Source organism: Carcharhinus amblyrhynchos, chromosome 15 (assembly GCF_965287045.1).
Source record: "Carcharhinus amblyrhynchos chromosome 15, sCarAmb.v2.hapA, whole genome shotgun sequence".
NCBI classification, from domain to species: domain Eukaryota; kingdom Metazoa; phylum Chordata; class Chondrichthyes; order Carcharhiniformes; family Carcharhinidae; genus Carcharhinus; species Carcharhinus amblyrhynchos.
The window spans coordinates 14,527,092-14,648,987 of NC_137338.1; the positions used below are offsets into that span (position 1 = coordinate 14,527,092).

General features: G+C 42.5%; 1 protein-coding gene across 1 annotated transcript; it reads left to right on the plus strand.

Moving 5' to 3' along the window:
• The first annotated feature begins 40,689 nt into the window (after positions 1-40,689).
• Positions 40,690-110,031, plus strand: cfap91 (cilia and flagella associated protein 91). Its single transcript, XM_080203443.1, has 17 exons — positions 40,690-40,876; positions 48,294-48,370; positions 53,927-54,084; positions 56,852-56,935; positions 62,048-62,104; positions 75,810-75,985; positions 80,412-80,589; positions 81,177-81,334; positions 86,953-87,135; positions 88,019-88,158; positions 93,141-93,257; positions 97,854-97,925; positions 100,152-100,298; positions 102,616-102,837; positions 104,433-104,581; positions 107,912-108,003; positions 109,270-110,031. The coding sequence occupies exons 1-17, from the start codon at positions 40,801-40,803 to the stop codon at positions 109,455-109,457; spliced, it is 2,274 nt and encodes a 757-aa protein (XP_080059569.1). The 5' UTR covers positions 40,690-40,800; the 3' UTR covers positions 109,458-110,031.
• The last annotated feature ends 11,865 nt before the right edge of the window (positions 110,032-121,896 follow it).

A 121,896-nucleotide genomic window follows, 5' to 3' on the forward strand; every position in this document is an offset into this window, starting at 1 on the left:
GGGGGGGGGGGGCGCGTGGAATTGTTGTCAGTGCAGGCTCACTGGGCCGAATGGCCTCCTTCTGCACTGTCAGAACTCTATGATATTCTATGATACACTGTATAGAAACAATGAGCTCTTTAGTGGCAGTAGGGTGTGTTTAAAAAGTTTTTAAAGTCATTCATTAATTATTTGCCACTTTATCGCAGCCCAGTAAAAAAGTCAATCATCCAGCCCCTTTATTTGCAGGAATTGCAAGCTCTTAAAACTTCTTTATCTTGAATAAAAATTGTGTAAGTTACAGCACAGGTCAGAGAGCTAGAGCTGTCAATCAAGAATATTTTCCTTGCGTCTCAGGTGTTTCAACAAGCTAATGCAGTTCTGGCTGCCAGCCAAGCCTCACTGTGTATTCTTGGCTGAGAGCCAAGAATTCCATTAGGGTACTAAAATTATGTGGGATGTTATTACCAGAAGTGATAGTCACTACTGGAGTCAAACTGCTGGAAACCAGAGGACAAGGTAATTCTGGGGCAGGGGCAGGCAATTAACATAAGAACAAGAGAACATAAAAGAACTAGGAACATCTGGTTCCTTGAGTCTGCTCCACCATTCAATAAGACCATGAGCAACCTTTTCGGGGACTCAGCTCCATTTCTCCGCCTGCTCACCATAATCCTTAATTCTTCTACTGTTCAAAAATCTATCTTTGCCTTGAAAACATTCAACAAGATAGCCTCAACTACTTCACTGGGCAGGGAATTCCACAAATTTATAACCCTTTGTGTGAGGAAGTTCCTCCTCAACTCAGTCCTAAATCTGCTCCCCCTTAATTTAAGACTATGTCCTCTCGTTCTAGTTTCACCCACCAGTGGAAAGAACCTCCCTGCGTCTATCTTATCTATTCTCTTTATAATCTTATATGTTTCTATAAGATCCCCCCTCATTCTTCTAAATTCCAATGAGTATTGTCCCCGTCTATTCAATCTCTCCTCATAAGCCAACCCTCTCAACTTCAGAATCAACCTAGTGAATCTCCTCTGCATCCCCTCCAGCGCCGATACATGCTTTCTCAAGTAAGGAGACCAAAACAGTACATGGTACTCCAGGTGTGGCCTCACCAGCATCTTACACAGCTGCAACGTAACCTCCTTGTTTTTAAACTCCATGCCTCTAGTAATGAAGGACGGAATTCCATTTGCCTTCTTCAAAACCCCTTTGCACCTGCAAACCAACTTGTTATGATTCATGCAAAGTAAAGGGCATCCAGATAATCCAGACATTTAAAGGGCACCCAATCCATCCCGACACCTGAACAGGGTAAGCTGCTAGGCTTTCCCCAGCAGGCTTGAACCCATACTGTTGGCCTCAAAATTGGGCTGCCACTTGTCTTACCAATATCGACCTGCTTGTTCACAGGTTGGATTTTCCTATTCTGTTCGATAACCTACATTCCTTTCACTCACCTCCCATTAGAGATAGAACTCTATGTCATTTAGTTTTGTCTGTCATATATCATCCTCAACTATACCTTGCATCCAATTATTAGTATGCATAGAACAATGGTAATACCTCTTCAGGAGGCCTTCTGGCCGGTCCAGGCATTGCTAGCTCCTTGCAAGACCAGTTGAGCAGACCTGTCATGATAATGGACTAACTGTGGTTGTGGACACCAGTATTAAATACAGAACAATCTGTACTTCATATTGTCACCTGATTTGGGGTTCGAAGATCAGATAGTAGGGGTTAAAGTAGGTTCATAGAATTGAATCATAGAATCCCTACAGTGCAGAAGGAGGCCAATCAGCCCATCAAGTCTGCACTGACCACAATCCCACCCAGGCCTTATTCCCATAATCCCAATATTTACCCTGCCAATCCCCCTGACACTATGGTTAATTTAGAACAGTCAGTCAACCTAATCTGCACTTCTTTGGACTGTGGGAGGAAACTGGAGCACCCAGAGGAAACTCACACAGACACGGGGAGAACATGCAAACTCCACACAGACAGTGACCTATGGCCAGAATTAAACCCGGGTTCCTGGCGCTGTAAGGCAGCAGTGCTACCACACCACCCTATTATGAAAGTGCACTATTAATAAAATTAGTTCTGCAGCAGTGATGCTGGTTGTCCTACATCATTAAAACAAAACATGGTATCGGAGATGAACCAAATGCTACAATGGAGGTTCTGAAACCATTGACAGAGCTTAGTTTAGAGGGCAATCTTGTCGAAAACTGTAGGAGATTCTGGCAGCACTATACCCTGTACCTCACAGCGCCTGACGAAGGGGCAAACCCTGAAAGCTTGCAAGCTTACTATCAAATAAATCGGTTGGACTTAAATCTGGTGTAGTCAGACTTCTTACTGTGTTAACCCCAGTCCAACGCTGGCATCTCCACATCCTCACAATAATAGGCAGAGATAAGAAAGATCCATAGGTACAGTCATCCATCTTCCTTCATGTTGCAGGGGAAGAAGCCCTAGAAGTTTATAATATATTCACGTTAAAGAGTGACGAGAAACAAAATGACTTGAACAAAAATAATGGAAAAAATTTGGAGCTTACTGCAGCCCTAAAAAAATCACTTATGGAAGATGTAAATTTTTTATGTGCACACAAGACAGTGACAATATTAGTCAGTAACTGAGCTGAAAAAATGCACTAATTATGTGTGGAGCCTGATGAATCACTCATCTGAGATAGAATAATTTGCAGAATTGCAAATGAGTCTCTGAGAGACCAGCTTTTGAGAGAAGCGGATCTCACGGAAGAGAAAGCCATAAGCATCTGCACAGCGGTAGAGAAAACAAAATGCCAGATTAAATAGATGACAGAAACTGATAAACTACATACGGTTACATGCACAATCAGTAAGGATAGGCAATAACACCTCCTCCACGATCTTCCTCAACACCAGTGCCCCACAAGGCTGTGTTCTCAGCCCCCTACTATCCTCTTTATACACCTATGACTGTGTGGCCAAATCCCCCTCCAACTTGAATTTCAAGTTTGCTGACAACACCATTGTAGTGAGTCAGATCTCAAACAATGATGAGACAGAGTATAGGAATGAGATAGAGAATCTGGGGAACTGGTGCAGCAACAATAATCTCTCTCTCAATATCAACAAAACAAAGATTGTCATCGACTTCGTAAGTGTAGAGAACATGCCCCTATCAATGGGGACGAAGTAGAAAGAGTCGGGAGCTTCAAGTTTTAAGTGTTCAGATCGCCAACAACCGGTCCTGGTCCCCCCCATGCCAACACTATAGTTAAGAAATCCCATCAACGCCTCTACTTTCTCAGAAGACTAAGGAAATTTAGCATGTCAGCTACAACTCTCACCAACCTTTACAGATGCACCATAGAAAGCATTCTTCCTGGTTGTATTATAGCTTGGTATGGCTCCTGCTCTGCCCAATACTGCAAGAAACTACAAAAACTCATGAACGTAGCCCAATCCATCACGCAAATTAGCCTCCCATCCGTTGACTCTGTCTACAATTCGGCAAAGCAGCCAGCATGATTAAGGCATCGCGGACATTCTCTCTTCCACCTCCTTCTGTCGGGAAGAAGATACAGAAGTCTGAGGTCACATACCAACCGACTCAAGAACAGCTTCTTCCCTGCTGCCATCAGAGTTTTGAATGGACCTACCTAGCATTAAATTGACCTTTCTCTACACCCTAGCTATAACTGTAACACTACATTCTGCACTCTCTCCTTCTCTATGAACGGTATGCTTTGTCTGCATAGTGCACAAGAAACACTGTATGCTAATACATGTGATAATAATAAATTAAATCAAATCAAAATCAAAAGTTACATGCAGTTAAACAGCGCTGGCAAAAACAGACAGCCTGAAAATAGAAAGAACAAAACTACTAAAAATTAAATGCAGTGTTGAAGGCTAAAATGAACTACAAACGCTTCTACTTATAAGGTTAACTGATGCAACACCCATTCTTGGATTGAAAGCTTGTGAAAATTAACTGAGAATAATATCTCTGATACCTTGAGTGAGTGCAAAGATGCAGTTAAGGGGATTGGTTGCCTAAAGAGAGAGCACACCATCAAGACTGAGAAAATTATGACACCCAAACACAACTGCAGAGGCAAATACCAGTTATGCTGAGACACCCACTGAAATGCACAGAATGGAGAAACTTCACATCATCAAGAAGGCTGAAGAACCAACATTGTGGGTTAATCCAATTGTCTTGTAGAAAAATCAGATGGGAATTTGTGAGTCTGTCTGGGTCTCAGAGATCTAAACCAGACAGTACAAAGAGAGCCCACAGTGGAAGAAATCACATGCAAACTGGCTGATACTAAATGCTCTTCGCACTTGGATGCAAGTTCAGGCTTCTGGCAGGTCAATCTGGCAAGATCTAGAGAAAAGAACTTCAGTTGATGAAGGAAAATTGCAAAATAAGTCTTTATGAAAAGACGTCTGATAACAAGTGAGAAACTGAAGCCAGACTAGAGTAAAATTGAAGCAGTCATGAACATACCATCTCCAGAATGTTAGACAGACTTGGAAAGGTTGAGTACGGTGATCTGTCTTGGGAAATTCAATTCAGTGCATGTCAGATTTGACAGAGCCTCTCAGAGAACTCCTATAAAATGATGTGAAATGGCGCTGGAGACAAAGTCACCGAGAATCTTTGACTAGTTTAAAGAGAACAGTGACCCAGACACCAGCGTTATTATTGTAATGTCAATCAGCCAGTCAAGGTATCAGTGGACACTTCAAAAACCGCATGGGAGCTGTCTTTTTGCAAAATGATGCATCAGGGATTTATATTTTAAAGGCAGTGACTGAAACACAGCCAGGGTTATGCCCAAATAGAGAAAGAAATGTTAGCAATTGTGTTTGGCCTGGAATGGATCCAGCAGTTTGTCTACGGCAAAGACAGAGGTTGAGTCTGATCATAAGCCTTGCAGGCATCCGAAGATTATGATTACATCTGCAGAAGTACCAGGTCGAAGTTAAATACAAACTGGTGTTAAGTCCCCGACAGAAACCCCAAGGTGTTTTGTGAAATTAGCCTGGACCCTGAGTTTTACATTTGATTTTGCCATTGGTGAGCATAAGGTGTTTCATTCCAGGTACGATTCAACTGACCCACTAGGAAGCTTTTATCAAACAAAGTTTATTTAAGAACACAATAAGAAATTTTGCAAGCCCAGGCAAGTTGTGGGGGTTACAGATAGTGTGACATGAACCCAAGATCCTGGTTGAGACCATCCTCATGTGTGCAGAACTTAGCTATCAGTTTCTGCTCAGCGATTCTGCGTTGTCATGTATCTTGAAGGCCGCCTTGGAGAACACTTACCTGAAGATCAGAGGTTGAATGCCCATGACTGCTGAAGTGTTCCTCAACAGGAAGGTACATTGGTGAGTCTGTGCAGACACTGCAACAATGAATGAATGGAGGCAGGAGTGTTTCCTTCCTTTCAAATCTTGCCAGATCTGCTGAGATTTTCCAGCATTTTCTCTTTTGATTTCAGATTCCAGCATTTGCAGATTTGCTTTTATCAAGATGAAAGACAGGATCTATAGGCATTCAGAGATACAAGGACTGATTAGGGACAGTCAGCATGGCTTTGTGAGTGGAAAATCATGTCTCATAAACTTGATTGAGTTTTCTGAAGGGGCAACCAAGAAGATAGATAAAGGCAGTGCAGTTGATGTTGTCTGCATGGACTTTAGCAAGGCCTTTGGCTCACTGTTCTCTGGAGCTGTGATTTCGACGAGTGGCTGCCTTTTGGTGAGTGTGCTGCATTGTAATTACTGTATTTTGACTTAATTCTAGTTCGGGAGGGTTTTTTGTTTATTTTGGCGCTCCGTAGCGGGAGATAGGCGCGGGGGCTGCTGGGAAGGGAGCGCGGGAGTATAAAAAGAAGGCCAGGGTAGATAGCGGGCAGCGGAGTGAGGCGGGAAGCAGAGTGAGAGGTAAAAGGGCTTAAGCTCACTGGGCTTGGGCGAGCGAAGGCTTGGTAACAGGAATTAATAGGACACCTTAAAAGGGGGCAAACATAATGGCAGGGTCTAGGGTTACACGTGTTCACTGTGTTCGTTGTCATATGTGGACATTTCTGGAGACAGCACATCTCCCGAAAGCCCAAATATGCGGGAAATGTCTAGAGGTGCAGAGATTAAGGGCCCGGGTGAGGCAGCTAGAACTGAGGCTGGAGGATATGTTTTTAGTTAGGGAAAATGAGGAAATAATGGATAGGGACAGTAACACTGAGCAGATACCAGGACCTAGGAGGAGAGATGGATGGGTTACAGTTAGGAAAAGCAAAAAGAAAAGGAGTCATAGCACTAGGACCGCCCCGGAGGAATTACCCCGGAATATCAAGGGTGGGGTGACAGCTGGGGTAGAGAAGGCAAGGGAGGGAGATCAGAATACCTCAGAGGAAGGGAAGAGTGCAGGATGTGAGATAGTAGTGGGGGATGGGAGAGTCAAAGGGATTGACAGGCGGTTCTGTGGGCAAAAGCGGGACTCCAGGTTGGTAGTCTGCCTCCCTGGAGCAGGGGTACAGGATGTTTCAGAAAGGGTAGAGGGAATTTTGAAGGGGGGAGGGACTGAGTCTGATGTGATAGTGCACGTAGGAGAGAAGGATGTAGGAACAAAGTGCAGGGGGGACATACGTAGGCAGTTCAGGGAGTTGGGGGCTAGGCTGAAATGTAGGGCCTCCAGGGTGGCGTTCTCTGGGCTGCTGCCGGTGCCTGGGGCTAGCAGGGCTAGAAATAATGAGATACTCCAACTAAATGCGTGGTTGAAGGATTGGTGTAGAGCAGAGGGTTTTAGATTCGTAGACCACTGGGAAGTCTTTATGAAAGAGGGGCAAATATACAAGAGGGATGGGGTACAGTTAACTGGGAAGGGTGTGCATATCTTAGCTGGAAGGTTAGCTGGAGTGTTTCGGCAGGGTTTAAACTAATATGGAGGGGGGGTGGGGATGTGGACGGAACTGGGATTGGGGATAGGGTAAGCCCGGAGGGTAGGAAGAAGGATCGGATTGTTTCTGAGGGTCTTCGGTGCATGTGTTTCAATGCTAGGAGTGTGACTGGCAAAACAGATGAACTGAAGGCAATAATGTTCGAAAGGAAGTTGGAAGTGGTGGCGGTGACAGAGACTTGGTTAAAGGAAGGGCAGGACTGGCAGTTGAATGTTCCCGGGTATAAGTGCTTCAGGTGTGATAGGGGTGGGTCGCTGAGAGGTGGGGGAGTGGCGTTGTTAGTTAAGGATTGCATCATAGCAGTGCAGAGGGAGGGAGGTATAGAGGATATAGGAATCGAGTCGCTTTGGGTGGAGTTGAGGAATAGGAAGGGAGATGTTACTATGTTGGGTGTGTACTACAGACCGCCCAACAGCCCGAGGGCTGTGGAAGAAGGGATAAGCAGGGATATTCTAGATAAGTGCAGGAAGAATAGGGTGGTGGTAGTGGGAGATTTTAATCTCCCCGGGGTAGACTGGAAGGTGCCGAGATCAGAGGGTGCTGACGGGGAGGAATTTGTACAGTGTGTAATGGAAGGATCCCTGGAGCAGTATGTGGATAGCCCGACCAGAGAGGGGGCTATACTGGACTTGGTTCTGGGGAATGAGCCTGGGCAGGTGGTTGACGTTGAAGTAGGAGAGCAGGTGGCTAACAGTGACCACAACTCTGTCTGGTTTAAGATATTAATGGATAAAGATGAAGCCTGTCCTAAGGGGAGGGTGTTAAACTGGGGGAGGGCTAGATACAACCAGATTAGGCAGGATCTTAAAGATACGGACTGGGGTAAGCTGTTTGATGGCAGGTCGACGCTGGGTATGTGGGAGTCTCTCAAGGGAAAACTAAAATCTTTGCAGGAAAGACACGTGCCGGTCAAGAGGAAGGATGGGAAGGGTAGGATTAGAGAGCCGTGGGTAACTAGGGATATTGAGGACCTGGTCAGGAGGAAGAGGGAGGCGTACATTAGATCTAGGCATTTGAGGACAGAGATAGCGTTAGAAGAATACAGAGAATGTAGGAGAGAACTTAAAAGGGGCATCAGAAAGGCAAAAAGGGGCCACGAAATGGCTTTGGCGGGTAGGATTAAAGAAAATCCTAAGGCATTTTACTCCTATGTTAGAAATAAAAGGATGGTTAGAGGGAAGATTGGTCCTCTCAGGGACAGAGGAGGGGAACTATGCTTGGAGCCTGGGGGAATGGGGGAGATCCTGAATGAATACTTTGCGTCGGTATTCACGCAGGAGAGGGGCCTGATGTCTGGTGCTGTGCTTGAGGAGTTTGAGGATCCGTTGAGGGAAATAGTCATCACGAGGGAAGAGGTGTTGGGGCATTTAGACAGTATAAAGACGGATAAATCTCCAGGGCCTGATGGCATCTATCCCAGGCTGCTAAGGGAGGTGAGGGATGAAATTGCTGGGCCTCTGACGCAAATCTTTGTCTCTTCTTTGGACACAGGTGAGGTCCCAGAGGATTGGCGGATTGCAAATGTAGTACCGTTGTTTAAGAAGGGTCAGAGGGATAACCCAGGGAATTATAGGCCGGTGAGCTTGACTTCAGTTATAGGCAAGCTAATGGAGAGGATCCTCAAGGATAGGATGTATGAACATCTGGAGCGCTGCAATCTGATCAGGGATACGCAGCATGGCTTCGTTACAGGGAGGTTGTGCCTTACGAATCTAGTGGAATTTTTTGAAGAGGTGACAAAAACGGTTGACGAAGGACAAGCCGTTGATGTCGTCTATATGGATTTCAGTAAGGCGTTTGACAAGGTCCCTCATGGTAGGCTGATAGAAAAGGTGAAGGCCCATGGGATACAAGGCCAGGTATGTAGATGGGTGGAGAACTGGTTTGGGAGGAGGAGACAGCGGGTAGTAGTGGAAGGCTCCTTTTCCAATTGGAGGTCTGTCACCAGTGGTGTGCCGCAGGGCTCGGTACTAGGACCTCTTCTATTTGTGGTATATATTAATGATTTGGAAGAGGGGGTAGGTGGTGTGATCAGCAAATTTGCTGATGACACTAAGATGGTTGGATTGGCGGGTACTGAGGAGCAGTGCCTGGCAATGCAACAGGACATAGACAGGCTGGTAGATTGGGCAGATAGATGGCAAATGGAATTTAATCCGGAGAAATGCGAGGTGATGCACTTTGGCCGGAATAATGTGGAGGGGAGTTATACGATAAAAGGTAGAACTATCCGGAGTATAGATACGCAGAGAGACCTGGGGATGCAAGTGCACAAGTCCCTGAAGGTGTCGGCGCAGGTGCAGAATGTGATGAGGAAAGCGTATGGTATGTTAGCCTTCATAGGAAGAGGTATAGGATATAAGAGTAGGAGTCTGATGTTGCAGTTGTATAGAACGTTGGTTAGGCCTCACTTGGAGTACTGCGTCCAGTTCTGGTCGCCGTACTACCGGAAGGATGTAGAGATCCTGGAGAGAGTGCAGAGGAGATTTACCAGGATGCTGCCTGGTATGGAAGGGCTGTCTTACGAGGAAAGATTGAACGAACTTGGGCTGTTTTCCCTTGAGAGACGTCGGCTGAGGGGGGATCTAATAGAGGTTTATAAGATTATGAAGGGGATAGATAGAGTAAATGGTGGTAAGCTTTTTCCGCTATTAGAAATGGATAGAACGAGGGGTCACGGGCTTAGGGTGAGGGGGGCTAGGTATAAGACAAATATTAGAGGGCAGTTTTTCACGCAAAGGGTAGTGGGGGTGTGGAATGCACTGCCGAGTAAGGTGGTGGAAGCAGGCACGCTAGGGTTGTTTAAGAGTCACTTAGACAGCCACATGAGCGGGCTACATATAGGGGGATATAGTAGGCCTTACTAAACATTGTAGGCTTGGGAATACGTTTTGCCTCAGGGATGCTACAGTCTTTGCCTGTTTAATAATGAATTTTTTTGTCTCCACAGGCATTTAAGTCCAGCAAGGGGCATGCATGCGGCAGGTTGTAGTGGGCTGCTCTTGGACGTTGCTTCGGGAGTTGCCTATTGCTTCATGTCGTTAGTGTGCTTAAACTGGACCATCTCGAGGGCAACATGACAGCTCAGAGACTATCTCTGTTACTGTGCGGACACATGGATTTGGGCCTGTGTCTGTGGGAGTTTGCACGTTCTCCCCGTGGTTCCGTGGGTTTCCTCCGGGTGCTCCGGTTTCCTCCCACATCCCCAAAGATGTGCTTTTAGGCTGATTGATTGGGTACTAAATTGTCCCTAAATTGGACCTCCCTGATCCTCGCACATTAGGCGTAGACTAAAATCATGAATAGGTCACTGAGACAGTGGGACGGCGGCGCGGGCTCGTTGGGCCGAAGGGCCTGTTTCCCGTGCTGTGTTGTTCTTTGTTCTTTGTACCATATGGTAGGTTGTTGCATAAGGTTAAATCTCATAGGATCCAGAATGATGTGGCTAAATGGATACAAAATTGGCTTGATGATAGAAGTCAGATGGTGGTTGTAGAGCGTTGTTTTTCAAACTGGAGACCTGTGACCAGTGGTGTGCTAATAGAGGGACATGGGCTAAATGCGGGCAACTGGGACTAGCTTAAGGGTTTAAAGAAAAGCGGCATGGACAAGTTGGGCCGGAGGGTCTGTTCCCATGTTGTAAACCTCTATGAGCATGAGATGTTTCACTTCAGATATGATTCAACTGTTCCACTAAGGAGCTTTTATCGGACAAAGTTTATTTAAGTAAATAGTTACCATGTATAGAAAGAGAGTTAGCAATAACTTTTACCAATTACAAACAAAAAAAACAAATATGATATTGTATAAACCTTAACAGCTAAACCCTGTTCCAACTAAAGAAATTCCATAAACACAACCTTTGTCACAGGTTTAATACATAAAATATGAATGCTCATGTCATGCTGGAACTCAGTCCTTTGGGTGGAGAATTGAAACTCTGACTTCCCAGCCTTGCAACCTCTAACAGCTCTCTAGATATATACCCAGAACAGCTTAAAATCAGAACAGCTTCCCAAAATACCACGGCGAGAGAAACTCTAGGCAGGCTAACCACAAACAGCAGATTTTTCACTCCTGGAAGGCCGGGAGACCTGCTTTCAGCTAGCCAACAGACTGTATACCTGGGAGAGAGAGAGAATGAAACACTGCTCTCCAGTCTGATGGTCACCCTCTTCTGTACTGAAAAAGCAGCTCAAAACTGAAATTAAAAGAGCTCCTGTCACCTGAACTGTCAACCAATCTTCCTCCTAACAATTCAGGGTCATAAAACGAATTCTAGAAAGTATCTGAGGACCACAGTAAAAATAAACAAAACCCCATTTAAGCCACTGAAGCAGCAATAAAAGGACTGCTAGCAGATGGCCCAGCAATAATGACACAAAAAACTGAAAAGGTCTGCTCACAACGGCAGAGAACATGATTTAAAAAAAACATTGAGGGACGCGACCTCTCTCTGAACTGAATATAGGACGAATTCTCACAACACCAGGTTAAAGTCCAACAGGTGTATTTGGTATCACCAGCTTTTGAAGCACTGTTCCTTTATCAGATGAGTCACTCATCTGATGATACCAAAGAAACCTGCTGGACTTTAACCTGTTGTTGTGAGACTTCTTACTGTGCCCACCTAAGTCCAACGCCGGCATCTCCACATCATGAATGGAACATAGGAAAGATGGTGAGGATTCAGCAGGAAGGGCTCTGGATTCCTGCTGTTGTCACAAGCATCATAGGAGATCCAAACAGATATAGGAGAAACTGGAAATTCCTACAGAAGTCAAATGTTCTGTTCTGAACCGGAATATGTAGCTGAAGATCAAGACCAAAAAACCACCATTGAAACAATAGATAACCAGACAAAACTGACAGTCCTAAAAATGATCTAAAACAGTGGTCTCCAAACTCCAATCCAGATGTGGCCCGCTGTGGGCCGGTTGTGGCCCGGGGCTATAGTTTGGAGACCCCCGAACTAAAACATGAAAATGACACAGAACTGGAGACAGCCTCTTGTCTTTTAAAATGACCTCTGTCACAATCAGAACATCCAGTGGAGAATTGTTTTAAAAAAACAGGAATGTAAAGATGTGTAAAAGACAAAAATTTAATGTATGTGCAAAGGGTGTACTCATAGCCTATTCTAACAGAAACTAGTCTGAACTATTTTTGTTTAAAGAAAGGGAAATGTCAAATTAATAGAGTGATTGTGGTTGTGAACTTGAGTATTAAGTACAATATGGTATGTTCTGTACTTCCTGGGGTAGCCTGACTTGGGGGCTGGAGATCACATAGCACATGTTAGTGCAGTTTGTAATAAGGCTGCATGTGCCTTGCAATTATATGTTCATGTTTTGAAAATATGTTATTAATAAAGTTAATACTTTATTAATGATTTCAGTCATCCTGTATCATAAAAACAAGACAAGTCCCATTCCTCCACCCTTTATTTGTAGCTATGCAATTTTGTTCCCTTCATGTACTTATATAATCCCTTTTTGAAGACCTCAACTGAATCTACCTCCCCTACTCTTTCAGGCAATGCATTCCATAGCATAACCATGCGCTGCATGTACAAAGGTTTTTTTCTTCTATTTCCTTTGGCCATCAATTTGAAGCGGTGTCCTTTGGTTCTTGGCCTTTGTGCCAATGAAATCAATTTATCTACTCATCATGATTTTAAACACCTCGATTAAATCTCTAAACCTTCTCTGAGGAGAACAACGCTGGTTTTTCCAATTTCTCCACGTAGTCCCTCATTCCTGGAACCAGGAAGATCTACTTTGAAATATCTTAAAGATTTTCACATGTTTCCTAATGTGTGATGTACAGAACTGGATGCAATGTTCCATTTGTGGTTAAGCCAGTGTTTTATAGAGGTTCATGTACTCTAAGCCCTGGATTTTCTCTGATAGTAGCAAAGGCTATGTCGAGCAAGAAAAGCAACACTGAAGGCAATAGCGACTTTCTCACCTTGTAGAGCGGAATTTGAAAAAAAACTTCAAGTCAAAAAACTTCAATTCACAGGTCCCATGCCATACCACTGGCAAGGCAGCCTCTGATTTGCCTGCCCTGTCATCAACTCAGACACTTGATGATATGTGGCACCATTTTTAAATGCACCCCCAGAACCTCTCAGACACTATCCAGGTATCGAGCTAGCACTTCTCGTGTACTGCACAGGTGTCAAGCAAGTATTGACCAGGTAGTGCCCTGGTAGTACTCGGATAGTGCCTAGACAGTGTTGGGGTACACGAACATGACCTTCTCCCTCGAGTACTGAATTCATCTGAGGTCCTTTGGGAGGTCTGCCTGCCAGGTACTTGCTTTCGGAGACCAGTTGTGCTTCAAACTGTTCTGCCATCACACCCCATGGACCGATTTTTTGAAGGGGGAAGGATGATTCCAGTGTATGGGTCTGCTAATGATCTATTAATTCATTATAATGATGTTCCTGATATTGAATATTGGGAAATGAAGCTTGTCACTAACAGGGGGAGGAGACAATCGCCAAACCCGCCAAATGCTAACGGGAGGGGAGAATTCCAACTTCTGCCTTTATTTATCAACCCCGGGTGCTTTTTTCTTTTTTAATTACTTTCTCATCCCAACCTGCCATCTTCTAGGATTTGAGTAGTTACACACCCTGTCATTTTGTTCCTGCACTCCCTTTACTTGATATTGCCTCTCTCTACTTCTCATATCAAAATGAAGCCCACATGAAATGTAATTTGCCAAATGACTATTTGGATAGATTCATGGCCATATTAGTGATACTAACTGTTTAATTCTAGATTTTGTTGAAAAGCAAGTTCAAAATTCAGAAGCTGTTATGATGGGATTGGAACTCACATCTCCAGATTATTGATTTTTAACCAAATATAAAATAGCCAATATATTAGTTATGCATTTTCAATATCACAATGAGCTGGTTAAAGTTGCAAACCACTCAATGATTTGAGCTGTCTTAAATATTGCAGATTTGTGAATAGAAGGATTCTGTTTCATTTTATAGGAAGCATGGTGGGCCGATCAATATTCAGCTGGAGTGTTGCGCGCTCTCTCTCACACACTAGGCAATAGTTATAAGAACATAAGAACATAAGAAATAGGAGCAGGAGTAGGCCATCTAGCCCTTCGAGCCTGCCCCGCCATTCAATAAGATCATGGCTGATCTGTCGTGGCTCAGTTCCACTTTCCCGCCCTCTCCCCATAACCCTTAATCCCCTCTCTTATCAAGAACCCATCAACCCGCTTCTTAAAAATATTTAGCGAGGCAGCCTCCACCACTTCAACGGGCAGAGAATTCCAGAGATTCACCACCCTTTGAGTGAAGAAGTTCCTCCTCAACTCCGTTCTAAACCGCCTCCCCTTTATCTTATGGGACAGGAGACCTACCTACAGGTGTCAAAATGCATCAAAGTACATCAGCAATCAGGTCTCAACTTAAAACAGAGCCCCAGCATTCTTTCAAAATTTTCATACAAGTCTTCGGGGAAAAAATTACATATTTCACTATTGAGCTTTCCTTACTCCATGAAGAGAATCAAATGTAAGCTTGTGAATTAGTTGCTGTACCAAAGCTCTTGTTTATAACAGGATTTGTAGTCTGGTTATTGCGCTTAACTTCAATTTCTATATGAGTTAAAATTTAAGCACCTATATTATTAAAGTTGTGCAGCACTGTTGAAGGTGCTGTCCTTTGGAAGAAACATTACGTGGAGGTCTGTCTATCCTCTAAGGTGATGTGTAGGACCTCATGGCCGTATGTATGGGCAGGATTTTTAGGATGGCAGTGTTTCTTGCCTCTCCACCTAAAGAGTTGGCATTGCCCCCTGATCATAGTAACCCCACAACCATTCATTGGCTGGTGATGGGACTTGCACCCTCTGATTAGGCGGAAGTTCTATCTCAGAGAGCTGCTCAGCAGCTTTGCAAGCCCAACAGTGGTGGCAGTAGCTAGGAATGAGACTACGAACAATCCTTAGCTTCTTAGTTTGGGAGCCAGGGACCAGGTAAGTGTAGGGTTTTTCATGATGAGGAAGACCAGTGACCCCCAGGGAGTGAGGATGGAGGAGGCTGTTACTAGAGAAGTCAGGAGGAGGGGAACACCCACAAAAAACAGACCTTGGATGCTCAATGTGGAAATGGTGGCCTTGAAGGAACCAACCCTCCCTCCTCCCCCGAGGCCTGAGCATATTGACATGTTGAACTTACTCCTCACTACCCCTCAACTCCTCTTTCCAGTCTCAAAATTGAGACTAAATGGAAAAGAGTCCTTAAGTGGCTATTTATTAGCCTTAGTAGGAATGAAGACAGGCAGGTCACCCAGGGCCTTGCCTGTTCCATGTAAAATTGCCAATCAAGTACAATGGAAAGGCCACCTGTAGAGTGCTGCCTTATTAGAAGAGCAATGGAAATCTCACCACTGATACAGCCCATGTTTACCCTTCAATAAACATAATTGAAAAGAATTATCTCGTTATCACATCTTTGTGAAACAATGTTTTGTGTTTCCTGTATTACAAGGGTAACTGCACTTGTAAAGTACTTCATTGTCTGTAAAGCACTTAGGAATGTCCCAAGGTGGTGAAAGCTATTATATAAATGCAAGTTATTACATTTCTTTATTATGTGGTTGCTAATGGCGCATGGCGCCTACAGAGGAATATGTTATATTAAGATAAATCAGCACTTCATATAGATGCAGGTCTCATATCTCCCTTCCTGACAACTTTCTTTGTTAATGATTCATCTATCTGATGGACTTGTGCGCATAATTTATAGAACTAATGGACAAATTCCTGTGAGTTAAAATTTAGGCTTTGGAGGTGCTCCCGGAATAGGAATATTTGGGTTTACTCAGGTGGGATACTTTAAAAGATGTTTTAATTTGGTACATATATCGACTATTGGCAATTCAGGTTTGGCCTGATAAGTGACAAGTAGCATTCAGCATAAGAACGTAGAAACATAGAAGATAGAAACAAGAGTCGGCCATTTAGAGCTGGGGGTACGGAGGGAGAGGAGTTTGTGAAATGTGTTTTGGAAGGGTCTCTAGAGCAGTATGTAACTAGCCTGACTAGGGGAGGGGCTATACTGGATTTAGTGTTGGGTAATGAGCCAGGGCAGGTGGTCGAGGTAGAGGTAGGCGAACATGTGGCTAACAGTGACCACAAGTCCGTCTACTTTAGGATAAAAATGGAAAGGGATGAGTGCCGGCCGAACGGGAGTGTGCTGAACTGGGGAAAGGCGAGCTATAGCAGGATTAGGAGGGAGCTGCAGGACACTGATTGGGAGGGACTGTTAGCTGGAAAGTCCACGGTTGGCAAGTGGGAGGCTTTTAAGGGCAAAATGAAATGGTTGCAGGGGAGGTATGTTCCGGTTAAGCGGAAGGATGGGAAAGGTAGGATTAGAGAGCCGTGGATTACAGGGGGTATTGAAGACTTGGTCAGGAAGAAGAGGGAGGCGTATGTTAGGTCGAAACAACTGGGTACGGAGAGTGCGCTGGAGGAATATAGAGAGAGTAGGAGGGAGCTAAAAAGGGGAATTAGAAGGGCGAAGAGAGGGCATGAAATGGCTTTGGCTGGTAGGATTAAGGAAAATCCAAAGGCATTTTATTCCTATATTAGGAGCAAGAGAGTAGTTAGAGGGAAAATTCGTCCTCTTAGGGACAAAAGTGGGGAGTTATGCATTGAGTCAGAGGGAATGGGGGAGCTCCTGAATGAATACTTTGCGTCGGTATTCACGAAGGAGGGGGGTTCGGAGTCGTGCGGTCTCTTGGAGGGAGCTGAGGATCAGTTGCAGGAAGTATCTATTACGAGGGAGGAAGTGCTAGAGCTTTTAGGTAGCGTAAGGACGGATAAAGCTCCGGGGCCTGATGGTATTTATCCCAGGCTGCTTAGGGAGGTGAAAGATGAAATTGCTGGGCCTCTGGCGCAAATCTTTGTCTCTTCTTTGGACACAGGTGAGGTCCCAGAAGACTGGAGGGTAGCAAATGTGGTACCACTGTTTAAAAAGGGTAGTAGGGATAACCCTGGAAATTATAGACCGGTGAGTTTGACATCGGTAGTAGGGAAATTAATGGAAAAAATACTTAGGGGTAGGATGTATGAGCATTTGGAGCGTTGTGATCTGATTAGGGATACGCAACATGGCTTTGTTAGAGGGAGGTCTTGCCTTACGAATCTGGTGGAATTCTTTGAGGAGGTGACAAAAACGGTTGAAGATGGGAGAACCGTTGATGTCATCTGTATGGATTTCAGTAAGGCGTTTGACAAAGTCCCTCATGGTAGGCTGGTAGAAAAGGTTAAGGCGCATGGGATACGAGGCCAGGTAGCTAGGTGGATTGAGAACTGGCTGGGCAATAGGAGACAGAGGGTAGTTGTGGAGGGGACCTTTTCGGGCTGGAGGCCAGTGACCAGTGGTGTGCCGCAGGGCTCAGTACTGGGACCTCTCCTCTTTGTAGTATACATAAATGACTTGGAAGAGAGCGTAGGTGGTGTGATCAGCAAGTTTGCAGATGACACCAAGATGGCAGGGTTGGCGGGTACTGAAGTGGAATGTCAGGTGATACAACAGGATATAGATAGGTTGGTGCATTGGGCAGATAGGTGGCAGATGGAATTTAATCCTGACAAATGCGAGGTGATGCATTTTGGAAGGAATAATGCAGAGAGGAGCTATGTGATAAAAGGTAGACCGATTAGGAGTATTGACATACAGAGGGACCTGGGAGTGCAGGTTCACAAATCCATGAAGGTTGCGACACAAGTGGAGAAGGTTGTCAGGAAGGCTTATGGAATGCTAGCCTTTATAGGTAGGGGTATAGAGTATAAAAGCTGCTGTCTAATGCTTCAGTTGTATAGAACATTGGTTAGACCGCATTTGGAGTACTGCGTCCAGTTCTGGTCACCTTACTACCGGAAGGACGTGGAGGCTCTGAAGAGGGTTCAGAGGAGGTTTACCAGGATGTGGCCTGGCATGGAGGGGCTGGGGTACGAGGAAAGGTTGGAGAAACTGGGACTTTTCTCCTTGGAAAGACGGAGGTTGAGGGGGGACATGATAGAGGTATATAAGATACTGAAGGGAATAGATAGAGTCAATAGTGAGAGACTGCTCCCTAGACTGGGTACAAATACGAGAGGTCATGATTTAAGGGTGAGGGGGGAGAGGTATAATTTGGATGTGAGAGGAAGGTTCTTTACGCAGAGAGTTTTGGGGGTATGGAACGCGCTACCGAGGAGGGTGGTGGAGGCAGGAACGTTGGACTCGTTTAAGGTTCAGTTAAACAGACTCATGAGTGAAACGAGGATGGAGGGTTATAGTAGGGGCTATTAAATAAGGTCAGAACCTCGGGAGACACCGGAAATGCAGACTTGTAAGTTAACGTTTTTGTCTTTTTATTCTGCAGGTGGAGGTCCACCTCGTTGTCAAACGAGGGGCATGCACACGGTGGGTCGTGCGTGGGCTGCTCTTGGAGGTTCCGGGAGTGGCCTAGTACTTCGTGTCGGTGTGTGTGCTTGATCCTGGACTGGTAGACGGGCGCCGCAACAGCTCGGTGACTAGCACTGCTGGCTGTGCAGATACATGGATTTGGGCCTGTGTCTGTGGGAGTTTGTGCATTCTCCCTGTGGTTGCGTGGGTTTCCTCCAGGCGCTCTGGTTTCCTCCCACACCCCAAAGATGTGCTCTTAGGCTGATTGGTTTACTAAATTGACACTATTCTCCCCTGAATCTGGCTAAGTTAGGGGTTCCATTCGTAGACACGCAGGGTAGAATAGGTGTAGGGTGATGCGGCGGCGCGGGCTCGTTGGGCCGAAGGGCTTGTTTCCCGTGCTGGGTTGTTCTTTGTTCTTTGTTCTTTATTTAGCCCTTTAAGCCTGCTCCACCTTTGATTATACTCATGGCTGATCATCCAACCCAATAGCTTAATCTTGCCTTACCCCACATCCTTTTATCCCCTTCACCCCACAAGCTATATCTAACTGTTCCTTGAAAGCACACCATGTTTTAGTCTCAACTGCTTTCTGCGGTAGCTTACCACTCTCTGGGTGAAGAAATTTCTCTCATCTCAGTACTAAAATGTTTATTTCATATTCTTACACTATGACCCCTGGTTCTGGCCATCCTCACCATCATGAACTTCCTTCCTGCATCTACCCCGTCTAGTCCTGTTAGAATTACGTAGAATTTCTGTGAGACCCCCCCCTCACTCTTCTAAACTCTAGCTGATATAATCCATTCCAATTCAATCTCTCCTCATTCGTCAGTCCCTCCATCCCAGGAATCGGTCTGGTAAACTTTCTCTGCACTCCCCCTATAGCAAGAACAACCCTCTTCATATAGTAAGTCCAGAACTGCACATAATATTCCAGGTGTTGTCACCAAGACTCTGTACAATTGCAGCAAGACATCCCTGCTCCTGTATTCAAATCCTCTTTATATGAAGGCCAACATATCATTTGATGAAGGCCAACATAAGAACTAGGAGCAGGAGTAGGTAATACAGTCCTTCGAGCTGCTCTGCCATTCATTATGACCATGGCTGATCTCATCTCGGCCTCATCTCTACCTTCCTGCCTGCTCCCCATAATCTTTCATCTCACTACTAATTAAAAACCTCCTTAAATTTATTTAGTGTTCCAGTGTTCATTGCACTCTTGGGTAGAGAATTCCACATATTCATGGATCTTCGGTGAAGTAATTCCTCCTCATTTCTGTTTTAAATCTTCCACGCCTTAGCATAAAATCAAGACCTCTCATTCTAGAATGTCCAACATAAGAAGAGGTGGTGGCAAAATGGTATTTTCTAGTAATTAAGTGACCCAAGGCAAGATCTGTGGACTGAGGTTCAAATCCCTCTGGGGCAGATGGATTCAATATTGAATTCAATAAAAAATATGAAATTAATATCCATGACACGGTTGTTGTAAAAACTCTTCTGTTTCGTTAGTGTCCTTTAGGGAAGGAAATCTGCCACCTTGGTCATTTTGTGACTGCAGATCCACTCAATGTGATTGACTCTCAAATGCACTCTAAAATGGAGAGCAGTTAGGTATGGGCAATATATGCTGGCCCAGTCAGCGACACCCATATCCTGACAATGATTTTAAAAGTTTTAAAAATTACATCTGCTCTACGTCAACCCTAACAATCTCCAATTAGATCTCCTCTAATTATTTTAAACTCCAGCAAATATCTGCTCAATTTCTTCATCCCTGGAATTAATCTACTGAAGCTTCTCTGAAACTCCTCTAATGCATTTATGTCCTTCCTCAAGTAAGGAGACCAAAACTGTGCACAGTACTTCAGATGAATGCCAAAATTCCATTTGCCTTCCTTATTACCTGCTCCACCATCATACTAACTTTTTGTCACTCTTGCATGAGGACATCAAGGTCCCTTTCCACCAAAGCATTTTGAAGCTTCTCCCCATTTTGATAATAAGTTGTCCTTTTATTTCTTCACCAAAATGGATAACCTCATATTTATCAACAGAATCATAGAATGTATTGCATGGAGATAGTCCCTTTGGCCCAAACTGGTCCATGCTGACCAAAAGGCCCATCTAAGCTAATCCCAGTTGCTGCATTTGGCCCATATTCCTGAAAACCTTTCCTATCCATGTACCATCCAAATGCCTTTTAAATGTTGTTAATGTTCCTGCCTCAACCACTTGCTCCAGCTGGCCATTCCATGTATGCACCCTCTGTGTAAAAAAGTTGCTCCTCAGGTTCCCATTAATTCTTTCCCCTCTTAACTTAAACCTCTAGTTCTCGATTTCTCAACCCTGGGAAAAAGACTGAGTGCATTCACCCTATCCATGCCTCTCATGGTCTTATACACCTCTACAAGATCACCCCTCAGTCTCCTATGTTCTAAAATAAGAGGTCCTAGCCTGTCCAATCTTTCCCTATAACTCAGTCCCTTGAGCCCTGACAACATCCTTGTAAATCTCTTCCGTACTCTATCCAGTTTAATAACATCTTTACGATAGCAAGGCAACCAAAACTGATCATAATACTCCAGGTGCAGCCTCACCACCATTCCATACAACTGCAACATAACTTCCCAACTTCTATACTCAATGCCCTACTGATGACGACCAGTATGCCAAAAGCCTTATCTACCTGTGACTCCACCTTTACAGAACCATGCACCTGAACTCCAAGGTTGCTTTGTTTCACAATACTTCCTAAGATCCTATCATTCATTGTAAAAGTCCTACCTTGATTTGACTTTCCAAAATGCAACACTCTCACACTTACCTGTATTGAACTCCATTTGTCATTTCTCGGTGCAATTCCCCAGCTGATCAACATTCTGCTGCAATTTTTGATAACCACTGTCCACACTACCACCTATTTTAGTGTCACCTGCAAATTTACTGATCATGCCTTGTACATTCTCATCCATGTTAAATTCCATCTGGCAATTTTTGATCCAGTCACCTAAGCTATCCATATCCATTTGTAAATTTCTTAATTCCTTATTGAACACAAGAAATAGAAGCACATGTAGGTCACCAGGCTTTTAAGCCTGCCCCACCATTGAACACAATCATGTGATCTATGCTGACCTTAACTCCTTTTCTGTGCCATTTCCGTGTAGCCCTCTATTCGTTGCTCTATCAAATATTTACCACCTCCACTTTAAATACTTCTAATGATTCGGCTTCCATTACCCTTTGGGATCCCAGCACTGATCCCTGATGCATTTAAATTAAATTAATAAACTGCCCGCCCAACTTTATCAGCATTTCCCCCTTTACCACTGCGTTTGCCAATCCAGAATCACGCCAAAATGGACATGCTGAATAAAATGTCTGAATCAGGCGCTCCAGCTGCTGAAGAGGTGAGTTCAGCGCTTCCAACGGCTCCATGTCTCAGAACGGTGGTGTGATGGGGGTGGGGGAGAGGAAGGAAGAAGTAGGTCAGATCTATCTCTAGTAGGGAGGAGGAGAGTGGAGGGAGGCCCAATCGTTGTCTGGTTTGGAGGGCTGGGGGAGAAGGGCAGATCGTTGCCTGGTTGGGGGGGGAGGGCCAATCATTGTCTGGTTGGGGGGGCGGGGGTGGAGGTGGGTCAGATGTACCTCGACGGCGGGGGAGTGAGGCCAGATCATTCTTTGGGGGGTTTGGTACTGAGGCCAGATCATCCTCTGGAGAGGAGGAGGAGGCCAGATCTTTCTTGGGGGGGGGGCGGGGGGGGGGGCAGGTCAGATGGATCTCTGGTGGTGGGGGTGAGGTCAGATGAATCTCTGGGGGAGGGGTGGGGTGGGGGGTCCATTGTCACTCTGAGGGCAATAGGTGGGGGTGAAGGGGGCAGGAGGTCATGATCAGTCTGGGTAGCGGGGGGTGGGTGGATAAGGGGGAAAGTGATGTATGTGGGGGCCATCGCTCCCGCTTTTTGCTCCCGGGCTACTTTCCCAGCTTTTTGCAGCCCGAGAACAATGTGACGTGAGTGCACTTTATCAAATTTTTTCACGTGCAGTCCAGATCTCCGATCATTTCAGTCACAATAAGCATGATTTGGACTTGTGATTTTTTTTTCAGGCTGAGTGTGTATGGATGGGCGCCTGAAAGCAGATTTCCAAGTTGGACCTGAATTGCGCCCAGATTCAGCACTTCGAATGAAAATGGTAAAATCAGGCCCATAGCCGAACGTATAGTTTCACACAAGGGGTTGAATTTTAACTGGTCCTCTGAGACAGGCTGGATGGTGGGAGTGGCTGTAAAAGTGGGGCAGAGTCGGAATGGCATTGGCGTGGCTGCCCACCAATCTGAAGTCAATGAATTCAAACATGGCCAATTATGAGCACTTTCCACTTCCACTGCCATATTACTGATATTAGGATGGGTTCCCACTGCATGGAAGGGCTTCCAGGTAAATGTGGCCACCTCTTGGCAGGTTCTAGTGGGGCTGGTCTTTCTTTCTTGGCGCTCTGTGGCCCTCGGGGGAACCCCCAGCAGAATTGGCTGCCACAACCATCGCCACTGGAAAGTGGAAACCGTTGATGGTTGCAGCCTGCCTAGTCTGGCACTTTGAAAAATAACTTCATTTTAAATTTTTAAAACTCTGGATACTTTCAGTTAGCTACACAATGTCGATGAAATATAAATCACGGAGTTTCCAGGATAGAGAAGCGCCTTTTCTTCAATGAAATATCATATGTGAAGAAAGAATGTGGGGGTGGTGATCAACAGAATTCGTATGAGGGTGAAAACACCAAATAAGGACCTTGTGACTTAGGCCAATAGGAGAGGCTTCCATTTCCCTAATATAATATCTGTAATGTAGTATAGTGAATACTATACATGGGCATGCAGCTTACTTGAACTGCTTTGACACTGGCATTCCAGCATTGTGGAATTATTTACGTAGGATAGACTATGGTTTGATCCTTGAAGCCGGGGTTACCCATGATGCTATGGCTTCTCACCATTCAGGACGATGCACAGCACATCAGAGAAGCATTACAACTGTGTACATGCAGCCACCGAATGCCTGGTAACTCTTTAGACCTTTGCCCCACAGCCTCCTCCTCTTTTATCAAAAATCTATGCCAACTTTCATTGACCAGTGGCGAAGTCTGAGTCGAGTGTGCAGACTACTGCATTTTGGATCATAATTGCCAAACGTGACAAATCAAAGAATTAAAATATAATCCAAGTTTAATTCAACAAATGACTGAACACAAACTAGTTTTCAATATCAACAAGATGTAGAGAACAGCAAAACTTACATTAATATACATAAGCACTAAAAGATTGACCCTTCTCCGTAAAACTGCATGGGTAAACAATAATGGAATAAATAAGTCATCAGTAGTCTGCATGATACACTATATGGAACTTTACCAACACACTTTGAGCCGTATTACAAAAATAGCCATTGCAAATGGACTCACTTAATGGCATAGAACTGAAAGTATAGATTCAAACTCCATGTAATTCTTGCTACAGTGAAAATAGTTATTTAAAAACAACCCTGCACTTACTGTTGCAAATTCTAATCAGCCTTGATTTTAAAAGACTGCTATAAAGTCTTATAATACCTGCAAAGCAGTAGGATAAATGATGGGTTAACATGTCTTATGCTGTTGGTTGAAGGATACGTGTTGTTTGAAGGACCACCCTTTAAACCATGTCAGACAGATATCTCATCTGAAACATATAATACATTGGAGCACCAACCATTATTTGCTCAATTCAGTAGTGGGCTTGGGTTGTTGATCTTCTGCATGTGCCACCATTGAGACAAGCTGATGAGACAAGCAGGTGAAAACAACTAAATATAGCCAGGTAGAAAATGGTGAATCCTAATGCTGCGATCTACTTGGGATTTTTAAGTCACACACAAACTTTGATTTAGCAAGATATGCAGAATTATAATGTACATATATACAAGTTTTGATGAAAAATATTTAGAAATTCCAAAGGTAGGGCATAGGTTTGAGATGAGAGGGAAGAGATACAAAAGGGTGCAGAGGGACAATTTTTTCACACAGAGGGTGGTCAGTGTCTGGAACAAACTGCCAGAGGTAATAGTAGAGGCGGGTACAATTTTGTCTTTGAAAAAATGTTTAGACAGTTACATGGGTAAGATGGGTATAGAGGGATATGGGCCAAATGCAGGCAACTGGAGTACTGTGTGCAGTTTTGGTCGCCACATCTGCAAAAGGATATATTGGCCTTGGAGGAAGTGCAGAGAAGGTTCACTGGGCTGATACCGGAGATGAGGGGGCTAGCCTATGAGGAGAGATTGAATAGACTGGGTCTGTACTCATTAGAGTTTAGAAGGCTGAGGGGGGAACTTATAGAGACATCTAAGATAATGAAGGGGCTAAATAGGGTAGAGGTAGAGAGATTCTTCCTGCTTAGAAAGGATAGCAGAACTAGAGGGCACAGCCTCAATATAAGGGAGGGGGGCAGTTTAGGTCGGAGTTGAGGAGGAACTTCTTCACTCAAAGGGTGGTGAGTCTCTGGAATTCTCTGCCCATTGAAGTGGTGGAGGCTACCTCGCTGAATATATTTAAGTCACGGGTAGATAGGTTTCTGATAGACAAGGGAATTAAGGGTTATGGGGAGAAAGCGGGAAAGTGGAACTGATCCACTTCAGATCAGCCATGATCTTGTTGAATGGCGGGGCAGGCTCAAAGGGCCAGATGGCCTACTCCTGCTCCTATTTCTTATGTTCTTATGTTATGTAATTGGGAACAGCTTAGCGATTAAAAAAAGGGGCGGCATGGACAAGTTGAGCCAAACGGCCTGTTTCCATGCTGTAAACCTCTATGACTCTATGACACTAAATGACAAACCGGGACAAAATTAACAATCCATTGGACAAGTGTAAATTAATGAAAGAAATCCAGCATGGATTTGTTAAAGGCAAATTGTGTTTAACTGACTTGATAGAGTTTTTTGTTGAGCGAACAAGAATATGTACGTAGTCTTCCAAAACGCATTTGATAGACTGTCACACAATTTGTTCGTCAGCAATATTGAAGCCGGTGCTAAAATTAGGACAGTGGCAACACAGATACAAAGTTGGTTGAGTGACAGCAAATAGAGACTGATGATAGATTATTGTTTTTTTTGGACTGAAGGAAGGTGCAAATTGAGGTTCCCCAAGGTCGGAACTATTGCAATTTTTTAATATATTAATGACTTGGACTTTGGTTTTTAGAGCACAATTTCAATTTTTTCAACAGACATAAAACTTGGAAACATAAAAACCTATGAAGAGAATAGTGATAGACATCAAGAGAATATGATTGTTGAAATGAGACTCTTGGCAAACTCTGTTGTGGGTGTTCCTGTGGTGGATGTGGTGAGCCATTGGCCTGTAGCAGGATCGTTTGGTTGCATCAATCCGTGTGGCATTTTGCATGGCTCACCCACCTCACAGTTGGGAAATCCCACATGGGGGTCAACTTCAGCAGCAGGACCAGAAGCTCCCGCTGATAGATAGGACCAGAAAATCACACCCTTTGGTGAGAAGAATGAGGAAAGGCAATACAAACTAAGTAATATATTTCTGAAGGAACAGGAATGGAGAGACTTGGAGTAGATGGGCATTAAGCTTTGATGGTGGTAGGGCAGATTGAGAAAGTGGTCAAAAATGCATGTGAGACTTTAGGCTTTGAAAATAGGTGAACACTGGGTTGACCACAGCTGAATATTATGTCCATTTCTGGGCACAAACTTTAGAAAAGATGTGAAGATTTTAGAGTGGCTTTGGAAAAGATTTATGAGAAAGGTTCCAGGGATTAAGGACTTCAGTTACCTGGATAGATTGGCGAGATGGAGAAGAGAAAATTGAAATGAGACTAGATATCGATGTTCAAAATCATGAGGGTTCTAGATATAGCAGAAAAACAGAAACCTCTCATTGACAAATAGGTCAAGAACTGGAGGAGAGCAATTTAAAGGCCATGTCAGGAAACACCTTTTTGCACGTTGTGTAGGATTTGGAATGCACTGCCTTAGAGTTGGTGGAAACAGATTCAATCACGGTTTTCAAAAGGGAATTGGATAAAGACCTGAAAGGGGAAAAAAATTGTAGAGATGTGGGAGATGTGGGGAAGGGGCAAGGGGAGTGAGGCTAGCCAAATTGTTCTTGCAGAGTGCCAGCAAGGTCTCACTGGGCTGAATGACTTCCTTCAGTGTTGTGATTATTCTTAACTTACAAGATACACACTTTATTCAATATGGACTCTGAAATGAACATTTTTCTTCAAACATTTGCTGAGAAGATGACTATCAAAGGTCAGATTGTCTGGCTTGTGAATTCAAAAACTGCCTCATTGACTTAGAAGGCCGAAAGGATACATTCCAGATTAATAGTTGTAAATTACACCCATCCTGAGTCCATCAGTAGACATTTCTGAATCAAATGGATTTCTAATGAAATGAAGAAGTTGATTGTCTTAACCCCTTCAAGATGAGTGTATTAAACCAATAAACAGGATGTGACTAATCAACTGAATATCACCATCGCATTTGCAAATGGAACTGAAATTGTGAGTAACTGGTACGACATCCATATTTGACCTTTTGTAATCTTTAAATGCTGACTGTAAAATGACTGTTGCAGCAAAAAGGACAGTAATATCAATAGCTTAAAAGAATCAGAAGCTGTAACATCGTAAGGGTCCAAATATTTTCCTTGTTGGGTTTAGCAATGCAGCAAACTGACCTGGTAATAAGACTACAACCAATGACTTTGTGACCTGCAAAAAATCCAACCCTTTGAGAGAATCCTGAAATGATTTTGGCATCTGATTTCAGCTGTTGAATTCTTTCTTTGGGAGTGAATATATCTTTTTTACTAGGCCTGCGATGCGCGTTTTCAGAAGAATGCAATGACGTGAATTTTGGAATTTTTTTATTTACAAGCTTTAAAAATGCACTATTTTCTTCAATTGTAGTTTTCTTGAGTAGCTTTGTGTATAACTGTGTGAGTGAGTGCTGTAGGATTAGATTTCAGGTTGAATGCATAAATAAACAACTCTCATTCTTTATTTAAATCCATGAAAAGCTTATTGCTGGATAACGAAATTGAACACACCCTCTCAGGGGTTTAAAAAACACAGATCTTCCTCTCAAAAACTTACTGACTACAGACAGTTGGGAAGGGAACAGGGATTTCAGCACCCTGGCTGTAATACCTAACATTACTGTTTATTGATGATTTCAGATGGTAATCATACTCATTATATTTTAAAGATAGCATCAGATGCTAATAAAAGTATCAAACTGTTTTTTTTTGGTTGAAGTCTGAGTAAAACTAGAGCTTCACTTCGGTATTCTAACAGCTGTTGGCCGAAATTCTCCCGGTGCAAATTGTAGCAGGCGAGACAGAAAATTCAGTAGACCAATTAAAGATGTGTTGAATTTCCGCTAAACAGCAACCAAGTGGTCTTGCTCTAATAGGCTTATTTCATTGCTGTAATTAGTTTTGAAATTGATCAATTGCTCCTTTTGAATCGGTGTTTGCTGTTTACATGGTGGCTGCCAGCTCTGCAAACCCCTGGAAGCCATATGTAGGCCCCAGTTTGGGAACCCCTGCTGTGCATCAATGGCGAACAATGTCAGAGGTGAATTACCTTTCTCTTTTAACCATAAACTTCAGATGCAAATTTGTACTGAGACTCCTCATCAAAACCTCAGCTGAGAGTTTAAATATATTACATAAACCATCATTGCAAACCTTGTCACATCCGTAAACAATATTAAGAACTTTATTTGGTAAAACGGGCCCAAGTACAGGTGCAGTTCACTACAAAAGGCTGTCGTTAGTTAATGGCTACTTTACACAATTGAAAGGTTTAACTAATAGATTAGGGTTTAAAAAATAATTCTTTATTTTGTAATTTAGCTGTGCCAAGTGGAAGAGTACACAAAGAATAAAAGATTGCCCCGGGAACTACGGATGAAGAAATCAAACTATTATACAGAACGTTTTAATGGGAAATGGTTTAATCAAGAAGGGATTCTTTCTGAGATGACAGAATATCTGAAAGAGGTATTGACTATGACAAAATACATGTAGAATGTTGAATCTCAAGGAAATAGTAAGTTTAAAATATACAAAGAACTTTATTTAAAATGTTTAAAGAGAATCATAGAATCCCCACTGTGTAGAAGGAAGTCATTTAGCCCATTGAGCCTGTAATGACTACAATCCTATCAGGGCCTGTCCTGTAATCCCATGTATTTACCCTGCAAATCCCCCTGATACTAATGGGCAATTTGCATGGCCAGTCAACCTAACCCACACATCTTTAGACAGTGGGAGGAAACCAGAACACCCAGAGGAAACTCATGCAGATACAGGGAGAACGTGCAAACTCCACTTAGACAGTCAGTTGAGGCCACAATTGAACCCAGTCCCTGGCACAATGAGGCAGCAGTGCTAACGAATTCTTTGTACTTGAGATCACAAAAATACTTTTCTGAGCCATTCTTTGACTTCAATGCTAAAGTCATTTACAGTTTATTCAAGCTATTAAATATTTCCTTTGTAGCTCTACATGTTATCCTTTTCTCTGAACCTGTTGGCCTACACACAGCACACATACATAACTAAACTACTGTAAAAAGAACCACAGAAATAGTTATCAGGTAATGTGATTTCCAGAAGTCCAGATACAGAGTGGGAATTTCTCATGGAGAACCCTACATCTGAACCCTCCGGAGGAGATGGTGCTCAGTATCATGGGGATGACTGTAACAGAGTGTCAAACGTTCAGGATGATGGTATGTTCCTGTTTTATGTACCTTCTTAAATTGCACTTTACACTTATCCTGCTATCTAATCGAAGTGCAAGCTGCAGATTGTGTGACCCCTTTCTTTCCCCCCATATACCAACACTTCCCTTCTGAATTTCTACTTCTAGATAGGTCAGATTAATACCTTGCTAGCCACTGCAGCTTCGTGAGGAAGCAAGAGCTCCCACAGATCTCTGAGGAAGATCTGACAGTCACAGCCAAAAGATAACAGAATGTCAACAAGTAACAACCGTGTTGCACAAGTGTCAGGTAATAATCTTCTCCAACGAGGGAGAATCCAGCCATCTCTTCATGACATTCATTGGCAACACCCTCACTAAATCCCCACTATAAACTCCTGGGGGTTATCATTGACTAGAAACTGAACTGAACCAGACATATAAACACTGTGGCTGGTCAGAGAGCACGTCAGAGGCTGGGAATTCAGCAGACAGTAACTCACATCCTGACTCCCCAAAGCCTATCTACCATCTACAAGACACAGGTCAGGAGTGTCTTGGAATATGCTCCACTTGCCTGGATTCATGCAGCACCAAGAACACACATTTTTTTTTTCAAAAACAGTGGTTTGTGAGCTAGTGATATGTTGTTTGACTTGTTATATTGTTATAGGATGCTCTAACTTTCCTATGCAGAAGTCTGGTCCACAATGTGTCAATGTTCCAAAACGTAGATCCTAATTTTGTGAAAGCTCACAAAAATCTGTGTTATGAAGTCTTTCAGAGGCACGACGTGATAATAACAGAGGGTGCTGTGACAAATAGGATGTTCTTCATTGACTCTGGTATCGTTTCAGTAGAGACAACATATTATCAAAAGCAGCTCTCTAATGGTGCTTACTTTGGAGGTCAGTGAAAACAAGATCTTCATTAATAGAAATGCTAAAGGGTTTGGGAAGTGCATTGTATTAGATATATAAAATTATATTTCTAGGTGTACTTCTCACTTTAATTGTTCTGATTTTTAAAATGAATTTTGTTTGAGTGTTCTAACTTCAGATCAGTATTCTTGATTGTATACACAGCCAATATTGGAGTTAAGAGAGGTTGGGGAATAAAACAAATCTGAAGTGCTGAATTGCTCCCCCAACTTCTCAGCCTGTATTGTTACCTGGTTCAATGAGGAGTATAGGTGCCAGGAGTACAAAGAACAAAGAAAATTACAGCACAGGAACAGGCCCTTCGGCCCTCCAAGCCTGCACCGACCATGCTGCCCGTCTTAACTAAAACCCCCTACACTTCCGGGGACCAACAATATTCTATTCCCATTTCATTCGTGCACTTGTCAATACGCCCCTTAAAGTCACTACCGTATCCACTTCCACTATCTCCCCCGGCAACAAGTTCCAGGCACCCACCACTCTCTGTGTAAAAAATCTGCCTCATACATCTCTTTTAAAACTTGCCCCTTGTACCTTAAACCTGTGCCCCCTAGTAATTGATTCTTCCACCCTGGGAAAAAGCTCCTGACTATCCACTCTGTCCATGCCTCCCATAATTTTGTAGACTTCAATCAGGTCTCCCCTCAACCTCCATTGCTCCAATGAGAACAAACCAAGTTTCTCCAACCTCTCCTCATAGCTAATGCCCTCCATACCAGGCAACATCCTGCTAAATTTTTTCTGTACCCTCTCCAAAGCCTCCACATCCTTCTGGTAGTGTGGCGACCAGAGTTAAATAGTATATTCCAAGTGCGGCCTAACTAAGGTTCTATAAAGCTGCAACATGACTTGCCAATTTTTAAACTCAGTACCCCGGCCGATGAAGGCTGCATGCCTTCTTGATTATCTTCTCCACCTGCATTGCCGCTTTCAGTGACCTATATACCTATACATCCCAGATCCCTTTGCCTATCAATATTCTTAAGAGTTCTGCCATTTACTGTATATTTTCTATCTGTATTAGACCTTCCAAAATGCATTACCTCATATTTGTCTGGATTAAATTCCATCTACCATCTCTCTGCCCAAGTCTCCGACTGATCTATATCCTGCTATGTCCTCTGATGGTCCTCATCGCTATCCGCAAATCCACCAACTTTTGTGTCATCTGCAAACTTATTAATAAATCTAGTTATATTTTCCTCCAAATCATTTATATATATTACAAACAACAAAGGTCCCAGGACTGACCCCTGAGGAACACAGCCCTCTATGCAGAAACACACCCTTCCACTGCTACCCTCTGTCTTCTTTGACTGAGCCAGTTTTGTATCCACCTTGCCAACTCACCTCTGATCCCATGCAACTTCACCTTGTGCACCAGTCTGCCATGAGGGACCTTGTCAAAGGCCTTACTGAAATACATGCAGACAACATCCACTGCCCGACCGTCATCAATCATCTTCGTCACTTCCTCGGAAAACTTGATCAAATTTGTGAGACATGACTTCCCCTTCACAAAATCATGTTGCCTGTCACTAAGTAAAAAGTCTGACAACACCAGGTTTTAGTCCAACCGATTTATTTGATAGTAAACTCACAAGCTTTCGGGTTAGCCCCTTCGTCAGATGAATGGAGAGTTCTGGCCTCAGACAGAGCATATAAAGCACAGACTGTATGCTCTGTCTGAGGCCAGAACTCTCCATTCACCCGACGAAGGGGCTAACCCGAAAGCTTCTGAGTTTACTATCAAATAAATCGGTTGGACTAAAACCTGGTGTTGTCAGACTTTTTACTGTGTTTACTCCACTCCAATGCTGGCATATCCACATCATGCCTCTCACTAATACATACGACGAGGAGAGTTAAAGGTAGAAGCCTGATGAAGCTGTAAGACAGGACTTCATGTATACTAAATAGTGGGAGTAGCATACTATAGTCAGAGAAAAGTGATCCCACAACCAACAAATCACATCGTAACACTAAAGTCAAGCCACATTCAGAAAGCTGGCACAGACATATTGGGCCAAATGGCCTTCTTTTGCACTGCAATAATTGTGCAATTCTATGACATGAATAGAGATGACATTTTTTGTAATTGTTCACAGGATATGGGTATCACTGGCCAAGGTCAGCTTTTACTGCTTATCTCTATCAACCTTTGAGAAGGTGGTGGTGAGTTACCTTCTGAATCAGTCATCCTTTTGGTGTAGATACATCTGCGATGCATTTAGGAGAGAGTTGCAACATTTTGCGCTACAGGAGTTCACAGAATGTGAAGCCATGAGTTTGGTGAGTGAGGGAGTTATAAGTATTAATCTTTCTCTAAAATCTATTTTTTTCTAATTTAGCAATTAACTAAAAAATACTGTTTACGTTCAGAAGTAAGTTAAGTTTATTCCAGTCTTAAAACAAGCATAATCAATCAAGCTCTCTGTGGGCAGCTGAAGCTAGTAAATTAGATAGTTAGCTTAAACTGGTTTCTGAGCTTGAGCAGGCATTGACTCATCATTGTTATTCAGAAAGTATAAATACAGAGGTTTCTGAGTGCTGTTTAGCTGCACAGTGAAACCCAAGAGTTTTTTTGATGAGGAAGTCCAGTGAAGAGGGGAACTATGAGTTAATAATGAAAAATAACTTTAATTAACACAATGAAGATGGCAACATGGGTGATGCATCATCACTGCAATTTGTAGATACTCCTTGATACCACCCCAATCCATAGCAACCATATCGATAATAATCTATGGCTTGAGGACCTTTGGTTCAGAATTAATGAATTAGGTGCTGACCTGCAGGCATTATGATGCAACTGTGAGAGGGCAAGTTACCTAAATATAAACCATGTCCCTAACTTTTTTTTTGCTTAGATTACCTTATCGAATGCTGTTTGGAAATTCATGTGTACTGGTCCCACTTTAGTTAACCTGCTGGTCACATCCTCAAAAAACTGACAATACATTTGTCAAAATTGGTTTCTTCCTCCCTCCTTTCTTGAAGAGTGATATAATGTTAACTTCCAATCTAGTGGAACCATTAAGGAGTTTGGAAAATCATGGCAAGCACATACACTTATCTCTGCAGCTAACTCTGTTAGTGTGTAAGCCATCAGGCCCTAGCAAACAGTCTGACTTTGGTCTCTTAAACATATCCAATACTTCATCTCTGCTGATGTTAATTTCCTCAATTTTCTATTATTTATTTCTGGAATGGAACTTGTGTGAAGGCTGAAGAGAGACACAAAGCGGGTGATTTTGAGCCCACATTAGCCGTCAGCAAGAATGATAATGCAGGTGGAAAATTCAGTGAGAATTGGAAAATGTGATTGTCGCCGGTGAGATCACGATTTCCAATTTTCATGGCCCTTTTACAGTGGTGTAACAAGAAATCCACTACATAAGGCCGGGAAGCTCATTTTAGTACATCATTATATGATTAACTAGCCTTCCTTCCGGGACATTCCCCCCTCACTGAATATCCGTTGGTCATTGGCATGACATCACACAGGTGGTTGGGTGGTGGTCCAGTATTGATAACTTGGGGTTGGGGGTTGCTTGCAGACCTTAGTAGCCCTTCATGTCTGTGAGCCTCAACGTTTAAAGGAGTTTGGTGGCCAGTTTGCAGGCAGTGCTTCCCATGTCCTCCTTGCTGGGCTTGTGCCAATATCACCGCTGAGGGATTGCCCTTCCAGAGTCGCAGCTGGAAAGTGGGTGGGAGCAGGTAAAACCATAGGGTCACTACTGGGCCGACTATGAGTTTCTTGTTTGGGGGTCCTATGAGATGTCAAGCTGCATGGGCAGAGTGGGGGACTCTGACAAGGGGTATTTTCCAGTCTAATGAAGGCTCTCACACGGAGGAGGGTGGCTGCAATGAGAATGAACCCCCCACTCCAGCAGCAGTATGAAGCCGGAGAGCATGAACTGTATGATGTTCAAGGCCACTAGTTACGGAAGCCTGACTGTTAGGGATTAGTGTATGGTGGATGGCTATTCCAATTGGAAGGTGTATTTAATCTGCTGCCCATGTAAAATGAGGGAATAAGGGTGCCCTCCGAGAATGAAAGTGACAGTCTAATTGCAGTCTTCACACAAATCAGATATGTCTTGCCTGCCACAAGAGGAAGCCAATTGTCTAATCAGCTCCTTGACCCCCCCCTTTGATGAATCAATTGTGCCAAGTGAGTCAGTGTTGCAACGCATGAGTGTGCTACTGATTGTACCACAATTAGTAATTTGGCTGATCATCAAATTCATTATCCTGATCCTGCCTTCCCCCCCATATCCCTTGATCCCTTTAGCCCCAAGAGCTATATATAATTTCTTCTTGAAATCACATAATGTTTTGGTCTCAACTACTTTCTGGAGTAGTGAATTCCACACATTCACCACTTTTAGTGAAGAAATTTCACCTCGCCTCAGTTCTAGAAGGTTTACCTCTTAACTTCAAACTATGATCCCTACTTCTGGACTCCCCCACCATTGGGAACATTCTTTCTGAATCTATCTAATCCTATTAGAATTTTATAAGTTTCTATGAGATCCCCTCTCACTCTTCTAAACCAATGAATATATTCCTAACCAATTTAGTCTCTCCTCATACCACAGACCTGCCATCCCAGGAGAAGACAGCTTTGTGGCACCAGTTTCTTACTCCAGATTTATTTAATTCTCCAGCTGCTCAGTGGGATTTGAACTCATGTTGTCAAATATTAGATTAGGCCTTTGGATGTGTAGTCCTATGAGTATTCCCCATTTTAGTAGGAAACTCCATCATCAAGTCTGTGAGAAGTCTCTGGGCAGCTGGGTGTGAAGGGAAAGGCTAAAGTCATTCCTTTGCCACAGAGAGAAAAATCCAGATCAATAAATCAAGCCAGAAGTAAATCTGTGTCATTTTTCAACAGAACGACAAATCATATTATGTCAGTAGGAGTACTGATTAAAAAGCAGCAAAGCTGATGTTGGTTACTAAATTCTCATTTATTTTCAGAGATCTGTCTTCTTACTAAAGGTTACTGGAAAGCAACTGTGCGAGTGTTAACTCTCTACAAACTATATTCATTGTTAGCACAAAAATTTAGTGACTTGTTGAACCTATTCCCTGCTGCTAGGGGGTAGATACTGCTAGTTGTATCTAAAAGGCAACAAGCCCTCAAAAGTAAGTGAAAATCCAGAAGACCATTGTTTGTAAGCGATACTGATAGTAATTTGCTACTGGTAGGATTTTTCCTATTACTCCAGTGACTGGCTGGATTGGTGAAATTTAATAACCCAGCAGCAGACTGGAAGGAGGAGCCTATAAAGGAGTGTAACAGGGCAGGATAAAGAGCCTGCCACCTTCCCAACGTCTGCCCTGAGGCCAATTGAAGGATTTTATTGGCCATTTAAAGCCACTTGTGAGCCTCATTCAAGAGCCTCAGCTTTCGGTGACTAGCAGCAGGGAGGGGGGTACACGCCATGTGGGCAAGCCGCTAGGTACACCCTCTGAATGGCCAGCAGCTCTTGAAGGCATTCACCCTGCAAGTCCCAGGAGCACCAGTTAGTTACCACCTCGGCTTTTAATTGCAGTGGGGTGCCTGAGAATAGCCGCAGCAGGGTCACTATCAGTTCTCCAGTCAGCAGATGGACCCATTGTTATGACTATTAACTCCAGCCTGATGTGAGTGAAATGTTTTGGTGCTTGTCTGAAATGCTTTCGTGCTCAAGCTAATGATAGAGGTGTCTGTTTATATGTATATGCCTACCAGGCATGGAAAAAAAAATTACAATGTTCCAATTGTTGGATCAGCAAGAATTAATTGATACGTTTGTTTATGTCTTTAAAACTAAAAATTGCAGCCTTTTGGTTGAGTCGGTTCATTATAGTGGAAAATCAGATGCAGCTTTATTACTGGACCACCTACTTAAATGAAAACTAACTTTCCTTACAAGATCTTGGCTGGAATCTTATCCTCATTGGGCTGAATTCCAACTATGTGCTTGGATGGTATTTTGGGGAAATTATGTTACTTGCACTTTGTTAACATATTGAAATGTTCCTCATTCACTTCGCCTTCGGATTGTATCAAGATAAGAATGTTAGAAATAGGGGTAGGAGTAGGCCATTTGGCCCTTCAAGCTTGCTCCACAATGCGGTAATATCATGTTTGTTCTGATTGTGGCCTTAACTCCACTTTCCTGCTGGCCCATACATAACACTTGACTTCCTAGTAAACCAACAATCTGTCTAACGTTGCCTTAAACATATTCAATGACCCATCCACCACTCCTCTCTGAGGAAGAGAACTCCAAAAATTAATGACCCCGAGAGAAGAAATTCCTCCTTATCTCCATTTTTAATGAGTCCCCTTAGTTTTAAATTATCCATCCTTGTTCCAGATTCTCCCACAAGGGGAAACATCTTCTTGTTTTACCAAAACAAGTCTCAAATTTTTATATATTTCAATTAGTCATTCATTTTTCTAAATTCCAGTGAATATAGACCTAAATTGCTGAACGTCTTTTAATGAGACAACCCCTTCATTCTAAGGATTAGCCTAGTGAGCCTTCTCTGAGCCGCTTACAATGCATGTAATACCCTCTTTAAATAAGGTACTCTAGGGCAGTAACATGATGCCCAGTACAGCTGTAGCAAGACTTCCCTACAATATAACCCATCCCTTTGCAGTTAAGGGTAGCTCACCATTTGCCTTCATAATTACTTGCTGTAACTGCATGCTCTCTTTGTGTTTTGTGTACAAAGACACCCAAGTTGCTCTGTTCAATGGTATTCTGCAGTCTCTCTCTATTTAAATAATATTCTGCTTTTCTATTCTTCCCACCAAAGTAGACAACCTCACATTTTCCCGCATTAGACTCCATCTGCCAAATTTTAGCCACTCACTTAACCTATCTATATTCTTTGCAGACTCTGTGTCCTCCTCAGGACCCATGTTTTATTTGAAAAAGCTTTTTTAAAAAAGTTTATTATTAGCCACAAATAAAGCTTACATTAACACTGCAATGAAGTTGTTGTGAAATTCCCCTAGTCACCACAATCCGGTGCCTGTTCAGGTCAATGCACCTAACATGCATGTCTTTCAGAATGTGGGAGGAAACGAGAGCACCCAGAGGTACCCACACAGACACAGGGAGAGTGTGCAAACTCCACACCCAAGCCGGGAATCAAACCCACATCCCTGGCGCTGTGAAGCAGCAGTGCTAACCATTGTGCTGCCGTGCTGCCCCATAACTTCATGTCATCAACCAATTTGGCTACAACACACTCAGTCCCTTCATCCAAATCATTAATGTTGATCCTTGTGGAACACCACTAGTTACAGTTTACCAACCTGAAAATGACCTATTTATCCCAACTTTCTGTTTTCTGTTAGTTAGCCAATCCTCTGTTTATGGTAATATCATCCCCGACAACATGAGCTCTTGTGTTGTAACCTCTAATGTGGCACCTTGTTGACTGCTTTTGGAAATCCAACTACACTACATTGGCTGGATTCTCTGGTCCAGCTGCTGCGAACAAAGATTTAGCTGATTCCCAAATTCTGTGTGCTTGCAGGAAAGGGTAGTGGGGTGCATGAAACTGGAGAATTCCAGCTACTATGTCTTCTTGTTCCCCTTTATTCACCTTATTTGTTACATACTCAAAGAAGTCTAATACATTTGTCAAACATAATTTCCCTTTCACAAAACCTGTTGACTCTGTCTGATTGTATTATGATTTTCTGTACATCCTGATTCTACATTTTTAACAATGGAATCCAGCATTTTCTCAGTGACAGATGTTAGGTTTTTGTCTATGTTTTCTGTCTCTCTCTCCTTTCTCAAATAGAAATGTTATATTTTCAGTTTTCCAATCTGCTGGGACTTTTACAGATTGTAGGGAATTTTGGAAGGTTACAATCAATGCATCTGCTAGAAAAAATGTCTAAATATTAGAGGTGTATGAATTTGTTAAATTTATTCTTTTATGGGATGTGGACCATAATTTATTGCCATCCCTAATCACAGAATTGTTAAAGTGCAGAAGGAGGACATTTGTCCCATCGTGGCTGGTGCTCCAAAGAGCATTGTGATTTTCCCCTGCCTTCTCACTATACCTTTGCATATTATTCCTATTTACGTAATCATCTAATGTCCTCTATAATGCCTCGATTGAACTTGTTTCCACCACACTTCCAAGCAGAGAATTCCAAACCTGAACCACTCATTTGCTTCTTTTGCAAATCATTTTAAATCTGTGCCCTTTCATTCTTGATACTCTTATGGTTGGGAACAGTTTCTCCATATCCACACTGTCCAACCCCCTCATAATTATGAACATTGCTATCGAATCTCTCTTAGCTGTCTTCTCTCCAAGGAGAACAGTTCCAAACTGAAGTTTCTCAGCCCTGAACTATGCTTGTAAACTCCTTCTGCACTCTCTCCAATGTGTTCACATTCTTCCTATAGTGTAGCATCCAGAATTGTACACAATATTCCAACTGAGGTTGAATTAGTATCTTGTACAAGTTCAAACTAACCTCCTTGATCTTGTACTTTAACTGCCCTTGAGAAGAAGGTGAACCACCTTCTTGAAGTCCTGACTTTGTAGCAGTCTGATACAACTGCATGGCAATTACGAGTCACCCACATTGCTGTAAGTCTGAAGTTGCATGTAAGCCAGTCCAAGTAAAGACAGGCAGATTTCCTAAATGACATTAGTGAACCGCATGGGTTTTTTTTACGAGAATTAACAATACTTTCATTGTGACTACCTTTTTTTTACTTGAATTTAAATTCCACCAGCTTCCTTTGGGGGCTTTGACCTCCTGTGTGGCACCTTATCAAAAGCCTTCTGAAAATCCATATACAAGACATCTCGTTGTTCTTTTTCATCAATCCCACAAGTGATGTCTTCAAAATCTCTCAATAGGCTCATCAAATTGATTTCCCTTTCATAATTCCATGTTGACTCCATGCAGTTGTATCACTTATTTTCCAAGTGTCCACTCACCGCATCCTTTATAATAGATTCTAACATTTCTCCTCCTATTGATATTAAACTAACAAGTATTTAGGTCTCTGTTTTCTCTCTGCCTCGCTTCTTAAATAATGAGGTCACATTTGCTACTTTCTAGTCTGCTGGGACCTTTCCAGGATCTGTAGAATTTTGTAAGATAACCACCAAGGTACCCATTATCTTTATAGCCATCTCCTTCAACACACACTGTTATGAAGCTCATCTAGTCCAGATGATATATCAGATATATTGGACCTTGAGTCCAATTAATTTTTTGAGTACTACTGCCTTATCAATACTAATTTCTTTCAGTTCCTCATTTTCAGAAGCCCCTTGGTTCCCTAATATTTCTGGGAAAATTTATGTATCTTCCTAATGGAAACAGAAAAAATAATTGTTCAGTTTCTCCACTACTTCCCCATTCTCAATTATAAATTCTCCTGTCTCAGCCAGTCTTTTTTGGAACTTCTGAAGATTTGTATTGGACTTGAAATGTTCTGTTTCTCTCTCCACTGATGTTGTCAGACGAGCTGAGTTTTTCCAACACTTTGTTTTTATTTGGGCAGTCACAACTCAGGTTCTGAGTCCACAAGCAAAACTTTTCTTAATTTGACAATTATTGACAATCACATGGACAGGTTGTTAGAAATGGAACTGTCTAAGTAAATTAGTAGGGGTGCTTTTCTGAAGTCCGAGCTAAGGCATATCACTGAAGACTAAAAGGAACTTTACTATGTACTGGACAGTATCATACTTGAATGCTGTGGCACTTAGAGCTTGTAGTGAGACTATTCCTCATGTAATGTTAACTTCACTTACCTTGACAAATTAAGAACGAGAACTGAAGTTTTTAGAAGCATTCAACGAACATTAGATTTTTAAAAATGTCTTTTCTCCTGAATTAATCACACTTGTGTCTGAGAGATTATGGTTTAATTCGTAGAGAATCTGGAACAAGCAAGGACCCTACTCCCAGCTGACCATGTTAACCAGGAGCACGGTGGCACAGTGGTTAGCATTGCTGCTTCACTGCCAAAATCCTGGGTTTGATTCCTGACTTGGGTGATTGTCTGTGTACTCCCCACGCCTGCGTGGGTTTCCTCCAGATGCCCCACTTTCCTCCCACAGTCCGAAAAATGTGCTGGTTTGGTGCATTGGCCGTGCTAAATTCTCCCTTGGTGTTCTCTCACTCTTCCTTCAAGTTCTTGAACAGATGCCAGAGTGCTGACTAGGGGATTTTCACAGTAACTTCATTGCAGTGTTAATATAAGCCTACTAATAAGTAAACTTTAACTTTTGAATACTGCACAAAGTCTTTCACTATTTCCTTCAAGTTTCAGGTCATGGGGAAACTAATAAAACCAGAATAATTTCCTCATATGAATTTGATGGGGGGGGAGGGCGGAGGGGGTGATTGACTGAGCAAGTTTATTAATTGTTTGAAATGTCCAATTCCCTTGTTATGAACACACTGGTGGGTAGGTGGCAGTGTGTGTGGATGTTATGACCCTCTGAGAGTCTATCGCCCCTCCGTCCCTGCACCCTCCTTGGCTGCGGCTGTTGCTATGGTTGCCGCACGCTATAAACAAGCTGGCTGCTGAGGGGATTTTAAGCGGGGTGCCTTTCAGTCGATAAGGCGCTGGAACTATCAGAGCGGGGGCTCCTTCACAGAGCAGCAACATGAGTTTCACCCTCACCCAGAGTCGGCAGGAGAAGCAGCGCTTCAAACCTGAGCGGACCCATGACTACATCTACGGTAAAGCAGCCCCGGCCCCGCAGCCCGAACGCTCCCCTCCGGCCCCCCAGCCCTCTCCGGCACCACAGCCCGCACGCTCCTCTCCATGATGTGGAGTTGTCGGTATTGGACTCGGGTGGGAATAGTAAGGAATCTCATCAACACCAGGTTACAAAAGAGAGTGCTGCTCCTTCATCAGGTGAGTAAAATTCCCCCCCACTCATCTGATGAAGGAGCAGCTCTCTGAAAGCTGGTGATATCAAATAAACCTGTTATATGTTAACCCAGTGTTGGTGAGGCTGCTTACCGTGCTCCTCTCCAAACATTTTGCTCTTTCGGTTTGTATGGATTTTTAAACTTTTTTTCCCTCCCATGATTTGCTGCCCATATACTTTATATTTTCCGTCTCTGCCCTTCAGTCACGTGGCCTTTCCTGTGGGAACAAGAGGTGGGTTTGAGACCAGGGAGAGATCAGTCATGATCTGATTCAATGGCGGAGCAGGCTCGAAGGGCTGCATTTGCCTACTTTGGTTCCCAATTCGTATGTTCCTAATGTGAAACTCAACTCAAGGCGGTGAATGTTGGCCAGTGGACTGGTAGTGGAGCAGAATCCAACGCTGCCTTTGGACACACTGGGAGGTCGAATTTGTCTCTGACAGTGGTGATATCTGAAATGCAGGTCTTCATGTTCAATCCACTCTGAACCAAGTCCCACCTGCTAATGAGTTGATCCCAATGAACCAGGAATCTGAAGTCTCCCCTACACCCTATTTCCAGTCACACATCAACCTGCCATATTCTACTGTTTCTGACTAGCTTGGCAGTGGGAGAGAGAATTTTAGGTCCTGCTTTTTTTTTTAACATATCAATGAGGAACAGCAACTGCTTCTCCATTTAATAAGATCATGGCTAATCTGATTGTAACTTCAATCCTATATCCCTACCTATCCCACCAATCTTCCTTCCCCCCTGCCCCCACCACCAGCACCATTTATCAAAAATCTATCTAGCTCTGCCTTGAAATATTCAAATACTCTTTGAGAAAGAGAGTTCCAAAGATACACAACCTTCAGAGAAAAACTTATCTCTGTCTTCAGGTGAGAGACCCTTTGTTTTTAAACAGTGACCCCAAGTTCAAGAAACTCCCACAGGAGGAAACATTCTGTCCATGTCCACCCTATCCATACTTCTCAGGATTTTAAAGGTTTTGATCAAATTCTGTGGAACAATCCAGAGAACGTGGGCAGCAGCGATTCAAGAAGGCAGTTCACCACCACCTTGTGAAGGGCAACTAGGGATGGCCAGCCAGTGACGCCGATGTCCCATGAATGAATTAAAAAAAAATCAAGTCTCCTCTTGCACTTCAAAATGCCTGCAGATACAAACCTAGCCTTTCCTCATAAAATAACCTCCTCATTCCACATGTTAATATAGTAAACCTTCTTTGAACTGCTTCTAATGCATTTATATTATTGCTTAAATAATAAGATAAAAATCGCTACACGGTACTTGACATGTGGTCTCAATAATGCCAATAACGTAAAGCATTACCTACCTACTTTTGTAATGCATACATAGATATTGTTTAACGTAAAAGAACAACAGCCCTGACTCTTAATGTTACTGAGTTGCACTTCTTCCATCCTCATTGAGATTAGCACAGATCAGGGACTGGAGCTGGGACCAGCCTGGGTAACCAGGGATAAATTAAAAGGGAGCCCCTTCAAGGGATACTGCATAAAAATAAACAAACTCTCAAAGTAAGCTTAAAACATCAAAATGAAATGTAATTAAAGGGGTCGATTAACACACCACCACCACCACCCTGCTGCCCCCACTCCTTGGTGGCCACTGGGCATGGAAATCCTTAATTGTGCCAACAGACACCACAGGCTCTCTTACTACAGACGCTTGGCAGCAAACATGGCTATGGAAGAGGGGACGGACAAGCCCCTCGGCTGCCTGGACATGTTAATGCCCAGCTTGGCCAGGCTCAGGAGCAGGATCACGAGGAGGCCTCCTCCCTCTCTGCTTTCCTCTGTATCCAGTGGACTAGCCTGATATATGTGGAACTCTACGAAGGCATTTCCCCACTGATCCATTGGGGAAAGTTACGGGATTTGTGTTTTTCCTTTTTTTTTTCCTAATACATCAGGAAATAACTAACTTCAGCACTGTAAAATCTTAATTGTCAATTACAGTAAGTATCTGCTCAAGCACAATTAGAGAGAGTGCCGGGACTTGATGGTTTAAGTTATAAGGAGAGGCTCGATAGACTGGGACTTTTTCCTCTGGAGCGTAGGAGGCTGAGGGGTGACCTTATAGGGGTCTATAAAATAATGAAGGGCATAGTTCAGCTAGATAGTCAATATCTTTTCCCAAAGGTAGGGGAATCTAAACTTAGAGGGCATAGGTTTAAGGTGAGAGGGGAGAGGTACAAAAGGTCCAGAGGGGCAATTTTTTTGATACACAGGGTGGTGAGTGTCTGGAACAAGCTGCAGAGCTGGTAGTAGTAGAGGCAGGAACAATATTGTCTTTTAAAAAGTGTTTAGGTAGTTACATGGGTAAGATGGGTATAGAGGGATGTGGGCCAAACATGGGCAATTGGGACTAGCTAAGTGGCAAAAACATATGGGTGGGATGGACAAGTTGGGCCGAAGGGCCTGTTTCCAGGCTGTAAACCTCTATGACTCTATATGGATAATAAATGCTAGCTTAGCCAATGATGCCCATGCCCTGTGGGGGGGGGGAATAATTAAAAATTCAGTCATAATTTTTGTAAAGATGTTTTGTGCTTCAGTTTGCTATCCTTGACAGTAAAATCTGCAGTACTGCAATCTTAAGGTGTTGCAAATAAACAAATGTTAATAAACAAGGGATGTTTCAATGATGTAGTCATTGATATTGTTGTATTAGCATACAATCAACTTCACCTCTGTTTAGTTTGTTTGTTTAAATTGTTAAAAGGATATGAACAAAAGCAAAAATGGAAAGATTGCTTAGCAGCTGTCACAAGCAGCACATAGGTTCAGTTCCTGTAACTTCAGACTATAAATTGAAGTGGAAACACTATTTAGAAGAAAATTTAATGCTCATAAAATATGATCAATACAGGATGGCTATTTTGTGTGAGATTGAAGGGATTCTTATATTTTGACAACAGTTTTTGTAGTAGCATGTGCTGAAGTCACTGAATAGTTAAGCTCAGTGCTGCATCTGTCATTTTTCCAGGATGCATGAGAGTAGTAGCATTTGACTTGAGCACAAATAACTTTATGTAAGTTTTAAAACCACTTCTCTGAGGAGAAATAACTAAGTTAAAACTATATATTTTTTAACGTATTATTGTTTTCAAACATTTTGTGCCATAGAAGAAGAGTATTCAGTCCATCATGTTGACACCAGCCAAACAAGAGTTATCCAGCCTGATCCCACTTTCCAACTCTTCGTTGGTCATCTTCTAGGTTATTGCAAGTCAAGTGTATATCCAAATAATTTGAGGTAGTGAGTTCTAGAGGCCCACCATAGTTCAGCTAAATAGATTTTTCCTCAACTCATTCTAATCCTTCCAATTACTTTAAACGTATACACCAGGTTATTAACACCTTTGCTATAAAAATTGGGTCTTTTATATCCACTTTATCTAAGTCCCTCTTAATTTTATACATCCCAACTGGTTATCCACTGTAAAGTCCTATGGCTCAGTAGGTAGTTTCCCTGCCTCTGAGCCAGAAGCTCTGGTTCAAATCCCCTTCCAGGATTTATTGGCCACAAGAGGAGATTTTGTAAAGCTGTTCAGAATTTGGGAGATTTTGTAAAGCTGTTCAGATGTTGGTAATGAGCCTGCTAATCCTTGCACCCCTTCCGCATTGGGAACAAAAAAAGTGTGTGATACCAAAAATTTCCCTCTGTTCTTGCGGGGAGAAAACAACCCTAGTCTGCTAAATTTTTTTCTTTTAGCTAAAATTCTCCATTCCCGACAACATCCTGGTAAATCCCTTCTCTACCCAACGAGAGTGGTCTCATCCTTTCTGTCCTGTACATGCTATTGTTGCTGTGTCTTAACTAGTGTTTTATAAAGCTCTAGCATAAACCCTCCTCTTATATTCTATATTGTGGCTAATTATGGAAAGTATTTCAAAATGCCTTCTTAACCACCTGATCCTCCTGTCCTGCTACTTTCACAGATTTGTGGACATGTACTCCCAAGGTCCCTCTATTGCACTACACCTACAACCTTTTTTTAGTTATTTAGTTTTTTGTTTATTTCTTTTAGATTATTTGTGTGATGTGAGCATCGCTAAGGCCAGCATTTGTTGCTCCTATGAACATGCATATGAATTAGGAGCAGGCATAGGCTACACGGCCCCTCAAGCCTACTCTGTTATTCGATAAGATCATGGCTGATCTGATTGTAACTTTAACCCCATATTCATATGGTCCCCATTAACCTTTCACCCCATTGCTAACTAAGAATCTAACTAGCTCTGCCTTAAAAATATTCAATGACTCTGATTCCATTGCCATTTGAAGAAGAGTTCTAGAGACTCATGACCATTTGAGAGAAAACAATTATCCTAAGCTCTGTCTTAAATGAGCAATTTTTTTTCTCTCCACACCACCCCCCACCCCCAACCTTATTTTTAAATAGTGACAGATTCTCCAACAAGAGGAAAAGTCTTGTAAACACCACTTAGGATCTTAACAGTTTCAAACATGTTGTCTCTTTCCCATTTAAACTCTAGTGGATACAAACCTAACTTCTCCAACCTTTCTTCACAAGACAACCCACCCATTCCTAGTATTAGTCTAACAAACCTTCTCTGAACTGCTTCTAATACATTTGCATCTTTCCTTAAATAAGGAGACCAGTACGGTATACAATACTCCAGATGTGGGTCTCACCAATGCCATAAATAACCGAAGTATAGCCTTCTTGATCACTTACTGGACCTGTATACTAGCCTTTTGTGATTCATGCACTTAGCTACCCAGATCAGAGTTCTGCAATCTCTCACCACTTAAATGATCAGCTTTTTTATTTTGTTTGGTGCCGAAATGGACAATTTCACACTTACCCATGTTATAGTCCATTTGCCAGATTTTTGCACGTACATAATCTATCCTTTTGTAGCCTCTAAGTCCATTTCACAGTTTACTTTTCTATCTATATTTATGTCATCAGCAAATTTTGTATACATTGTTAAAAATTTGAAGACCCAGCATAGATCCCTGTGAGATGCCACTCATTGAATCTTGCCAACTAAAAAAAAGTCAGCCATTGAGCATATGTTGATCCATTACTTAAGTTTGCTTTAGCTAATTCCACTTTCATGCTATCCTAATTGTCTTAATTTCAGTTTAAAATACTAGTCTTGGACGCACTCTTCTCTCCCTCAAACTAAATGTAAAATTTAATCATATCATAGTTGCAGTTACCAAGGGCTGCCTTCATCATGAAGTTATAAATTAATCCTATCTCATTGCGCAATACCAGGTTCAGCATAACCTGCCTTCTACTTGATACCAGAACATGCTGTTCTAAGAAACTATCCTGAAAACACTAAAGAACATAAGAACTAGGAGCAGGAGTAGGCCATCTAGCCCTTCAAGCCTGCCCTGCCATTCAATAAGATCATAGCTGATCTGAAGTGGATCAGTTCCACTTTCCTGCTTTCTCCCCAAAACCCTTAATTCCCTTGTCTATCAGAAATCTATCTACCCGCGACTTAAATACATTCAATGAGGTAGCCTCCACCACTTCAATGGACAGAGAATTCCAGAGATCCACCACCCTTTGAGTGAAGAAGTTCCTCCTCAACTCCGTTCTAAACTGTGCCCCCCCCCCACCTTATTTTGAGACTGTGCCCCCTAGTTCTGTTTTCCTTTCGAAGCAGAAAGAATCTCTCTACCTCTGTCTCCTCACCCATTCTACCTTTGTCCATCTGATCTTTCCAATCTATATGTAGATTAAAATTCCTGTTTTCCCTATATGTAGATTAAAGATCCTGTTTTCTCTCTACCTCTCTTTGTGAATAGTGGACTTGCGTTAATTCCGCTCCAATCTGTAGGAGCCATTCCAGAGTCCAAAGATAATATAGTGGATATTTAAACATAATCCATGATAATTTACTTATATTTGAGTTACAGAATCTATTCTGTTTTGTTATTTGCACAATTTAAAAATGTAGTAATTGCATTTTGATTTTGGCCTTTCTACAATGACCAGTGGTCAGTACCCTAATGCACAGTGCCTATAGTTTCAGCTAGTAAATTAGATGTTGTGATTTCAAATCTCACAGCAGCAAGATGTGAAATTGCAATCAATAAATTTGGAAATTATTGGAGTAGCATCAAAAAAGTCACTATGAAAGCTATTACAAAAGCTAAATACTGTGGATGCTGAGAATCTGAAATAAAGAGCAGGTTTGGCAGCATCTGAAAGATCTGATGAAAGATCACGGACCTGAAAGATTCACGTTGTTTCTACAGATGCTGCCGGACTTGCTGAGCATTTCTAGCATGTCCTGTTTCTATAACTATGAGAATTATCAGATTATTGTAAAAACCTAATTAGATCAATAATGATTTTCATAGAAGGAAAACTTGAGCCCCATAACTCTCTTCCCATACTGTGGCTAATCCAGCTAACCTACACAGCTTTGGACACCTAGGAGCAATTTAACATGGCCGATCGATCTACCTACCTACTGATCCTTGAACTGAGAGGAAACCGAGCACCTGGAGGAAACCCACACAGACATAGGGATAGTCACACAAGGCCAGAATTGAACTCTCATCCCTGGCTGTGAGGCAGCAGTACTAACCACTGTGCTCCCCACGTATTGTGTATTGATTGCTGACCCCCTCCCCCCACTTCCTCCCACACTGCCTCTGGGTAAGAGGGCAAAAATCCAATGAGCATTGTAAGTAGTAAAGGCACCCAACCCATTGGTACAAGTGATGACAGAATGAGATTTGCAACGACAGTGCTGGAACAACGTGGTCAGCAGATATCCTGCCATACTGCAAATCTGAGTACAGTGGCCCAACTGAAATTTTCAAGCCCACATTTCCCTGTGAGGTTGCTACCTGTTTCAGCTATTGCTACTTTTAAATTGGCTGTGTGATTTATCAATGTAAATAACATTAGAATGAGTTACAATACAATGAAAATATGACCGTTAGTGATTTTATGTGAAAATTGATATTACCCTTAGATGAGTTCTTAACAACAAGTTAACTACTTGGAGCTGAGGAATTCATGTTGATTTTCCTATGACAGGCAATTATTCTTATTGCAATTATATACATTGATTCTTTCTATCAATTATGTACATCAATTATCATATCAAATATACATCAATTCTATCGAGTTAGAAAAAGATTCTGATGCTGAGCTATTAAGTAATAAAATGCCTTCCCTTGTCCACCACAGACCCTTTGTATTCAGTAGCCAGTGAGAAGGATCATGCGAAGATGTCCATGAAGGCATTCACAGCCGTTAACAGATTAGTGAGTACTTGCAAAATGTATTTTATCAATATGATGCATTTAAAAATAAATTGTCCCTTCAACTCATACTAATGAATAATGTGTTGGTATTTCTTTCAACTTACTATTGAAATGTATAGAAAATCAGGGAATATTATGCTTGGTGACTTTATTATTCTCTAGCAGCTTCCATTGTTACCACTTTTTCTGGAAATAGTACTTCATCTGTTTATTTTTCTGAATTCCCAGGTTTCTTCAGATATCATCTGATAATGTTTTGAGAGGCTTCTTAAATGCAAAGAACAATAATCAGCTGCCTATATTCTAACTCCCTCCCCCCCAATACTGTCACATGGCAAATCCTTTTAGTTCCCCTGGGTGCTGCTCTGAATTGTCCTTAAGAAAACTGTGCATTTATAGATGGCATAGATCAGGCTGGTAAGTAAAATAGGGTGGAATTCTGACTTTATAAATGTCCACCAGATTTTTCTTCACACAATCTGCTCTGATATTGATCTGTGTGGGAGATGTGCCACAACGACAATTGAATGAAGTGGGCAGAGACACTGCCAAGTGTCTCCTAATACTCTGCCTTTCTGACCATTTGTTGTATCTGAAAACTGGAGCCAATGTAAAGATGGCTTACAGGCAGGAAAGATGAAGAAGGTGACAGGTCCTAAGTTGATTTTTTTTTGGACTTCTTTCACTCGAAACTGCAGCATTTTGAGGAATTGTTGAAACTTTGCAGAATTTGCTAAGAATTTAAAGGATGCCTTTCATAATTAAATAGTGGATTTGTCTCCGTGACTCCCTTTGGTCCTGACTTTTAAATGGAGGAGGAAAGGGATGAGTGCTAGGAGAACACAGCATATACACAGTCAGCATCCAATCTCTAGGTATTTATAAGACAAAGGACCATTCCAGATTTTTCATATTGGGAGTGTCTGCAGTTTGCATTTTCATCCTGACATCACTGTAAAGATGTGCCGGCCTTTCGAACCTGACTTGCACCCTCTTTAAATGAGGGGCTCTCACTTCCTTGCCAGTGGCTTTGACAGCACGTTTGTGCATCCGGACGCTTCAGAGTGATTTCTGGTAACATTATCACATCAGTCAAGTAGTTTCAGTGCTGCTTTAGACAAGCCATGGATGCATCTGTCACTCTCTGCTGAGTTGATTCTGACTGGAATGTCTGACTGAATATGTGCCACAAAAATGATCAATTTTTTGCCCTTTGTAGAGTCTCTTCCTACCACATCCCTGACTTTTTCAATGCTCTGTCATTTTAATAGTTTCCAATTTCTTGGCCCTACCCATTTTCTCTTCACTATGGCCATGCAACTCCTCTACAACTCCATTTCCCACCTAGATGTCCTCCGAGCTCTTTGCCTCTTCCTTGAACAGACACCCAGCCAGGCTCCATACACCACCACCCTGCTCCACCTGGTTGACCTTGTTCTCACTTTAAATAACTTTGCCTTCAACTCCACCCACTTCCTCCAAATAATAGATTTTGCTCTGGTTACCTATGTGGATCTTATCTATGCCTGCCCTTTAGTGGGATATGTGGAACATTCATTATTTCAATCTTACATGGGGGCACCTCCTTCATCTCTTTTTCTCATATATTAATGACTGTATCAGTTATGCCTCCATGTTCTCACCATAAACTGGAAAGTTTCATTGGCTTTGTTTTCAACATCAACCCTTCATTTATGGATGGAAAGGGATTGGTTTAGGTTAGAGGGTCATTGCTTTTTAACTGGTCGGCGCAACATCGTGGGCTGTAGGGCCTGTTCTGCGCTGTTATGTTCTATGTTCTCTCACCTTCACCTGGTCCATCTTTGACTCCTCCCTCCCTTTAATCTCTCATAACCTCCATCCTATCACAGACTTTCTGTTCTCTTCATCCTATTTCCTCCACCCTTCCATTGGCTGCAAAACCTGTGACTTTTCAGTTCTGATTTAAAATAAAATCATCAACCTGAACATTACCTCTTTGGTCATTGCTAAATGATTGGGACTTACAAGCACAGAAAATGAAGCAGGACAAGGTGCTGTAGATCAATCATCTCCTCACAGCACTGAATCCCTGGAGAGAGAGAGGATGGCAACAATGCTAACCTGTTATCAGAAACATGTGTCATCAGGCAAGAGATCATAAACAATTTCTTCCAATAAAATGGGTACCCTCTATTTGAGCGACATAGTAAAACCCTTCACAATTCCTTACGTTTCTCTCAGATAACTGCTCAGCCAATCTGTAATGTTTTCAATAGCCTCTCTGGGAGAGAATATTTATGAACATTAATCACCAATTTTAGATCCTTTGATATACCCAAATACTCTGACCTGTCAGAAATGTATCTGCTAATTACCATTTGCCCCTTCATTGTAACACTGCTACTTGCTAACAGGATGCCTATCCCTTGTGCCAGGTGTTTGTGTTTGACCCTTTCTTTTCACTTTGACAAGGTATTACCTACATAAGAACATAATAGGAGCAGGAGTAGGCCATCTAGCTCTTTGAGCCTGCCCTGCCATTCAACAAGATCATGCCTGATCTGAAGTGGATCAGTTCCACTTTCCCGCTTTCTCCTCATAACCCTTAATTCCCTTGTCTATCAGAAACCTATCTACCCGTGACTTAAATATATTCAGCGAGGTAGCCTCCACCACTTCAATGGGCAGAGAATTCCAGAGACTCACCACCCTTTGAGTGAAGAAGTTCCTCCTCACCTCTGATCTAAACTGCGCCCCCCACCCCTTTATCTTGAGGCTGTGCTCTCTAGTTCTGCTAACCTTTCTAAGCGGGAAGAATCTCTCTACCTCTATCCTATCTATCCCCTTCATTATCTTATATGTTTCTATAAGATCCCCCCTCAGCCTTCTAAACTCCAACGAGTACAGACCCAGTCTATTCAATCTCTCCTCATAGGCTAACCCCCTCATCTCCAGTATCAGCCTAGTGAACCCTCCCTGCACTCCCTCCAAGGCCAATATATCCTTCTGCAAATGTGGCAACCAAAACTGCACACAGTACTCCAGCTGCAGCCTCACCAGTACCCTGTACAGTTGCAGCAAGACCTCCCTACTTTTATATTCTATCCCCCTCGCTATAAAGGCCAACATTCCATTCGCCTTCTTGATCACCTGCTGCACCTGCAGACTGGGTTTTTGTGATTTGTGCACAAGGACCCCCAGGTCCCTCTGCACTGTAGCATGCTGCAGCTTTTCGCCTTTTAAATAATAATCCCTCCTACTATTATTTCTACCAAAGTGGATAACCTCACATTTGCTAACATTATACCCCATCTGCCACGTCCTCGCCCACTCAGCATATCCAGATCTCACTTTTGGGTAGCTGTGAGGTTTGTTGACCAGAATTGTATCAGTGGAGCTGTTGAGGACTGATGGGCCATTCATTACAGTAAAGCCAGTGTTCTTAAAGGATCTCTTTCATGTTGATGTGTGCTTAATGTCTAGCATGATCAGAGTAGAAGTTCCAGTCTACACTGGTTTTGGAGAATGTCACTTTGACACTGAAATATTGTCATTGCCAGTGAGAAGTAGCAACAGCAGTAGGTGCCATTTGCAGTCAACCGGTAGTATGGACAAGCTATGGTAACTGTCTGAATTTTAGCAGGTTGAATAATATCAATTAAGTCCCAAGATATGCAGGCTAGCTGGATCGGTCATACTAAATTGCCCGTTGGTATCCAAAGATGTATAGGTTAGGTGGATTAGCCATTGTAAATGCATAGGACTTTGGGGATATGACGGAGGAGAAGGCCTGGGTGGGATGCTGTTTTGGGGAGTCGGTGCAGACTTGATGGGTCAGATGGCCTCTTCCTGCACTGTAGGGATTCCATGGTAAGTCCTCAAAATCTTAAGTTTGTATTATGTTCAAACCATTTTTGGCAGTAGTCAGTGTTGCCCTGGCAGAAATAACAAATAACCTTAAAGCTTTCTCCTGATATTTTGAAGCTGCATTGGTTGCTTTTTGGACTGCCAAGGACAGCAGGATTTTTCTCATGTAATTGCCATACCTCCTTCATAGAATGCAGATGTAGACTGTCAACTTCTCCAACTTTTCCATAATCTGCACTGTATGAAAGGATACTGATCTGCTGCCTGCACATAGGATCAATGCCATTAAATCCTCGATCTTTTTAGAAATGGGCCCTTAGGTCTTGTTCCTTGGGCTTCATAATCATGGACGTATATTTCTTCAACATTCCCCTGGCAGCTCCTGCTCTGTGATTCAGCCTGCGATTACCCCATTTGGCTCAGGAGTACCTTCATTCCAAGTGCATTGGTACTTGGGTAGGTAAGATGCCATGATGGCGTGAGTGAATCAGTTGGAAAAAGACCCCTGTGAAGGTGCTGGGCTGTTATCTAATATTATTTTCTCTAAGAGTACAGCAGCTCTGAGGGATTCAAACGACATTGAATCTGTGAAAACACTTTCTGATTTATGAATCCATTGGTTGGAGTCATACCTAGCACAAAGGAAATGGTTGTGGTTGTTGGAGGCCAATCCTGTCAGTCCTAGGACAATAGTGTAGGAGTTCCACCAGTGTTCTTGACCCAACCATCTTCAGCTGCATCATTGATGACCCTGGGTTTCCCATGTGTGAGAGTCACATTTTTTAGTGACTATAGATCTTCGAGATAGGTCATTACTTTTAACGTTCAGGTGCAACTCCAACTTTCTCCCTCTGTGTCTCTGTACATTTTGAGTGACCTGCTGTGCTTGTGGCCATTACCTTTATCTGCTGTAGATTGGCATGATTTCCCTCTTTCCCAGGATGAAGATCCAGCAGAAAATGAGCCATCCAAAGACAAAATGATTTGGTACCAGTGGGAACACATTAAAAGTCTTGTCCTGCCATTTTTACTGACAGTGTCAGGAATATCTTCACTGTCCTGCCATATATCTTGGTATTCAATGATTTGTTTTTTACTGAGCCAATGGGTTCTCTCTCTGAAATTGGTCAAGCAGAATGCCATTGCTTTTTGTTCCATTGAAACTTACGTAATATGTTTTTGTGCACCAGTGTACCTTCAAATGTTTCTGACCTTCAAAGCACTAACTCGTGACTGAATTTCTTGAGATGAATGGTTGTATTTGAAAATGTGCCTGCATGTTGTGTTGTCTTCAAGTAATGCCACAAATCATTATCATATCGAAATTTCGGATAAGGTTGATAGTATTTTCTGCAGGTTTTCCTTTTTAAACAATAGATATGCAGGAGGCAGGAGTGCAACCATATTAATGTATAAAAACTATATCACCTGGCAGAATGCTTGAAAAGAAGAAATAAGCCACAAATTATTAAGTTTTGCTTAAGCAGAATAAATTAAGTAACTGTGCAATTTACTGCCACTAAATGTTATCAGTATCCCTTTGAAGAGCGCAGAAATATTTACTACATTGACTTCTTGCTAATTTACCTTTGTATTAAACATCAACACAATTATATTTTCATATCCAAATGTTTATTTTGTGTGCTTTGAATAATTGTTTTTGGGCCCTGCAGTCTCAAATTCTGTATATTCCTTTCCATCATATAGAAAAAAGTACCTGAATATAAGACCATGTTCAGTAACTTGCATCGTTTCCCAAGCTATACCTTTCAGCTAGATCGCAATGACCCTGTCCCGAAATTTGTTAATCAGCGCTGGAGAGGATATGAAGAGAGAAAGCAAGAAGCCATCAAGCAATTGGCAGCGTAATTGCAATGCTCATTCCAGATAAGCTAAATAGTCAATTCCACATATATCTTACTATAAGCAAATCTTATTGTTGTTAAAACATGTTTGAAGAGTACATCCTGCTACAGATAGCTGTTTTAAAAATTGTAACTACTGCAAAAAAAAGTTTAATTTTGTGGCTGGCATTTAATGCAGCTGACAGGAGTCTCACTTGTTGGTGAGAGCCCCATGTCATGTCCTTTGGGGAAATCTTGCTGAAATGAAGTGCGCATTAGGCAGTGATGGACCATCCCTGGGATCAAGAACCCTGGGGCCAGAAATCCCACCCTAAAACCTGCTGGCCAATCAGTGGTTGGCAGTTGTTCATTGCAGGCAGTGTCAGCAGAAGTGGTGCCAGCTGCCAGCAATGCAAGTCATCAAAATCCCAGGTTCAGCAAAGGACTGCAGACCACAGTTGAGTGTGGGGAGGAGTTGCAGCCAGGGCAGCAGCATGGTTTTCAGCAAGCCCCCTCTTCCTGATGTCAGATCTGTCAATTGTGCACTGAGTCCTGGCAACAAGAGATGCACCTCCCCTCTGAAAACCTGCTGACTCAGGTTCCCTACTGCTGGCTGAATTGCAGCAGTGGTAGGATGTGGTCCATGGGCATTAATTGCTTACTTAAGGGCCTCAACTAGTGATGGGATGAGAAGACAATCCATAAGCCTTCCTGCTCCAGACTTAACAAGGGCAGAGATGGGAAGGTGCTGAAATCACCGCCCTTGCGTATGGCCATTTTTAATTGTTTACATAATTTCTCATAGTCATAGAGGTTTATGGCATGGAAACAGGCCCTTCAGCCTAACTTGTCCATGCTTCCCTTTTTTTGAACTTCTCTGAAGTCTATTTATTTATTAGTCACAAGTAAGACTTACATTATCACTGCAATGAAGTTACTGTGAAATTCCCCTAGTTGCCACACTCCAGCACCTGTTCGGGTCAATGCACCTAACCAGCACATCTTTCAGATTGTAGGAGGAAACTCGTGCAGGCACAGGGAGAATGTACAGACAGTGACCCGAGCCGGGAATCGAATCCGAGTCCCTGGCGCTGTGAAGCAGCAGTGCTAACCACTGTGCTAGCTTGCTGCCCCTAGGTTCTTGTGTTTTTCATTTGAAGTAACCGCAGGAGAAATCCCAAGAAAATTCCAGAACAGTTGGTGTGGGAGTTCAATTAATGGTGTTTACCAAATGCTGAGTTGAAGTATTGGTTTAATGTTTGTCAGATTGTTCACTAGTAAACTCATCTCAAACAGTTCCTTTCATGTCATCAGGCTTCAAATTTCCAAATATCAAAACGAAGGAATCGGGAAAGAAAGCGTTTGACAAAGTCCTGCATAAGAGATTATCATGCAAGATTAAAGCACATGGGATTGGAGGATGTGTATTGCAATGGATAGAAAACTGGTTGGCAGAGAGGAAACAAAGAGTAGGAATTAATGCATGCTTTTCTGAAATTGGTAGGCAGTACCTAGTTGGGTGCCACAGGGATCAGTGCTGGGGCCTCAGTTATTCACGATATAAATGATTTGGATGAGGGAACAAAATGTAACATCTCAAACTTTGCAGATGATACCAAGTTGGATGAGAGGGTGAACTGTGACGAGGATGCAGCAATCCTTCAGAATGATCTGGACAGGGTGGGTGAGTGGGCTAATCAATAGCAGATGCAGTATAATTTGGATAAGCGTGAGGTTATTCACCTGGATGTCCTTGTACACTAGTCATTGAAGGTAAGTATGCAGGTGCAGCAGGTAGTAAAGAAGGCAAATAGCATGTTAGCCTTCATTGCGAGAGGTTTTGAGTACAGGAGCAGGGATGTGTTGTAGCAATTATACAGGGCCTTAGTGAGGTCACACCTAGAGTATTGTGTGCAGCTTTGGTCTCTTTTACTGAGGAAGATGTTCTTGCTTTTGAGGGAGTGCAGCGAAGGTTTACCAGACAGATTCCAGAGAATGCAGGACTAATGTATGAAGAGAGATTGACTGACTAGGTTAGAATTGTTTTCTCTGGAGTTCAGACAAATGAGGGGGATCTCATAGAAACTTATAAAATTCTAACAAAACTAGACAGGGTAGATGCAAGAATCATGTTCCCAATGGTGGGGAGTCCAGAACCAGGAGTCACAGTCTGAGGATTCAGGGTAGACTGTTTAGGATGGAGGTGAGAAGACATTTCTTCACCCAAAGAGTGGTGAGCCTGTGGAATTTATTACCACAGGAAGTAGTCGATGCCAAAACATTGAATGTATTTAAGAGGCAGCTGGATATAGCACTTGGGGCAAATGGGATCAAAGGTTATGGAGAAAAAGCAGAATTAGGCTATTGAGTTGGGTGATCAGCTATGATTTTAGTGAATGGCAGAGCAGGCTGAAAGGGCCAAATGGCTGCCTCCTGCTTCTATCTTCTATGCTTCTATGAAAGAAAATAAGAGGAGATTTGTACTGATTGGACAGGTTAGCACACGTTATCTCTCTGGCGAGGAACTTGATTTGAATGTAGCTAAGGCTGATGGCATGAAAATCTTCACTGTGTTGCCTTATAAAGATATTATGTGAAGTAAGGTTAAGCAGCTCAGAAAATTAATTGCAATTCAGCAAGTATATTTTTAAAACGTTGATGTATTTTGGCAAGATTTGTTCATAAAGTACATTGATACTAGCCTATAATTAGAGAATGCTTTTTCTTGAATTTTGTTTTGTCTTTCACAACATGAAACAGCAAAACTGATATGTCCTTTTCTTCCCAGATATGACCCTTCTCTTAGAATGCAGTTACAAGCGCAGCAAGATCCGCAAGTGAGTGGTAAGAATCGATACAAGTACTTCACAAGGTAAGCTAACTGAAGACTTTTTTGTTGTTTGCCATATTTTGTAAAAGATGGTATGAATAATAAATGGAGAATCTTACTGTATTCTTGTGTTGTCATAGAATCATACAGCACAGGAGAGGCCCTTCAGCCCATCAAGTATGCACCGATACATTAGAAATACCTGTACTTCCACCTAATCCCATCTGCCAGCACTTGGCCCATTGACGTGAATGATATGATGTGCCAAGTGCTCACCCAGATTCTTTTTAAAGGATGTGAGGCAACCCATCTTTACCACCCTCCCAGGCAGTGCATTCCAGATTGTCACCACCCTCGGTAAAAAAATTTTTCTTTACATCCCTGTTAGACCTCCTGCCCCTCACCTTGAATCTGTGTCCCTTTGTGACAGATCCTTCAACTAAGCTGAACAGCTGCTCCTTATCCACTCTGTCCATGTCCCTCATAATCTTGTACACTTCAGTCAGGTCACCTGTTTTCTCTGCTCCAGTGAAAACAATCCAGGCCTATGCAACTCCTCTTCATAATTTAAATGTTCCATCCTAGCAGCATCCTGCATTCTTATCAGCTAGAGCTGTCTCATATCCCTTCTTTGCATTCCTGATTGCTTTCTTAAGCTTCAGCTTGCACTTTCTAAATCTCACTAAAACCCCTACTTATTTGCTCCCCTTGTACTTTTAAAGCCTTTCTTTCCTTCTCATTGTATCCTGAATATCTCTGGTCATCCATGGTTCACTGGACTTGTATTACCCTCCCCGTTACCCTAGAGAGAACATGCCGGGCATGCACCCTCCCCATTTTCTTTTTGAATGTCCCACCTACTGCCCTTCTGTAGATTTTCCCATTTATTGCTGTTCCCAGTCTATCTTGACCAGAGTGTCATAGAGATTTACAGCATGGAAACAGCCTTTTCGGCCCAATTTGTACATGCAGCCCTTTCTTTTTAAACGACTAAACTGGTTCCAGTTGCCCACATTTGGCCCATCTCTCTCAATAGCCATCTTACTCATGTAACTGTCCAAATGCTTTTAAAGACAAAATTATACCCACCTCTCCTATTATCTCTGGCAGCTTATTCCAGACACTCGCCACCCTGTGTGTGAAAAAATTGCCCCTCTGGACCCTTTTGTCTCTCCCCTCTCACCCTAAACCTATGTTCTAGTTTTAGACTTCCCTACCTTTGGAAAAGAAATTGACTATCTAGCTGATCTGTGTCCCTCATTTTATAGACCTCTATAAGATCACCCCTCAATCTTCTATGCTCCAGAGAAAAAGGTCCCAGTCTATCCAGCCTTTCTTTATAACTCAATAAGATCCTGTCTTATTTTACTAAAATCCACTCTCACCAATCCAAAACATTTTTTGCAACTTGTCTATTTCCTTGTCCATAACAAGCTTGAATTGTAAGATGTTGTGATCACTGTCACTAAAATGCTCCCCCACCACCTCAATCTCTGGCTTCATTCCTCAGAATCAGGTCCAGCACAGCTTCCTCCCTTATTGGACCCTCCATATATTGATTTAAAAAGTTTCCCTGTACACATTTCAAGAAATCTACTGTATCAAAACCCTTAACACCAAGTATATCCCAGTTTTTTTGATTTATTATTGTCACATATATTAACATACAGTGAAAAGTATTGTTTGTTGCGTGCTACACAGACAAAACCTATCCTTCATAGAGAAGGGAACAAGAGTGTGTAGAATGTAATGTTACAGTCATAGCTAGGGTGTCGAGAAAGATCAACTCAATGCAAGGTAAGTCCATTCAAAAATCTGACAGCAGCAGGAAAGAAGCTGTTCTTGAGTCGATTAGTACTGTGAGAAACACAGCTCACAGTTAAACAATTTAGTCAAGTTCTGAAGGAGCAAGATTTTATTTGACGTTCTTGCAAGACCGGGTGTCTAGCAAAATAGGCACACCTCACATAAATTTGCAGCACATTTTATACTTTTTTTACAAGCATTGTAATGGCTTTGCAACGTGATGTTCTCCCCTAATTGGTGGTCCCTGTCCCATCTATGTGTTGTCATTCCCCTATTGGCTCGAGGTGCCCCAAGTTCCCATCCCCTCTACTCTCCATCTAACCAGGTCTCCTGTTATCACAAGAGTGCATTAACAAACTCATCCATCTTATCCAACACTGTTACATGTCCAGTTCAGATTGGCGGTAATCAATCCTTTGCCAACTTAATCACTGCTGTCCCAACTATCTCAGTGACCTTTTCCCCCTTTTATGCTTAGTTGTAGAAACAACACATCTTGCAGACCATTTGCTTTTTATAACGTGGGCCTCTTACATTCCTGCAGGATGTGGTGTATGCTTCACTGCACATCACATCTCTGATGTTATCTCTACATTACAGGCAGTCTTTTTATTATCCCTAATTATTGCTGTGTTAGCAGCATCGAACCTTATGTCCTATGTTTGTGACTAAACTCACAGTTGTTTCCATAATGTGGGTTATCAATGTGCCTGACTATATCCAGTCTACTTAACTCTAAGCTATTTCTCCATGCTGTACAAATATATGTGTTAACAGCACCTTTACCTATTGCTCACAGTACGTGACCTCAGACTTTGTATCTTTTTCCCGAAGGAAGAAGGTGGAGGAGAGAATGTCCAGGATATTTGGGTTCTTAATTGCGCTGGTTGCTTTGCCGAGGCAATGGGAAGTGTAGACAAAATCATTGAATGGGGGGCTAGTTTGCATGATGGATTGGGCTACATTTCACAACCTTTTGTAGTTCCTTGCAGTCTTGTGCAGTGCAGAAGCCATACCAAACTGCGATACTACCAGAAAGAATGCTTTCTATATGCAAATCCATGAAGTAGTAAATTCAAACTTCATGTTTAATTTTTTTGTTGTTAATGGCTAATTGGATTAATTTTGTGACTGCTCCTCACGTTCACTTTAAAAAAAAAAGTGAAATGCTGTGGACTTTTTAGCCAACGTTCCATTCTGGGACTTTTCTGTTCAGTAGTACCAACTGGGATCAAAACACTGCTACAAAGTATGTAGGTGAGAGAGAACCTGAAGACAAAACAGCTGCAGGGATTGAACCTGGACTGACCTGCACTTCTTGCCTGCCCTATATGGTCTGCCTCTTTTACTTAAACTGGCTCATAAACTGCAGGCTTGATACAGCTGTTGCAATATTGCTTAAAGTTTATTTATTAGTGTCACAAGTAGGCTTACATTAACACTGCAATGAAGTTACTGTGAAAATGCCCTAGTTGCCACACTGTACTGCCTGTTCAGGTGCACTGAAGGTGAATTTAACATGGCCAATGCACACCCAACCAGCACATCTTTTGGAATGTGGGAGGAAACTGGAGCACCCAGAGCAAACCCACATGGACATGGAGAGAACATGCAGACTCTGCATGGAGAGTGACCCAAGCCAGAATCAAACCTGAGTCCCTGGCGCTGTGAGGCAGCAGTGCTAACCACTGTTTTGGTGAGATAGAGTGGCTAGGATTGGACTGAAGTGTCAAGGGTCCAGAATCTGGGTTTTGGATAGCACAGCTACACACATCATGGGATGGAGGATGAATTTAGCAAAGCATATGCAAAGCATATAGTTTTAATCAGTCTCTAGTAACCATGTAACTGATAATCTGTTAAATGCTACTTGATCACTAAGAACCACTGAAATATCTGACAGTGGACATGCATATGTTTAAAAAAGAAGCTGACGAGATGCATAATATAGTGGTTAGGATACTGGACTTGCAACCCAGAGATTGTAGGCTGAATTTTACCAGCTTTTTTAAGACCGGTTGGAAGGCAATAATACTATGGTAAAATTGTGGCAGCAGGCAATATGACAGACAAGCCACTCCCTTTGAGCTTGAACTGGCCAATTAAGGGCAATTCCTCTCCTTTACAGGCATTTTTCCAACATTGGGGAGTGTGCTGCTCTGTGGAGAGACCACCCATTGACACCTAGCAGCTGCTTGTATCAAGGTTTTCTGTGCTACATAGGAACACACTACCTGATCTGATGCAATATTTCTATCCTACCTGTTTCTTGCTCAGTAACTTTTGCATAAGCAGTTTCACTAACTACTTCATCCAAAAATCACCTTGCCTTCAGAAAGTGTGGTCTGGCTTTAAAACTTGATTTAATTTGTGCTGGTCTTAAACTTGAGACCCCTCCTGAGGCATGCAACCACTCAGCACTGTGCTTGTCAATTTAATTAATCTTAGCAGAAAGCACAACGTTTGCAACATTTATGGACAGGCACAAGTTAATCATAATGACTAAGCACATTTCTCAGCCAAATCCATTTTCTCTTCTGACATCTCTAATATTACATGACTCTCTCACTATCTCCTCAATTCTTGGAGATATGCCTGCTGATCTGTAACTTTCTGATTTCAAGTGAGAATGCTACCAGAGGTTTAATATCTCCAAAAGGAATTGCAAACATGCATCTTTTGCGCACGAGGATGAATATATCTATGATATATTTTCATGCAATGAAGTTATTATGAAAATGCCCTAATCACCACACTGCTGTGTCTGTTCGGGTACATTAGGGGAGAATTTAGCATGGCCAAAGCAAACCTAACTGGGAAATATTGATACTGAGATATAACCTTGGAGTATAAATTCATTTGCAAAAACAAAAGCAGAGCAACAAGTTTGATTACCTGGTTTTGCATGCAAATATTTCTTGCAGTGTTATCTGCTATTTCACAAATAAGAACTCTTGAAACAAAATCCTTTTACAGGTATTGGAACTAAGAAAACTTTTTAGTTCATTGTTGATTGTAACTTGTTCATTGGTAATACACTTAGCTAGTTCTCAATTGGCAGAACAAAGCCAAACAATGGAATATTTTGTTTTCAAGGGACATAGTAGGAGAAATATAGAAACTGACTAGATCAGTCCAAATGTATGTTAGTGCAACTCTTGGCCATTTGTGGATTATATTTACAGAGATCAATAAGATGGTTATTTTGCTCCAATGAGTAAAGAACTTGGATAGGAGGAGACTGAAATCTATTTGAAGTATTTTGCTTTTTTTAATATTCATTTTTGGTTTGTGCCAGCAGTCTGGCATTGCAATTTTTAATGGTTATATTTTCTGCTCACTTTACAGACCTGTTGTCCCCTTTATACAACAAGTACCTGTGAATGCAATTCTGGATGTATCCAAGTAAGTTCATATTAACTTTTTATGAAAGTTGGTGATAACTTTAGCTTGTTATATAACCTTTTCTTTAGAGAAGGTTGGTAGGAAGACTAATAACTGGATCAGTTGGGCTTGCATGTGAAAATAGACTAAGCAAGTAATTTAGTAAGAATTAATTTGAACTTGAGATAAGTCATCAATGTTAAAAATGTTAATATTGTCTCTCTCTCTCCAGCCCTGCTGAGTATTTCCAGCATTTTCTGTTTTCATTAAATATTTGAATGATTGATTTCAAATCTAGAAACAGTAACTTATTGCTGCTTTCTGGTGATGTAATACTGGATGTATTGATGCTGAGATATAATCTTACAGAGTACACGTTCATTTGCAAAGATAAAGGGAGAGCAACAAATTTGATTATCTGGTTTTGTACAGTTAAACTGATGTTTTGTAAGCAGATGAGAACTGATTTTTCTGCTTCAGTACTGCAATTGTAATGATGTGGAGCTGCTGGCGTTGGACTGGAGTAGGTGCAGTAAGTAGTCTCTCAAGGCCAGGTTAAAGACAAACAGATTTATTTGGTAGCAAGAGCTTTCGGAGTGCTGCTCCTTCATCAGTTGTGGCACTCACCTGATGAAGGAGCGGCGCTCTGAAAGCTCGTGCTACCAAATAAACCTGTTGGTCTTTAACCCTGGTGTTGTGAGACTACTTACTCTACGTTTGTAATGTAGTTACTGATCTAAAATCAGTAGCTTCAGAATAAGTTCTAGCTTATAGTCTGTTTACACTTTCTACATGGTAGTGAAATTCTGCTACAACTGCAACAACATTTATATAGCATCTTTAATATAGTAAAACTTCATGAGCTCCTGAACAGGAGAGATTGGATTTTACATAAAATTTGACACTTAAGTCACAAAATGAGACCAATATGACAAAAATGCTTTGTTAAAGAGTCAAAGTTTTAAGAGCATCTCAAAGGAGGAGTGAGAAGTAGAGAGACCTGGGGCTGAGGGAGAGAATTCCAAAGTTTAAGCTCCAGCACAGAATTTTCCCAAGAAAATGGCAAAGTGTCACGTTCAGACTGAAATCTGGCATGTTCCTCACTAGAGAAATAAGCATGTTTTCCCTCTAAAGCCTCCTACATTTTAAAGCAGGCTGTGGGGCCTAAAGACATTGACAAGCCCAGCTCCACAAAGATTAGTGCGCAATTTTTAAAGCGTGTCTCACTCTGAAATCAATGTTAAAGACCCCCTCCTCTAATTGTTGGCCTGAGGCCCCCCATTGCCCCTCCTTCTGTGAAGCAGACTCCAACTATGGGGTTGCCTACAGGCCCTTGCCCCTGTAGGTCTCATCCCCTGGCAGTGTCAACTTGGCAATGCCAGGGTGCCATGGCTCTGCCTGCCATGCCCCTGACTACTTGAGGGCTACACTGAACTGAGTTCTCAGCATGGTCATCATGTCTGGCCTCTTGTTTTGGAGTCCGGTAGTGATTCCCTCAGGCATGACGTCATATTGGTGGATGGGAACATATGATCTTCCCAGAAGATACGGTATTAAGGCAGTTTAGTAAATTAAAACTATTCAAATCTGGTTCAAGCCCTTGCTGGCTGTGAATCTGATGATGTCACTGGCAAGGGGTAGGGAAGATCTCATTCTGAAATTTCCCTGGCGTAAATCCCATTATGGCCCCCTCACAAGAATTTGTGGCCATAATGGGATTTGCACTTGTGCCAAATGCCGCACATGAATGATAACTGCAAATACACACTGCTTTGTATTGTTGGCCAAATATTAATTTAAGATGGTTTTAGATAAAATGTATTAAAGATAATTCTCAAAATCTTATCTTTTTATTTTATGAACATTTAATATTTTGTATTCTGATACTGCTTTGTGAATAACAGTAATATCGACTCATATAAACAGAAGATGATGTACTGTTTGGGCTGATAACTGTCCTGTGACCTCTACTCTGTTAAATTCATTGGAACAATATGGATACTATATCAAATGCATGTTGCTGCAATTATTGCTGCTTTGTATTTTTTTAAAAACATTCTCTACTCCCCTAAAGCACTTTAAACTTGGAAACCTTTGTGCTAAATATTTGTAGGGTTTCGTTGTTCTGTTTAACTCTTTAAAAAATGTGTGGGTTAGGTCGATTGATGATGCTAAATTGTCCCTTGGTGTCAAGGGGACTGGCTAGTGTAAATGCATGGGGTTATGGGGATAGGGCCTGGGTGGGATTGTGTTGACGCAGTCTCAATGGGTTGAATGACCTCCTCCTACACTGTAGGATTTTATGAACTTGAAATTAAAACGTTTACCAAGCAATTAGGAACAACAGGCTGAATTCTCCAAAACCCCACTGGCATGATGGAAGGTCTAGAAATCTTTTTCGCGCCAACGTGAACAGTGGAATCTAATGCTGGTGCCTGCCATGGTGGGTTGGAAAACCTGCCAGAGGCTGGCTTGAACACACCAGCTTATCTGCCACGCCAGTGGGAAAACACACAGGCGTGAAGCACTTTTGGAAGAATGTGGCATGTAGATGTCGGAATTCATCTGAACAGTGCCTGGGGCTGCCTACGGAGTTTGGGATGGAGGCAGCCTGCAACCCTGGAAGACCATAGCAAAGATCCATCTTTGTTCTTAGGTAATACATCTTTCAGCCTTGGAGTGCTCCCAGAGATCTACCTTCACTTTCAGGTAGTCCATCTATTTTTAATAGTGGGTCAATGATGTTGGATGCCTTTTCAATATGGCATCCAGAACAATGGCAGACTATGTGCCATTCAGGCCTGCCCCACCACTGAAACACCCAAATAAATAATTAATGGAGTCAGTTCCAGAAAATTTGGCATACTTTCCCACCAGCCTCCACAGCAGGAGGATTCATGAAGGGAAAGTCATGTTTGACGAATTTACTGGATTTTTATGAAGATGTAACGAGTGCAGTTGACAGGGGAACTGGTGGATGTGGTGTTTTTAGATTTCCAGAAGGCATTTGATAAGGTGCCTCACAAAAGGTTGCTGCAGAAGATTAAGGTACACAGAGTTGGGGGTAAAGTGTTAGCATGGATTGAGGATTGGCTATCTAACAGGAAGCAGAGAGTTAGAATAAATGAGTGCTTTTCTGGTTGGCACTTGGTGACTAGTGGCATGCCACAGGAATTGGTGCTGGGGCCTTGATTGTTCACCATGTACATGGACATTCTGGAGGAGGGGACCGAGTGTAGGGTAACAGAGTTTGCTGATGACACGAAGATGAGTGGGAAAGCAAATTGTGTGGAGGACGCGGAAAGTCTGCAGAGAGATTTGGATAGGCTGAGTGAGTGGGTGAGAATCTGGCAGATGGAGTATAACGTTGGCAAGTGTGAGGTTATCCACTTTGGAAGGAATAATAGTAAAATGGACTATTATTTAAATGGTGATAAATTACAACATGCTGCTGTGCAGAGGGACCTGAGGGTCCTTGTGCATGAATCACAAAAACGCGGTTTGCAGGTGATCAAGAAGGTAAATGGAATGTTGGCCTTTATCACGAGAGGGATGGAATATAAAAGCAGGGAGGTCTTGCTGCAATTGTACAAGTTACTGGTGAGGCCGCAACTGGAGTACTGTGTGCAATTTTGGTCCCCTTATTTGCGAAAGGATATATTGGCCTTGGGAGTACAAAGGAGATTCACCACGTTGATACCGGAGATGAGGGGGTTAGTTTATGAGGAGAGATTGAGTAGATTGGGCCTGTACTCATTGGAGATTAAAAGGCTACAGGGTGATCTTACAGAGACATACAAGATAATGAAGGGGCTAGATAGGGTAGAGGCAGAGAGATATTTTCCACTTAGAAAGGAAACAAGAACTCAAGGGCACAGCCTCAAAATAAGGGGGAGTCAGTTTAGAACAGAGTTGAGGAGGAACTTCTTCTCTCAGAGGGTAGTGAATCTTTGGAATTCTCTGCCCATTGAAGCAGTGGAGGCTACCTCGTTGAATATGTTTAAGTCACAGGTAGATTTCTGATCAATAACGGAATTAAGGGTTATGGGGAGCAGGCGGGTAAGTGGAACTGAACCACTTTCAGATCAGCCATGATCTTATTGAATGGCAGGACAGGCTCGAGGAGCGAGATGGCCTACTTTATGTTCTTATGTATGTAAATACTCCGTATTCCCATCCCTGCCATAGCACTTAGTTTCAAAATGAGAAAATTCCATCCAACATTCCTATAAATATTTTAATTTATAAAGTTTGTTTATGTTTATAAATTCCTAGCAAATTCAGCAGATTTTTTGTGCACTTTGTAAATCAGGTTTCATGCCACATTGAAGTTATATTTTGCATGTTGTCAATCCCAATCTTTGTGAGATTATCTTTTTTGAGGTAAACCTCATTATTTCCCTCTTGTGTGTCCTGGATTACATTTCTAAAATGTTCTCCATCACTGTTAAGCTGACTGACCCCTAAGTGTTAGACTTATCCCCCTCCCTTTTTAAATAGGATGGTAATATTCATGATTTGCTATCCTCATTCAGTATCCACCCAAATGAATATAGGAATTATATAATTTAAAAGAAATGATTGCATTTATTTCAAATCTGGGAACCATTTCTGTGGACATGAACAAAACAATTAAATCTTATAATGCTAGCTGAAATATGCATAGTTTATTTTAGAATTCCCCAATAAAGTGTCATATAAAACTTGATAGAAATAAAAAGTTTTAGTGGTTGTAGGAGTTTTGTTGCTGTTTTAGATGTAACATAATTCAGCGGTCAAATGGAGATCAAAATGTTGAATCAGTCTATGTAGAAATAGGAAGCAAGGAAAGAAACACATTGCTAGGAGTATTCTATAGGCACCGAACAGTGTTTTAGAAATAGGGCATAGTATAAATCAGGAAATGAGAAAGGCTTGTGAAAAGGGCACAGTGATAATTATGGGTGACTTTAACATGCATATTAACTGGATTAACCAACTTGGCAAGGGTAGCCTTTTTTTCTGTAAGTATATAAAGAGGAAAAGAATAATGAAAGTAGATGTTGGCCCTCCAGAGAATGGAAATAGTGGAGTAATAATGGGAAACTCGGAGATGGCAGAGGCACTAAATCAATAATTTCTGTCTTCACAGTAGAAGGTAATAACTCTGTCCCAAAAACTGCAGTTAATACAGCGGAACTTGGTGAAATGACTGTAATCAAGGTAAAGGTGCTCAGTAAACTGAAGGGTTTAAAAGTAAATAAGTCCCTGGGACTTGATGGACTACACCCTATGGTGTTAAAGGAGATGACAGCAGAGATGGTGGATGCATTAGTTATGATATTCCAAAATTCCCTGGATTCCAGAAAAGTACCGGTCGACTGCAAATATGCTAATAAGGCCCTTAAAGGAAAGAGCCAAAAAGTAGGAAACTATGGACCAGTCAGTTTGACCTCTGTTTTGGGGAAGCTGCTGGAGTGAATCATTAAGGAGGAGGTGATTGAGGGTCTGGAAAAGCACCAGTGTCAGCACAGTTTAGTGACATCTTGTTTGACAGACCTGCTGGTGTTCTTTTGAGGATGAATCCAGCAAGGTAAATAACGGAGATCCTGTCGATGTGATTATTTGGACTTCCGGAAGGCTTTTGAGAAGGTGCAACACGGGACTGATCCAGGTTAGATGATGACATCTTCTCTGAAGCCTTCAACATGTCATCGATGAAGACGAACATCTCACCAAGGCCATCCCCACACCCCCACTACCTGTCTTCAAATAACCATGTAATCTCAAACAGACCATTGTATGCAGCAAACTACCCAGCCTTCAGGAGAATAGTGACCATGACACCATGCCACAGCAACCTCCAAGACGTGCCAGATCATTGACAAAGTTGCCATCATCTTACGTGAGAATACCATCCACCAGTTACGTGGTACATGCTCTTGCAATGCGGCCAACACTATCTACCTGATAGACAATTGTCTCCTTCAGGAAAGGATGTTCTGAGGCATGGTACATTGGCAAGTCCATGCATACTCTACGACAATGGATGAATGGACACCGCTCGACAATCACCAGGTTCCCTTCCTGTCAGGGAAGGACATTTAGCCTCTGATCTTAAGGAAAGTGTTCTCCAATTTTGGTGTCATCTGCAAACTTACTAACCATGCCCCTATATTTTCATTCAAATCATTAATATAAATGACAAATAACAGTGGACCCAGCACCAATCCCTGAGGCACACTGCCAGTCATAGGCTTCCAGTTTGAAAAGCAACCCTCTACAATCACTGTCTGTCTTCTGTCATCAAGCCAACTTTGTATCCATTTGGCTACCTCACCCTGGATCCTGTGAGATTTAACCTTGTGCAACTGTCTATCATGTTGTGCCTTGTCAAAGGCCTTGCTAAAATCCTTGTAGACAACATCACCTGCACTGCCCTCATTTACCTTCTTGGTTATCTCTTCAAAAACTCAAACAAATTTGCGAGACATGATTTTCCACTCAAAGTCATGCTGACTGTCCTTAATCAGTCTTTGCATTTCGAAGTGCCTATAGATCCTGTTTTTTAAAATACCTTCTAACAACTTACCCATTACAAATGTGAGGCTCACTAGTCTGTAGTTCCCAGGTTTTTCCCTGCAGCCTTTTTTAAACAAAGGCATAACATTTGCCACCCTCTAATCTTAAAGCACCTCATCTGTGACTATCAATGATTCAAATATCTCTGATAAGGGACCTGCAATTTCCTTCCCTAGCCCCCCAGAATGTCCTGGGATACAATTCATCAGGTCCTGGGGATTTATCTACCTTGATGTGCTTAAATCCCCAGGACCTGATGAATTGTATCCCAGGACATTCTGTCTTAATCTACCTTGAAATGCTTTAAGACTTCCAGCACCACCACCATATGTACATTCCTCAAGACATCATTATTTATTTCTCCAAGCTCCCCAACATCCATGCTTTTCTCAACAGTGAATACTGATGAGAAATATTCATTTAGGATCTCACCCATTTCTTGTGGATCCACACATAGATGACCTTATTGATCCTTAAGAGGTCCTACTCTTTCCCTAGTTATTCTTTTGCCCTTTATGTATTTGTAGAAGCTCTTTGGATTCTCCTTTCTTATCTGCCAAAACAATCTCATGTCTCTTTTTTTTTGCCCTCCTAATTTCTCTCTCAACTCTATCCCTACACCCTCTATACTCTTCAAGGGATCCACTTGATCCCAGCTGACAATGCATGTCATATGCCTCCTTCTTCTTGACCAGGGCCTCAATATCCTGGGTTCCCTGCTTGTACCAGCCTTTCCCTTACTCTAAGAGGAATGTGCTTATTCTGAGCCTTGGTTAACACACTTTTGAAAGCCTCCCACTGACCAGACATCTCTGTCTATCCACAGACTCCCCCAGTTAACTGGTGAAAATTCCTGCCTGATACCATCAAAATTGGCCTTGCCCCAATTTAGAATTTTAACTTTTGGGCCAGACCAAACATTCTCCATAGCTGTCTTAAAACAAATGGAATTATGGTCACTGGTCCCAAAGTGATCCTTCACTAACAGTTCTGTCACCTGCCCTTCCTTATTTCCCAAGAGGAGGCCAAGTAGTGGTATACCACATAAGGTTAGGAAGGCGTAGTAGCACTGAGATGGTACGGGTGAAGGGCTGCACTGATTAGATAGATCTTTATCTATCCTTTCTCCTTTTAAGGATAGATATTTATCTTTGCTTTTTCCATTCACAAGTTTTTATTTTAGAATTTATTATTTAAACACCTCTGTTGTCATCATTAAATGTTTTTTCACCACTCACTTGTGACTAATTTGTCTCAGATTTGTCCTTTTTCATTGATGATCGCTGGAGGGATGCTTCATGTTAATGTCACTTGGGGATGCCACTTAATGTTGTGTCACTAAGAAAAGGAAGCCATCAGTTTCCCAGAACATACGAGCGATACCCATCCCAGGGCCCTGAATGGGGGTTTCCGATCCTTACCCACTACACAGATGGGCTCAGATGTCAGTATGCATGCGAAGCTCAGATGGGAGTTGGGCTAGTTTGCACCAGGGCATCATCATAATGGTGCTTAGTGAGTTGTCATCATCATCCTCCTGTTTGCCAAAGACTCGCTAACATAGTGTACCCAGGCCCACCTCTCTGGTGTGACAATGTTGCAGGAGATGGAAGGACTTTATTGGGGAGGGAGGGAGGGATGGAACCCACAGAACACAAGCCTTTAGACACTAAACAGTCTGGTGATCAGGTCCTCCCAGCCACTCTCACATATCTCATTTGAACTGCCAGCCTTCCAGCGCCTGGGTAGCTTTGCTTGGCGTGTTCCTCCTCCTCTTCCTCATCCTGCTGGGTGGCCTCCTCCCCAGCGACACCTGGCTGTTAAGCCTCCATGTCCTCCTCCAATAGGTCATCTCTGTGCTGTGCCAGGTTGTGCAAGGCATAGCACGTCACCATAATGTGGGAAGAGATCAGGGGACCGTATTGTAGGGCCCTGCCAGTGCAGTCCAGGCACCAGAATTATATTTTGAGGAGCCCAACGTACCTCTCCATTTATAGAACATAGAACACTACAGCACAAACAGGCCCTTCGGCTCACGAGTTGCGCCGATCACATCAACACCTACCAATCTATAGACCTATCTATAACCCCCAATCCCATTAAATTCCATATACTCATCCAGAAGTCTTTTAAAAGACCCCAGCGAGTTCACCTCCACCACCACTGACAGCAGCCGGTTCCATTCACTCACCACCCTCTGAGTGAAAAACTTACCCCTAACATCACTTCTGTACTTGCCTCCCCGCACCTTCAATCTGTGTCCTCTCGTAGCAACCATTTCAACCCAGGGAAATAGCCTCTGAGAATCCACCCTATCTATTCCACTCAACATTTTATAAACTTCTATCAGGTCGCCTCTCAACCTTCGTCTCTCCAGGGAAAAGAGTCCCAGCTCCCTCAACCTAACTTCATAAGGCATGCCTCCCAGTCCAGGCAACATCCTTGTAAATCTCCTCTGTACCCTTTCAATAGCTTCTACATAGCTTCTTTAGCTTCTTTATCGCACAGGTGGCTACATGGGCCTCATTATAGCAGGTCTCTGTCTCAGTCACAGGCCTCCACATAGGTATCATCAGCTATGTCCGATGTGGGTAACCCATATCACTCACAAGCCACCTCAGTGGCCTGGGCTGCTGCTCATATGCCTCTGGGGTGTCAGAGCTCCTGAGAATGAAGCTGTTGTGCACGCTGCCTGAGTGACTCACGCAGACATACATATTGAGGTCACACACTAGTTGGACATTCAGGGAGTGGAACTCCTTTCTGTTGATGAATCTTCGTGGACTCTGCAGCGGGGCCTTGAGGGTGACATGGGTGCCATCGATGGCCGTCTGTACATCCCCGCAAGTTGAGAGGCCGCAGCAGTGCAATTTGCAAGGGCTTTGTGGACATCTTTCAGCTGGAAGAGTGCTGAATGCACTGGGACTCGGAAGCAACCACAAGACTTCAGGTCTGTGCTGCAAATTGGTCATCGGACACCCTGCTGAGGAACAGCACCACCACCCCCCACCCCAAGTACTTTGCAGAACTCCTTGGAATCGGAGTGGGCGAGGCTTGCAGAACGGAATCTTCCGTTGGCCTCCAATGGGATTTTGCGAGCCTCGCCCAAGCCGGGTCGTAAAATCCCGGCCAATGTGAGCAATGTTCCTGCGAAGTTGCCTGTGTATGCATCAGCTTGTAAAAGTACGGCGTGGCCTAGTTCCACATGTGTGAGTGTATAAAATAATGTATGTTAATTTCGTTAATAGTACATGATGGAGAAAAAATACAATAACTTGTCGTTTACCTTTAGGAAGTTTATTCCCCATATAGCTCAGTAGAGTTACAAATTCCTTATGGTGCTCCACTGTTCGGAGGTTGAGCCAATAATCATACCTGTCTTTAACAGTGCAATTGCTTTAGCAATGTAATTGAAAAGGATGCATTGACTGTGTGCAATGAAAAAAATTGGCAGTGCATACCAATGACATTCTAACGAGCACATTGGACATGAGGAAATATTTTTATATCATGAGTTGTTGTGATCTGGAATCTACTGTCCAAGAGTAGTGAAAGCAGTGTCAGTGTAATGTTAAAAAAGAAATTGGATAAGTACTAACACACAAAATAGGAAAGAAACTACAGATTAATGGGAAAAGTGAAGGAGAATGGGTAGCTCCACAAAAGATCCAGCGGAAGCACTAGAGGCTGGCCACATTCTGTGCTTTATCATTCACTGATAGGGTGGTATGGTGGCAGAGTGGTTAGCACTGCTGTCTCACAGCACCAGAGACCCAGGCTCAGTTCCAGCCTTGGGTTACTGTCTGTGTGGAATTTGCACATTCTCCCCACATCTATGTGGGTTTCCTCCGGGTGCTCCTGTTTCCTCCCACAATCCAAAGATGTGCAGGTTAGGTGGATTGGCCATGCTAAATTTCCCTGTGGTGTCCCAAGATGTATCGGTTAGGGGAATTAGTGGGACAGATATGTGGGCCTGGGTAAGATGCTCTGTCGGAGAGTTGGTGCTGACTCGCTGGGCCAAATGGCTTTCTTCTGCACTGTAGAGATTCTATGATTCTGTGATAATTCAGCTGGAAAGGTCATGGGTACCAGACTTCCTCCCAAGTTCACTCACCTTGGTCTAGAAAGGGAAAATAAATAATTTACTGAAGGCAATTTACTGATTTCTGTCAAACAAGTTTAGTCTGCAAAGTGCACTTGTTTTGGCAAATGCACAGGACTGGGTTTGTCTATTACATGCTCCAAAGTTGAACAGCCAAGTCCACTGTCTGGAGTCAGACATGAAGAATTGCTCATTGGAAGCAAGTCATCAGGGGGTGGCCAGCTGCTGCTGACTCATACACTAACAAGACTCAATTCCTTCAAACCAAAATGAGGACAAACTGACAACTATTGGAGCAAATTTTAAAAGTGCAGTAAGCTTTGACAGTTAACAGACAATGACTTTTTAAATCAGCACAAAAAAAGTACAAAGGGGACTGAATTAGGAAAATGTTGTCAATATTTTACCCTTGGAGAGATGCAAACAATCAGTTGGTCCATCAGAAGAATGAATTGGCTGCCCAACTTGACTCTGGGAGGAGAAAAACATAGGGGATTGGATTTTCCAACCTCGCCCGCAGCTGGGATTCTCCTGTCCCACTGCTGGGAATAGAGATCTGGTTAAGCACCAAATTCTCCATTCTTGCTGCCAACAATGGCTGTACATGAATGGCCGGAGAACTCTGGCCAGGATGTAACTTAACGTAAGTAATGGGTATCTCCCCTGTTGGCTGGAGAGCCACTGAAAGCCCTGTGTCACCTGTTTTCAGGAATGTCAGTGGCAGTAAGTGCAAATCAGACATTCATCTAGACAGTGGCCATCTTTCCTTGGACCAAGGACCCCAGGGGCAGCTCGTGCCAGTCAAGAGCTGCCAGCAAATCGGAGACCGGAGGCTGTTCATTGCATGGCAATACCAATGGGGAAAACTTACTGTTACTGGGAATGCATCCATCTAAGGCCCAGCATCAACAAGGGACCTAGACCAAATGAAGGAAGACAAGAGGGAAGTAGCATGTGAGGTGAGAACGGCAGCAAGGATGGCTTTCCTTTCCTGATTTCATGTCCCTTGCTCAGGCACTGAATGCCTTAAAACGAGGGACTTCCCCGCCCCTGGAAACCCATATGCAAGCCCAACAAGATTTGCTTTTCAGGCAAATCTAGATAGGCTGGGCGAATGGGCCAGGAAATGGCAAATGGAATTTAATGTTGGCAAGTGTGAGGTGGTCCACTTTGGTAGGAAAAATGGTAGGAAGGACTATTACTTACGAGGCGAAAAACTGCAGCAGGCGACGGTGCAGAGGGACCTCGGGGTCCTTGTGCATGAGTCGCAAAAACCCAGCTTGCAGGTGCAGCAGGTGGTAAGGAAGGCGAATGGGATGCTGGCCTTCATAGCGAGGGGGATTGAATATAAAAGTAGGGAGGTCTTGCTGCAGCTGTATAGGGCATTGGTGAGGCCGCAACTGGAGTACTGTGTACATTTTTGGGCGCCGCACCTGCACAAAGATATTTTGGCCTTGGAGGGAGTGCAGAGGAGGTTTACTAGGCTGATACCGGAGTTGAGGGGGTTGAGCTATGAGGAGAGGCTGAATAAACTGGGCTTGTACTCGTTAGAGTTTAGAAGAATGAGAGGAGATCTCATTGAGACGTATAAGATGATGAATGGGATGGATAGGATAGAGGTGGAAAGACTCTTCCCGCTCAAAAAAGACAATAGGACTAGGGGGCACAGCCTCAAGATAAAAGGGGGGCGGTTTAGAACGGAGTTGAGGAGGAACTTCTTCACTCAAAGGGTGGTGAATCTCTGGAATTCTCTGCCCGTTGAAGTGGTGGAGGCTGCCTCGCTAAATATTTTTAAGACGCGGGTTGATGGGTTTTTGATAGGAGAGGGGGTTAAGGGTTATGGGGAGAGGGCGGGAAAGTGGAACTGAGCAGCGACAGATCAGCCATGATCTTATTGAATGGCGGGGCAGGCTCGAAGGGCTGGATGGCCTACTCCTGCTCCTATTTCTTATGTTCTTATGTTCAAATTAATTGCACATTTAAGGGCTTCAGTTGATGGCAGAACAGAAAGACCAAGCACGATCCTTCCTGACATGGATTTAATATTGAAGCGGTGGTAAAGTGATGGAGCTGCAGTCCCCACTCACCATCCTGATTAAATGAACCCCTGCTACCAAACTCGCTATGGGTGAGAGCATTAAATTCCACCCATGGTTATCCCATTCTGTGTGCAGTTTTGCCTGGACCCATCAGCCTAATCTTTGTGGTAAGGCTTATGCTTTTGTCAAACTTCATGGGTGCAAGCCCCACTCCCGAGACTTGAGCATACAAGAATGAAATGCTGCTCCATTGCTATACTTAGGCATTAAACCAAGACCCAATCTTCCCTTTGGGTTGATTACAACTGACCTCATTATTTTTATCCCTGGCCAACATCAGTAAAATAAAAAAAATTATCTGGACATTTATTTTGTTGCAGTTTGTGTATAATTGACAGCTATATTTGGATAAACTTCAAAAATACTTAATTGGCTGTGAAACATTTTGGGAGATCTTGAGGTTCTGTAAGGTATTAAATGAATGCAAGTTTCTCTTGAATGGATTGGGGAAATACTTATCTGACCTTTACATCCGCAGTCTACTAGAATATCAAGAGTCAGTTGTTGCTTGTGATCATACAATCACCACAGTGCAAAAGGAGGCCATTCAGCCATCAAGCACCAACTGTCTGATCGAGTATGTTACACAGGCCCTATCCCCTTAACCCTACATATTTACTCTGCTAATCCCCCTAAACTATACATCTAAAGGACAATTTAGCATAGCCATTCTGCCCAACCTGCACATCTGTCAGACTATGGGAGGAAACAGGAGCACCCAGAGGAAACCCACGCAGACATGGGGAGAATATGCAAACTCCGCACAGACAGTCATCCAAGGCTGGAATTGAACCCAGGTCCCTGGTTTTGTGAGATAACAGTGCTAACCACTGTGCCACCATGTTGTCCAATAGTATGATTTCATCCTGATTTAGCTACATACACCATTAAAATTAAAATCATGGAGGTAATTTACTTTTATTCATTGCTGCTCTAAAAAATATTTTCCTATAATTCTTTTCAGGGGCGACTCCCCATTTAATTTTGATCGATTGAATGATCAGTCCGTATCTATACGGACAGTGGCAGTGCAAACAGATTTTAGGGACAGTGAAACACAAACTGAACCCTACACTCCAGAATATGTGGTGCGACCTGGATCAGCTCCTGAACTCCTTACTCTTGCTGCATTGAAATTTGGTGAGTCGGGTTTAAACTAGGCCAATGTGCAAGATAAGTAATAAATTAACAATAGTTAAAGGAGAATAATGCAGTATTGATGTTTGATCAGTTGAGGAACACTCAAGGCTGCTCTTTCAGTTGTAATAAGCAAAGTGAATGTAACTAATTTCCTCTGGTTGTTCTCACCACCTGCCTCATAAACATTCAAGAAACCAAATAGAGTGTGGTCCGCAAAGCACAAAAATGAAAAATCAGCGGACATTTGTTTTGACTGTGTGCAAATTCATCTCGGTTTTAAAATCTTGTTTTCATATCCATGAGTGATCTGGCAACTTCTGTTAAACTTACAAATTCTTTCATAGATTTGATTGTCAATAATGCTTGTTGATTTGCATTACATTGTCATGATGCAGTCACGCTGAATGTCAAATTTTCAGCATAAAGCGGCAAATGTAATTCAGTCACCATTACTGATGCTACCTGAAATTTTGAATTCAGTAGCAACCAGTTGCCAAATAAATTAACCTTTTAAAACTCAAAACAATATTTTAATGATTGAAAATGCAGATGGCCCATTAACTTCATGCAGTGAATGACTGAACCATGCGGATTTGGAATATCCCAAGCCTGATTCTCTATTTGTCTTGACTGATCTTAACCAAGATGAGGGAAAGTATGCTACATTTGGCCTCAGTACATCTCAGGTGTTTTTAATTGCTTTCCTGTGACTCCTGGTTAAAAGTACACATGTCTTTGGCTGAGGACAGACTCAAACTTACCTGTGGCGTCAACACAATGGGCAAAATCTTTGCGTGAAAAATTAACTAATTCCTATCGATAGAGCCAGCAGGCTTTCAGATCTAACCTTATGTCGCGTTGGTGATCATTTCTATGCCCATAAGTATTGTGCTGCTCCAGCAGCGTGTTCCCTTTGATTTGCCCACTCTGTGTAACTGCTGCAAGCACTGGGCAACTCCACATACAAGGCTCCCCAGCCCTCAGAATGCAACGCCAATTGGAGAAGTCCCATCGACTTCTGTTTGAGGAGATGGTGCCATCACTGCAGTGCACTGACGCCAGTGCTTCAAGGGTGGCATCTGCAGTAGAGACCTTGGTGCAGGAGATGTCCACACCATGACTCAGTGTCTGAGTACCATGGTGCATGATGTGGGTATGCCGGCGTTGGACTGGCGTAAACATAGTAAAAAGACTCATAGATCGGCAGTTCCGATGCGCCACAGCGAAAAACCGCACCGATCTCCTCAGAAGGCAAACATGGGACACAGTGGACAGAGTACCCTTCGTCGTCCAGTACTTCCCCGGAGCGGAGAAGCTACGACATCTTCTCCAGAGTCTTCAACATATCATTGATGAAGATGAACATCTCGCCAGGGCTATCCCCACACCCCCACTTCTTGCCTTCAGACAACCACACAACCTCAAACAGACCATTGTTCGCAGCAAACTACCCAGCCTTCAGGAGAACAGTGACCACAATACCACACAACCCTGCCACAGCAACCTCTGCAAGACATGCCGGATCATCGACATGGATACCATCATCACACGTGAGAATACCATCCACCAGGTACATGGTAAAAACTAAAACCTGGTGTTGTCAGACTTTTTACCATGGGGCAGGCACTGGTGGGAATCCAGAGTGTCAGCGCCAGAGGTCAGAGAGGCTTCTTTATTGCACTCCAGCTGCCCCTCCATCCCATGGAGGAGTACAGGTGCCCCTGGGAACCCAAAGGGAAGAGGATTGGCAGGAGTAGAGCCCTGGTGTCCTCCAGCCAGGGACCCTGTGTGTCTTCATCAACCTCAGCTGTGGATACTGGGGATATACCTAAACCTAGGGGGAGAGTCAGGAAGATTAAGCAACCATAAGTTGTTTGTCCATTGTCGTCGATTAGGACCACAACACCATTAGTCATTTTGAGGCTGGATACAGTGTGTCCAAAGATGACTGATCAGGCCAATTCGGGCACGGAATGTCCTGGTACATATTGGACAGACTTGTATAGGCCCTGTAGTTGTTGCGCTGGTGGATCTGGACTTGCGCAGCTCACGCTTAAGTTGTGCTTCAGCAATGCACCTTGCTTCGTGAGCTTGACAGCTCTTGTGGATGAGGCAGCGCCAGGTAGGGCGGTTTCCAGGTGGTTGTGTCTGTGTCAAGCAACTCCAGGGAGGCCTTGTGTATCTTTGTAACGTTTCTTCTGCCCTCTATGCAAGTGTCTTCCAGCAGAGAGTTCCCCAAAAAGGAGCTGCTTGGGTACGCGCTCATCTGGTATACAGTTGACATGACCTGCCTACTGGGTCTGCGCTCTCATCAGCAGTGTGTGGATTGATGGTAGACTTGTTCTAGAAAGAACTTCAGTGTCTGGTACTTTGTCTTGCCATTTGATGCATAATATTCTGCGAAGACAAGTCATGTGGAAATGATTGGGCTGTCTTGTGTGCTTTCGATACACAGTCCACGTTTCACAGGCATACAGGAGGGTAGTGAGTACCATGGCGCTGTAGACCTTCAGTTTTGTTGCTGGGCTGATTCCTCGACGTTCCCATGCAGTGGAGCGCAGTCTACCGAAAGCAGAACTTGCCTTTGCTATTCTGCAGTTAACTTCTGTATCAATAGTCACTGCTTGGGAGAGGGTGCTGCCATGATAAGTGAACTGGTCCACTGCCTGCAGTTTCTGCCCTTTTGATTGTGATTATGAGTTCTGTGTACAGTGCATGAGGAGCGGGCTGGTGCATGACTTTGGTCTTTTTAATGTTGATGGTGAGTCCAAAGTTATCACAAGCCGTGGAAAATTTCTCCATACTGACTTGCATCTCTGGCTCTGAGCCAGTATACAGTCTCCTTCATTTTGGTATTAGCTTGAAGTTTCCTCAGGTTGAAGAGCTTCTCATCCACCTGTACTTAAGAACATAAGAAATAGGAGCAGGAGTAGGCCATCTAGCCCTTCGAGCCTGCCCCGCCATTCAATAAGATCATGGCTGATCTGTCGTGGCTCTGTTCCACTTTCCCGCCCTCTCCCCATAACCCATAATCCCCTTGCCTTTCAAAAACCTATCTACCCGCGTCTTAAATATATTTAGCGAGGCAGCCTCCACCACTTCAACAGACAGAGAATTCTAGAGATTCACCACCCTTTGAGTGAAGAAGTTCTTCCTCAACTCCGTTCTAATCTGCCCCCCCCTTATCTTGAGGCTGTGCCCTCTAGTCCTACTGTCCTTTCTGAGCGGGAAGAGCCTCTCCACCTCTATCCTATCCATCCCATTCATCATCTTGTATGTCTCAATGAGGTCTCCCCTCATTCTTCTATACTCTAACGCGTACAAGCCTAGTTTATTCAGCCTCTCCTCATAGTTCAACCCCCTCAACTCCAGTATCAGCCTAGTAAACCTCCTCTGCACTCCCTCCAAGGCCAAAATATCCTTGCGTAAGTGCGGTGACCAAAACTGCACACAGTACTCCAGCTGCGGCCTCACCAGTGCCCTGTATAGTTGCAGCAGGACCTCCCTACTTTTATATTCAATCCCCCACGCTGTGAAGGCCAGCGTCCCATTTGCCTTCCTGACCACCTGCTGCACCTGCAGGCTGGGTTTTTGCGACTCATGCACAAGGACCCCGAGGTCCCTCTGCACCATTGCATGCTGCAGTTTTTCGCCATGTAAGTAATAGTCCTTCCTACCATTATTCCTACCGAAGTGGACAACTTCACACTTGCTAACATTAAATTCCATTTGCCAGTTCCTGGCAAATGGAATTTAACGCTGATTCCAGCAACACTGCCCTGGAAGGCATCATTCAGCATGGCAGTAAACATGCTGAACAGTGTGAGTGCGAGCACACAGCTTGTTTGACGCCATTGGTGACTGGGAATGCCTCAGATGATTCTCCGCCATCCAGTACTCTGGCCATCATGGAACTGGCGTATCATCTGAATGAATTTGGGGGGGCAGTCAGACTTTGAGAAGGATATTTTTCAGTGCTGAAACTGGATTGTCCCACTATGAAACACTAATAGAATAATATGCTACCTAATGAATTTCTGTTTAACTAGATGGAGGCTAATTTCATACAAAGGACTATCAGAATATATTGAAGGAAATGAATTCAAAATTTTAACATCCACTTGGAGTAATCCCCTGTGGATTTCCTGAATGCTAATATATTAGGCATATTTGCACAAAGATGTTTCTGACCTGCTGTACAGGTTACAGTGGGCAATAGAGATCTTTTGTCCTGTATAAATGCTATAGGTACAGTGTGCATAGTTTTTTTTGAAGTAAATGCAAACTAGGCTTCTGCAGAGAAAAAAGGATGTCTCGACCTATGATTCTTTGAACATTTATGGATAATCTTTACTTTCACCTTGAAATATAATCAAGATATTTTCTTCAGCTGTTTAATGAATGAAACTTTCTCATGCGCCCACAGGTCGAGGCCTACCTGCAGGCTTAGCAGAAGTGGAAATGATTGAACGTGCACGAGCAAAGCGTGCTTGGGAGGCTACCCTGCCTCCATTGAGTGATAGTTCACAACATGAGAAGAGGAAGAGGATGATGGAGGCTATGGAAAGGAATGAGTGGGCATTTCGGGAACAAGAAATTGAAAAGTAGGCATAAAGCTGCACCCTTAAACTGCAATCTGCAATAGAGTTTCATTTGTTTGGCCGTATAACAATTGGTAGAAGGGAAAAGAGATAATAGAACAATAGAACTAGGAAAGTAAATGATTTTATCGGGACTTCGTTATGGGCTGTCACTTCATTGCAGTAGAGAGCATGAGGTACTATTTTGCAAATAAAATCATATACTGAGCCCACATCTGCTTTTTTAGATGGACATAAAAAATTTCATTGCGTAGAGATGGTTACAATCAGATCAGCCATATCCTGGGCTTTATAAACAGAGCATAAAATACAAAAGTAATTAAGTTATAATGAGTCTTTGTAGACCACGATTTGGCCTCAACCTAGAATCCACTGCCTGAAAGGGTGGTCAATGTATGCTCTGAAGTAACTTTCCAAAGAGACTTGGAAATACAAGTGGAAAGAAATAATGTAGCAGTTTTAGCATTGGTTCCTCTCTTACTATACCTTATATCAAATGTATTGCAATACCTCTATCTGGTTGTAGCTGTCAGCTTTGCATTGTGAATGTAATAAATGCATCCTTTTGAAACTTGCACTTTTTTCTTAAGGCTGCAAGAAATCCGACTAGATGTTTTGCTGAATTTATTGAGCCAACGTGAAGCAAAACAACAGGAAATGAATGTAAAACGGATTGATGCAATTTGGTCAAAACTTCAGCAAAAAAAAGTAACAGCTATAAAGAAAATAAGATTGGAGCACATCAAAGGTACTGTTATGTTAAAGTTTAAAGTTTATTTATTAGTAGTAGGCTTGCATTAACAGCACCAATACACTTGGTTATCAACAATCCACTTCTCTTCAATTTAATTATTAATTGAGCCAACATTTATTGGTTGTGTGAGGCATTTAACATTTCTACTATCCTTTGTGTCAAGAAGTATTTACTAACTTCTTTGATGAATAAAAATTCATGATGATTGAATGGTGGAGCAGATTTGATGTGCCAAATGACCCAATTCTGCTCCTATATTTTTAGCGGAGTTCTCTGGAGACCAGGTATCGCCAAAACAGCCCAATGTAAAGACTCACAAAAGCTAGTGACTCAGTTTAAAGACGTATCTTTTAATTGACCAACAATTGAAGGGAGACATTATTGGACAGTACAAGGCTTGTCTGGATGAGGAGGATCCTGATCTCTTCAATATCACTGACATACAAAGCTTCGGATAGGTCATTTCTCTTATCAAATTCTCCCGCTTTTCATTAATTTTGAATCAATCATCTTCAATACACATAAATCATTAATAGCACCTGTCATATACTTTAACCAATTGCATTCTACTCTCTAACATGGGAATTCATTGTTCTGTGGAATCTGGATGCTTCCTCCCTTATTGCTGATGCTTCTTCCTCTGTTGTCTAGTAACCAACCCCTGACTCTTACAAAAGTCAAAGATTCCCACCAACTCCTGCTACGTCATTGGCCAAACGAGACAGATCTATATTCTCATGTCTGAGAAGGGACCTTTTTTTTATTTGATTTATTGTTGTCACATGTATTAGCATACAGTGAAAAGTATTGTTTCTTGCACACCAATCAAACAGACCATACTATTCATAAAGAAAGAAATGAGATTGCAATTTCTTGTGGCCTTGGGCAGAGCAGGAGCCATACCAAGCTCTGATACAACCAGAAAGAATGCTTTCTATGATGCATCTGTGAAAGTTGGTGAGAGTCGTAATTGACATGCTAAATTTCCTTAGTCCTCTAAGAAAGTAGAGGCACTGGTGGACTTTCTTAACTATAGTGTCAGCATGGGGGACCAGGATAGGTTATTGGTGACCTGTGTTACCTGAATAGTGTAAAAAACGCTATTCGTAAGTAACCCTGATAAAACCACATTGCCCTGATAAAACCTTGCCCATTCTGAGGTTTCATTGTTTCCTAAGAATATGGTTCTGTCTGCTGAGGCTTTATCCCATCATCCCTGAGCAGCCTGCTTTTGGCTAAAGTGCACAATTACTTTGTAAAATACAGTTAATACATTTAAAATATCAAAATACATATTTAAATAAGAAGTACTTGTTCAAATCTCATTCTCATGTGCCTTTATGCAGGCAGTTTCTCTGTTCATCTGTTAGACTGATCCGAAGTCATTCATTTATTGCTAGTATTTTATCAGTGGCTTAAATCTCTGATTATTTGGAATTTCTCTAACCTACGAGGATTTTCTCTTCAACATGTATCTTATGAATGATCTGATTTTAATTTTAAGGTTATGTGTTCCTTGCTCTACACTCCCCCAACGGTGGAAAATATTTCTCTCTACCTGATCAATTCCTTTCAAAATCCTAAAAGCTTCAACCAAATTGGCCTTCAACCATTATGGAATATTTTCTGTAATCACACATCACAATTTAAACCAAAAGCCCTGGTAGCAAGCACCCTGGTGAATCTGCAGTGCGATCATTTTAACTCCAATATATCCTTTCTGAAGTACAGTGTCCAGAACTATACACAGTACTCTAGATGTGGTTTAATCGGGGCTTTGTATTGGTGCAGTAAAACTCCCCCATCCCTTTACTCAAGCTTTTTGATAAAAATGCTAACTTCCTGTGAATCATTTTGATTTTATTTTGTGCCCACTATACAATTTGGTGATCTCTGCATGGACCACTAAATATCTTTGATCTCCATTGTCCTTACTTTTGCGCCATTTAAAAATGCATATTTTTCATTCATTTATGTCAAAAATGGAAGGCCTCTCAGTTGCTGGCATTCATAGAGGTCTATAGCATGGAAACAGGCCCTTTGGCCCAACTCGTCAATGCAACCCATTTTTTTAAACCCCTAAGCTAAACCCAATTGCCTGCATTTGGCCCATGTCCCTCTATACCTATCTCACCCATGTAAATGTCTAAATGCTTTTTAAAAGATAAAATTCTACTACTACCTCTGGCAGCTTTTTCCAGAAACTCAGCACCCTCTGTGAAAAAATTGCCCTTCTGGACACTTTTGTATCTCTCCCGTTTCACCTTAAACCTATGCCCTCTAGTTTTAGACTCCCCTACATTTGGGGAAAGATGTTGACTATCTAGCTGATCTGTGCCCCTCATTATTTTATAGACCTCTATAAGATCACTCCTCAGCCTCCTACGCTCCAGAGAAAAAAGTCCCAGTCTATCCAGCCTCTCTTTATAATGCAAACCATCAAGTCCTGGTAGCATTCTAGTAAATCTTTTCTGCACTCTTTCTAATTTAATAATATCCTTTCTATAATATGGTGACCAGATCTGTACACAGTATTCCAAGTGTGGCCTCACCAATGTCTTGTACAACTTCAAAAAAAGACACCCAACTCCTGCAATGGAATCTTGAGATGTCAGTCACCCAATGTTGTTGTGTCATTGTTGAATCTCCCAAAGTTCTGCACAAAGCCCTGCACAGAGTTGTTGTTGGATTCCTCCATGCTGCTTGGTATTGTGTGTATGCTTTCTGACAGGCCTGCCAGAGCACAAACATTTCATTGTGCAAATCCAGTAACCTTCTGTAAGTTGACCCATTGATGTCCTCATCTGATTTTTACAGAATAACTTGTGTGGGACCTTGCTATTGTGAAGTGGCACCTGTGCTTCTCTTGTCTCTTTACTGGCTGCAGTCAAAGTGCCTGGTGTTTCATCATTCATAGATCTTCTGATGGCTGCAAGTGTAAGAGCAATTGATGTTTCTTTTTCATCACAAACTTCCTGCTCTTTCACTTCCTGCTGTTCCATCACTGCCCAGGCTGGTTGCAGTTCTTAAGAACTGCACACAGAAGGGAAAGATCGAGGTTTTGGGAAAGGGTAGAAATTAAGAGAAACAAACTTATACCATCTGCAACTTTCAAATCTAAAGAGTTTATGGGATGAGAGAAGTGGGATATGAGAAGGAAGATTAGGTGAGAGGTTATTGTCATCTTTAATGCTTCAGTTCCACAGTTGGCCACAACCTCAGCCATGGCTACTTCAATGATAACAGCCACGTCTCCTCCATAGGGACATACAGCTGGGCTTGTCCCTCAATGATGGGCTCCTGGTTATGAGCCACTAGCCATGCAAGAGAAAGGGAAGTGTGATGTAATCTGAGTGATGCAGCTTTCATGATTGAACAGTGAGTGCAATGCAGGTGTGAGACTCACAGCAATGTTGTGTGTGTGTGAGGTGGGTTTCTGAATGTTGGGTGTAAGTAGTGTCTGATGCAAGCTGGAGCATGAAATAAGGAATTCGAGAGAAGCAAGGAGACAATGACAGTTTACTAAATTACCCTTTTCTGTTGAAGTCAGAATGCCATAAAAGGAGGTTCAGCTACCAAAACAAAATGTTTCATACAAGCATAATTTTTGTTAGATATTGCTGATTTGGGGTGTCAGTATCTTTGTAGTAATTCTGGGAAAAGAAACAAAATTCCTAACTGATTACTTTTTTGTTAGAATAAGAATTGTTGAGACTAAGATGCTATGATTCCATGGACAGAATTATAACTGCCAAGGGGTGATGGTGGTAAAGAGGTGTGCCAGGGGTCTGATGGGTGGAGGGATGGGGGGGGAGCAGAAGACAGATGGGGGTTTGGGTGCAGAGTGGGAATTTAAATCCCTGGAAGTCTGCGTTGGGGACCAGACTAGATCTCTCCCACTTCCAGGCTAAACCTGGGTGGGTGGCAACACCTGTGGAGCTGTCAGGGAACTGATTAAAATATTTTAATCCCTAATTAATTGAGGATTTAATCCAGCATTCTGGCTGCTAAAACCAGGTTTCTTGAGCTGTTTTGAGCATGCAAGAGTCTGCCAGGTGGAAGAACAGTGGGACCTCGATCTTGCCCTTCTGTCTGCAGTTCCTGAGACCTGCAACCAGCCCAGGCAGTGGTGGAACGGCAGGAGATGAAAGAGCAGGAAGTTAGTGATGAAATTGAATTTGAAATTGAAACTTCCAAAGAATGAAACTGAGTAGCTGCAGACATGTGGAAGTGCTGCCTCTCACAGCGGTTCTTCAGAGAGTGTACTTTCACTATTTGAACTTTCCAACTTCTTGGAAGTCACTTCATCCGTCATGGATTTCACTCACTTCGATCTGCACTTCCCTCATGCCGGTCTTCATACCAGACTCATCGAAAGCTCGTGCTACCAAATAAACCTGTTGGACTTTAATCTGGTGTTGTGAGACTTCTTACCCACCCCAATCCAATGCTGGCATCCACACATCGTGTCTTCATTTTGGCATGGGAGTACCTCGAGCAGATCTGTCTACTGCTGATGAGGCACAGGAGGAGAACAGCACGGCACTGGCTGCCTTCTCCTCAACCACATCCATTCCACAGGACAGACAGAATGACCACATAGATCTGGCTCAAAGGAGCTGAAACTTCAACACAAGGTCTGCATGAGATGAATGAGCACCAGAGCCTCAGGTTTTTATGGTAGGTCATTGCTGATACCTACAATCCCACCTCCTGGTGGGCAATTGATTCCTGGAGCCTCAGGAATCAGTATACAGTTCAGCTATTCTTCACAGTGAGTAGGTGGGAATGCATTTCCAATTGCTGCAAAGGTGGCTATCACAGGCGGCCACCATAACTCCCCAATCTCCACCCCCAACACATTTGTCAGTCCTGGTTATCTGCCTCTCCCTGGAGATCCATGCTCTTTTTTTGTGTAATGACAGAACATAGAGGCTTTTGAATGTGAGAAATGGATTGTATGGAGAGGAAGGAAGGGCAATATTTATGCAGGGTGTTTGGGAGGCATGGATTTGAAATAACACAAAGTTGAAGGCGAATGTGAGTGTTGGCTGTTCAGGGGATGTGAGGGTGGGCCTGGAAGAGAGAAGTGAATGGAGCTGCAAGCTGTTGGTCTTAGTAGCGTTGTGCGGGAGAATGCTGGAAAATTCACTTCATTTCAGTTCCTCAAACCACCTCTCGGTACGAGTCAGAGACTTGGGATGGTGGGGAGGAGTGTGGGATCTCATTTCCACTTCTTTAATTGTTGGAATCACTGGAATCAATAAACGGTTCAGCCATTCTAACCACTGGTCAGGCCCCTTTAATTAGAAATCCTTCTTTTGACAAATGTGGCACACTGTTCTACATTTCCCACCATCACCTTCCAATTGATTGGCAAATCAAAAACTGGATACTAAAGCCATGGTTGCATTGAAGGGTCATGCTAAACCCTTTTTCAATAACAACCTGTGATATGCATTTCTCACTGAGTGCAGGTCCGCTATTGTCCCCATGTTGTGGTTATTCTATCTCTCACACAAAGGATCAAAGTTTAAATTATATAAAAATGTATTCTAATATTTAAATTACATAAAAATGTAATCTATATTTATTAACATTTGTCTTTCTAGAAATAAGAAAACTAACGGCTAAGAGGAGAAATGTGGAGGGGAGGCTTGAGCGGCGTAGCCTCATACAGGACTATGCAAATTACGATTCACAGGTTTATGCACCAGTCGCTCGAATTGGCCAGTTTCCAGATCAGAATTCCAATCGTTACATTGTAAAAAGTCATTTTCTATCCACATATAAAGGTAAGTTAATATTACATAAGCTACAAACTGCATATAACATGTGATCTGTTTTGGATTCTTTTGTCACCTGAATGTCCAGCAGACAATTCTCAACAATGTACAGTAATTTTATAACTGCTGCAGTCCATGTAATACAGAAATACCGACAGTGCATTAGGAAGGGAGTCCCAAGATTTTAATCCAGCCAGCGACAGAGAAGGAAAGGCAATATAGTTCCAAGTCAGGTATGTGTGTGGCTTGGAGGGGAATTGGTTGATGATGGTGTCCCATTATATCTATTACAAAGAACAAAGAACAACACAGCACGGGAAACAGGCCCTTTGGCCCAACAAGCCCGTGCCGCCATCTTAACAATGTGCTTTTCCTCCTCCACCCTTGACCCATGTCTATGCTTATGGTACCCCCATTGGAAACCAGATTAAGGGGAGAATAATTTAGGGACCTTTCTAAGTAGGAGAGGTCATGAGTTTTGAAGATGCTGTTGAAGAAATCTTGGTGAGTTACTGCATTGCGTGTTGTTGGTGATACCCACTGCTGATTTCGTGCATCAGTGCTGGATGGAGTGAGCATTTAAAGTGGTGTAAGGCTGTCCAAGGGGCTTCCTGCCATCAATTTAATTGGGGTTAAGGTGCAAAATGCCAGATTAATTGCCTCTTTCCATCACCAAACTCATCATAGGTGAGGGCACAAGATTCAGCCCTTTTCTCTACTCCATATAAATGAAAGGCATAAAGTTACAAAAAGTATACTGGTATAAATTCTGCTTAAAAAATTGAAAGGCACTTTTACTAATAGCATATTATATTTTACTTTAATATTTTACTAATAATAATTTACTATTTAGCTCCTTCAGGCCTTTACTGTACGTTTCAATTTGTTTTAGGTATACTAGAGTTGGAGGAAGCTTTACCAGATTTTGTTACTCAACCACGCATACAAATTCGGAAACCAAAAACTACAACAAAGGATGGCTTCTTGAAGTACGCTGCTCGACAAGAGATGGAGCTGGCTAAAATTCACAAGGTATATATTCGTGAACAGGTGTTAATTTGAGAGCTTATTGGTTCGTGTTTTGTAATTTTGTTTTCAGAAATTTAGAAGAAATGTAGGAGCAGGTGACATTAGCAACATGTCATAATTGGCTATCCACATAAATATCTGAGGTGATGCAGGTGCTCAACAGCAGGAGAGAGAACCTCATTGTCTTCTCCATGAGGGGTGAAGACCAAAATGAAAAGATATGTGGTTTAGCCAGGTTAGTAGGCCTCTGAATGATGCAGGGCACCACGAACTGCATGCATGTGGGTTGGTGAGAGCCCTGTATCAGTTATAGAAGTGATATCACAATGGCAAGGGCCACCATTTGGTCAATATGTAGTTGTTCTGCAACAAGAAATCCACCTTGATGAATCCTGGCAGCAGAACATGATACTTTAATCCTGTGGCAGTCCGCAATTCCCATCAGGATGGCTGCCCAGCGACAAGGGAACTCCCCAACAAACATGGTTCCATTACAAGGTCAGAGGGCCTTCAACAAGAGGTGTGGAGCCAAAAGAGAAAGCCATCAGGTGCCTAAAGCAGAGATTTCACTGATTGGACTACTTAGGAGACCTCTGCAGTACACATCCACGAGTATTTCCGTGTTTGTGGTGGTGTTCTATGTCCTGCATAAATTCACAGCCGCTATCTCCCAGGATTTCAGAAGCCACTTTGAGGAGAGTGGGGGAGGAAAGGCATGAGACCAAATGCACCATATGCAACTGAATGGAGTGAGAAGGACTACATAATGAGGCTTTGCTTCAGAAAAAAGGAATATCCACAGTTCCCATGTCTATAACAGTGGTAGATAGGTTGACAGATTCTGACATTGAGCTAGGGCTGGTGCCATCTTCCTCTACTTCTGCTGACAGATGAGATTCTTCTTGGGGAGCATTAGATTCTGCTAGTACAACTCAGCTGCTGGCACACTAGACTCTATTACTAGGTCGAGGGCTACAGCTTCCTGCCTTTTGATGTGTTCTTCCACACTTTGTGGCTCTGTGGGTTGATGATATAAAATACTGGGCAAGTTCTTGCAATTATCTTCCTGGGTATCCTTGCTGCCCTCTCGCGCCCCCCCCCCCAACTGCCCCAAAAGTACCAAACAAAAACTAAGTTATTCACATCAAATGACCTGTCTCCCTAGCTAAATTGTGGTATTCCTTCTGTGAAACTTGCTTAACCTTCTCCCACTTTGTCAAATTTGGGAAAACAATGTCAAGGCAGATTCTAAGGCATTGACCCATCAATAATTTGGCTGGTGCAGTGCTTGTGGAAGCATGAGGGGTGGTATTAAATGAGAGCAGGAAACTGGCTAACAGGAGTTGTAATCTTTTGGATTGTTTCCACATTGATGCCTTAAAAGTTTGTACTGCCCTTCGTGCCAACCCATTGAAAGAGGGGTAGTATGGGGCCATTCATGTATGTTAGATGCCATTAGTCCTGACCTTGTGCTGAATGTGCTGAACCTTACAGGCTGCGACAGTGGTGCTGTTGTCAGAAACGATCACTCTGGTATGCCATGTATTGTGAAAATTTGTCACAGCTTATATGTGGTGGCTGATAAGGTAATGGAATGCATGACTTGAAAATCTAGCTATTTTGAATGGGCTCACCATGGTCAAAAACATCATCCCCATAAAAGGTACAGCAAAGCCAATGTGGACCCTCGTTCAAAGGTGGCCAGGCTAGTTCTAGGGGTGTAGGCTTGCTGTGGCAAAGGGTCTGCTATGTTTGGCAATGTTGACAACAACTGATCACATTCTCTTTCCTTGTCAATTCCCGGCCATCAAATGTAGCTCTTGGTAGCATCTTCATCTTGGTCTCCCCAGGATGTGCACTGTCCAGCTCCTGGAGGAGTGGCCCCAGAGGCAATCCTATCACTTGGCTCCCCCACAAAAGCACCCCTTCTTCACAACTGATTTCATCCTTATGCTGCAAGTAGGGCCACAATTTGTCAAAATGCCAGCCTGTTAAATCATTCTTTTAACCTTCGATAGATCCGGTATCCTCTGGGTCCATGTCTTGATGTGGGCCCATGAAATGGGCACAGTGTCCAGAAAATTCAAAGCAAGGATTATCTCCTGCGGAACTGGAGGTGAATATACCATCTGTGGAAGTGGAAGCCAATTTAGAGCATTGGCATTAGAGATCCGTACACCTGGCCTGTATTGAAAAGTGTAGCTGTAAGCAGCCAGATGTAAGGTCAATCTTTGTACTTTGGCTGATGCGATAAGTGGAACTGGTTTATCATCTTGGAATAGCTGTCGTAATGGCTTATGGTCCGAGATGATGGTGAAGTGGCAGCCATAAATATATTGGTGGAATTTCTTGATGGCATCTGATTCTATATTTCTCTCTGTTTCTAAGCATTGAATGTATTCAAGAGTCAGCTAGATATAGCATCTGGGGTGAATGGGATCAAAGGTTATGGGGAGAAAGCAGGATTAGGCTATTGCGTTGGATGGTCAGCCATGAGGGCCAAATGGCCTCCTCTTGCTCCTACCCTCTCTTTCTCTTTCTGATTCTATGACTACCAGACTCTCTTTATCAATCTGTGACTATTTCCTTTCAGCATCGGGAGAGGTCTTGGAAGCAGAAGCAACAGGCTGCTCCATGCCCTCTTCCATCGTATGGGAAAATGCAGCTATAAGGCGATGCATCACACGTCAATATTATCTGCTTTTCTGGGTCGAAATGAACGAGTAAGGTAGATGATTGTAGGGCTTGTTTCACTTGGTCAAAGGCTTTTCTCTGAGAATTTTCCCATTGCCAACATTAATTACTTTTAGAAGTTGATGTAAGGATTCCAACATGGTCGCATATTTGACAAGAAGTGGCCATAATGGTTGATTATCTCTAAGAATGATTTCAACTCTTATGTTCTTCAATGCATTGCCTTTGCCTTTTCTTCTAGTGGGTGCAAGCCTTTTGCATCAACCCTGAAACTTGATGCCCTCGATCATTTCTATTTCATCCCTGTTGATATAAACAGGAGCACGGCCTCCACTAGATCCACAAAGATCCACAAGGATCTTGGGGTCCAGGTCCATAGGACTCTTAAATCGGCCTCGCAGGTGGAGGATGTGGTCAAGAAGGCGTATGGTGTACTGGCCTTCATTAATCGAGGGATTGAGTTTAGGAGTCGGGAGGTAATGCTGCAACTTTATAAGACCCTTGTCAGACCCCACTTGGAGTACTGTGCGCAGTTCTGGTCGCCTCACTACAGGAAGGATGTGGAAGCTATTGAGAGGGTGCAGAGGAGATTTACAAGGATGTTGCCTGGATTGGGAGGCATGCCTTATGAAGATAGGTTGAGGGAGGTAGGTCTCTTCTCCCTGGAGAGACGAAGGTTGAGAGGCAACCTGATTGAGGTTTATAAAACGTTGAGAGGAATAGATAGGGTAGATTCTCGGAGGCTATTTCCCAGGGCTGAAATGGTCGCTACGAGAGGACACAGGTTTAAGGTGCTGGGAAGCAAGTACAGAGGAGATGTTAGGGGAAAGTTTTTCACTCAGAGGGTGGTGAGTGAGTGGAATCGGCTGGTCAAAGATTTTGTATTCAGTGCCTTCAGCAATGTTTGTTAGGCTTCTTATGAGGTTATATATTTATGGGTCACAAATAAGTGAAATAAGCTTCTTTGGAAGTTATTTGGTTAGCTGCAAAAAAAAGTATTAAAATTATTCCGTGTACTGACCCCAATTTTCAACCTCTGGATCAATGGCGTAGCTACTTGACTAAAGTTGGGATGCACAGGTTATTCAGGGTCACACCCTTCCCCCTCCAAATGTTGACATTTTGGTGACTGTAGTCAAGAAGAGAAAGAGGTCAGCCATAATGATTTGACGGGTATTCTCACTGTGGGGGAGATCATGCCATGACAGATACACATGTAAAGGGTTCAGTTGATTCTGGTGCAATCAGAAGGGCCAGGGAAGATTTTTTCTCGTCGCCAATGTTGTTATGCAAGATAACAGGATAAAGAAACCTTAAATCACAACAGTAATTTATTGAATGATGGTTAAAGCAGTATACAAGTAACCTCGGTATAAATACAGGTCTAGTCCCACTGACTCCTCGGCTCACACTGCAGGTTCCCCCTAACAAGACCCATGCCCTTCCACCTATAGGCTGAGGTTCATGTGCTCTGTTCTGATAGGCCCTGAGAAGATCACGTGACTCATAAACAATCGCCCCCTTCAAAGGGCCATGCTTTCACTCTCAGGATCTGTGGAGGGCCAGCCTAGGCACTGGAATCACATCTCTGGAAGCCCAGTGATTCCCCACCCTCACTCAATGCTTATTTTACTCATCAGGTTGCATTGATTGTAACACTTCTGTTCCTCTGTCTGGGTCTTCTGCAGAGGGCTGAATAACCCCCTATTCAAGGGATAGTCCTTGTCCTTCAAACAAACTCTTAACAAGCTTTTATAGTAATATAGTTGACCTCACTAGGGAGCAGCGAGTATTAGATGTTCTGCCCATCCCCAGGTGACCAGTGCCAGGAATGGCGTGCTAAAATTGACACACCCTCCCTACCATCACTGAACATGGTTTCACATATTGCCTTCTCCTCCCACTCCCACTGAAAAAGCTTTCATAATCTATCACTCCCACTCAGTGGAAAAGAATTTGACACCAGTAAACAGGAAATCCTGCCCCCACCACTCTGAGCATTATCCAAGCAAATGTTTATCCCCCTTCTTAGCAAAATCTTGGACCTACATACACCATCTCCATTCTGAGCAGTATTTCAGCCCAGTGACCCTCCTTCATCTTCTTACTCTCCCCTCCATCCCACTCTTTATTGCCCTCTCCAATATTGTAAACTCACATTTGAAATGTTGTTTGAAAATGTTAGCAATGCTACAGGGCTTTGATTTTAAGAAATATATTTTACATTAAGAAAGCAAAATACCCTATAGAATGGTGGTAAATACATGGATTCTTGTATCCATAAAATTCAGGCCATCCGGGAAGCAAAATTTAAAGGAGAAAAGCCAGAAAAGCCACTTCGCTTTCTGTTCAAGATTTTAAAACCTGTTGCTCGTCCTCCAACACCCACAGTTAAGCCACCACCTGAGGTAAGTGAAGAAAATAGAAATGCTACCCTTTCCTATGCATTGTCTTCAAAATGAAGAATAATAAACATTAAAATGGACTAACTCTGATCAGTGAAAAGGTTTGCCCCACTGGGCAAATTGCGACAGAGAAGCTGACCAATTAGATTCCCAAATGAAAGGAAGATGCAACTTATTCCCGTTTTAGTATATATCACGTACATTGGTGACCTGGTGTTTTTACTCAATTTGGCAGCTCATTGGATTTAAAACATTTCAATTGATTAGTACTGGTACCAGTGACCCTCTGCATTTTGCAAAATGCACCATTGTGCCATCTATGGTTTTTTGAATCATTCATGGGACCTGGGCGTCGCTGGCTGGCCAGCATTTATTGCCCATCCCTAGTTGCCCTTGGAGGACAGTTGAGAGTCAACCACATTGCTGTGGCTCTGGAGTCATATGCAGGCCAGACCAGATAAGGACAGCAGATTACCTTCCCTAAAGGACATTAGTGAACCAGATGTGTTTTTCCGACAATTGGCAATGGTTGCATAGTCATTGGTAAATTCTTATTTCCAGATTTTGTTTTTAATTGAATTCAAATTCCACCATCTGCCATGTTGGGATTCAAGCCCAAGTCCCCAGAACATTAGCTGAGTTTCTGGATTAATAGTCTAGTGATAATACCATTAGGCCATCAGCTCCCCGATCTATGTCATGGTATTCAAGTGAAAACTGAGATAAAAATGGCACTGATACTATCCTGGGTTAGGTGGTGGAGATCTCCTTAAGCTGTAAGAAACTGAGGTGGTAATTCTGGATAATTTGGAAGTGGGTATTACAAATGATACAAGTGTCAATGCAGTGTACAGCCTGCAACTGACCTCATGCAATATGTTCACATCAAGCTCCTCCAAGTGCTGTTTTACAATAAATGGTTTAACCATCCATTACTGAACAGATGAACGTGCTAAGTTTTTGTTTGGTGCTATTGTATAATGTAATTTCTAAATTGGTTGTAACTCCACTATCTTTCCTTCTCCGCTAACATTCATCAATGAACTGTATTTTACAATTGTTAAAGTTGAATTTACTAAGATTGTATTTTTGAAACAATGTGGAACTATTCAAAAGAATTTCATAAGCATTGTTAGTTGAGCCCTGCATCTCTAATACAGTTAAAATGCTGAACAGATATGGCACTTTGAAGGTATTGCACTTAATGATGGAGATGTGTACATAGTTTTGTGGCATAATGTTGCATGACAGGGCCACCTTAAGGAAAAGAATAGTAATTCACCTTTAGATCCATTCAGTAATTTGTTATAGTTATTTAAGAATCCTAAGGAATCTTTTCTCTTATGAACAAAACGCATACCCTTGATATGGCTGGTGCCATTCCTCATTCCGCCTCTTCTTTAATTCAAGGGGGTAGGAATATAAATGTGAGGAATTGGTCTTTCAGTGATGCATTACACAATATCTGAAGTACATAATATAGTTATGAACACCAAATCTCAGGAATGATATATTGGTCTTGGGGAGTATACAGCATAAATTCACCAGAATTATACTGAGGTTTAAAGGGTTGAATTATGTGTTTAAACCTTATAACTTATAAATAAATATAACAGCATTGAATATTTGGGCCCAAATTGAATTTTTGGGCCCAAATCGAATTTTTGGGCCTCATTGTCACATTGCCTGTGTTGGCTCCAAAATCTTGGCTAATGACAAACTGTACTTATGCCTGCTGGTGTTAGGCCCTTACTTGTTAATGTAAAGCATCTAACACCTGCTTTAGTGTTCGCTGCGACATTGGTTTGCCTAAGAGAGGGTCATGATGAAAAATTGGCCACTTTTTAATTTCACAGTAGTTCTCAATCTAGCTGGGGTTTCATAGCTGGGGCCAGTGACCTGCTGGCCAGAAAGTTCAGCTGGGGTTTTCCAGCTGTGCTCGCCCCAAGAAAATCTCATCTGAGGTTAGCAGGCCTTTCATAATCTGGCCCCACCCATTACGATTCCCATGCCGGGCAGGACGGGAAAATTCCGCCGCAAGTTTAGGAAAAAGAGGAGTGGGGAGGCTGATTAGGTTTCAGAGCTGTGGAAAGGATGAAGCGGGACTAAGGATCGGGCCCAGAATTGGAATCAGGGACATTAAGAACACTCTAGCTCCTCATGGCTTTGAAGGTAAATAAATTACTTAACTTTTTGATCAGCAGAATTTCTCAAGTCCACAAAGGCACTGGCTGCCTCAAAGCCAGTCAATGTAGGAGTGTGGATCTCCAACCTCCTCATGTCTTAGGCTCTTTCATTTGCAAATAAATGCCTAACATTTGCTGCAGGATGGGTAAAGGTCATCAGTGTACTTCTGGTCAGAAGTGTGTGTGCACTTTCTATCTGCCATTTTGGCTACCTGAGAAATGGGTACAACAAAGCCCAATGTCCAGATCATCTGTTTTCTCTTTGAGATTAGAAAATTGAGGGGTAATCTAATTGAGATGTTTTAAATAATAAAACCAACTCATTAAATACAGTGAAACCATTCCCTTTAGCAGAGGAAGACAATTAGTCAAAACATAGATATATGCCACTTAGGAACAGAATCGCATGACACTTTTTCACACAAAGAAGTAGTGGAAATCTGAAAATCCCCCCTCCTCTGCAAAAGGTTAGAGATGCTGTGTTGTTTGAAACATTGCTCAGACAGTCACTCACCACCTGCCCCAGAGTTTGGTCAAGGCATGCATACTATGCACAACCCTGTAGAATGGTCTGCAAAACCCTAGGATTGTCTTTAATTTCTACGCCTAGACACACAGCCCTAGGATACACTTTTCCCCTCTTCCTTTTAAATAGCTGCCACCCCAGTCATGTGTCTGTGTTTGCCTCTTACCTCACTAGTTCCTGTCAGCATTGTCTCTTCTTCCCCCTTTCCACCCAGTCATGCCTCTGCCCATATCTACCTCTTCCCTTTCCTCTGGCCCTGCAGGATGGTGAGCAGACAGAAACTGAATTGGATCAGCCCTGAGATATGACAGCAGCGTAGGTGTATGTTAATGCTGTCTTAAGTGAAGTGAAGGCTCAGATAATCTAGAAGACTAGTTAGTTACTGGTAGGGCAATTGGATCTGGAGGGAGAAAGTGATTTTGGTGAGTGGGTTTTTAATGAGGATTTATGATATGGAGATGCATGTAAATGTGGTTCCCACTATGATTTAGTAGGGAATTCAACTTGCCATGACGGTTGGGAGGGTAAGATTCCAACTTATTTTCCTGCCAACAGTAACTGACTTTTGCCTTCACTCTAAATTTTAAACTATCCACCACCAGACACGTCAGGGAAACACCACCCAATCAGTACCAAGTCTGATACAAAATGCTGTAAGATACTGTCCTAGGTCTCGCGTATAACAAGAGAAAGGGCTGATGTTAATGCTGGATCCTAGACATACCTACCATCAGAGCTTTATAAAATACTAACTGCAAATGATGGTTGTGTGATTTTCTGTATGCCTGACTTGGAGTGAGTGGGCGTTATGTTACTTTTTTTTCACCTTCCAATGTTTCCACCACATTATTACATGAAAGGATGAGTTTCCATTTACGAGATCTTGTGCCATACAGATGTGGTCCCTTGTAATCTATGCTATCATCCCCAAGGATCAAAAGCAATCTTCAGAAATTTTGAGTCAAAAGGGAATATACGCAATGAATGGCAGGTGGAAAGTCTGCAGTTCGTCCAGATCAGTAGGTGATTATACATTATGCAGCATGCAGTTAAGTTGCCAGGTAGGGGAAAGATGAAGCTTGCTGTGATGCTATGCAATGTCGTTGCGTGACTGGCAACACAGTTGGAGATGATCAAATTTGTAAGAAATTTTAAAGCTATGAAAATCATGACTTGGATTTTCCTCGGGTCTCATTCAGAATCTGGTAGGTTGTATTGATTACTCTGTGATAGGATGCATCTGTCAATGTGGCTATTCAAATTATAAATCTCGCCCTCTAGGCAACTCTGAGTGCCGTGAACATGATGGCCTAATGATGGAAAGGATGTTGCATAACATCACCTAAACAGTCACATCCTATTAGAATTTGGAAAATGCATCCCATGGGTTACATTGGCGGTAGAAGGAGGCAAATATTCCTCTTTCGTCACCTCAAAGGAATGGGAAGAGGAGAGAGGGGAAAGAATTGAAAAATTGTGTAGTATAGAAATTAATACTCGACTAGAACAATTTATTCACCTCAAGCATTGGATAACAGCTGAATTGATATTGGCTGGTCTTTTTTTGTTGTAATTTTCGTTACGATAAACAGCTTACTAATTAGAGGCAACAACTAAAACTTTGACTACCTTAAATTCCTCTGTGTATAGTAGGTTTCCAATGCATTATTCCTCCTTCTGTTCTACAAGTCTGCAGAATTTTGTCAAATATTCAATGATATTATGTTTTAATTCATAAGACTTTATATAATTCCATTCAGTATCATATTTTAAACATTAGGACTATATCCAAAGCTGCTTCTTAAACGCAATGTGCGTGTGAAGTGAAAGATTTCATATAATGGGCAGTACCTTCACTCGATATCTGTTCTAATTTCTCTATTTAAGGGAGAAGAGGAGGAATATTTGGCTATTGTTTACCTGCAGAAATTAATAAGAGGAAGGACTGTTCAGAATATGGTATGTTCTTATAAAATCTTTATAGATTATGACATCTAGGGCCTGATTTTGCCATCAAGGGCACAAAAACTTGGTAAAGTCAGGTGTGAGGCAAGTAGTGTGATCCGCCTCCGCCTCCGTGCCATTCCCCCTTTACCAAGACCTGAAAATGGCTGCAATTGGGGCCACACCCAAAACGGGTGTGATGCTATTTAAATGCATGCATTTAAATTGACTTAATGAGCTGCACGCTCAACCTTACCGGCACTTCCCACTTTACTACCGTGTTCCCTATCCAGATTCAGTGCGAAACAGGCATGCTCAACAAAAGTCTGATTTACACGCTCCAGCTAGTGATGAGGTAAGTGCCGAGAATCTGATGGCTCTCTGCTTGAGATCATTGGGCGTGGAGTGAGGGTGGGGGGAAGGGGTGGTGTGATTGCTGTCACTCTGCTTGTGATCAGTGAGGGGGAAGGGGGGTCCGCTGCCACTCTGCCTGAGATCAGTGGTGGGGGGAAGAGGGGTCCATTGCCACTCTGCCTGAGATCGGTGGGGGGAAGGAAGTTGTGTTTGGCCTGAGTTGTGGATGGGTTGGGGGTTAAGGAAGTCAGTAATGTTGTAGGGGTGAGGCAATGTCTGAGGGGACTGGGGGAGGCATTATCCGGCCCGGGGGCGGTGTGACAGGGGAGCTGCATTCTAGCATTCTTCTCTGTGCATGCACAGTTGGAGCCGCCGATCAGAGCTGCAGGATTTTAGGTGTGTTAACCCTGTCCATAGGCTTTTGCAGCGCAATTGGGAATTGCTGATATTTTAGCAGGTGGAGTGCATATGGGGGGCATGAGAATGGATCTAAAAGTCAGATCTGAAACAATCCCAGTTTCAAGTCCACCCAGCACTTAGAATCAAAGTGGTAAAGTAGGGCATTGTGTACTCTAGGAGAATTTGAATCTATGATGGCTGAGTGGAAGGGTAGTATGTCATATGTTCACCACTGAAGGAAGCAGAGTTTATGTTTTTGTCTCTGTTTGACTGTTTGTCTGTAAACAATATATTTCAAAAACTAATGTAACCATTTCAATGAAACTTGGTATATAGTTAGGGCATATCCAAAGAAGAATTGCCTAGTTTTTGTTGACGATGCAGATCCAGATCCTGGATTTTCTAAAAAAAGGATTCACCTGTTAACATTGGGAGACCGGAGAAATTGACTTTTTCTTTTAGAATATTATGGGTTGTTTAATTTAGAATGTTGTGGATTGTCTCAGCTGTTGTGCTACCATTTAATACAAATTCAAAATGTGAGCAGCATTTTTCAAAGCAGGTTGTTGGATGTGGATTGGCGTAAAGCATCCTCAGTGAGATGGTAACTCTTAATAAAAATATTTATTTTCTTAGTCTTATTGTTAGAGTGTCAGCTAGGCAGGGAAAAGATTTAAAGAAGTGCTGCATAATTGTAAAAACATTGAGTTAACCAGGTGCTACTGAGTGCCCTCTTCACTTGTTTGTGCAAGGCGATATGATTTTGTCAGTTCTCACTGTTTGATAAAGTTCTGCAATAGTAACACATTGCCTACAGGTGGGAAGGACATACAGGTTGCTTCAGTTAAATTGTGCTTTCTGACAACAAAGTATATCAATGCTGGCAGTTTGCCTGACTGCACAGTCTGGCTATTAAATTAGAAAATGTACAGAAAAGATTGACTAGGATGCTACTGGGACTTGATGGTTTGAGTTAAAAGGAGAGGTTAGACAGACTGGAACACTTTTTTCCCTGGAGCGTAGGACCCTTAGGGATGATCTTATAGAGATCTATAAAACAATGAGGGGCACAGATCAGTTAAACAGTCGACATATTTTCCCAAAGGTAGGGGAGTCTAAAACTAGCGGGCATAGGTTTAAGGTGAGAAGCGGGGAGACAGAAAAGGGTCCAGAAGGGCAATTTTTTCACAGAGGGCGGTGAGTGTCTGGAACAAGCTGCTAGAGGTAGTGGTAGATGAGGGTATGATTTTGTCTTATAAAAAGCATTTAGACATTTACATAGGTATAGAGGGATAAACGCTTAGTGGTTTTAAAAAAAAGGCAGCGTGGACAAGTTGGGCCTAAGAGCCTGTTTCTAAGCTATAAACTTATATGACTCATCCAATTTGAAGTTGGAATGTTGACGTGGGAATAGTTTGGTAAAATGAAAAGCACTGATGGTAAACTTGGAGTTATGAGACAACGATAATGCAATCCATAATCTTGCAGATGTTTGAAGGCAAGGAAAAGCGCATAGAGCTGATCCAGGAACTCCGTACAACTCATGCACTCCAAGAGGACAGACAACTACTGAAGCAAGCAGAAATGCAGTCCATATTAGCCTTGCAACATGAACAAAATCTAAAGCAGCAAAAGGTAACCCAACAAGATTTGTAATGTTTAATGGAAATCAATTCCAGTGGGATGTTATGCTTTCTTTGTAATTTATGATTGTGATAAATGTCATGTAATATGAATGGCCTACTGATTTATACAATGCGAGTATTTATATAGGGTTCTAAAAGAACCCTATATAAATAGGGTTCTAAAAGAAATGGCAGAGGTGATAGTGGATGCCTTAGTAATTATTTACCAAAATTCGCTGGATTCTGGGCAAGTGCCAGAAGATTGGAAAACGGCTAATGTTACGCCGCTGTTTAAAAAAGGTAGCAGACAAAAGGCAGGGAATTAGTTTAACGTCTGTAGTTGGAAAAATACTTGAATCCGTCATCAAAGAAGAAATAGCGAGGCACTTAGAAAAGAATGGTTTGATAGAGCAGACGCAGCATGGATTTGTTAAGGGGAAGTCGTGTTTGACAAATTTATTGGATTTCTATGAGGATGTGACTAATGCGGTAGACAGAGGGGAACCGGTGGATGTGGCGTTTTTAGATTTCCAAAAGGCGTTTGATAAGGTGCCTCATAAAAGGTTGCTACAGAAGGTTAGGGTGCACGGAGTTGAGGGTAAGGTGTAAGCATGGATAGAGGATTGGCTGTCTAATAGGAAGCAGAGAGTTGGTATCAATGGGTGCTGTTCTGATTGGCAGTTGGTGACTAGTGGAGTGCTGCAGGGATCGGTGCTGGGGCCTCAGCTATTTACCATTTATATAGACGATCTGGAGGAGGGGGCTAGTGTAGGGTGACGAAATTTGCTGATGACACGAAGATGAGTGGAAAAGCAAATTGCGTGGAGGGTGTGGAAAGGCTGCAGAGGGATCTGGATAGGCTAAGTGAGTGGGCGAGGACTTGGCAGATGGAGTATAATGTTGGCAAGTGTGAGGTTATCCACTTTGGCGGAAATAATAGTAGGAGGGATTACTATTTAAAAGGCGAAAAGCTGCAGCATGCTACGGTGCAGAGGGACCTCGGGGTCCTTGTGTACGAGTCACAAAAACCCAGTCTGCAGGTGCAGCAGGTGATCAAGAAAGCTAATGGAATGTTGGCCTTTACAGCGAGGGGGATAGAATATAAAAGTAGGGAGGTCTTGCTGCAACTGTACAGGGTACTGGTGAGGCCGCAGCTGGAGTACTGTGTGCAGTTTTGGTTGCTGCACTTGAGGAAGGATATATTGGCCTTGGAGGGAGTGCAGAGGAGGTTCACTAGGCTGATACCGGAGATGAGGGGGTTGGACTATGAAGAGAGACTAAATAGACTGGGTCTGTACTCGTTGGAGTTTAGAAAGATGAGGGGGGATCTTATAGCGACGTATAAGATATTGAAGGGGATGGATAGGGTAGAGGTAGAGAGATTCTTCCCGCTTAGAAAGGATAGCAGAACTAGAGGGCACAGCCTCAAGATAAGCGGGGGGGGGTGAGGGGGGCAATTTAGATCGGAGTTGAGGAGAAACTTCTTCACTCAAAGGGTGGTGAATCTCTGGAATTCTCTGCCTGTTGAAGTGGTGGAGGCTGCCTCGCTAAATATATTTAAGTCACGGGTAGATAGGTTTTTGACAGACAAGGGAATTAAGGGTTATGGGGAGAGGGCGGGAAAGTGGAACTGATCCACTTCAGATCAGCTATGATCTTATTGAATGGCGGGGCAGGCTCAAAGGGCTGGATGGCCTACTCCTGCTCCTATTTCTTATGTTCTTATATAGCCTGTGAAATAAGATTGGAAATAATAGAGCTCCACATTCTGATAAATATTTTTCTAAAAGCTCATATTTCTTTTTGTGGCCTTCAGTTCCCCCTTTAAGGCTACCAATTAGACCATCGGATTTGTTTTCCTGAATACAGTCAACCCAGTGCCAGCAACATTCAGGGCAAGCCACCGTGTTAAAGGAAGCATCAAATGGTGCTTTATTTGTGAATCAAAAGTGTCTCACACCTGTTTCATTCGGGACTTGAATTTCCCTTGTGATGCCTAAATCATGTATTCTACATCGGAAATGCGCACACACCACCTACGATGTTGAATGTTTCTGTGCCAATTTTACATCTATAAATTGGGTGCTGTATCACTGAATTTCCAGGCCACTCTGTTTCAGGTGCTTCTATTATACATTATGAAATAAAGTTGTAGGCAGATATAATACTTCAGAATGTCATTGACATTTAAACGAGAAAAAAGAACATAATGCAGAATAAGTTAAGTGTCTGTTAGACTAGATTATTAATCTTTACCAATGATTGTTTTTGCAACAGACCATTACAAACTTTAACAATTAGTGCAATTTATTTTTGTCTTGCTGCAGCATTCTACAATGGAAGATTATCTCTCTCACATTGAAGGTCGTGTACTTGCAGACATGTTTGACTTCCTGAATAAGGAGCTGCTCCGGCTGCAGGAGGAACGACGCATCCATGCAATGGTTATGATAGCCGAGCGTCGCCGGCGGATCAGAGAGGCAGAAGAAAGTGGCTTACGTCAAGTAGAGGAGAGACGTAGGAGGGAGGAAGATGAAATTTTCAAACAGGTTAGATACTTGCAATGTAAAGTTGTATTGCATTAGGTTTGCAGGGGTTACTGAATCTTGCAAATGGTAACATCATGAATGCTGAAGATGTTTTTCAATGGGAATTAGTTAGACAGGTTCCAGCAATGTGAGGGTGTCATTGGTTTGTGCAATTACTCTGCAACAAATTATGGTACAGTACCTTATACAACAGAAGGGAGGAACCTCCAAACAATACAAGACGTGTAGTGAAAATTTTAAAAAGAGACAATCCTCATTTAAGAAAAACACAAATCACCTCAAAGCTGACAAACACAAGCAACAAATGTTTCAAAATTGAACAGAGTCCTTATTGTAGCTCTGGCCTCAGAGATTCAGATATTTCCATGTTAATCTCTCCATTCAGTTTGAACTTCAGCTGCAACCACTCCAGGCATTGCTTTTCAACCCTGTTGGAAACGTGCTTAAAAATGAGAATTCAGTGTCCAGACTCAGGACTTACGGAAGGAATTTGCTTCCAAAAACTTCAACACTTTCTTTCCATTAAAACTTGTCAAGGTCTCTGCTCTGTCACGGCTGCCATCTCCTCAGGGAAAGAGGAGGGAGGACAAAGAGAATGTGGATAAGCAAACAATTACTCGGGTGATGCAAAGTAAATGAATACACGAACAAGAAAGTTGCAAATGACAGGACTTTACAACAAAATGAGTATTAATTCATGAATTATTAATTATAAGTTATTATTAATGACCCATTATGGTGTCTACATAATAAAGATTATCAGGCTAGAAAGAAACAGATGGCTGGCAGATATGTCCTTGGGGACTCTATCAGTTCTGTCAGTTATAGTGCTACTAAGCCACTCTTGATAAGTTATTTATCTGGAGAACATTCTACGTCCTCTCACATTTGGTGGTTCTTCCAATTAGTATTCAACATGGAGGAGTACAAACTCATCAGCTGACGGAGGGTGGCAGATAGTAATCAGCAGTCGGTCTCCTTATCTATGTTAGATCTTGTGTTTACCGTGAGATTTCACTGGTCTTCATTGACACAGAGGCATTGCAACTGTAGCTCCCAAACCTAATGCTGACTTAGTTTGGACATGTGACCAAATCCTCTCGTATGGACGCACTAATTCAACACAACCTCACCAAAAAAAATGCAGTATTTTCACAGGCTTTACAGTAGCTGAACTAAGTTAATAACACCACACCTGAAAGTTGGATTGCTAGCCTCTTAAATAGCAATAATGGATGGGAGGGTGAGGTTCCTTTCAGCTGTAAGTAATTGGCACAGGTATTTTCTGGATTTGCACAGTGTATCAAATCAGTTGGAATGGCTAACTGATGTCACACTTTAGTGATGCTCCTGATGTTCCCAGCATATTCATGCTAGCACCCTTCCCAGCATTGTGCACTATGCAAAAGCATCAATTGTGCCAGTTGCTGACCTGAAGGCTTCCACACCCCAGCACCAGTGGTGCTATAGAGCCTAATTTTCTGGCCTAGAAGTTTACTGCCAAATTTGGTGATGGTTAGAATCCCATAAGGAAATTATCAACATAACCATTTGTTCGCTCTCAGGTGATTTTCTGTTATCCTTGTCTGGTACAGGTTGTTAAGGTACACCAGACCACAGTGGACTCTTATTTGGAGGACATCGTGTTGAAGTCTGTGGAAGATACAGCAGAGGATCAAGCACGCCAAGAGATCTCTAAAATGGCTGATGAAATCAATGATATTGCCTATGAAATTGAACAGCAGTATGTGGCTTTTATTTACTTATGTACTTAAATTTGGTCAGCGGTGAATTTTATTATAAGAACATAAGAAATAGGAGCAGGAGTAGGCCATCTGGCCCTTCGAGCCTGCCCCGCCATTCAATAAGATCATGGCTGATCTGTCGTGGCTCAGTTCCACTTTCCCGCTTTCTCCCCATAACCCTTAATCCCCTCTCTTATCAAAAACCCATCAACCCGCGTCTTAAAAATATTTAGCGAGGCAGCCTCCACCACTTCAACGGGCAGAGAATTCCAGAGATTCACCACCCTTTGAGTGAAGAAGTTCCTCCTCAACTCCGTTCTAAACCGCCCCCCTTTTATCTTGAGGCTGTGCCCCCTAGTCCTACTGTCTTTTTTGAGCGGGAAGAGTCTCTCCACCTCTATCCTGTCCATCCCATTCATCATCTTATACGTCTCAATGAGATCTCCCCTCATTCTTCTAAACTCTAACGAGTACAAGCCTAGTTTATTCAGCCTCTCCTCATAGCTCAACCCCCTCAACTCCGGTATCAGCCTAGTAAACCTCCTCTGCACTCCCTCCAAGGCCAAAATATCTTTGCGCAGGTGCGGCGCCCAAAACTGCACACAGTACTCCAGCTGCGGCCTCACCAATGCCCTATACAGCTGCAGCAAGACCTCCCTACTTTTATATTCAATCCCCCTTGCTATGAAGGCCAGCATCCCATTCGCCTTCCTGACCACCTGCTGCACCTGCAAACTGGGTTTTTGCGACTCATGCACAAGGACCCCGAGGTCCCTCTGCACCGTCGCCTGCTGCAGTTTTTCACCCCGTAAGTAATAGTCCTTCCTACCATTCTTCCTACCAAAGTGGACCACCTCACACTTGCCAACATTAAATTCCATTTGCCATTTCCTGGCCCATTCGCCCAGCCTATCTAGATCCTTCTGCAGACTCTCCACACCCTCCAAAGTTGAATCAGAATATTTGCCTTTTCACATTTTCTAACCACATTGTCATCTTTAAAAATGTGTCAGCACAGAAATCTCTCTTCTACTAGTTCATTAACAAATTTATCATTTAGGATACAGTTTGCATTCTTTTTCTCAAATTAATCCCCTTCGTCTGCATAGAATTGCATTTGCTCAGTCCTATCAATGACCATCTGCAATCATCTATTTTCTTCCTGACATTTCGCTATGTCTTCTAATTTGGCTTCATTAGAAGATTTTAATACTGTTCCTCTTGTATCTATATCCAAAACATTGATGAAAAGCAGTAGATACCAGCACAAATCCTAAGCACACCATTACTCAGATTCTGGTAATCTGAAAAATAATATTTATTTCTAATCTTTGTTTTCTATCATCACCTTGCAGTTATATGAGGAATATATTATGGTAAATCAGATACAAATGCATTTCATCTTTTGCAGCACCAGGCTCCTAGGAATAGAATATTAATATAGACTGCAGAGGCATTAAGTATATGCAAAGCAATATGCATACAGTCAGTGGCACACTGCAGGGATGCCTTCAAACTGTAAGATGTTGCAAATATTCCGTCTCCAGCTTTGAAGGAGCCCAACGTGTAGTTGATGACCACAGCCGCTGGCAATGCAGAACTTCCCCTGCTCTGCAGCTGTAAGTGTGGCTGCAACAGTGGCTGATTCCAGTGAGAATGATCTTACTGCAGTGCAGACATGTGACACAGTATCCCTCTCTGAGATTCAAATTGGAGGATTTTTCCCTGAATGCTGTATTATGGCCATCTGCTAAGAGCTGTTCTGTGCCCCACCCCAATTCCTCGTCTCTCAACTCTCCCTGCTCTGCATCATTTCCTCTTATTCTCCCAGTCCAAGGACAAATTTGTTAAGAAAGCATATGGTATGCCTGCCTTCATCAGCCAGGGCATTGAGTACAAGAGTTGGGAAATCATGTTGCAGCTTTATAAAACCTTGGTTAGGCTGTATTTGGAGTATCACGTGCAGTTGTGGTCACCACACTACCAGACGGACGTGGACGCTTTAGAGAGAGTGCAAAGAAGGTTCACCAGGATGTTGCCTGGTCTTAAGGGCGTTGCTTGGTCTTAAATGTGTTGATTATGAGGAGAGGTTGAACAAAGTGGAATTTTTTTCCGCTGGAAAGACGGAGACTTGATAGAGGTCTATAAAATTATGAAAGGCATAGATAGATGGATAGTCAGAGGCTTTTTCCTAGGGTGAATGCCTCAATTACAAGGGGGCACAGGTTCAAGGTGAGAAAGAAAAAGTTTAAAGATGTGCGGGGCAAGTTTTTCACACAGAGTGGTGGGTGCCTAGAACGCCCTGCCAGGGACTGTGATGGAAGCAGCACATTAGCAACATTTAAGAAGCATCTGGATGGGTATATGAATAGGGAGGGAATAGAGAGATATGGACAGAGTAAGGGCAGAAGGTTTTTTTAAGTTTGGTTAGGGCATCATGATCGGCACAGACTTGGAGGGCTGAAGGGCCTGTTCCTGTGCTGTATATTTCTTTGTTCAAGCTGTATTCTAAGAAAAATGCCTATTGCTGCATCCATGGCAGGGAATAACTGCTTGGTGCAGAAGGATTGGAGTCAGGACAATGTACATTAGACATTTTTTAGTCTTTAGCAACTTTAAACCATCCTGAAAATCACATAAATCTTCAAAAGTAGCAACTGCCAGTAGAAATCTATCAGCAACTAATTGGTGAGTCTTAAATTGTGTTGGTGGGGGTCTGGGGGTCTTGAAGTGCAGTGGTAGTATCCCTACATCTGGGCCAGAAGCTTCGAGTTCCACTCCAGGACTTTGCCATGGAAGGTGTGTCACAATATGGTCAAACGATTAATTTTCAATGTGTAAATCCTTCTGATACATCTAATACAGGCAGCAAGAACAGGAGAGTTTCCTGGTCAGTCATCTGCAGAAGGTAATGACAAACCAATGCAGTACCTTGCCAAACATGATCATGGACCAATCATGGAAGTCTGTGGTCAGTAATGTCCTTTTTAGGTATGGTATCTGAAGGAACAGAGGGAGAGATAGGAGTTCCTTCTTATTCTTGAACAGATATTCAGCTGTGCATGATTAAGACTGGGCATTAGCTGGGATGTTGAACTCCCAAGTGGTAGTGTGACATCAAATCAGTGTTACATGCTCACTGAAATCATGGAGTTGCTTACTCTAAATACGCACAGCAGATACACACTGTATGCATGTTAATGTCTTGACCAATATTGGCATGATGCACATCACTTAAAATGTCCAAAAACTGGAACTATAGATCTGTGTTCTGCTCCTATAGTGACTTATTCTGTTAAATAGTAATCTGATCTTCGTTTCCTTATTAGCCGGACCCATTTACAATCGCAAGAGATTGTTTCAGAATTGGTTCACAGCTTCCTAATTCCAGAAGCGCACAAAATAATAATGAGGGACAGAGGTAAGAAATATTCCAGTGTGTGGATAGAGAATTAAAAATATTGGACAGAATTTTCCCAAAAAATGATGGCTATGAGAAAACTGGTGTGATTCGTGCTAGCATATCCAGTACTATCAGATAGCAATCTTCCCAGTCACTTTCTTTAAGGAAAAAGGCAAGTTTTGCACTGGTTTTTTTTAAAAGGACGGCCCAGAGGCAAGGTGAAATTTGAAGTCCCCAGTCCCTCCTGCTGCAGACATTGGGACCCCAAAGCACTCAACATAGATTGCTGGCATCAGGGCCCTACCAAAGGGTCCCCCTTCATGAACCGCACCCCCCCCTTACCCCCTTCATGAACCCCACCCCCCCAACCACCCCCCCACCCCCCCCCACCCCACTCCCCCCCCCCCCACCCCACCCCCCCCACCCCACCCCACCCCACTCCCCCCACCCACCCCCACCCCACTCCCCCCACCCACCCCCACCCCACTCCCCCCACCCCCCCCCACCCCCACCCCACCCCCCCCCACCCCACCCACCCACACCACCCCCCCCACCCCCACAACCCCCCCCATTAACCCCTTGCCCAGCATCCCCCACATGACCTCCCCTCCTTCATGCTCCACTCCCTTGAGCCTCACCCCTTGGCACTGCCTCAGGCAACCTGGCAGTATCCATCTGGGCGCAGTGCTGGAAAAGTATTTGATTGTTCCACGCGGCAATCCTCACCACCCTTTAGATTTCCCTGAGGTTTTTTACATTTTTATTTCTCACCACTCTCTTTTTTAAAAGTAGCCCCTATTATATTTAGGTTTATTATCACAATTTTTGAAAATGATGAACCAAATGTGAAGGTAGGATGTAGGTTAATTTCTAAGGACCCCACATTATTCTTCTGTGAGTTGATCCAACTGCTGAAGCCACATGCATTTTTGTTTTCTGTATTTTGCAAACTGATATCATTCCTCAACTTCTTAGCACATCTATTAGTAATTCCTATAGAAATGGTGTAAAATGAAACACTGGGAAAGATTTTTAATTTTCACTATTTAACATTAGTTGTCATTTGAAGGCTTTGAGGGGTGAGTAGTGTAGGTAAAAGCAATTGCTTTCTTTGTGAAGGGTAAGCATTCATAAATGCTAGTAGAGGAGAGCATTATCTCAATTAAAACATCTTTTTAAATCCACTTACAGAAGAAGGGTTGCACAGTTTTATAAATATCTCTAATTCTGCTTTAGAATTTAAGCAGACGTGGCTAGAATAATTTTCTTCCTTTCTCTCACCAGTAAAACAGTTCCAAAGCAGGCATCTCCTTGTTGCCCACCGCATCATTCATCAGGAGTCTGAACGCATCATGACAGATGACTCTTCATTTGTACCAACATCCAGCAGTGTTGCAGCTGATGTTATGAATCAGACACTGGCCGACGTTGAGCAAGAGATGAAGAAGACTTCTGAATCAAGAAAATTTTAAATCTGGATCTGAATTCAGGAAAGGGGAGTGGGGAATAATTTTGAATTGCATCAACTTGGGTGACAATGTGCCAAGTAAATCACACAATTGTTATAGACTTCATTCCATTTTTATAAAAGTGAAATACTGTATGTGCTAGAAATCTAAAATAAAGGCAGAAAGTACTCTGAAGGTCAGGCAGCAATTGATGAGAGAGAAACAGGGGCTCAAATTCTCATTCCTAAAGTGGGAATTCCTTGGCTTACAACTCCCAACTTGGGAGAAATCCCCAAATGGGATAGTTTTCATTCTGGGTTGGGGGGGGACATGGGTAGAGATTGTGAATAGTTGCAGGTTAGTGTTGGATCTGTCACTCGTGACACAGATTGAAGTTGCCACATGGTCAGCCATATGCCTCAGTTTTCTGGTATTTTGTCCCAGTTGTTTCATTGATGGGATGAGGCTAGAAGGGCTAAAATTCACTCTCCCACCCACTCCTCATGCAACCTCCATTTTCCCATTCCAGCTTTGTGCTAACCCACGGCCCCTTACCCACCATGGGCCGATCTCAGGAGCCATGTTGTGATAGAATAAAATAAAGGTCTAAATATTTATTACCCTTCAATATATTAAAACATTCCTAACCATAAAAGCCCATTGAAAATTTTTAAATGTCCAGTGACAATGATCTCTAATAAAAACAATTCATAACCCCACATCATAGACAGCTAACCCTTTAAAAACCTCTTATCTGTCACTCAAATTGTGAACTTAGAACCCCTGGAAAGCAGCCAAGCATTCATAATGATATGAAGATTGCCCTTGTAGAAATGTCACTGAACAGCTGTAGTAATTGCGAGAACAAATACTGACTTGGCGATAAGAACGATGTAAATCATGATTGTTTCTTTCAGTGGGAGTTCAGATTTGAATCTCCCACACTCCGTGCGTTACAGAGATCACAATTGTGAATATCGTTAAAAGCTTGGGGAAGCCTATTCATGCCGGAATCTAACAGTTCTGGGCTTCTGAACATGCACAGTGGCCTTGAACTGCCAGACTGCAGTGCGCTGGCCAACCCATGACCCTCTGTGCTGTCTCTCCAAACGCCCACAACTTACTCCACCCCAAGTCCTAGAGCACCGCAAGCTCCAGCCCCCTTAGCAGTGACGACACCGCACCCCCCCCCCCCCCCCCCCCCCAAAGCCTATCCTGATCACTGGCCTTCCTTCAGCCCCAACTGCCACAGGCTGGTTCTGCCAGGGTGCCCATGCCCAGCAGGCAACCCCACTGCCTGAGACCCTGGAGGGCCCCAGTTGCCTCCTCTTCACACTGGCGGGGTCTCCCGTAGTTCCCCACAAGTGGAATACTTCTGGTGGGATAGGAGATGCCTAGAGAATTCTGTGCCCTATCCGATAATGACATTCAAAATAGATTTAACTCACGTACTTGCCTTCCTGCCGATTTCCAGCACAGTCCCAATTGCACCTGCCCTCTGGTTGTAGGAGACATGCATGGATAAGGAATGCATGTGCGAATCCCGCAAAATGGCCAACACACGCATCTTCCATCCTGATGTGTCATGTGTCGGGATGCGAGAATCGAGCTATAAGTTTCTTTAACTCTCAATGAAACATGCAATCTCCATTATTTTTAAAGGGGTGGGTATTTAAATATGTTTACATTGTGACAGTTCTACAGACTTTACATGCCCTTCAAGGACATTTACCTCTATTCAGATAATTTGTGCCTCCACACAGGTTGGCCACAGTAAAAACATGGCCTTTTTAAACTCAGCACTGAATTCAAATGGCCCTGCTATGTTCAGGTTTCCCTCATGTTTAAATCACATTTATCCCCTTTCCCCTGCCACAAAGATAGGATCTGTCATAAATGGGGAATTCCACATGCGAGTCCTGCTTGTCATCATTTTAAAGGTCTGTAGACTCTCTACAACTCTGCAAAAATATGTGCCAGAGTTAATATTTCACATTGATAATCATTTGGTAGAACTGGAAAAGTGTTTTTTTGTACCTAGTTTAAGCCAGTCCAGAGGAGGTAAAGGGTCGGGGGGCAACAAAAGGGAAGTCTGTGATAGGATGGAGGCCAGTGTGCCTTTAATCTCTTCCTTTTCACATTGCTGTAGAAACTTTTCCTGCTTTTTAAAGTGCCTGTTGCTAGTTTGCTTTCATAATCTCTCTCAGTTTCTTGGATATCTGTTGCTGAATTCTAAAATCCTCCCACTCCTCAGCTTATTGCTCTTTTTGGCAACATTGTAAACTTCCTCCTAAATCCTTTTGATACCCAAGATGGATCACTTTTCCTGCAGTATTTGTTTCCTTGAGGGAAAGTATTTATATTGAAAATCATGAATTAATTATTTAAATATTGACAATTGCTCATCCACCATTGTATCTTTTGATGAAACTTGCATACTGGAGCCAACTTGCTGCTCATACCTACATAGTTTGCTTTGTTCAGATTTAAGACCCTAGTTTCTGACTTAAGTCATCATTTTCAATTTGTGCAATGTGCTCTCATGCTGTGATTACTCTTCTGTGGTTGCCCTTAATTGCAAGATACTTATTTTATCTTTTTTCATTCTACAATACTAGATATAAAATTCCTTAACATGCTGACCCAGGAAGCTGTATTGTATACGTTCCATGAACCTGTCCTCCACATTATCACTGCTAATTTGGTTTGCCTAGACTTAAAGTCCCCATGATTACTTTAGTAGGCTTGTCACATGCTCCTCCTGGTTTATACTCTGGCTGACATTCCATAAAGACTATTAGATCAAACTATACATTTCCCTGTGCACTATTAATGTGCATACTTTATAGTAGCTGCTTTGCACATTCAGGTTAACGTTTATTTTAACCTTTTCCATTTTTCCTTGATGTCACCTCAGCTACTAATGTCTTATTATCTTTAAGCTTTCTGCCATTCTGGTTATTTTTACCCAAATCCTTCATTAGTTCAAAATTCGGTCTGCTGCCCTAGTTATTTGAACACTGGTACCAACCCAATTTCTGTGGACGCTGTCCTTCATTCCTCAGTACTAATATCAATGAACCATAAAGCAAACCCCCCTGTACCCCACATCACTCTTTTGGATAGTATTTAACCTTCTAATCTGTTTGTCCTTATGCAATTTATACTTGGCTCTGGCAGCAAGGTTGTTACCTGTGGTGGTTTTACTTTAGACCCAGCTCCTCATCTCTATCAGCAGAACCTCCTATCGGTGTCTTTGGTTCCTACACTCTGGATGGTCTCAAGCTTATGAAGTGGGAGGCCAGGTAGGAGTGCATTAGGAGTGTCGGGTCCTTCTGTAATAAAGGTATGGATGAGGGTTTCAGCAGCAGAAGGGCTGAGGCAAGGGCCAAATGAGCAACGTTACAGAGGTGAAAATAGGCAGGGCACATAGTGGTTGAGAGTTCACCTTGAGGTCAAATATCATACTGAGATTGCAACAAGTTTGATTCAGTCTCCAACAGCTGCCTGGTTGCAGAGCCTTTGACGGAGAATGAAGACAGTGGGTCTTCATTCCAACCAGTATTGGAAAGTGATGGCCCCCGGGAATTATAAGAGTGCACTGACCTACTTTGTGAAACTTTGTTGAAACCTCTGCTAACAGTAGCTGCTTGGGACCTTCACTGAGAGAGGGCGGAATTTTCCAGCCTCGCTCTCCCCAAAACTGGAAAATACCACTTGAGGTCAATGAACTGTTCCATGATCCGCCCCTCACCCACTCCAATTCCCACGGTGGACAGAAGGGTAAAATTCGCCCAGAGTCTCTGAAGGCCCCAGTGGAGCCCAACACCGGCAAACAGGGAGGCCACACCCTCTTACTTACTGCTGTGGTTGCCAAAAAGGAGGCAAGTTTGAAGGGCTCAGTGAAATTGTCATACCAGGGGGAAGTCTGTGTCCAGGTACGTAGATGGGATTTGGCTGGTCAGAGGAGATTCACGTCAGGTCAGGGTGGGCAGAGGGGTGTGAGGGGGTGTTAAGTCGGGTTAGGTCAGGAAGTTTGGGAGGGCAGAGGGAGAGTGCATGTTGAGGGGCGTCTGGACAGGTCGGAGGGAGGGTGGAGATGGGAGAGAGGAGAAGGGTCAGGTCTTGGGGGACAGACTCAGTCCCATGGATTGGGAAGGCTGTGGTTGGGGTTTGGGGTGGGGCTATCCAATGGGGAAAAAGTCAGGGGGGTTGGGAATACCCAAGGGTTGATTTTAATCAGTTGGAGGCTGGGGTTCCGAACCATGGGAGGGGTCTCCCATGTGAGACTCAGGGCATTTTACAATAATAATGCTGAAGTCAGAAGTGGCAAATGGTTTTATTTCTTCAGGGTGACTATAAGAATAACACTGACAAAACCACCTGAAGTTAGTGATTTAAATCACTTTGTCAGATGGTTCTCAGCACAGCTCAATTGCCAAGAAGTTAGCACTTCTGAATGATTTTCAGGTAACCTCAGAGGGATTCCCCAGCACATCTGAGGAATTCACCAAATCTAATGCTGAAGAGCCAGGACGTTATGGGCCAATGTCTTCATCCTTTGCAGTTTATTGGAGGAAATTTTTGTCTGTCCACTATTAGATGTCAGAAAAACAATCTGACAATTTAGAAACAGTGGAGGTGTTGAGAGAGGAAAAGCTGGGAATCAACAGCGTACATATGGAACCTAACACATTTTCAGATGACATCACTGTGTAGTATGTAGATGAGAAATAAGAGGGCGGACGAGGATAGATTCTTGAGGGACTCCAGAGATAACTGTGTGGAAATGGAAGATAAGCCATCAATAGTGATTCTCTGGGTATGATTAGTTAGATAAGAATAGAGCCAGGTGTCCACTCAGCTAAACAATAGTGGGTAGGCATTGGAGGAAGATGGTGTGGTCATCTGTGTCAATGGTAGAAAGCAAGTCGAGTAACAGATGGATGAATAGTTTACTTTTGTTGCAGTCACATGTGTTATTTGTGACTTTGGTAAGAATCAATTTGGTACCGTGACATGGAAGGGAACCTGACTGGAGAGATATAAACATGAAATTCTGAGAAAGAAGGGAATGGATTTTGGTGAGGAAACAAAGGTTGGAGAAAGAACACTAGTTTGTAGGTTGCTGGGATGAAGAGTTCTTTTTTCTTGGGGGAAACAGATGATGACAGTAGATACAACGGAGAAGAAAGAGACCCATTTATAATATTGACTAACATGGCATCCAGCAGGGAAAGTTGGGTGTTTATTGGTTCAACATAAACAAGAGGTAAGTCTCATGGACAAAATGAGCCTGTTTATAATGGCTGCCCATCTTTGGATCATCAAATGTGAATATGCAACACTCTTATCCCATCAACCTAATTGTTAGTAAATACATTGAACAACTGTGGCCCTGACACATATCCTTGTAAAACACCAAAGTTTTATTTATTAGTCACAAGTGGTCTTACATTAACACTGCAATTAAGTTACCGTGATAATCCCCTAGTCGCCACACTCAGGTGCCTGTTCGGGTACACTGCAGGAGAACTTGGCATGACCAGTTCACCTAACCCACACGTCTTTGGACTGTGGGAGGAAACCCACACAGATATGGGGAGAATGTGCAAATTCCACACAGATGGTGACCTAAAGCCAGAAATTGAACCTGCGTCCCTGGTGCTGTGAGGAAGCAGTGCTAACCACCATTGTTCACATCCTACCAATTAGATTACCTAATGTTAGCCTTTTGTTCTGTCTCCTGCCACTCAATTAATTTCTTAATCAAATTAAAATTTGCAATTAGTTCCATGAATTTTAACTTGAAGTAACAGTGGCTTATGAGGATTTTATCAGCTGCCCTCTGAAGGGCAACAGCAATAACACTCATCCATATCTGCATAAAAGCAAAATACTGCAGATGTTGGAATCTAAAACAAAAACAGAAAAAGCTGGAAAATCTCAGCAGGACTGACAATTCCTATGGCAAGAGAACAGAGCCAGTTTGAGTCTAGATGATCCTTCATTAGCTGTCAGACCTGCTGAGATTTTCCAGCCTTTTCTGTTCTTGTTTCAGATTGCAGCATCTGCAATATTTTGCTTTTGCAAATGCATACTGGCTCTCTCTAATCAGCTGAAACATTTCAAAGCTTCCCCTACTGTTAATTATAGATTCTAGTAATTTCCTAATAAAACAAAATACATGAGACTAACTATAATTCCCTGGTTTCCTTCTCTTATCTTTCCTAAACAGCACAGTGACCTGCACAATTTTCCAATATAAAGGAATAGTTCCTGAATCAAGAGAATTTTGGGAGATTTATAGTTAAGGCATCTGTAATGTTCTCACCTTTATAATCCTGGGATGGAAACCACCTGGTCCTGGAAGTTTGTCATTCTTTAGTGCCTTTACTTTCTTCTCTACTTTGCTTATGTTCAATTTGATGAGCATTGATCCTGATTCAATATTGGTTTTCTTGGGATGACTGGCATTCTGACCTTTCCCTCTACTAAGTGTGGATGAAAAATTATTACACAGCATGGCTACCATTTCCTTTGGCAATATAACTGTTTTTAAGAGACCCACATTGTTCCTGGCTCTTCTCTGCCTAACGTAGTTGTAAGACATTTGTGTTGATTTTGATATCCTTCACAAGTTGCAAATAATACCTTACGTTGATTGTGACAAAGTCAAACTATTCCCACTTCTCCTTTTCAATCTGTTTGCAACCTCTGACACAGATGATCTCATCATCCTCTTCCATTGAAGTCAGCATCACATAAACCTAGAATATTCCAAGCTGTTTCAAGTTTCTACTTTCCAAACCATTACATTGAACTTGATCAAATTATATTTGCTATTATATGAATGTTCACAAATCATTCAGTCTTGACTAAATCTGGTTCATTATTCATGATGAGACCTAATATGGCATGCGCTCATCAGCTCTAGAGCATTTTGCTGCAGATAACTACAATGGACACTCAATTATTAGTATGTTTATGAAAACATCCCCCATTAAAATTACTCTGCCTTTTCTCCAGTCTCTACACTTAAAAGTATCCCATCCCTGGTAATATTCGAATAAATTCCCTCTGCACCATTTTCAACACCCCTCCCTCCCAAGCCCTTGACATCCTTCCTAAAGTGTGCTGCCAAGTGTTGAAAACAATACTGAAGCATAAATAGTCTTAAAGATTTTGCATAACTTCCTTCCTTTCTCTCAATGTTGCTATTAATAATTTCATATATTTCAACTTATCCTGTTGCCTTCAAACAGTAATGTACATGCATCCCAGGTGTCCCTGTTCCTGTAAACCATTTAAAATTATACAATGTTTATGTTTCCTCTTCCTACCATATTTCACATCATAGTTGTCTGCATTAAATTTCAGCAATGTACCCATTTCACCAGTTTGTCTATGTCCCCTAACTATTTCCAAGTTTAATGTCATCTACAAACTTTGGAAATTGTCCTTATATACCCAAGCCAGATTTTTAATATCTATCAAGCATAGCTGTTGTCTTAGTACAGCTGACTGACCTCCATTTCCTGGGATTATCCCTCAGCTCCTTTTTGAACACAGGAGCTACGTTTGTAATCTTCCAGTCCTATGGTACCATCACCGCATTGAATGAAGCTTGGCATAGTGCCTTCTCTTATCTTTCCTAAACATTACAGTGACCTGCACAATTTTCCAGTATAAAGGAACAGTTCTTGAATCAAGAGAATTTTGGGAGATTTATAGTTAAGGTATCTGTAATGTTCTCGCCTTTATAATCCTGGGAATGGAAACCACCTGGTCCTGGAAGTTTGTCATTCTTTAGTGCCTTTACTTTTACATCCATTGTAAAGGCACATCAAGCCTTGGTTTGATGCCTCATCTGACTGTCAGCATCTCTTAGTGTAGCACTCCTGAAGTACTGACATAAAGGTCACACCACTGTAATTAGAATCAACTATAAGATGAAGAAAAGGGAAGCAAAATCCAAGGGAAGAAATCAAACTGAAGGCAAGAATGAAAATTAATGAGTCAGTTCAAAAGACCAAAATAGACCTTTGGAAGTAAATGGTTGTCTAAGAATATGAAATACCATAAAGACAATGTAATGATCAATGTTCATTGCTTTAGACAATTAACATTTTCATGTGTTTATCTTATTAATGTTGCACAGATGGTTAAATTTTCAATGGGGCCCCATTGATAACATGATAACTGGAAGTGAATTCAACAGTGTGCTTGATTGAAACTGTAACCTTTCAGGGGGCTACTTTTGTATGGATTTCTTTGCAGATCTATTTTAAGTGAACTAGAACGATCAATTTGCTTGATTGAGCCAGTGAGAAGCTGCAGATAGATTATTATATAGTGTGATACATAGAGTTAATTAAACGATGCGACTTGTTTTGAAGGATTCCAGTAATTCTGATACACCAGTTATAGTGTTATGAGCTTATTATATAGACTTAGTGTCATGACTCCTGATAAAAAGGATTACAGAGCTTCAATTGATTCCAAAAGAAAGCTCAATTTTAAACATATCTGTACATTATAAATGCTAAATATTTGCAGCTATGTTTAATAATTGAATTGAGTTTTATGTTATTGAATCTATATTCTTTTCTTTCAGATATTTACTGTGGTTATTTCGTGCACTACTTTGAATATTTAAGAAGAAAGAAGTCAGGTTAAAATGAAAAGTGACCTTAACATAGAGTTTCTTTAGTTCTTTTTCACATGTACTTTATCCACAAGTTCTCTCACTAACTAATAATACTTAAAATAAATAGTCATAAATTTGGAATTGTACACTGATAATTTGAACAAAAAAATAAAGCTGAATGTTTAACCAGCATTATGTGCACCTATTAGGTGAGGTGCAACGTGGAAAATACCATTCAGACTATTTATTATCACCTCTGTAACATTACCCTATCTCTTCTCATCTGCTGAAAACCTCATTCGTGTCTTTGTTACCAGACTTGACTATTCCAGTGCACCTCTACTTGGCCTCACATATTCTACTCTCTGTAAAATTGAGGTTATCCAAAACTCTGTTCCCTATGTCTTAACTCACACCAAGTCCTTTCACTTATCACCCCTGTGTTTGTTGACTTTTATAGGCTCCCAGTCAAGCAATATCTTGATTTTACAATTTATATTGTTTTCCAATTCCTCAATAGTTTTGCCCCTTCCCAGCTCTGTAGTCTCGTACAATCCAAGAGATATCGACAGTCATCTAATTCTGGCATTTTGAGCATCAATTCTAATTGTGCCATGATTGATAGCCACATGTTCAGTTGCTTAGGCCATAAATTTTGGAATTCCCTCCCTTTTTCTCTGTGCCTTTCCAACTGTGTTTCCACTTTAAAGACACTCTATAAAACCTACCTCTTTGACCAAGCTTGTGGTTATCTGACTTTTTAGGCACAACTTAATCCTGCCTGTTACAGCAGGAAGCATGGTGGGCCAGGCCTACTTGATCATGCAAGAAACTCTATCAGTTTCAGAATTCTAAACTGTGGCAGTGACTCTAATTAGGCTCATTAATGAATCAACTGAGACCCATTAACTGAGACCCATCAACTGAGTCCAGTGCATTGGTGACTCAGGGAAAGCCACCCCTTGTCCTCATTTCCGATCCCACCACATTGACTCTGCTGGCAGGACCCCCAACCTGCCTCGCTCACCTCTGACCTGGGGATCTGGGCATTTGATGGGTGTGTTGCTGGCAGCTGCCACCACTTCTGAGGGCACTGACAGGAATGAGGAGCTGCTGGTTTCCTTGTCCAGAAGCTCTCGGCAGGCAGACTTCTGCCATTGAGGTCCAGAATCCAGGAGACAACCCTACAGTGGCCACTTATGTGCCTGAAGAACAATTAATTCCATCAGGCCTCCACTACAGAACTAATAGGGATCCTCCAGCTGGGCAAGACCCCTGTTCAACCAGTTAAATCCCAACCAATATCTCCTTATATAGTTTGGTGTCATAGTTTGTTTAAAATGCTCCTGTGAAATATCTGAGGACAATTTTATTGCATGAAGGACACAAAATATTGTTGTTGTTGTTGTTAATTAACTATGTCTAAGTGAACTTGATGCAAGTACATTGAGGTCTGATTTAAGTAATCACCAAATTAATTAAGGATGCTAACAATCATTCAGCCTTCTAGAACTATCCTACAATTACCCAGCATTCAACTTTTATGTTGATCATTTTGGTCAAAGGTAGCTTTAGGACACAGTTTGAATCTATGTCCCTTTATTCTGTTCCACAGATTAAGGTAGCATGCCAGATTATATTTTCAAATTAATTACTACTCTGTATACCTGATTTATAAGATCATGTCTCAGATGCCTTCTTTACTTGCTGAAATTATCACAATGTCCTTTGCCACACTGACATTAAGGAGAAGTTCTTCCCTGCGCTGTTTCCTGTGTACGAATGACTCCTGTGTTTATCAATAACTAAAACAGGACACATTCCTCAAGGATGGAAATAACCAATGCACTGCACAACTATGATGCTGGCTTCTATTCTATATTTTAGTTACGTAGTTTGACGTTCTGTTAATTGCTGTTCTGCATTGATTTGACATGCTGAACATTGAATTTAGCAAGACTCCTAGATCTTGGTCAACTTTTTTTTAATTTGTGGGACACGGGTATCGCTGTGGCTAGGCCAGCATTTATTGCCCATCCCTAGTTGCCCTTGAACTGAGTTGGCTTGCTGGACCATTTCAGAGGGCAGCTGACAGTTGATCACATTGGCTGTGGAGTCACATGTAGGCCAGACTGGGTAAGGACAGCGGATTTCATTCCCTAAAGAACATCAGTCAGCCAGAGGGGTTTTTCTGACAATGGTTTCATTATCATCAGGAGACTCTTAATTCCAGATTTTTAAAATTGAGTTCAAATTCCACCATCTGCTGTGGTGGGATTCGAACCCATGTCCACCAGAACATTAGCTGATTTTCTGAATTAACAGTCTAGATGATAATACCACTAGGCCATCCCTCTCCTCAGCTCATCCTATGTTATTCATGAATGATGTGATAAAAGTATGAAATGCTATAAACACTTGTTAAGTCTGGCAGCCTCTGTGGAGAGAGAAAAATGTTTCAGTTGAATGTTTCAGGTCTGCGACCTTTCATCAGAATCAGTTCATAGCATGTTTGTGCCCATTCTGATCTAGCTGGGCACAAAACAACATTTGTCCATCCGCCCTGTTTGAATATTTCAAGCATGTTTTCCGATTTTAGCATCGCTCTTTCCTCAGTGCTGCTGGCGAGCTCGGCCCATGGCAGGAGGGCTGGTTCATGTTGTTGTAGGCCGCATAATAGGAAAATAGGAACAGGGGTAGACCATTCAGCCCATCTCACCTGTTCCACTATTCATGGCTGATTATCTACCGCAAGATCTCTTACCCACATTATCTCCACATAGCTTAATATCATCATTAGTTTCCAGCAATATATCGATTTGTCTTCAACATATTCAGTGATTGAGCTACTACAGCCCTCTAGGCTACAGAATTTCACCACAGTCTTGAGTGAAGAAATTCCAGCTTATCTGTCTTAAATAGCCTACCCCTAATCCTGAAATCATGTCTCCTGGCTTGAGATTCACCAGGCAGGGTGAATTGTATCTATTTCTACCCTTGCCTTTTCTAAGTTTTAATGAGATCACTGCTCATTCATCACATCTTTAGGGAGCACAGTCCCAATCTGTCCTCATAAGACAACCCTGCCACCCTCCGATTGAGATGGGAGGAGATGGCCAGGCCCTCAAGCTGATCAATGCACTATATCCAGCAGCTTACTCTAACACTCAAGATTCATGATTAATTTCCAGTCACTCACTCACACCTACCAATTGTGCCACCTGTCAGTATTTCCACATCTCCAGCTATTTAGCTATGGGAGGCACATCACTCAAAAGGTCTGCACAACTGCAAACTTGAAGGAAGCAGAACAGGGAGGGGACAAGGATGTCTGCACCTCCTGAACCCGAAGGAAGAGATGGCTCTCAGCTTCATGGGGCTGTTTGTGACAGAACTCATGGCAACCAACATTACCGAGAGCATTGAGAACAATGTCATCTTGTTGCCTTATGCTGCTTCTCAATTCTCATCATATCACATCTTTGTCCTACTATCTGAGAATGATGAGCAAGCTATTGATTCTGTGACAATGGACTCCTTACTTCTCACCCCAACCTTGTTCCCTCACAATCACTGTCCCCATGTTGAGTTCCTAACTGGCCAGCCCAGCAGGAGGGAAGACAGCCACAGCAGAATACTGATGAAGAGGCCACAGCTCAGAAACTGGCACGGTGCTTACCTGAGGAAGCTAGCATAGAGTTGGCCCATGCTTAGTCACTAGGCATAAGTGGGCTGCAACCAGGGTTAGAAAGAGTGGTTAACTTGCCCACTCACTGAAGGCAAGGTGACAGTGGATACACTGCAGAGGATTCA

What these genes read in the sequence shown, in the direction of transcription:
- cfap91 (XM_080203443.1), top strand. Translation starts at nt 40,801, where the DNA reads ATGAGTTTCACCCTCACCCAGAGTCGGCAGGAGAAGCAGCGCTTCAAA. An exon ending in TCTTGCTGCATTGAAATTTG is followed by an intron (nt 75,986 to 80,411) that starts GTGAGTCGGGTT and finishes ATGCGCCCACAG; the next exon opens with GTCGAGGCCTACCTGCAGGC. An exon ending in AAAATCTAAAGCAGCAAAAG is followed by an intron (nt 100,299 to 102,615) that starts GTAACCCAACAA and finishes GTCTTGCTGCAG; the next exon opens with CATTCTACAATGGAAGATTA.